This window comes from Vicugna pacos, chromosome 35, assembly GCF_048564905.1.
Source record: "Vicugna pacos chromosome 35, VicPac4, whole genome shotgun sequence".
Taxonomy (NCBI): Eukaryota; Metazoa; Chordata; class Mammalia; order Artiodactyla; family Camelidae; genus Vicugna; species Vicugna pacos.
Window position 1 is genome coordinate 5289751 of NC_133021.1, and position 144179 is coordinate 5433929.

Consider the following 144179-nt stretch of genomic DNA (forward strand, 5'->3'; position numbering starts at 1 on the left):
AAGATATGAAAGTATTTTGTCAAATAGACAGTATCAACAAGAAATAAAACGTAATGTCAAAGAACCAAATGTAAACTCTGAAAATATTGCCAAAGGGTTCAAGAGAAGAAAACAACGAACGTGAGGTACTGGGAATGACAGGAAACAGAGCGAGAAAGGGGCAGTAAAAATGTTCGAAAAGACAGCCGAGAAGTATGAAAACTAATCAGTGAAAACTATGAATCCACACATTCAAGCTCAGTGAAATGTAAGTAGAATGAGCACAGAGCAACCACAGCCAGACCCATGAGAGTGAAAATGTAAAGCTGGTAAAACACAAGGGCAAAGGTAAAATCTTGAGAGCGACAGGAGAAAACCAGCTGAGGTTCTTAAACGGGACCCCAGGAACCTACGTTAGGGACAGAGATTACGGGGCCAGGAGGCAGCAGATGGAACGTTGAAACAATGAAAGAAAAATCTGTCAGCCAAGGAACTGACCGCAGGCAAACTGTCTTTCAAAGCTGACAGTGAGGTTAAAGAGATTCCCAACCAAATAAAAACTCAAACAGTTCATTGCTAACAGCTCCGCTTTTCAAGAAATGCCGAAGGAACTTCTTGCCACTGAAAGTGATCTCACACAGTAAATTGAATTCACAAGAAAGAAATAAAAAAGCAAACACATGGCTTAGAATAACTCCAAAATTACAAAAGACTGTATAAATGCATTATTGTCTCTTTCTTTCTCTCAGTTGATTTAAAGATGATTGTATAACACAAGAGATATAAATGTGTGGTTGGGCCGCTAATGTATGGACATACACTTCACAAGAGCAGCACAAAGAAGATGATTGGTGTGAACAAGGATGAACTAGGTTAGAAAAAGACACCAGATGGTAACTTGAGACCACAGGAACCAACTAAAAGAAGCACAGATTGTAAATAAGAATGCTGGTTTCACAGACACTGTAAAAATACCCTATACTCGCTCTACCTTTCTCAGCTTCTTTAAAAGTTAAGAAGTTTCATAAAGAAATGATTATAGGAACAGTTCTAACACTGTTTTTAATTTTTTAGGTGTAACATAAGTTAGCACAAAAATGGGGATAAGGGAACAAAACTACATGGGAGTCATGTTTCTCCATCTCCCTGGAATTTAATCAGTATAAGTATGAAGTTGATTCTAAAATCGGCTATGATGATTGTTACACAATTCAAGAAGACACATGCACCCCAGTGTTCACAGCAGCCCTATTTACAACAGCCAAGACATGGAAACAACCTAAATGTCCATCGTCAGATGACTGGATAAAGAAGCTGTGAGATAGGTGTGTGTATGTATACATGTATATGTATATATGTATATATGTAATGGAGTACTACTCAGCCATAAGAAAGAATAAAATAATGCCATTTGCAGCGACATGGATAGACCTGGAGATCATCATTACTAAGTGAAGTTAAGTCAGACAGAAAGAAACAATACTATATGATGTCACTCATATGTGGAATCTAAAACTATGACACTAATGAACTTCAGTTAAAAATATAGAATTTTAAAAAATTTTTAAAGCAACATATTGTGAAGGAGACAAACTGTGGCTGTAGTAGACGAGGTCTCTCCTGCGCGCACCGTTCCCGCTCCTGCGCTCACCCAGCCCGCCTGCGAGGGCTGCCCTCAGCGCCTCCCTGCTTATTTGAGAGCCCTCTGCTTCCTCGACTCAGACGAGTCAGTTCCTCTAATTGTGTGTGTTGCAGAAGAGTCGGAGGGCTGAAGCGTGCCTGCTCGTGTCCCCAGTCACGTGTCGCTGTAGCACACGTTACTTTACAAGTGCTGCTAACTGAATTGCTGAGAACCTGTCCTGCCCAGTCCAGCGAGCCTTTGGTTTCAGTCTTTTGCTTAGACTGCAGTGGTGATAGAGTTGTGCTGCCCTGGTAACGCATGCTGGACATGCTGGTGGTCAACCCCTTCTCCTAAACAAGACTTCTGGTCTATAATATTTGGATACAACAGGTTCCAGTTCAAATTACTTGCTGTGCTAGAACCAAATTTGGCCCACAAAACTTAACCCAGTCGGTGACTCGACCCAGAGTCACCAATTCTAATGATTTCTTTTGCAATATGAAATCTTTTACCTACATTCCAATTTCTTTTCCTGACATTGGACCTAGAGAGTAGTGTCTGAATCCAGCAGAAAGGAAGAAGCACGTACAGACTCAAGTGGAAAGGGCTGTGCTGCCACGCGGCTCCTGCAGGTGACCCGCTTCCTCCTCCGCGGGCAGAAGGCCTTCCGCTGAGAGCTCTCGAGAGCGCGCCTGCCTCTGTCCACAGGTTACTTGTTCTTTTCCATCACGGTGCCGACTTGACTTACAATCTTTTTTTTAAAAAAGACATTAAAGTATTCCTGGATATGGCAAGAATCTCTGCCTCACAGCAACATTCTGTGAGTCTGATGCCCATACTTCGTAACTTGACCTGGGAAGAAATGTTATGTCCGCTTCACAGGTATATCCTTACCATAGGAATGTGTTTTTAACGTACACACATGAATGAATCTTAATGTTTATTAAGGTAAACTCTCCTAGGATGACAAATTTGCACAAGACTTTGCATTTTATGAGAGAAGTCCTAGTTAAGGAATTATGAGGCATCAGTTATGGACCAGTGTGTCATTACCTGGATCCGTGGCCTTGGTCACCTCACTACACATCTCTGAGCCTCAATGCAATGAAGTGTGTATGATGGCTTACTGGCTCTTTCTGTTTTAAAGCCTTTTGATTTTGCAGGTCAGACATTACATTAGAACTCTTCTTGTGTAATGAAATAATGCTGATTAAAGAAGCATTGCACACACAGAACCTCACACAACAAGTCAGTATTTACCTTGCAAAGTGTTTTGAAATTGTTTGTTTCTGTAGAGACCGATACAGAGCGCTTCCCAGGTGCTGTCGGAAAAGGTCTACGAAAGGGTGAAGTCAAGACGCAGTCCAAGAGTCATCTTGGTAAGAACAAAGACACTGCAAGTATCTTTCTGGTTTGTTTATCTTCTCTAGAGTTTCTTAAAGTCTGAGTCTTCAGTGGTTACAGCACCTGTGTGGTGGTATTACACGGTACACTGTCGTCCTAAATTCCCTGCTGTGATCAGTGGAGCTCCAGCAGTTACCATCAATGGGAGATTAACTACAGGGCGTACGTTTCAGGACTCCTTCATTTAAAACATGAGCCTCAGACATTCAGTGCCGTGGTGAGGTTGGAATGTGCTTGACGGAAGCATGTCAGATGTGGTTCTAATCACTGTGTTTTCGGGGTAGAGGGATAGCTGCTTTGTATTTGCACAGACAGAAAGGCTAGCTTATGAATGAGACTGAAAGAGGGATTTAGCAGACAGTTCCTTCACTAATTACGAGCTCCCTCTGCACAATTAAAGTATCGGGCACGTTGCCAGTAGCGCAGGGGAAGTAGACGTCCTCAGTCTTGTCATGTGGTTCACACGCTCCCGCCCCTTGTCCGACGTAACAGGCCGACACACTTCGTCTTGATCTTTGGTGTGAAGTGAGAGGAGGCAGAGAGCTTACCAGAAGAACGGGGGAAAGGGACAGTCAGAAGGAAAACAGCTGTCGTCCAGCGCACACGGCGGTGCCCGCAGAGCAGCGCCGCTAGCTTCTCACCGCCCAGAAGGAGACTCAGTGCGGCAGGCCCTGCGGGAGCCTCGTCACCACGTCGCAGTCAGGCAGCAGCCAGCCCCCGAGGGGAGGGCGCCCTGCGTGCTGCTTTCCTGCAGGGCGTCCTCTCAGATGCCCGAATTCACCCCCCAAACAGGAGACAGGCAAAGAAGCAGTGCAGTGCAGACATGTCCTAGGGAGTCCAGGAGAGCAGGCTGGAAAGTAACTTAGGCGGTGGGGGTGGGGTGTCGTGAAGGAGGGTGACTGTGATTCTTTCTAGATTAGCACGTTTCTTTTTTTTTTTCTCGTCCTTAATTCTGTCTGCTGTGAAATGCTCTTCTTCATGCTTCCTTGCTGATAGAAGCATCTTTGCGTGCTTATTGCAAAGAGGCCTTCCATTCTCCCCTGTACCAGGTGGAGGGGAACCAGAGCCTCGGTCATACCGCTGATACCTCTCATTGTGCGTCGCCGTAGCTCATGTCACTCTCACAAAATATTGTGACGCACTTACTGAAACTTGTTCTTTCCAACTGTAAGTTTTGTGGATCGTTTTGGTGACGATACCCAAGCTGATTCCCACCTCTTTTTGAATTTTGACGTGTATTTTGGCTCCAGAGTTCATAGTGTAATCTTTTACACCTAGTCCTGGTCTCAGCCGTTACTGGAAAGTAAGAGCCGCCTAATAGTGCTGGGTTCAGGGTAGGTTTCCAGCCTCTGGTACATGCCCTTCTGTAATCAACATTCTTTACTTATCCCTTTTCAATTTGAATTTTTCTTTAATAACTTTTGTGTATTTTTCCTCTGATTTGACGTAGTTATTTGTTTCTAAATCCATTGAAATGTTCAAATCACATCATAAAAACTCAAACGGAGTGGGATGCAGTCCCAGCGGTGGTGCTACTGCTGATCACATGAACTCCCCAAGACCCTTAACATCGTATGAGAGACAGCATTGTGTATAAGAGCACTGGTTATGGAATTAATGGGGCATCCACTTGTGCTTAGTTTTTAGTTGTCCTGATACACGTTCTCAATCACATCACAGAACACCTGCAGCTTCAGGGTCATGAGGCTGACATGACGGCTAGCAGCCCTTCCGGTGCTAAGGCTTCTGATTCTGCAGTCCAGATATGCATCATTGTAACTCTTCATCTGCAGTAACGAGTACTAATTAAGCCAGCACTACGCACACACACAGACAGACAGACGTGTGCACTGATGTCACCTCAGAGAGTGTTTTAAAACCTGTTTTATGTCCTTAGAGACTTTCATAGAACATGTGACAGATACTGTTGGAAGAGGGGCAATGGTTGATGAAATCAAGACACAATTTAAGAATCACCCTGGTAATAACAGGAATTTTTCAAGTTTAACATTTATGCTCTGTGCTGTCTCTGGGATCTAGTTAACTGTGCATCGTTAGTGACAGCAGTAACTATATGTTAGTGTTAATGATCAGAAATGTTCATGAATTTCCTCTTCTATTTAGTTAAACTCTAGTATTTACTATCAATGGAAATTTAGCTAGATATTACTTAGTTCTTAAACTCATCCATTTGGAAAGTAATCCACCAAATCTAATGCAAAATGACTCTGGAATATTCTTGATTTATATTTCCAGCTGCCATTCTATTCACTGTCTTTGCTGGCTTAGAAAGGAATGTTGCTTTGAATTTGCAAAAGCGAAAAGGCTAGGTGGTGTGCAGTACAAGAGGGCTGCTTCACTGCTTACCAGTTACCTCTGCATAATTAGGTTGGCAGGTAATGGTGTCTGTATTAGAGTGGCGTTTTCTAGCCGAGCTGCACAATTCACAGTTACCGCATTAGTCCTAATAGTAGCAGTGTAGATACATTTCTGTTTGATGCAAGAAGTACTGTAGTTATGAACTTTCTGCAGAATTGATGTTGAAAGCTAGAATTTGAAAGTAACTGAATGTTCAGATACAAACACCCACATGTGTGTTTTCACTGAAATTTAAGATTAAGGCAAGAGTTCTGAAGCTTTGCTTTTGAATGCTTTATTTTATTACATCCTCAGTTTTGTTCCTGAAAAAAGTATTGTTAAAAATGAATCATATAAAAATTATTTACTCCAGCGGCTTTTAATGGGGGAAAAGCTGGTGATGTAAAAATGAAATTGTTTGAACCAAGCAGTTAAATCTGTTTTGTGTTTTACTCTGACAAATTTGATCTGTTACAATAAGCCATTTTTCCATGTCTTTAATTTGTAGAGTATTGTTGTCTAGGTTTTTCCAGTTACTTTTGCTTCATTGTTGCTTATTAATGGGGTCCTTGTCAGTTCTGAGCAACAGCCTTAGTCACGGCGGTAAAGTGCTCCCACTTACAGCCAAACACAATGTCATGCCTTTTAACAACAAAATTAGTTTAATCATTTTATAGTTATTTATTAAGGGTGAGTTTATAATTGAATGCTCTGAATAAAATTTGAGCAATATAAATTACTAAGACAAAAGGAATTGAAAGGAGAGTACAGGTCAAATACAGACATGGATATTCTTGTTTAAGGTGAAATATGGTTGGATTAAAGATCCAAATTAAGTAAGATGCTGAGTCAGACTGCAGAACAAAGAAAACGAAGCAAAAATGAAGGAATTGTTCGTACAAACTGGAGTGATAAAGTGGCCACCCCATCCTCATGTGGGAAGCAGAATTCACAGTCACAGAAATGAAGACTAAATTACAGAGGCTGGGGAGTAGTGTGCACATAGTGACCATGTCTTTGTGGTATTTTTCTTTTTTATTTTAGGTGTGAATTTATTTGAAGACAAAGATACGTCCCCACAGTATCAAGCAGATCTTTTTACTTGGCCCATTGCACCAGCTAAATTTTCAACAAACAAGATCAGTGTTTCACCTGTTGACAGTCAGGGTAAAAGATATGATATAAAATAAATATCTGACTATTGAGAATACTTTTTGTAGTATGCTTTTTAAAGTTTAGTCTTTAGGAAATATTTTAAACACTCAGAAAATACGTAGCACTAACTTAAAAAAGACAACACTCCGATGTTTCTCCGCGCTGTTACCATCGCGTCCCTCCGCTCAGCTTCTGTCATAGGCGGCCACCAGCAGTACATACTGAAGTCCTGTTCAGGGGTATTTTATTTTAAACTGCTTGATTGTGCCTCCTTTATTTTTTATTTGTCTTTATTGTGGAGTTTCCCACCTTGTCTTCTCCCCCACTGCCCACATTACTGCAGGTCAGCCAGGCTTATAAAAAATGTGCGCACATGCACACACCCACTCCTTTCTAGCACAAACTCCCAATTTAAATACTTTTACTTCCTTTTTGGTCGCTAGAGTGTATTTTTATGCCATCTCAGCAATACTTTTTTAAAATGTATTTTTTAATCTGCGTTTTAGTTGTTGGAACTCAAGAGGTCATGTGAGGTATGTGCTACCTCTACTGCCTGCATCCAGAATGGTATTGACATTGGATACTAAAGTTTACCAAAATACCTTCATGCAAACGGTGTAGCCTTGATGCTTTCATGAAAATAAGCTCAAGAACACATGTAAACATGACAGTGAGGACCCATGACCTTAACGCGCCTTAAGGCTTTGATTTTTAGTGATTTAAATACCCTCCCCAGACTTTACTCTTACTCGACAAATATGAATGGCTAGCTTAGAGTCATAGTTTCTAAATAAATTATGTCAGCAATATTTATTTTCTCACGTACAACCTCTTGGCCTGTGGCTTTAGTTTACTCTCTAGCCACTGGTTAAGTACATTAGGAGGTTTACAATCTTTGTTTAAATGGGAGTGTTCTACAACTGCACCTGTTACTTTCACAAGTAAGTAAGGCTTATGAAAAGTAAGTCTAGCGAGCACTGACTGACTGGGGGGAGGGGAGGCCAGCATTGCACACGTGGAGCTCTGATCTCTGAAGTGACTCCTGTACACGCGTCCTTCTAAATGTAGTGCACAGAAGAAAGGAAGAAGTGAATATTCTGCTTCAGAGTATTACAGGGTTGGGAAAAAGGGTCAAAATTAAGGAAGATGCTAAGAATGGAAAGTGTTCATCAGTGTGCCACCCTCCACATCAGGTTAAAAACACACAGTGAGGGCTCTGCTGCTGATCACTCTAATTCACCCCCGAAGTGCCCTTGTACATCTGTGTTTGCAGGTACTAAAAACACCACATCAAAATGCTATAAAAGAACCTTCCTCTACAAGAGAATTTTTCTCAACCAGATGGGGGAAGGCTGTCTAAATGACTGTGAAGAATTGGATATATCAGAGAGATGATACAATATATAGGAAAGTTATTAAGAGAGTAAATTCTGGCAGTAAATCTCCTAACAGGCAAAACATTTTTTCTGTTTTTTTATTGTTTCTTTTTGTTGTGTTTATATGAGACGATGGATGTTACCTCAGTCTATTGTGGTAACCATTGCACAATACATGTAAGCTGAGCCCTCCTGCTGCACACCTTGAACTTACACAGCCATGTATGTCAGTTACTTCTCAGTGAAACTGGGGAGAAATATGCAATAGGCATCCAAGTTGGAAAGGAATTTGATGTGAAATTATCATGTAATTTTTCTTTTTAAATTTTATTTTAGGTATGAATTTACTTGAAAACAAAAACGCATTCTCACATCAAGATCTGTATACCAGGCACAACACAGCAAGTAAATACACAACAAGAGTGATTCACTTAGCGCCCTTCAACAATGAAGGTAAACATTACAGAGAAAGGTGTAAAGTAGTGTGTGATTTCTTAGAATAGTTATTATAGTATAGTTTCTTTTTATGTCTTACTTTTTGTTCAGAAATATCGTAGATAAATCCTTGCAAGCCTGAACATGAAATGGCTTTAATTTACCCTTTTTTCCTGGCAGTATAATAGTAGCCTTTTGATACAGTATTTGGCATCAGTGCCAAAGACCACAGCCTTGTGATCTGTAGTCATTTGAGAGGCAGCTCCTATGATGTGACTTGCCACAAAACACACACACACACACACACACTCTCTCTCTCCCTCCCTCTCTCTCTCTCTCTCTCCACACACTCTCTCCACACAATGGAATACTATTCCGCTAGTCTATCAGCATTGAATTTACTTCTTTATTTAGATTTCTTTTAATTTCCCTCAGCAGCATTTTGTAACTTTTAGTACAAGCCATGCCCCTCTGTTAAGTTTATTACTATTATTTTTGATGCTATTGCAAACAAAATTGTTTCCCTAATTTAGTTTTTGAATTATTCAATGCTCTTATGTAGAAGTAAAATTGAGTTTTATTTTATACATCTAGCAATAGTTTTATGCTTAAAAGGGCTGCTGCATAAGAGAGAAGAAATTACATTGTCATTTACATCTACCTGTATAATGACCTGTAAGGTGCTTTTTTATTTCTTCATGTGGATTTGAGTTACTATCTGGTGTCATTTTGTCTCGGCCTTTTAACACTTGGCTGGTAGTATAAAAACAAAGTCTCTTCTTTTTTAATCTGGAAATGCCTTCGTTTCATCTTTGGTCTTTGAATGATAGGTTTCCTGGGTATAAAATTCTTTTTTGCAAATTTTTACTTTCATCACTTTGAAAACAATCCCACTGCCTTCTGTCCTCTGGTCCTCCTAGTCCCCCAGCCCGAGGCAACCACTACACCAATTTCTGTCTCTATGAAATTTGCCTGCACTGGATATTTCACAGAAATGGGGTCTTATGAAGCCTTCTGTGATTTGCTTTTTCCCTTAGCTCTGATCCCCAAATGGTCCTTCTAAGTCTATATCTTTTTTATTTTACTTATCTCCAAGAATTTTCATTAATTTTCTAAATTTTATTTTTATTGGCCACTAACTTATTGTGTGAGTATTAAAAATAAAACTAGTTATCAATGTGATCCATCTTACAGCTAGCATATTTTCTAAATATTTCTAGAAGAACCTTCCGAGTACTTTTCACCCCCTGTGACTGGACATCCAAAACCACTTCACAGAGCATTGGGGGCTGGACCGAGTGCTTATAAAACCAAGCAGCTTCCTTCACCGGACAAAGGACATTCAGGTATTTCTAATATTCTTAGTGTATGGTATGGTTTTTTAATGACTAAAGATTTAATTATATGAAAATAATCAGATTTTACTAGCTTTAGCCACATAACCAGTTTAGCAAAATATCAGTGAAACTAAACTCTGAATGAAGCTCGTCTGACACACGTGCCTTCTCGGCAAATGAGCAGTGTCTAGCGCAGCTCCCCCTTCCCCACTGCTGAGTCGGAACCAGTTTGTTCTCAACCTTTCTGTCTCCCACGCTGTCACAGGTCCTGCAAATGACTGACACAAACCCATCTTATTCCTCTTCCTTATATTTATGTATCTCTCTTTTGTCCAGTCCCAGGCAAGACCAACAGAAAGACTAAACATGAGGGTAAGTGTGAAGGAAAATAAATATTATGTTCATTTTCTTCCGTTCCTTTCATTACCATCTCCCAACCATCTAATCTACTAACATTTAAGAACTCATTTGCAGACCCCGTTTCTTACCCACTTCTCCAGTGGCGGTGTATAATCATGCCTTATGTCTCTGTGAGCTATATATTGTGAAAACTAAACACATTAATGTAAGTTTTTCTATTAACTTTGAGAAAGTGCCATCTAAATTCTCCACATTCTGCTTTTTATTTTAATGTATTTTTCTCCAAGTGAGCATATTGAACTTGTTGTCATTATTACATAGTTTTGTTTCTGACAGTGCTCAAAATATGTCTCTTTAAAATAGCATTTCTTTAGCATACCCCCCTCTATTCTAGCTCTAGATTTTTTCACTGTAGGAATACAGACTTTTCTTTAAGGTATGCTGTCTCATTTACGGATTAAAAACTTTGAGAATTTATTGATTGGATTGCTTAAGTATTTTTTCTTTTTACTGACCTACTATTTAAAAAGCTCTGTCTCTAACATATTATATAATTTTTGTTATTTCTTTTTCTTCATTTATACTCTTACTTTTTATGTTTATAAATACCAAATACCCAGCAACAGAAAACCAGAGAAAATATCTGGGTTAATAAAACTGCTTTATGTAAATTATTGAAAAATATACAGAAGCTGTACTTTAGAAGTGGATTAATAAGATTTTAAGTTTCTAAAAGTTGAAAGGAGGTCATTTCTAGAATAATTTAATGAAACTAGTCTCCTTTTCTTAGGGCATCAAAAAAAATTGACCTCAGGGGAAAAAAAGGTTGAACTTAAAGATACTCTGCCTGCTATGATCTCTACAGCTGCAAAACCTATCTATAAAGGTAAAGAATCCTTGCCATACAAAGCTGTACGAAATAAAACCTCATACCGTGGTTCCAGCGACCACATTTCCCAGTCGCCTAAAACCTATGGGCCCTCCTCCAGACAGACAACCATGAGCCAGGTAAATTTTTCCAAGCCTTTCTTCTTATCTGTCCATCTGTCTCTTTTTTTCTTATTTATATGTACATGGATCTTCCTTACCTCTGATCCAGGTAAATTGACATAGGTCTTTTATTTCTCACACCTTTAAGTTGCTGCATGATATTCTGTAATATGAATGTGCTGTAACTGATTTAACCGTTTCTCGACTGATAGACATTTCCATTTCTTTTATTGATGTATAGTTGATCTACAATATTCTGTTACTTTCAGATGTACAGTATAGTGATTCATTATTTTTGCAGATTATTTTCCATTATAGTTTATTACAAGATAATTCCCTGTGCTATACAGTATATCCTTGTTGCTTATCTATTTTATACATGGTAGTTTGTATCTGTTAATCCCACAACCCTAATTTGTACCCCCTTCCCTCTCCCCTTTGATAACCACAAGTTTGTTTTCTGTATATGAGCCATTTGTTTCGTATATACGTTTATTTGTATCATTTTTCAGATTCTACATGTGATACCATGTTTTTCCTTGTCTGACTTAGTTCACTAAACGCAGTATTCTCCAAGTGAATCCATGTTGCTGCACGAGACAGTATTCTTTCTTACGGCTGAGTAGTAGCCCATTACACACACACACATGCCACATTTAGCTAACCCAGTCCTCTGTTGGTGGGCATGTGTGTTGCACCCATGTCTTGGCTGTTGTAATTAGTGCTGCTGTGAACCCTGGGGTGCACATGTCTTTTCAAATTAGTGTTTCCGTTTTTCCTGAATGTACACCCGGGAGGCTGCTGGGTCATACGGTAGTTCTATTTTTAGTTTTTAAAGAACCTTCTGTACTGTTTTCCATAGTGGCTGCAGCAACAGACATTCCCACCAGTGGTGTACAGTGGTTTCCTTTTCTCCATGACCTCGCCAACATTTGTTATTTGTAGACTTTGATTAGATAGTCATTCTGATACGTGAGAGTTGATACCTCATTGCTTTTGGTTTGCATTTCTCTAAAAATTAGCAATGTTGAGCATCTTTTGATGGCTTTGTGTAGACATTTTCACAATAGTAATTCTTCTAATTTAAGAATACAAGATATCTTACATTTATTTGTGTCTAATTTCTTTCATTAATGTCTTATAATTTTTAAGATAGTTTTTGCTTAAATTTATTCCTAAGTATTGTGTTTTCATGGTATTGCAAAGTGGATTTTTTTCTCATTTTCTCTCGCAGATGACTCATTGTTAGTGTATAAGAATTCAACTGATTTCTGAATTTTGATTTTGTATCCTGCAACTTTATTGAATTTGTTGGTTCTGACTGTGTGTGTGTGTGTGGAGTCTTTTGGGTTTTCTGTGTAAGATTGTATCACCTGAAAACAGCTACACTTCACTTCTTCTTTTCTGACTTGGGCGCCTTTCCTTGTTCTTCTCTGACTGCTATGACTGGAACTTCCAGTACTGTTCTGAGTAGAAATGGTGAGCATGGACATCTTGTCTTGTTCCTGATCTGAGATGAAAAGTTCTTAACTTTGAACCTAACTGAGTATGTTATATGTGAGCTTGTCACATGTGGCCTTTATTTTTTTTTTTACATTTTTATTGATTCATAATCATTTTACAGTGTTGTGTCAAATTCCAGTGTTCAGTACAATTTTTCAGTCATACATGGACATATACACACTCATTGTCACATTTTTTTCTCTGTGATTTATCATAACATTTTGTGTATATTTCCCTGTGCTATACAGTGTAATCTTGTTTATCTATTGTACAATTTTGAAATCCCAGTCTATCCCTTCCCACCCTCTTCCCCCCCCCCCGTAACCACAAGTCTGTATTCTCTGTCCATGAGTCTATTTCTGTCCTGTATTTATGCTTTGTTTTTGTTTGTTTGTTTGTTTTTGTTTTTTAGATTCCACATATGAGCGATCTCATATGGTATTTTTCTTTCTCTTTCTGGCTTACTTCACTTAGAATGACATTCTCTAGGAGCATCCATGTTGCTGCAAATGGCATTATGTTGTCGGTTTTTATGGCTGAGTAGTATTCCATTGTATAAATATACCACCTCTTCTTTATCCAGTCACCTGTTGATGGACATTTAGGTTGTTTCCATGTTTTGGCTATTGTAAATAGTGCTGCTATGAACATTGGGGTGCAGGTGTCATCCTGAAGTAGATTTCCTTCTGGGTACAAGCCCAGGAGTGGGATTCCTGGGTCATATGGTAAGTCTATTCCTAGTCTTTTGAGGAATCTCCACACTGTTTTCCATAGTGGCTGCACCAAACTGCATTCCCACCAGCAGTGTAGGAGGGTTCCCCTTTCTCCACAGCCTCTCCAGCATTTGTCATTTTTGGATTTTTGAATGATGGCCATTCTGACTGGTGTGAGGTGATACCTCATTGTAGTTTTGATTTGCATTTCTCTGATAATTAGTGATATTGAACATTTTTTCATGTGTTTTTTGATCATTTGTATGTCTTCCTTGGAGAATTGCTTGTTTAGGTCTTCTGCCCATTTTTGGATTGGGTTGTTTATTTTTTTCTTATTGAGTCGTATGAGTTGCTTATATATTTTGGAGATCAAGCCTTTGTCGGTTTCACTTGCAAAAATTTTCTCCCATTCCGTAGGTTTTCTTCTTGTTTTATTTCTGGTTTCCTTTTCTCTGCAGAAGCTTGTAAGTTTCATTAGGTCCCATTTGTTTATTCTTGCTTTTATTTCTTCTAGGAGAAAATTTTTGAAATGTATGTCAGATAATGTTTTGCCTATGTTTTCCTCTAGGAGGTTTATTGTATCTTGTCTTATGTTTAAGTCTTTAATCCATTTTGAGTTGATTTTTGTATATGGTGTAAGGGTGTGTTCTAGCTTCATTGTTTTACATGCTGCTGTCCAGTTTTCCCAACACCATTTGCTGAAGAGACTGTCTTTGTTCCATTGTATATTCTTGCCTCCTTTGTCGAAGATGAGTTGACCAAAAGTTTGTGGGTTCATTTCTGGGCTCTCTATTCTGTTCCATTGGTCCATATGTCTGTTTTGGTACCAATGCCATGCTGTCTTGATGACTGTAGCTCTATAGTATTGTCTGAAGTCTGGGAGAGTTATTCCTCCAGCCTCTTTCTTTCTCTTCAGTAATGCTTTAGCAATTCTCGGTCTTTGATGGCTCCATATAAATTTCATTATGATTTGTTCTAGTATTGTGAAATATGTCCTGGGTAATTGGATAGGGATTGCATTAAATCTGTAGATTGCCTTGGGCAGTGTGACCATTTTAACAATATTGATTCTTCCAATCCAGGAGCATGGAATATCTTTCCATTTTTTAAAGTCTTCTTTAATTTCCTTCATCAATGGTTTATAGTTTTCTGTGTATAATTCTTTCCCCTCCTTGGTTAGATTTATTCCCAGATATTTTATTACTTTGGGTGCTATTTTAAAGGGGATTGTTTCTTTACTTTCTTTTTCTGTTGATTTATCGTTAGTGTAAAGAACGGCAACTGATTTTTGAACATTAATTTTGTAACCTGCTACCTTGCTGAATTCTTCGATCAGCTCTAGTAGCTTTTTTGTGGACCTTTTAGGGTTTTCTATATATAGTAACATGTCGTCAGCATATAATGACACTTTTACCTCTTCTTTTCCAATTTGGATCCCTTTTATTTCTTTCTCTTGCCTGATTGCTGTGGCTAGGACTTCCAGGACTATATTGAATAGGAGTGGTGATAGTGGGCATCCTTGTCTTGTCCCAGATTTTAGTGGGAAGCTTTTGAGTTTTTCACCGTTGAGAACTATGCTGGCTATAGGTTTGTCATATATAGCTTTTATTATGTTGAGATATGTTCCCTCTATACCCACTTTGGCGAGAGTTTTTATCATAAATGGGTGTTGAATTTTATCAAATGCTTTTTCTGCATCGATTGAGATGATCATGTGGTTTTTGTCCTTTCTCTTGTTGGTGTGATGTATTACATTGATTGATTTGCGTATGTTGAACCAGCCTTGTGTCCCTGGGATGAACCCCACTTGGTCATAATGTATAATCTTTTTTATGTGTTGTTGGATTCTATTTGCTAAAATTTTGGTGAGGATTTTGGCGTCTATGTTCTTCAGTGATATTGGCCTATAATTCTCTTTTTTTGTAGTGTCTTTGCCTGGTTTTGGTATCAGGGTGATGATGGCTTCATAGAATGAGTTTGGGAGTATTCCCTCCTTTTCAATCGTCTGGAAGAGTTTGAGAAGGACTGGTATGAGTTCTTCTTTGTATGTTTCGTAGAATTCCACGGTGAAGCCGTCCGGTCCTGGACTTTTATATCTAGGGAGGTTTTTAATTGCTATTTCTACTTCCTTTCTAGTGATCAGATTGTTCAAGTGTTCAGTTTCTTCTTGATTCAGTTTTGGTGGGCAGTATGTTTCCAGAAACTTGTCCATCTCCTCTAGGTTATCCAGTTTGGTTCCATATAGTTTTTCATAATATTCTCGTATGATATTTTGTATTTCTATTTTGTTTGTTGTAATTTCTCCATTTTCCTTTCTTATTTTGCTAATTTGTGCTCTCTCTTTTTTCTTCTTTGTGAGTTTGGCCAGAGGTTTGTCGATTTTATTTCCTTTTTCAAAAAACCAACTTTTGGTTTGGTTGATTTTTTCTATGGTCTTGTTAATCTCTATTGTATTTAATTCCTCTCTGATCTTTATTATTTCCTTCCTTCTGCTGCTTTTTGGGGCTTTTTGTTCTTCTTTTTCTAATTCATTGAGGTGGTGGGTTAACTTGTTTATTTGAGATTGTTCTTCTTTTTTGAGAAAGGCCTGTATCGCTATAAACTTCCCTCTTAGCACTGCCTTTGCTGTGTCCCATAGGTTTTGAGTGGTTGTGCTTTCATTATCATTTGTCTCAAGGTATTTTTTAATTTCCGCTTTGATTTCCTCATTGATCCATTGTTTTTTCAATAACATATTGTTTAATCTCCATGCTTTTCTTTTTTTCTCCTTTGTTTCTCTGTTGTTGATTTCCAGTTTCATGGCATTGTGGTCAGTAAAGATGCTTGAGATAATTTCTATCTTCTTAAATTTGTTGAGGTTTCTTTTGTGTCCAAGTACATGATCGATCCTGGAAAATGTTCCATGTGCACTTGAAAAGAATGTGTATTCTATTTTTGGGGGGTGTAAAGCTCTGAAAATATCCACCAAATCTAGTTTTTCTATTGTAGTATTTAATTTCTCTGTTGCCTTGTTTATTTTCTGTCTGGAAGATCTGTCTAGTGATGTTAATGCAGTGTTAAAATCTCCAACTATGATTGTATTCCCTTTATCTCTGTTAGTAATTCTTGTATGTACTTATGTGCTCCTATATTGGGTGCATATATATTAACGAGTGTAATATCTTCATCTTGTATCACTCCTTTAATCATTATAAAATGTCCTTCTTTATCTTTCTTTATGGCCTTTGTTTTAAAGTCTATTTTGTCTGAAATCAGTACTGCAACACCTGCTTTTTTGGCTTTTCCATTTGCATGGAATATCCTTTTCCATCCTTTCACTCTCAATCTATATGTGTCCTTCTCCCTAAAGTGGGTCTCTTGTATGCAGCATATTGAAGGTTCTTGCTTTATTATCCACTCTGCCACTCTATGTCTTTTGACTGGAGCATTTAGTCCATTAACATTTACAGTATTTAATGATAGATGTGTGTTTATTGCCATTTTGAACTTATCTTTGCAGTTGAATTGGTATATCCTCTTTGTTCCTTTCTTCTTCCTTTTGTGGTTTGGTAATTTTCCTTTGTATTATCATGGATTTTATTTAATTTTTGTGACTCCCTTGTAAATTTTTGACTTGTGGTTACCCTTTTTTATAAATATATTAACCTATACCCGTTTTTAATAAACTGATAATAACATGATCTCAAACCCATCCTACTGTTAAAAAAATTTTAAAAAGAAAGAAAAAAATTCTATATTTCCCTGCCTCCCTCTCCCACTCTCAGTGATTTGTATGTCTTCTTTTATAATTCATGTTTTCTTTATTTGTAATTCATGAGTTATCACCTTTCCAGTTGTACGTTTCTGATTTCTGTAGCATCCTGCTGCTTTTCTATTTAGAATAGCCCTTTCAATATTTCTTTTAGCATGGGTTTAGTGTTGCTAAACTCCTGCAGCTTTTTTTTGTCTGTGAAACTCTTTATTTCTCCTTCTATCCTAAAGGATAGCCTTGCTGGATAAAGTATCCTAGGCTGCATCTTTTTTTCATTCAGGGCTTTGAATATATGTTGCCACTCCCTTCTGGCCTGTAGTGTTTGTGTAGAGAAATCAGCTGAGAGCCTTATGGGGGTTCCCTTGTAGTTCACTCTTTGCTTTTCTCTTGCTGCCTTTAGAATCATTTCTTTATCCTCGACTCTGGCCATCTTGATTATGATATGTCTTGGTGTGGGTCTATTTGGGTTCTTCCTGTTTGGGACCCTCTGAGCTTCCTGTACTTGTATATCTGATTCCTTCTTTAAGTTTGGGAAGTTTTCAGTCATGATTTCTTCAAAAACGTTTTCAATTCCCTTTGATCCTTCTTCCCCTTCTGGGACCCCTATTATGCGAAGATTGGGACGCTTTATATTATCCCATAGGTCCCTTATGCTATTATCATTATTTTTTATTTTCTTATCTTGTAGTTCTTCTGAATGGGTGCTTTCTGTTGCCCTGTCTTCTAGATCACTAATTCGTTCCTCTGCATTAACTAGTCGGTTTTGCACAGCTGTTAGATCATTCCTCATCTCTGTCATTGAGTTTTCCCATTTTGCTTGGCTCTTCTTTATAGCTTCAATTTCATTTTTGACATATTTTATTTCTCTAAGCATTATCTCTTTTAATTCCTTCAGCAATTTGATCACTCCTTTTTTGAAATCTTGATCTAGTAGGCTATCGATGTCTATTTCATTGAGCTTTCTTTCAGGGGATTCCTCTTGCTCCTTTAATTGGGAAAGGTTTCTCTGCTTCTTCATCTTGCTCATACCTCTCTGGCACTGTGGTTTATGGAGTATCAGTTGTCTATTTTGGATCTTAAGGATTTTATCTATCTAATGCCTATTTAGGAATAGAACTTAGGGGAAAAAAAAGAAAAAAGAAAAAAAGAGAAAAAAAGAGAGAGAGAGAGAGAAAGATTTTTAAAAGAAGGGAGAAAGAGGGTTTGAAAACAATGTATAATGAATAATAGAAGAGCGGGTTGAAGCAGAGTATTAATCGGGTGGCGACGTCCTTTTAAAACCCTTAAAAAAAAGGGGGGGTGGGGTGGGGAGATGAATATATGTGTTTGAAGCCTGTGTCTAATCAATAACAGGACATCAAAACCCAAGAGAAATAGAAATGAATTAAGAAGTAAAAATTAAGAGAGTAATTGAAAATAGAACAGGTAAAAACAGATTAAAAAAAAACAAAAACAAAAACCAAAAAAAAGGGGGTTGTCGGTGTTCTCCTAGAGTCTGTGTGCTTTTAATGTGAAGTCCTTCTGTCTTCGTCCTGTTTTGGAAGCTCAGCTTGTTTTCATAGGCCCTCCGTTGGCGCCCTCTTCTGTGCTGCTCCCAGCACCTGTTGGCAAGCTGATCGCGCCTCCTCCTAACACGGGGTCAGGTGCAGCTGTCCTCTGCTGCGGGCGGGCAGGTCACTGCCCCTCCGGATGCCGCAGTCAGATGTTGCAGACTGGCCAGGCAGGAGGGCGGGTCGTGCCCCCTCCCAGCACCTCGGTCAGGGGTTGTGTTCCTGCCCGACAGGCGGGGGGGGGGGGGGCGCTCTCCCCCCGCCTGCGCTGTCGGTAGCTCCGCTGCTCTGTGCGGCTGCGCGCTCTGCGCCGGCGCTCCGCCCTGGCCGGCGCTCCGCCCTGGTCGCGCTCCTACCTGGTCGGCGCTCCGCCCCGGTCGGCGCTCCGCCCGGGTCGCACTCCGCCCTGGTCGCGCTCCGCGTGTGGGCTCGGGGAAGACCCAGGGGCAGCCTCGTCCCTGCTCCGAGCCAAGACCCCGCTGCTTGTTTGTCTTTGTGGAGCAAGTTCTCTGGGGGACCAGAATGGAAGGGTCCTATCTGCCCAGGGCTGTAGGCCCGTCTCAGTCTGGCCCTTGAGGCTGCTAAGCCCTTCGGTGCGGACGCAGGTTTCGCCTCTGCCCCCGCCTGGGTGCTCAGCGCCGGAGAATATGGCGGCTCTGCCTGGGCCCCGCCCCTCTTCCCCTGAAAAGTTTCCGCGGGTTTTCAGAGATGGGGGTATGCACCCTTCCCCCGAGAGCACATCAACCTTGCTGTTTTATGGAGGGCCCAGGTTGTTCTGTCCTGTACACCCACAGCCCCGGCGCCCAGCGCCTTGCAGTCCCCTGGAGCTGCCTCCGTGCAGCCGCCCCCGTCCTCCGCCCAGCTTGTGCAGCCTGGCCCTGCCCGCCGCTGCCGGCCCGCGTCTCAGGCTGGGTGTCAGGGGGACGCTCTGTGCCCGTTTAACTTAGTTCTGTCAGACAAGGGCTGCTCTGTACAGATCCGAGCCTCGGAGGCTCCCCCTCCGTCCCGCCGGCCTCTCAGTTGGAGAGGGGAGACCCAGCGAGCGAGCGCCAGTCCTCCTTTGCCGCTCCCTCCCCGCGGGACCCGTCCCGTGCTGCTTTGCCTTTTGTTCTTTCTTTTTTCCTTTTCTCCTACCAGATTTTTGGCGTCTTTATCTTTTGAAGAGGGCGATGTTCTGTTGGAGTTCCGCAGGTGCTCTGGTTGGCTGAGTCGGTCTGTAGATGTGGGTCTTGGTGTATTTGTGGGAGAGGGTGACTTACAAGCGTCCTTCTACTCCGCCATCTTGCCCGGAAGTCACATGTGGCCTTTATTAGGTACATTCCTTCTATATGTCGAACTTGAGAGATTTTACCATGAGTGGTGTTGAAATATGTCAGATTTTTTCTTCATCTATTGAGATTTTTATCCTTAATGTTGTCAATGGGGCATATCACATTCATTGATTTCCTTGCATCTCAGGGATAAATTGCATTTGATCATGGTGTATAATCCTTTGGATGTTCTCTTGAATTCTATTTGCTAGTATTTGGTTAAGAATGTCTGTGTTTGTCTGTCAAGGACTGGCCTGTTGTCTTTCTTGTGCTGCTGTTGTCTGGTCTGGCATCTGAGATGTGGGTGTGTGCAGTTCTCCTGCGGAAATGAGGCCTAGGTCAACAGCACGGGCTGTGGGGTGACAGGGTGGTGGTGATGGCTTGGGCCCCACGAGCAGGTGCAGTAGCAGCGTGACCTGGGGATGGTGGGTCAAGGTCACAGCTCTGGCAGTCACAGAGCAGCAGCAGGGCATCTAGGTGATGACCCATTCGAGCCAGAACGTGGAGTGCAGAGCAGCAGGAGCTTGGCCTCGTAATGGCCCTGGGGTGGGTCTCAGAGCAGCGGCAGCCCCTCTGGTTTCACAGGTGGAGAGGCGCTATGTGTTCTCAACCTCAGAGAATGGGACATGCCAGCAGGTGGGTCCTGGGGGCAGGTCTTCAGCACAGGGACAGGGACAGCACCTGCCCTGGGGAGTGATGGGGGAGGGGGATGGTAAGAGGGACTCCAGGCAGCCTGGTCAGCTCAGGACGAGCCTCGGTGCAGCTGTGGGGGTCTCCCATGGCGGTGAGGCTGCTGGGGACCTCTCCTTTCCCCACAGGGGCCACCTTGGGCTGGAGGACGAGCTGACTCAGGGGAAGTGCTTCCTACACTTCCTAGTGCAGCCACCCTTGGATTCTGAGCGCCTCCGAGTCTCTGCTGCTTTTCTTTGAGTGGAGCTCCCTGGGGCTGTTCTCATTGGTTTGTTGTGCCGGTTGCTTCCACGTGGGAGGCGAGCACGGGGCTCCTGGCCCTCCGCCTTTATTGTTGTGTATTCAAAGAAATCATGCATTATTTTTACTCCTTTATTTTTCAAAGCATAATAATAAATCTCGAAAATCTTTCCGGATCAGCACATCCAAAGCAGCCTAATTCCTTTCCAGTCCTTTGTATTTGTGCATTTCAACGTTTGTGTAACTGGGCCTTTGTGTAACTGGCACTTTGCTGGTTTCCAGTTTGCAATCTGGTTACAGTGTCGCAGCAAACGTCCCTGGTGTCGACAGCCATGTGTCGTCCACTCTGGACCCCATGAGCTCACAGAGGAGTCCTCTCCTCAGAAGAGCTGCGCGGATTTCTTTTGATACCTTTCTTTTGCAGCTCAGAAATTGATTTTCATTTAAAACTTTTTTTTTGAAGAACTGTAGATATATTATGCATGTACATTTTATGTATTCTAAAAAACGAAATTCTAGTGAATTTGAACCTTTTAAATTCCTCTGCCAGTGCTTCTCAAGGTGTGGTCTCTGGACTAGCAGCTTGGGCATTAATTGGAAACCTATTAGAAATACACATTTGTGGACCCCATCTCAGATCTACTGAAACAGAAGCTGTATGTTGGTTCAAGCCCACTAACCGGCCTTAACAAGCTCTCCGGGTACTGTGATGTGAACCGTTTCTGTGCAAACAGGGAGTCAGACCTAAGTACTCCTTTTCCATTTCTATTGTTAATACTCATATTTGACAGTGTTTTTCATATAAAGATTGTGTCAACTATAATGAAATTAAACTTTTGTGGCATTTTTTAAATTGCGGTATAGTTGATTTACAACGTGTTAGTTTGAGGTGTACAGCAAAGTAATTCAGTTATACACACTTAAAATAACCTATAATGGAAAAGAACCTTAAACAGAATACATGAATACATGTATGTAGGATATTGAATCTAGTTCCCTGTGCTGTGCAGTAGGTCCTTGCTGTTCATCTATTTTATATACAGTAGTGTGTGTCTGTTAATCCCGAGCTCCTGATTTATACCCATGGCCCCACTTTCCCCTTTGGTCACCATAAGTTTGATAAAACTACTTTTTTTAATCCCACAATAACTTTCCTTTAAAGTGCCACGTACAGCTGCCCAAAAACCTCTACCCCGCCCACACTTCTGAGGATAAATAAACAACGAGCAGATTTGTGGAGACAGTAGTGAAACTGCGGGAGTGGAAGCCTTACGAAAACAACATGGCCTGGAGCCCACGGTGCGTCCTGAACGGCAGCGGGAGGTGCCGCTGCCCATGGAGTGCTCTGATCGGTAGCAGGTGAGTTTGAATGTTTGAACTGCTTTTCCTTTTTTCTAATTTTGAAAGTATCACAGTCGTCTTTTGTTAGGGGAGAGTGTAGGTTTATTGATATTTTTAATTAAGACGCTGAGGATGGAACCCAGGACTGCATGCATGCTAAGCACGTGCTCTACCACTGCGCGCCACTGTACCCTCCTCCCTACAGCTGTTTTCTAAATTTCAAACGATGAAAATACTCCCGATTCAAGATGGTACTGTTCAAACACTGCACGACCAACGTCAAAAAGGAAAGGAAGGAAACATAAATGCCTCGTGACAGGAACCTCACTGACACGTGAGAGCAAGTCTGAAGGGGTGCAAACACAAGTGATGGGAGTGGTAACTGTGAGTCTTGCCTATCAGTGTTAACAGCACAGTTACTAACATCAGTCTTACAATTGTAATAAATATACGTTACATATTTTATTAATATGAAAATCAGCATTATTGGTAATGTTCATAATGATAAAGGTGTTTCTAACCACAGTTGGACTGTGCTCTGGAAAGCGTAAGTAGCATTAGATGGGACTGCCTTAAATCCAGTTTGGGTTATTACTGACACAGGCATTTTAAACTTACATAGAATCCTTTTGTACCTTGAATGTTACGTTGCCGCAGCAGGAATTAGAGCAATGAACAATACTAACCTAAGTATTTCGGAGTTCTGTTGTGTATCAACATTGAATAAGGAAATACTGGATTTCTACAAAGACAATATAATATAAAGTAGAATAAAATGAATGAAATAGTGGTTATCCCCTATAATCTCTCACTATACAGATATTTATACTTTACACAGCAGTAAAAATATGTACAACATACATAAAAAGAAATCATGAATTGAGCATGAAGTATCAGTCAAGAAAATAAACAGTAATCCTTCCCTGATGACATTATTTTCTGAAGCTTCCAAAGATCCCAGAGATTATATAAAAATGAAATGTATTAATAACTTTTGTCAAGGTTTTGGAGAGAACATACGCAGGAAAGAGAATTGTGGCTAAGTTGCCACTACCTGGATTGTGAGCAATGTAAATTTTATGCTTCTTTGTGGAATCACTTTTCCCACATGAGTTTTAGTTCGGCACGGCAGCCCGCCCCCATCAGTGCCGCGTCTGTCTGCTTCTGTGCACTGTCCAGATGACACTGGGTAGAATTTATGTTATGTGATAATCTGATTAAATGAGCTAATGTGTGTGCTACAGCAGTGCTGACTTTCAAGCCTGTCCACAAAGTGAGACCCCCCTGGGGTGCTCTAAAGACCACGCGCTCTCGGCCCCAGTTAAAGCAGACTCTAGAGGTCACTTGGACATGCAGCCCGTGTGGACATCACTATGCTTCTACTTGATGTTTTAAGGGAAGTCAACTAATACCTCAGCCCATATACAAATGGTTGCGGCTGATTTTTTTATTTTTTTAATCTGAATCTTAAAGCCACTGGCAGAGGGGGGCCCAAAAAATAGACAGTCTGTCTTGGCTTCACGTTGATGTTCCTCCCAGACACCTCTTCCCGGGCAACCACAGCCCGCTCCCCAAGACTCCCTTGTGGTAACGGACGTGTTCTGTACCTGGGCCCTCCAGGACGGGTGCTGTGAGCCACCCACAGCTACTGAGCTCTTGAAATGTGGCTGGTAGGGCTGAGAATCTAGAGGTTAAGTTTTTTTATTTAATTTTACTTTGCTGAAATCTAAGTAGCTGGCAGACTTGCGGCTCCTACGATGGAGAGACAGCACACAGCTCGAGGACTGCCAGTGATCTGAGAGCCTGACAGTCAGGGCTGGGGAGGGCAGGGGGCTGTTCAGCAACCTCCCTGCTGATCAGCGCCAGGTGCAGCTGCGTGCAGCTCCCGGAGAGGTAGGAACTGGAGTGGGATTTCAGCGGAGCTGCTGGAGAAGGGGGGGGGGTGCTTTTCTTAGGACGGCAGGGCGGCCCTCAGTAGCGGGCAGGAGACCTCAGCCTCGACCAGGGACTCTGAGCAGCTTGCATTAGTCCAGGATTAATGGGCAAAAGTGAGTAGGATCTTTGGAAGGCATGGCTGCCATCAACGATCAGGCAGGCCAGACAGAGATCACATTGATGCTTCAAGTAAACTGAAAAAGCTCCAGACCGTGTGTATCCCTTTCATCTCTTGAATACCTTTGTGCTCTGGCTGTTCTAAAGGCAGTGAGATGCAGAAGACAGACCTGGACTGCCTCAGCCAGAGGGTTCTGAGAGGCCCACTCTGGTGTGTAAATTAGAGTATCATCTTTATAAACAAGCTCTGTGCAGAAGCTAGAAGAAAAATTTTTTGTTCATAAAAATTACAGGCTCACTGACACTGTCAAGGCCCACTCAGGTGGCAGGAGTGCCTGCAGCACGCCATTTTCTGTCTGTCGCCATCTCTAATCAGCAGCTGATGTCCCGAATACTCAGTTCCAAAGTCTCTCATAGAGCTGGTCCAGGGGAGCTGAGACCCAGCAGGAGCAGAGGGTAATCTAAGTGCAGCCGTTTGACACCTTAGTATTAATGAGAGGAAAACATCTTCCCAGAAGAACAGGAGGCTTGACTTTGGGGAGGGTTAGGGAGCGCACTTCCCCTGCCATGTGTTGGCGGCTACCTTTGTGTGCAGGGCCCTGGTGTCCGGTGCTGAGGGTGAGCGTGTTCTCTGGGAGGTCCGCCAGCACCAGCAGATATCACAGTGAGTCAGGGGGCGGGGGCGACGTGCACTTTCTGATCAGAAAACAGTTCTCAGTATGCTGTGCCCTTCTCTGGGGCGGTGAGCGCTGCACTGGTAAAATCTCTAAATAGTATTTTGAAAAATGCCATGTACTGTGAAATATAGTCTAACGATGAGAAATGCACAAAACTTGAGTTTTAGAAATGCTTATGTGTATATCAGAGGCTGAATTAAGTGAAAAATCCGGTAACTGTTTATTTTCAGAACTCTTCTTTACTGTCTGGAACAAACGAGGAACTCGAAGATCAAAGCCTCTGTGTTGCCAATGGTAAGAAAGGACTCTGTGCTGAAGTCCTCCTGGCTTCTGTTCACTAATGTCCCAGCAGTGCCTCTGCTGTGAAAGCAATTAAACGAAACGTGTGCTCCGCATGTTCTGATACTGTCATGGTTATTTAAGGGTCAGTTATTTGCAGAGCCGTTCTTTATGACACTGTGTAAAGCCGCCTCCATACATTTACACGTCCAGGTAGAGAAACTGAATTCAGAAAAGAACTTGCTTTTGTTTCCTTGTTTAATATTAAAACTGAAATTCACTGAAGAGATCAAAGCCTTTAGTATTTATATAATATTTACTAAACCTAGTGAGACTTACAAATCATACTAGTAACTCTAGCTGAACTATAAGAGATTATTTATAAACTCAAAGAACTTATTCCATGTGAGAGTGTTATTAATACCAAGTTTCACTGATACTGGTGTTAAAGGGACACTGAAAAGAATGGGAGGAAAAAACTTGTAAATACTGGCTGAGTTTTAATAGCCTGGTGTCTTTGTTGTTTTGTTTTATATTTTTGGCCCTGAGATTGGTGAATTTTCATTCCTGTTTTTATCTAATCATGTGCTTCTTTTTATGTGAAGCTTTATTTATTATATTTTTACCAGCTTCTAATATTTCTAAATAGTATTATTAAATATTTTGGTTCCTTATCTGTTTGAAAACCCAAATGAAATAAAACTAAATAATGCTCTTATGTATTTAGATTTTTCCCAGTATCCAGAATTACTGCAGCATTTCAAACCATGCTTATTATCACTATTGCGTTAGTGAAAACAGTGTCAGGAGGTATTTAAAGTTCTACAGTTAAGGATTTAATCTCTTGGCTCAAGAAATGAAAGAGGAATTACAACCAATACCACAGAAATGCAAAAAACCCTAGGAAAATGCCGTGAACTAGAAGCATAAAGCACACCAAAACTGAATCAAGAAGAAATACATAATTTGAACAGACAGATCAGCAGAAGTGAAATAGAATCTGTGATTTAAAAAACTCCCTGCAAACCAAAGTCCAGGACCAGAAGGCTTCCACTGGGGAATTCTAGCAAACATACAAAAGAAGAGCTCAAATCAACCCTTCACAAACTCTTCCAAAAGACTAAAGGGGGGGGGGATACAGCTCAGTGGTAGAGCTCATGCCTCGCATGCACGAGGTCCTGGGTTCAATCTCCAGTACTGCCATTACATAAATAACCTAATTACCTTCCCCCACTAAAAATAAAAGACTGAAGAGGAGGGAACACTCTCAAACTCATTCTGTGAAGCCACCATCACCCTGACACCAAAACCAAACACACTACTAAAAAAAATTACAGGCCAATATCACTGATGAACACAGATGCAAAAGTCCTCAACGAAATATTAGCATACAGTATCCAACAGCACATAAAAAAAGATCATACACCATCATCAAGTCAGATTCACACAAGGATGGTTCAACAGACACAAGTCAATCAACGTGATACCACATCAATGAGGGAATGGACAAAAATCACGATCATCTCAACAGATGCCAAAAAAAAGGCATTTGATAAAATGCAACATCTACTCATGATTAAAAAAAAAAACCAAAAAACTCTTTTACCAAAGGGGTTATAGAGGGAACATAGCTCAACATAATAAAAGCTACTTAGGACAAACCCACAGCCAGCATAGTACTCAACAAAATGGCCATACTGCCCACCCAAGGCAACTACAGATTTCGTGCAGTCCCTATCAACGCACCCAGGACGTTTTTCTCAGCACTAGAACAAATCCTAATATTTATATTATATATATTTTTTCATTGTCCGTTACAGCCAAGGATGTTATTTAATTTCTGAACGCAATCAATGTAAAAATGACTAATGACATAGTTTATATTCCCTTTCTGGTATTGAGCTCCCAAAACCCATCTTGTGCTTCTCACTTACAGCACAGCCTTACTTTCTAAGGGGAATTGTATCCAATATACCTACTCCATATTTAGATTTTTGTAAGATTCACAGCTGTAAAATGCGATTCACATGTCTCAATTGTTCCAAACATACTTAACCATTTTCCACTTAAAGATCCTGTCAGGTGAATAATGAGAAGTTCCATGTTTGGCCTAGTAACAAAGTGGTGATTGTGCCCTTACCAGGTGGAAACCCCCAAACAATGGTGAAGTCCGACGGAAGGGTGGGGAGGTCTGAGGAGGTTGGAGGTGAGATGACAGAGACACACAATCAAATGACCTTTCTCAGTGGTTCACAACTCAGGAGTGGAAGAATGGTGGCTGAGAGCCCCAGGAACATGAGGTGACAGGTTTCTGTGGAGTTTGGAGAGATCTGAAGGTATTTAAATGCTGATGGAAAGATTCAGTAGAAAAGGAGAGGTTGAAAATACCGAGGTTTTGTGTCAGGATCATGAATTTACTAAGAAGGATGAAGGGATGAGGACCAGATCACCACTGGAGGAGAAAGAAAAGAAGTTTGTGTCAATATAATCAGAAGAAATTTGGGAACAATGGAATCTTAGAGATATTTGCAGATCTCGCAACTACTGGGGTAAAATTTCCACCTAGTAGTTAGCAGCTTCTCTGTGAGATACCCGACAAGTTAAGGAACAGGATGTGTGTGTGAAGGAAAAAGGAAATTGGAGAACACCTGAAACAGACTTTGGAAAAAAATAAGAAAGTAAACATGCCAGCACATACAAAGAAAGTTAAACTTCCAGGCATTGTGGATGCTTTCCAGTAGATGCAGATGATTTTGGATTTCCCATGGTGAAGACTTTGCAGAGGAAGTATCGTGACTGGGGAAAACAGTTCCAACCGAAGCCAGGTTTAAACATCTCCATCCCTTTGAGGATGTCCACTTACATATTCAAGAGACCACTTACTAGAATCACATCCCACCCTGGCAATGAGGTCAGATGCTGTCATGAGGAGGAAACACTGGACACCCCCCAGCAGCTGTGCTGGCAGAGGAGACTGCAAGGACTCCAGGCGTGCAGCAGCACAGGAGAACCATTGAGTCCTCTGGATCTTGCCAAAGCCTTGCAAAAACTTGTACCAAGAGGCACTGGTGAATCCCTGCCAGGGGTGCACACAGGCGGTCCCAACCCCAGCCCCACTCCTGCCCAGTGTTCAGATTTGTCAGAGATGACTCCAGGAGCTGGTCTGGGCATCCCGCAGCTCCTCTGCAGACAGTGTCTGGTCACTGAGGAGGAGATCAGTGATCAGGAAAGGAAAGTGAAGACAGCAAGAGAGAGACTGGCAATAGCACTGACTGCAGACAGACTGGCAAGCAAGGCAGAGAGAATGAGGGGCCAAGAAGGACGTCCTGACAAACACCACAACAAGGAGAGATGATGGTGCCAATGAAATTCCGCATGGCGCTTTATTCATGTCTCTTTGCAGCGTTCTTGCTTTGAGTTTGTGAAACTTTAAGATATGCTAATAAAAAAATTTAAACAACAACTATACTTTAAAAGAGAAAAAAAAGGTATACTAATACTTTCCTTTATTGTAAACTCATTTATGTAACATAGAAAACAAAGACAGGGCTTTCTGGGGTAAGAAATTGAGTTTCAGGCGGGGAGAGAAAGATGATCTTACCTCTGTGTTGTTGTTTCATTTCTGTTCAATTAGTATGTTATTTATCTGTGTTTTAAAGTTAACAGTTACCAAAGTCATGGGATTGATCAGGTTGTGGCCCTCACAGTTACAGAGCACCAGCTACCTAGTCAGAATGGGTTATTCGTTTGAGGTGATATTCCGCAATAGATCCCAAAACATTTCAATGGGTTTGAACGGATTTTATATCTGTGTTCTCAAGTAAGATATCTATTTCTATTTTTCTGGGGTTTGTTGCATGTAATGAAAGGCCAGACTTTCCCTTTTTTCGTAGATCTGTATGTGTTTGAAGTTTGATTCATGAAAATCGACATGCCACTGGGGGGACCCATGCTACCGAGAGAGACTATTTGCAGCATCATTAATCTAACAAGAAGCCTGAGCTTGGTTGTATCCATTTGTCTATTTGCCTGGTCACGTGGGTTGTTCTAGTCAGATTCTCTTCATCATTACTTACTTTTGCCTGATGGATTTATCAGTTTCTTGGAGAGATGTGTTAAAAAAAAATAAGACTATATGTATATCTTCTTCCCTAAACCGAGTTATATTAAAATGGAATCTTCTTGGGGAGGGAGGGCATAGCTCAAGTGGTAGAGTGCTTGCTTAGTGTGCATGAAGTCCTGGGTTCAATCCCCAGAACTTCCATTAAAAAACAAACAAACAAACCTAGTGACCTCACCCCCCCAAAATTTTAAAATACATAAAACAATAAAAAATAAAATAAAATTGTATCTTCTCTACCATGTGGTAATCATCCAGAACTTTAGTTAGAATGTCTTTTTACCATTTGCAGCAACACAGATGCTCCTGAAGAATGTCATTCTAAGCGAAGTAAGCCAGAAAGAGAAAGAAAAATACCATATGAAATCGCTCGTATGTGGAATCTAAAAGAAAAAAAAACACAAAGCACAAATACAAAACAGAAATAGACTCATAGACATAGAATACAAACTTGTGGTTGCCAAGGGGGCAGAGGGTGGGAAGGGATAGACTGGGATTTCAAAATTGTAGAATAGATAAACAAGATTATACTGTATAGCACAGGGAAATATATACAAGATCTTATGGTAGCTCCCGGAGGAAAAAAATGTGACAATGAATATATGTTCATGTATAACTGAAAAATTGTGCTCTACACTGGAATTTGATACAACATTGTAAAATGATTATAAATCAATAAAAAATGTTAAAAAAGAATGTATTTTAACGTCTTGTTTTAAAACCAATCATTATTTAGCCACACTGATTTTTTTTCTTTTCCTCATGACTCCTTTTATGTTTTGGGGGCTTCACATCGCTTCCTCATGATGTGCATTCTTTACTGGTTCACTTCACGTGGGCCAGGAGCACAGACAGCCTTTCAGAACTCCCCAGACGTGGAGACTGAAGGAACGTTCACAGGCAGACCAAAACCCCAGGAATGTGGGAGTCTTTATCTTAATTTTTCTTCTTTTTAGGTTTTACTTCCATTTTGTTTTTATTTTTACTTCCAGTTTTATTGAGATATAATTGACAAGCAGCACCATGTAAGTTTAAGGTGTGCAGCACAACGATTTGACTTATGAAGTGATGACCACAGTCAGTTTAGTGAACATCTGTCATCTCACCTAGGTGCAACATTAAACAGGAAAAAAAAAACTGTCCTTGTGTTGAGAACTCGATCTACTCTCTTAACAACTTTCATACCTAACATGCAGTATGTTAATTCTCTTTACCATGTCGCACACCCCTAGTACTTATTTATCTGAGAACCAGAAGTTTGTATCTTTTGACCGCCTTCATCCAATTCCCCTTCCTCCCATTCCTGACTGTAGCAACCACAAATCTGATCTCTTTTTCAATGAGTTTCTGCGTTTGCTTGTTTGTTTCTCAAGTATAATCAACCTGTGAAACTATGTTAGTTCCTGGTACACAACATACTGCTTCAGTATTTCTATGCATTTCAAAATAATTACCATGGTAAGTCTAGCGGTCATCTGTCACCATTCAAAATACAAAGTTACTGACTATATTCACCATACTGTACATTTCATACCAGTGAATCATGTATTTTTTAATCTGAAATTTTAATCTCTCTCACCTATGTCTCTCCTCCCTCCATCCTTTCTCCTCTGGAGAGTTTCTCCTCTGCTATCCATGACTCTGTTTCTGTTTTGTTATGTTTGTTCATTTGCTTTGTTTTTTAGATTCCACACATAAGTGAAATCGTACAGTATTTGCCTTTCTCTGATTTATTTCCTTCATAATAATACCCTCTAGGTCCAAACATGTTTTTGCAAATGACAAGATTTTATCCTTTTTTATGGCTGAGTAGTACTGCATGATATATATATATATAATACATGTATATTATATAGAGTATTCCATATATATTTATATAGCAAATAAAAGCACACATGAAGTCAGGTGCATGCATACAGCTTAACAGCTGTGTGTTACTAAGTTGTTCTTCCAGAAGAACAGCATAAATATCCTTGAGTTGAAAACAGAACTTTTCAAGTGCTACTGAAATTCAGCAGAGAATTAAACTTGAGTGCTCACTTCATCACTTTAGCAATATTCTAACCTGTATTGGCAAAAGATATACTTTTAATTTTTAAAAGAACAATAAAGTCAAGAGAAACTGAGATATAGATACAGATAGAGAGCTCACATCTGCCTTATCCATTCATCTACTGACTGGATTGACTGGCATTTACATTGCTCCTATATCCTGGCTGTCACAAGCAGTGTTGCCATGAATATAGGGGTGCATATATCTTCTCAAAGTAGCTAAATGCTTAGGAGTGTAATTGCTGGCTTGGATGGTAGTTCTATCACTAATTTTTGAGGACTCTCCATAATGTTTTTCATATTGGCTGCACAAATTTACATTGCCACCAACCGAGTATTAAGAGTTCCCATGTCCCCACATCCGTACCAACACTATTTATTTGTTGTCTTTTTGAGGACAGCCATTCTGACAGGTGTGAGGTGATAACTTCACTGTGGTTTTTGACTTGCACTTTCCTGATGATGAGTGATGGTGAGCATCTTCTCACGTTCCTGCAGGCCATCTGTATGTCCTCTTTGGAAAAAATGTAAGGTCCTGCATATTTTTTAATAGGTTTTTTTTTTTTAAGTCAAGCTGCATGAGTTATTTTGGTTTTTTTTTTTTTGCATAAGTTCTTTATATATGTTGGATACTAACCCCTTGTTGGACACACCGTTCGTAAATACATTATCTCATTTAGTAGGTGGCCTTTTCATTTTGTTGATCATTTCTTCCACTGTGCAAACGTTTTTTAGTTTGATATAGTCCCATTTGTTTATTTTTATTCTCATTTCCCTTGCCTGAGGAGGCAGTGCCAAAAAAAGAGAAAATTCCTAAAACCGGTGTCAAAGAGTATACTGCCTATGTCTTCTAGAAACTTTATGGTCTCAGGTCTTACATTAAAGTCTTTATTTAATCCATTTTGAATTTACTTTTGTATATAGTATAAAAGGAGTCCAATTTGATTCTTTTGTGTGTAGCTATCTACTTTTCTCAACACCGTTTATAGAAGAGGCTGTCTTTTAACCATTGTATATTCTTGCCTCCTTTGTTGCAAGATTAACTATCCTTATAAGTTTGGGCTTATTTCAGTGCTGTCTATTCTGTTCCATTGATCTATGTGTCTCTGTTTTTGTGCCAGTACCACACTGTTTTGATTACTATAGCTTTGTAGTAGAATTTGAAATCGGGAAGATTGCTACCTCCTCTTTTTTCTTCTTACTAAGACTGTGTTGGCTGTTTGCAGTCTTTTGTGTTTCCATACACATTTTAGAAGTACTTGTTCTAGGAGGGAGGGTATAGCTCAAGTGGTAGAGGGCATGCTTAGCATGCAGGAGGTCCTGGGTTCAATCCCCAGTACCTCCTCTAAGAATAAATAAATAAACCTAATTACCTCCACCACCAAAAAAATTACTTGTTTTAGTTCTGTGAAAAATGTAATTGGTATCTTGATAGGGACTGCATTGAATCTCTAGATTGTTGTACATGTCCTGATCTTGGAGAACTGGCCTTCTGTCACAAATGCCCAGGGGGCTTTAGCACATGCCCCGCTGAAGCAGAACTACATTCCCTAGGAGTGCCCCTCTGTGGGCTGCATGGGTCCTACTGCTGTGGTGGGGTGACAACTGTAAACATGCTGGTAGGTATGGTTGGCCCCCTGTGTGCATGGTTGAAGTCCCTGCCTTGTGTGAAGGATACTGGTCGTTGGTGGGTGAGGCTGGGTCCTGGCATGCTGGTTGCTTGGCCAGAGGAGGTCTTGGTGCTGGCTCACTGGTGGATGGAGCTTAGTCCCAGCATGGTTGGCTGCAGGCCCAGGGGTCCCAGAACTAGTGTGCTGCTGTTCATGGGCAGGACCATGGCCTGGAGGCCCCAGGGTTGGTGTTGCCCTGCTGGTGGGGATCCCAGTTCCTGACACGGCTGGCTGTGGGGTCTGCTGTGCCCAGGAAGTGGTGATGGTCCACTTGTGCATGGGTCCAGATCCCAGAGCAGCTGGCTGAGGTGCTCAAGGTGTCCCGGAGCTGGTGCTGGCTGATGTAGGATGGAGCTGTTTCCCACCCACTAGTGGGTAATGTCATGCCCTAGGGCTAGTGCCAGCCCACTGATGGGTGGACTGGGTCCTGGGTTCTATGGCTTGGGACCTGAGGATGCTGGTGCTGGTGGGTGGGGCAAGGACCACAGTGGGTGCCAGGGCTGGTGCTCACCTAACTGTTGTGCAGGGCCAGGCAAACCTGAGGAGTTTAGGTGTCTTTTTTCCTAACGTGTAACTTTTTTGAATATTTCATGATTATGGTCCTATAGCTTTCGTTGTGGAAAGTTTTTTATAATTGTAGTTTTTGGTTAGTTGTTTTGGCTCTTTATTGATTTGATTCATCTACTAGACATACGCAATTTCTTATTTTTTGTGTCAGTTTTGGTACAGTGGTTTTTATAACATGGGGAATTTCAACCTCTATTGTCTAATTATTAGTTTCAGGGTGAAGCCCAGTGTCTGCCAAGGGCAGGAGGGAGGAAAGTGCCCTGGAGACCTTAGTGCAACCTTTTCACCCTGGTCTTGCCTCTGAGACCGACCCTCACATGGGCACCTCCTTGCCAGGCATCCAGGCTCTGCTGGCCTCAGGAAAGGCCCCAGAACAAGACCAGGACAGGCCCAGGGCTCTGCATGGTCCTGAGGAGGTGGGGGGGGCACTTCCCACTTCCCAAGGTCCTCTAACCCCTAACCCTAAAACATGTTCACTAACTGTCCTGACATTTTGTGCAGAATTTGGATGAAGGTGTGAGTCTGAAGAGAGCTCTTCACCTGGTGATGGATTATGTGGATAAGAGTGGGGAAAAAGATGGGTTGTGGAGGCCAGTTATTTACATCAATCACCATTTGGGGGAACGATAAATCCTAAGGTTGACGTGACTCTGGGAGACTGGGGTGCTCACTGTGTGTGTGTTGAGGGGAGAAAGTGGGTGATGTCTGAGATCCCAGAATTGGGGTAAATGAGAGAGTGAAGTGTTCATGAATTATGGGATTGAAGTAAGCAATTAGGGAAACTAACAAGTTACTAGAAAGTTTGATGAAAAACAGGATGTTTACATAGCTTCAAAGCAACACCTGCTAAAATACTTACACAAAGAATAAAAGAATAACTTTATGGTGGAGAAGTTTGGCTGGCAAAATCCGAACCAGGTGGTCGAGACGAACACCACGGGAGATGAGGTGAGCAAAACCATGTGCTGCTGGGAGGACACGGCGAGGACCCAGCAGCATTCCCAGGGTATCCTTTCTAAAAATGTACACCCCAAGTTCCAGGGCAACGTCAGACATGGCACTTGGGGGGTGTTCTACAGAGTAACTGGCTTGTAGTCCTCCAGTATCAAGGTCATGGGAGCCCCGGAAAAACCAGGGACTGCTCCAGGCTGAAGGGTACTGAAAGAGATGTCAGGTAAACGTAGCCCATGTTATGAGGCAGAGTTGGATTCTTTCACAATTCAGGGCATTCTTGGGACAACTAACAACTTTCATAGGCGCTGGCAACTAGGAGGGGGCAAAGCATTGAGGTCCTGATTTTGATGAATTCCAGCCTGCGGCTGTGAGGGCAGAGTTCCATACCCGATAAACACGTGCAAGTCCCAAGAATGGTGGGGCACCAGCTAAGTGGCTCATTCTTATATGGTTCAAGGACAGAAATCTCTGTATCCTGTGTTCAACATTTTGTAAGTTTTCGACTGGTTCAAAATAAAAGCATGTTTTAAAATGGAAAGACCTGAGCTGGAGGGAACCTAGCCTGGGAGCAGCTGTCCAAACGGACCGCCCGTCGCTCCTGAGGGAAGTGGGGTGATGGTGAGGTGGGAAGCGCCATAAAAAATACCAGCAGGACCCCCACTGCGTTCTCCAACTCTCTGAGTGCTGCTTGGTCTCTCGCCCGGATCCAGAAGGCTGTCACAACTGAGCTGTAACACCGAGCTGTAACGCATTTTTCTGCAACAACGGGAAGGGTGCAGCCAAGGGCCCTTGGGCGGGAGACTGAGCACAGGCGGTCTCCGCTGAGACACCCCCTCCCTGGGAAGCTCCCGTGTCTTCCAGGCATCCAGGTTTCTCAGAGGCTCCACACCTCACCCCACCCCCCCCCCCGACCACTGCAAGTGCCCCTGGCTCCCCAGCTTCCCTGCCCCGTCCTGTGAGCCCTGAGGGCACAGATGTGGCTTTGCCCCCTGCTGTATCTCATCTGTGGCCCCCAACAAGGGGGAGGCCAGGTCAGGGGCCCCTTCCTGGAGGTGGCTGTCCTGGGCGTCAAAGTCACCAGGCAGAGAGGGTCAGCGGCACCAGGGTCTGTGCGCCTGGCCCCGCTGCTTCCTCCTCCAGGGCGGTTTCTTGTTCCCAGGAGGAACCAGGTAAAGGGCAGCCTGCAGAGATGCCCCCTGGACGCTGCTTGTGAAACAGAGGTGCTGGAAATGATCCGAACGCCCATCCGTCTGGGACCAATGCATTGACTGTGCACTCGTCTGTGAAAGGCCGGCCGGGCATGAGAGGGCCAGACGTCCAGGACACACTTGAGTGAATGAGAATGAGGGAGTTCAGAACATCAAACTTTTAATTGAACAGAACATTGGTGCAGCAAACACAGTGAATCCCAGGCTGAGGGGAAGGGGCCCGTCCCACCCTAGCTGGCTCTCCCCAAGCACTCGAGCCTCTGAGGAAGCCCCGGGCACAGCCATATCCAACGCAGCCCACACTGCACTCACCAAGTCAGGGAGGCCTTGTCACAGGACAGGACAGGCGAGAGGGTGGCCAGCAGTGCCACCTCCCTCTCTGGAGAAGGGCTTCACTGCCCAGCCCTGCCCAGGAGCCTAGCTGCAGCCAGCTGCTGCCTGAGAACAGACCCACCTTGACTTCTGACCTCAGCTGCTGCCTCCAGTATAGGGAGTTGCCAACCAAACTTTTCCAACATGGCAGCGGGCTCAGCTGCCCTCAGTGCTTCTCAGCAGGACCCCAGGGGACTCTGGGGACCTCCCTCCAGTGGGGACAAGGCTCTGAACTTGTGTTGCTGGATGTCCACACATGCTCCCCCTGGGGCACCGGCCGGGCTCCTGAAGGGCAGCTCAGCCCAGGCCGCCCCTTGAATGCTCAAGGGGCATCCTGGCTCCCCAGCAGGCGTCACTGGAGGCCTGGCCATCAGGACACAGCACCTGGAAGGCCAACAAAGCGTCACACATGGAGGGACCCTCTGCCACCTCTGCCATCCCATTGGGCACCCTGGACCCTAGGATCCAGCCTCTCTGGACTCAGTGAGAAACACTGTGTCCAGTCCTCGTTCCACTGAAGTTCAGCCTCAAGACACCACTTTCCCGTGGTCACCTCTGCCCGTTTCATTCACACTAAAGGCACGAGCTGAGGATGCAGGAGGGAGGAGGGAAACCACGGAACCTCATAGGAGGGCTCACCTGGCCAGAGGGCAGGGGCTGGCTCAGCTCCACGACAGGCAAGGGGCCAGGAAAGGCAGGTGGGGCTGGGGCCAGCTCCGGGGTGCTGGAAAAGGGACAGGGTCAGGACAGGCCCTTTTCCAGGCCCTACTGGAGGGTGACACGGTCCACCATGAGCAGTGTGCCCCGAGAGCTCTCTGCCCATCAGGGGCCCTTCCAGGTGCCTCTTCAGGACCAGCCTCTGCCTGCAGGGCTCTCGGGTGGGTGGGATGTGGGAGGGGCCTGTGCAGCACCTGGAGCAGGTGGCTCGGGCCGTCTAAGTACATCCGGAAATGCTCAGAGAAGGGGACAGCCAGCGGGGATGTGAAGGAAGAAAAGGCCACAAAGAAGGGGCAGGCCTGAGGCGGGAAGGAGTCAGGAGGCCCTCAGGGCCAACTCAGGGGAGGTGATAGGTGCGGCCCCGCAGAACAGCGGCCAGGCGGATCCTTTAAAGTCTGACCGCACCTGGTCACCCACTCCTAGGTGTCCTCCCCCAGAAACACAAAGGCAGACGTGCAGGTCGCCAGGCATACGGAAAGGCTCACAGCAGCCCCCAGACCAGGCTCCCAAGCGCCCGCCAATCGGTGATGTTGACCCGGGCCGAGGACAAGACTCACAGTGAGGAGGAGGGGACTGTGGGGACCCAAAGTACCGGGGCGGGTCTCGGAGGAGTCAGGCAGAGTGCTGCACCCTCAAAAAGAGCATGTGCTGTACGATTTCATCTGTACGAAATTCCAGAAAATGCAGCTAAAGAAAGCAGCTCCCCGATGCTGGGGAGGTAGGGGTGGAGGCGAGTGGAAACAGCCTGCAAGGCCGAGACCTGCAGCTCGGTTATGGGCTGTAGCGGACACACGAGTCACACTCAGAAAACTATCATCTGTAACAACTGAACACGTCTGGTCACTTTATGCCAGTTAGACCCCCAACAAAGCTGTTCTTACTGAAAGAGTCAAGGTCACCAGAGCAAGGATGGGCCAGGGCAGCAGGGCCCAAGGGCGAGTCGGCCAGTGGAGAAGCCACAAGGGGACCCCGTGAGGGCCTCTGGTCTGTGCGGCACCCAGTCGTAAATGGAAAAGTGAGTCCGTCAGCACGGGCTGGATTTTCTCACTGTCTGGCTATTTCCCAAGCAGGGCCTGCGACCTGGGGGGGCTCCTCCTCTCTCACACGTCCCTCTGTGACTGTGCCCAGATTAGGGAGCTCTGGCAGCCTGCGGACCCAGTCCGGTGGCCACTACCATAGATTCCCTCTGCTGCAGAGGCCCCCTTGCCTAACAGGCTCCGCTTTGGAGGTCATCTGGATGGCTGTCCCAGCCCCACTGCCACAGTTCGCAGCCCTGGGCTGCTCACTGCCCTCCAGAGCCCTTTTACAACTACAATTTGGAATATAAAGCCAAGATCCTGCTGCTGTTCAGAAACTAAGTCTTTGGGGTAAAGAAACTGCCTGAAGAGGGGAGGGTGTAGCTCAGTGGTAGAGTGCATGCCTAGCATGCACAAGGTCCTGGGTTCAATCCCCAGTACCTCCAGTAAATAAATAAATACATCTGATTACCACCACGCCTTCCTCCCCCACCGCACAAAAAAAAAAGAGAAGTTGCCTGAAAGAGGCAGCCAGGGCCCAGGGAGATCTCTGGGGAAGGGTCGATGCCCGAGCACCGGCCACAGAATGTGTGCCCATAACTCCTCCGGTATTTCCGTGTGTTCTTTACTCTTGGGAAAAGTACAACCTTCATTCGGTCGAGGGCCATCAGGAAAGAGCTGCACACTTGGAGGGCAAATCTCCCCACCAGGACTGGCCTCTTTACGGCCCGTGGCACGTGTGGCCTGAGCTCCAGGGCTCTGAGGCTTACCTCTGGGCAAGGATGAATTTGGGAGCCTGCGCTGGGGGCTGTGTCACCAAGAAGCCACGCGCCAGTCCCTCTGCCCGGCCACCGCTGGTGCCTGGACCTTCCTGCAGGTACGTGCTCTGGGGGTTGACGCTGGGAGGGTCAGCAAATCCTGCACAGGAAGAAATGCCACAACTCAGGGCTGGAAAAGGCAGCAGGGTCCCCATGCAGCACGACAGAGAATCCTGCAGAGAGGCCGTGTCCAACCTGTCCAGCCCCAGGCTCAGCTCCCTCGCTGAGGGGAGGGAAGCCACCACTGGTGAGCTCAGTGGCCTCTTCAGGCTCCCAAAGACCCGAACAAAGTAACAGTTTGCTGACTTCAAATTCTGCTTTGTCATTGCAGACCTCATGTCAGCCCCTAGTGCGGAAGATCCAGAATCCAACAGAACTATGACGCTGTCCACCAGAAGCACACAACAGTGTGAGCTGACTGTACTTCAATGAAAGAAGAAGACTCAGCATCCAGACCTGCCCCATGTCCACTGCGCCGCCTACGGACAGACAGGTGGGCATCCGCTTCCTCCTGCCGCTCGTACTCATTCGCCAGAGGCTGGGCTGTTTCCTTCCCCTTTCACCTTGGGCTTCGCCCCAACGTCACTGAGGTGCGAGGTGTCGCTACCTTACTCTGCACTTTCCCTCTGCTTAAAATGTTTCAGCAAACATCTCAGGGGACCTTGGCCTCTCTAAGGCAAGCCACTGTGGATTTGATCAGTTCTGGTCAACAGATGTTTAGGAGCAAAGTGAGCTAAGAAGGATGGCCCATTTCTGCCCTAAGTCTGTCAGGTGGTAAAGCGACCCTGAGTCCCTGATCTCAGCTCCTCAGCAACAGTTCCTCCTCCTGTCTACCAGCCAGCTGCCCAGATCTCCCCCGCCATCTGGTACACGACTCCTCCCCTGTTTTATGCTGTTTCCTCTTTCCTGCACAACTTTCAAGATACTCTGAGGTCCAGGAAATTCGGTTAAGCACTAATTTGAACATTTCTATTTCCAACGTAATAGGTCAATGAGATATCTTCTTCCTCCAAGAGAAAGAAAAATAAAAAGCCCCAAGCCCAGAACAAAGCAGGGGTCAGGGGACGGGTAACTAGCAGGGGAGAGAGGTCCCTGCTCTGCAAACACAGAGCACAGGTCCATCCCACCCAGGCGGTGGGTGTCTGAGGGGAAGCCAAGGCCGAGGACCCTGAGAAGCTCGCAGCGAGGGAGGCGGAGCAGGGTGGCCTCCTGGTGCTCAGGCGGTCGGTCAGCAGGGAGCTGGACACCTCCCGGAGACCACCACCCCTCACACACACGGGACGCGGCGTGAAGACCAGCTCCCCTCATCCCCGGGTGAGGCTGCCCAAGGCCCTCCCGACTCCAGCCCTGTTAGTAAATACGGGAAGGCAAAGGCGAGCCTCTGAAACGGAAGACCAGTCGGCTCAGACGGAAAAGCTGCCTCGGAGAAACCAGACTCGAGCTCTCCCTCTTTGGGGCCCTGCCTCTTCCTCTACTCAAGGAAGGACCCGAATCCAGGATCCCAACATTCCCCACTTCAGGCAGCAAAGGTACTTCCTGAAACTTCTAATTAGGATACTCAGAGATATAGAAGCTATCGCATCTAGAAAAGTAACAGGATCTCTGAAGAAAGGAAAATCAGTAATGGCACCACAGAGCCTGGAGTTCTCTTATAATGGTCAGAATAAAGTATCAGAAGACCGAATTTAAGGCAAAAGCACACACAATAAAAACATATATTTTTTTTTAAAGATAAGCATTTTGGGAGATTGCTCCAGGATTTCCAACATCCAAATAACATTCGTGCTCTCAAGGGAGAACTGGAGGGAGGAGATTATCAAAGAAACTATCCAAGAGTATCATCCCAAATGCCCAGAATAAGTCAGCTACACTTCAGTCTAATAAAATGCCCAGAGCTTAACAGAGACCTTGTTCACAGACTCTTTAAATTGAAAGGCTTACCGACAAAGTGAATTTAAAAGACTCACACCCAGGACCATCACACCCAGTCTCAGGACCATTCTGAAACTTCAGAACACCAAGACAAAAAGCTCCGAGAGAGGAAAGAGACGTGAACATCAGAATGGCATCCGACTTAAAATGACAACACCGGATTCTCCAAGGATGAGATGCTTTCAGATTTCTAAGGGGAAAGGATTTAAGCTCAGAATTCTGTCCCTGACAAAGTGGTCATCAAATATGGGGGCAGATTAAAGACCATTTCAGAACATGCAAGGACTCGGAAAATGTCCCTTGCAGGCACCCTTCCTCGTAAAGTTCACTGAAGACATTCTCTAACAAAACAAGAGTCAGGAAAGAAAGAATAAGGCCTGCAATTCAATTTGCCGAAGCAGACCCAGGGAGGCAGCCACAGGGGCCCTGCGGGGCAGCTCCCCTCAGGCCGAGAGAGCGAGCACTTGGATGGGAGCAGGAAGCAGGCTCCCGGCAGGCAGCCTTCAGAGCGGACCTTGAAGCACGGGGAGACGTTAACGACGTGGTAAGAGCAGACAATGCAAGAAAAAGGAAAAGCACTGAGAAACTCCAAGAAAACATATGTGTGACCATCGAAGACTAAGAAACTGAGGTCATGGGCCGAGTTCAGTGCCGATATCCTCCTTACCAGCTGGGCTGTTACAAGATGCCGTCATGTTTGGTGGACAAAATATATACCTGAATACATATTCTTGGAAGGTATTTAGAGCTACAATTATAACTCAGAAAGAAACTCCAACCAGAGCAGGGGGCCGCAGGAGTGTGAGCAGCTCAGCCCTCCTGGGCTGTAACAGGTGTTGACAAGTTACAGGGACTGGAGTGGAGACTGCTGGAGTGGCAGCCGTTTCATTTCATTTTTCTCTTTCCTCACTGTCTTGTTTTTTCAGGCAGGTGCACTTTTTTTTTTGAAACAAAAATAAAGGGGACCTATTCGGGCTGTCTGTGAGAAGAGCATGTGTTCCAGCTGCACTGGGTTGGGGTCGATCCAAGTAACACGGGATCTGAGCAGAAAGTCCAAGCACCTCAAAATTCTGCCCCCTCAAATGGGACGCAAGCAGTTACAGCATCTGATGCAGAAACACGGGGTCTGTCTAGAGTGGACTCACCTGTGGGGCTGGGCTCACCGGGGGCAGCGACGGACGCAGCCACAGCAGCATCTGGGGGGTGCATGGCCAAGTCGACCCCAAGACCGCGGACCAGCTGCCCAGTCTGGAGGGGATCTTCCTTGGAGGACGCCAGTGCACGGGACATCAGCCATGACTTGGAGGCAGCCAGAGAGGGGTCCAGCGTGTCGTTGCCAGCAGCCAGAGGGCAGAGGCCCGGGCTAGGGCGGACAGTGGGGAGAGCGGCAGGACCGTGGCCAGGTCCCTGCTGGTACCTCTCACCACCCTGCAGAGACCTGGGGAACACAGCACACATCATCCCTTGGTGGGCAGAGGCTCTCTCAGGACGGGACAGGGGGACCTGGGGGAGACTCCAGCCCAGTTAGCGATTCTGGGCTCCCAACGCCACCTAGCCTCTGACGGCTGTGGGGTCCACCCCATCTCCAGTCACACTGCCTTCACAGTTCTCCCTGGGGCTGCAAGGGTTCCAGAGACACAAAAACTACCACTGCTAGAAACCAAAGCCACATTAGCAGTTTCTTTACAAGGCCCTTCAATAAAGCATTGCTGCACAGTATTGACAGTGGAAAGTGACTAGGAAGCCCCTAAGAGTTGAATAAATACATGAAGGTGGATCATTAAGGAATATTAGGCAGCAGTTAATAATTTAAAGAGTGAATATTCCACAAATGCTAGTAGTATCTCACTCCTGGGCTTTTGTTAACAACTCCCCACCCCTATCACCTGTGGACCAACCCGCATGGCACTGGTGGTCCTATCACTACCTCCATTTCACAGGTGAACAAAAGTGAGACACTGAGGTCACAGGGACTTGCCTGCAGTCACACATCTGGGCAGTGCCGGCCTGGGTGTAAGGTGCCAGCCTGGTGGCGTCATGAGAGACGCTGCCCACACAAGGGTCAGTGGAAGAGGTGGGCACAGCTTGCTGGTTACACAGAGTGGACCTGGCCCCACGCTCAAACTTTGTCCTGCTGCTGACCCACACTTCCCTCAGCCTCACTGCATTCATGCAGCATCCCAGGAGGTGAGGGAAAGAGCTCGAACAGTGCCTGATCCATAGTATGAACGCAAGAACTGTTGCCTGTTACTAACTCAAATAAATACTACCTGGACCAAATGCTAGAGAAACAAACCACGAGAACAGATGGTCTGTCTTGGAGGTAGGTCTGCGTGTGTGTCTTTCCAAGTCTGTGTTCCCCAGTCTCCAAAACTGACGTGAAGCCAGACTATGAGTCAGGTTCTGGGCAGCCAGTGTGGGTCCCCAACGTGGGCTCCTTGCCAGTGGCTCCCCCATCCCTGGGATCACAGCCATCTCTGTTCTCAGCCATCCTCGACCTGGTCCCAGTGTCCAACAGGCTTTCCCATGACCACCTCAGGTCTGGTCTCCCACCGAGGACGGGGGAGCTGAGCAGGAAGACAGTCCCATTGCCTATGAGGAGGGCAGTACCTGGAAGCCAGTGATTGTGGCATAGTCCCACCTCCAGAGAAGTCCGGGGTCGGGGCCAGGGGCTCCCACGGCCCTTGGGTGGCCTCCTGGGTCTGTACAGGCCCACTCTCCTCAGGTCCTGCTGAAAATGCACCGGACACGAGAGGCGGCTGGGGGATGCTCTGAATCCCAGACTCCTTCCCAGCAGGTTAAGAACAACCACACTGGCTGGAAAAGGTTGTTGCCCAGCATTCTTGTTTGTCCCTTGATCTGTCTTTGGCCTGAATGGCAGTTACCAACCCAGGACATCCTAAGTTCTGGCACTTGGCTCCCTTCCCACTGCCTCCTGGCCCTGGCCACACAGTAGCCTCGAAGGCAAAATGCTGCTGCAGCACCACCCAGGCCCATCCTGAGTCCAACCTGACTCAGCTTCAGGGATCTCACTCCCCATGGGGTGAAGTCTTGAACGTGTAGACTGGGGGAGGGTGTCCTGTAACCAGGGACCCTACCTCAGCCTGGCCATAGACATAGGTTTTGTGAGACAGGCCACTCACCTGACCACTGAGGCCTGTCCACACACCCAGAGCCAAGGTGGGGGTGGCCTGCAGGCTGCAGAGGGCGTGGACCTGCCCCCGTCACGCTGGGGTTGTCCACCGCATCTTGGGCTGGCGCTGCATGCTGCACAAGGGCCCTCTGGCGCCGCCGGTAATTGGCAAACCAGTTGGTGACCTGCTCCACGGTCAAGCACGTCTCCGAGGCCAGGTCCTCCTGCCTCGAAACAATGCACCTCTAGGCCAGCCGGCTCCTGAAGCGCCAGGCCGGGACAGTGAGCCAGCCTGGATACCAGGCAGCGGGGGCACCGAGCGGGCTGGGACACGGAGCCGACGGGCACAGTGGCCTCTGGCCTCATTCCTCAGTCACACCGCCGCACCGCCGACAACCACCCAGAGTCCAGAGGCCTAGGGCAGGGCCTGCAGACTGGACCCTCCAGAGGTGACACCAGACCACTGCCCGCCTGCCCGCTCGGAGTGACAGCGCGTCTGCCACGATCGACCCCTGCGATCAGGCACCTGTCCTTCCTCTGGACCCAGCTCCCAACCACCTTCACGGCCCCGGCACCAAGCTCTGGGAGAGAGCCCCGCCCGTCAGACAGAAAGAGAACGTGCGGGGCGGTAACTGCCAGACTCCGGATGATTGGAGACAGAGAGGAGGGGCGGGGCAGTCACTGGGAGAGTCCAGCCGATTGGATGAGGGAAGGAGGTGGGGAGTCATTGGGAGAGTCCAGCTGATTGGACGGGGAGGGAAGGGGCGGGGCGGCCACTGAGCGAGGCCCCCTGATCAGACTCGGAGAGAAGGAAGCAAGCCAGCTTTCCGACTTGTAGGACTCCCACTCGCACCCCCTCAGCCTACTCCCTGAGAGCTCAGCCCCTCCATCCTTCCTGCTGGAGCCCTGGCTGCCGCGAGTGCTCAGTGAGCATCTGTTGAAGCCACACTGGAGGACAGGATATCGAGAGACCCTTGAGGAAACCAGACCCCCTACTTGTGCACGCTGGACCAACGTTCAGGGGCCGCCAGCCAAAGAACGCCGTCCCCAGGGCAGTTCAAAGGAGGCAGAGCCCACCAGCGCCCTGGCAGACAGGCCACTAGGTTGTGGATCAGTCACTAGGGGTGTGATATCACTTCAGGGTGGGGTTCTCCTAAGGATGGGGCTTTCCCTAAAAGTGGGAGTCCCCCAAGGGTGCATGGTCACCTAAGGGTCGGCGGTCAGGCACCTAGTGATGGGTGTCCCTAAGGACAGAGAGGGTCGGGTAAAGGGAGGGGTGTCTGGCCTCGCTCTCACTGCTCTTACCCGCTGGGCCTTGCTGGGGCTGGCGCTCACTCTCGAGGCAAAGTCCTGCAGCTTCTGGCGAACTTCTCTGGGGAAGTTCCGGTTTCTGAGGCCGTCAGGGCAGAGGAAGGGAGGCGGTGGATTCCTGGATGAGGGCAGTGGGAAGGTGGTTACAGATCCCTTCTTCTGGGCCCAGCTGTGTGCTCGCCTAGACCTCCTCTCCTCTCACTGGCTACTCTTCTTGCTGGCTGTGTGCTGCAGCCCCCCAGTCCATCCCCGGAACAAGGGAGGGGTCTGGCACTGCTCCAGCTCCCACTCCACACTCTCACCAGACTTCCAGGACCAGTCACTGACCAATGGTCCATGACTGCTGAAGCTGGATGATGAGGATACTGAAGCTGGATACTCTATTCTCTTGACTGTGTGTATACTGGAATTTTTCCAAAAGAAAAAAGTGACATAAAAACAAACAGCAACCTGTCTCTACACGATCTGCTACCCAAATGTCAACTGAACAAATCCCCATGAAGGACAAAAACGCACCCACACATCCCACCTCCCAGTGAAGCTCCACCCCCCACCCCCAGCCCGTCCTGGGTATCCAGTGAGAGACCACCACGCGCCAGCCAATCGGGCCGAGAGCCCCAGAGCCCAGGTTGTTTCCCTTTACCTTCTCCAGTCCATCCAGCCTGCCAGCAAATCCTCCAAAGCCCATCCTGACACCACCCTTTCTCCAGCCACAGCCACTCCCCGAACTCCAAGAACCTCCCACCTCTGCTCCTGCACTGGCCATCTGCTGTGACTCCCACGTCACCCCTCCTTAGGCCCAGAGAGAGCCGTCCCCATGCTCAGGCCTCTCCCAGGCTCGCCGGGTCCCTGCTGCAGCCCCCACCACAACAAAGGGCCAATGCATCACAGCTCCTACAGAACGTGTCCCATCTAGCAGTTCTTGCTCTGAATTATGGGACCTGCTGTTTCCTGGTCTATGGTCCACCATCCACGCTCCCGGGCAGCTCCAGGAGAGCAGGGCCCCAGCAACCAGGGGCCTCTTCACCAACACCCCATGCTGGTCCCCCAGTCATTTACTCTGCAGAACCACCCTCTGGCAGGCTGTCAGGACCTGTACTGAGGTTCATGACTGTGTCCCCAAAAACTCCAGGACGGATTAACTGCTGGGCTTCAAAGTCATAACTGGCAGGGACCACGAGAAAAACTCGGTCTGACCCAAAAAGCTTCCACCTCTTCTTCCGTCAGTCAGGCCCATGGCTCAGCAACCCCTGCCCCTTGGGCTGTCAGGAGCCCAGAGCGAGTCCTGCAGCCCCTCCTGGCCAGGGGGGAGCACCTAGGAACAAAGGCTCCACAGTTGTGATGTCTAGGCTGGAATCCTGCATCTCTCTAGTGTGGAACCTGGGGCAAACCCTTCTGTGCCTCGGTTTCCTCATCCGTGAATGGTGAGGATGGAAACAGTCAGAACCGGGCGTGACGTTTACTCAGTGCTGACCACGGTCATGGTGGTAATTACCACGAACATCCACTCAGCAGCTGTCGTGTGCCAGACAGTTTCCTAAGCACTACATCGATCATATCGTGCCTACAGCACCCTCGTGTTTTTCTCTCTTTCAAGGGTCCTGCAGCCCTGAGGGGCCATGCTGGGGTCCAGGCCAGGCCACCTGCAGTGTCTGACCACGGGGATTAGCCAACCTGAGGGACATCCATCCCTCAGAAGGAGGGTGGGATCAGAGTGTCCGCCCACTGACTCCCTCCCTCTGGGGTCCTGCCGGATGGACAGTGGCTCCTGCTGCAGCTTGGACTCTTGCCTGGGTCCCAAGAAGGGCTCCCCCTCCTTGCCCTGCAGGCATTGGTCCCCACAGCCAGTGGCGCTGGAGCAGAGTGTGGCTGAGTGTAGGGCACCAGCCGATGTCGCACCTATTACCCTGCCTGTTCCTGCTTCTCCTGGCTTTTCCTGCCCTTATCTCCCTGCCTCTACTGCCCTTCAGCCCACCTGTGGCTTTGGACGGCAGATCCCTTGGGGGCCGCAGGGACTCTGGGCAAATCAAGGTGGGCACCTACCTCTTCCTGCACCTGAACTTCTGCACGGGGGTCAGCAGGGCCACGCCAAGCCTCCTCATGAGCAGACAGTAGTGAATGTCATTCCAGAGCTGCACCAGCTCGGGGCTGCCTCCTGGCACCCGGCATCCCTGTGGAGAAGAGCCTGATGAGACCTGAGCCCTGGCCAGCCCGGGAGCCCTGGGACAAGCTGCTGGCTGGCACCCACTGGCTGGCACCTCATGGCCAGCCGGGCTCCAGTCCCCACCAGGCTGGGTGGGAAGTCCCTGGGGGCTCAGCCTCGCCCACTCACTGAGCACTGCTGCCCTTCCAGAAGGCAAGGCGGGCAAAGCTCTCCATCACTGCCCACTGGTGAGGAGCACCAGCAACAGGAGGACCAGGGACGAGCCTGCGGCCATAACACACAAGGCAGAGCTGCACCGCAAACCACAGGTCACGTTTGAGGGGCCCGAGGCCTGTCCCCCATCTTGAGTGGAAGACCTTTGTCTCCCACCAGCAGGGCGGGCCCCTGGGGCTCAGTGAGCACATTCTGAGCTGGGGGGGATGAAGGGGTCCTGGCCTGTGCCAGTGACAGCTCACCAACCCAGTATGCCTTGGTCCTGGAACCAGGCTTGGGAGCTGGCCAAAGACGCCAAGTTGGGCCTACCCTGGACACAGGCCCTATGGTTAGTGTGTGGTTCCTGCCTTCAACCCCAGTGTTCCTGGGACCATCTTGGTGAGGGAGGTGCTGAGAATCATTTAGCTTCCACTCCACAGCATCAGGAAAAGCCCATTTTGCTGGGCTGAGGCCTGTAGTCTTCTGCAGAATGCAGCAGTTGGCCTTAGGCACAATCATCAGGGAAGCCACAAGGGGCTTCCCTGCCTGCAGGAGTGGCCATTGGCCGTAAATGCCTTTTCTCAATGTGGTGGCCCTGTCCTCTGTCTCGGGTCTCAGAGCACATCACCTCCCGACATTTCTGGACCATCCTGACCGAGCTATAGTCCCTCCCCTGGGAGTTTTTCATCATTGATTGCCTTCACAGCAGCTGTTACAAGCCTGTGTGTTCATCCATTTATTCGGACATATTTGGAAAATGGAGCCCTCTTCTGTTCCAGGTGCTGTGTTGGGATCATTTAATAAGCAGAACTGAGGCGTTCCCGATCCTGGGGCCTGCAGTGCAGGAGCGGAGGCAGACCACACACAGACTGACAGAGAAATAGGTTGCTCATTCTGAACTGAGGAAGGAGCCATGAAGGCACACGAGGGACTCTCCTTGAGAATAAAGAAGCACTAGCTGGACTGGGTGACGCTGAAAGCAGACACCAGAGTGGCAGGAAGGCACAAGCCACACAAAGAGCAGGGCTCCAACCTCTGGCTGAGGGAATGGCTCACACGGGGTCAAAGACAAAGATCTGGGGACTTCGAGGACAGCACGGAAGCCAGTAAGGCCACTGTCGGGACTGGAGAGCAGGCTCTGGGGCCACTGCCTGGGTGCACACCGGGGTACCTACCACCTGCTGTCTTAAACACCCCTCTGGCTGGTGCGTGAAGACTAGATTGAGAGGGCAGGAGAGGACCGGGGGAGGGCAGCCAGGAGGACGCCCCAGGGCTGGGATGGGGGTGGGGAGCGGAAACAGAAGGCACAGGGAAGAACTGGGCAGCCTGAAGGTAAAAGCAGCATGAACCACGCACCAGCTGTAACAGGGAGTGAAAGAGGGAAACACAGCCCCCCACACGTCCTACTGCAATCCTGTGAGCCAGATGGATTTTGGAATTCAGAATTTCTCAGATTTTCGACAGTAATACAGGCAGAAAGTGTGTAATCTGCACCACCCCAGTATAACCTGGGGCAGGCAGCATCCTGCAACCAAACATACCAGTATTTAGGTAGTAAAATGTACCAGTCACATTAAGTGAGTAAATAAAGAGCATAAGTAGCTTCACATGCACGCAGCTCAGGTTTTGGTGCCAAATGAGCTGAGGTTCAAAGTACCACCAGAGGAGTGACCCAGCAACCTGCAGTTTCAGACTTCCCAAATGGAGACCAGGAGCCTAGGGTCTGTTTGACTGTTTGTCTCACTCCCTGGGATGCCGACTGTCCCAGCCAGGACCACCCTTCCAGGACCACCGGGATTTGATAAACGGAGAGTTTTGCCTCAGACTACCCAGTGAGGAATTCTCACTGGCTGAGAGTAAATGGTTCCAACTTGGTGTATAGCATCTCTCCCCAGGCTCTTGCTGACTTCTGGGGATTTCTGTCATGTCTGGGGAGGTGGTGGCTTCCGCACCTCTGTCTGCACCCCCGTGCAGACCAGTCCTACCTCTAGCAAATGGCGGGCGGCCAGGTACTGCTGCTGCTGGGCCAGCACGCGGGCGCACACCAGGGCCACGTCCACGCTGTTCAGGAGGTGCAGGCGGAGCTGGCTGCTCAGCACCGCCGTGACCAAGGGCTGCGCCCGGGCGGGGTCGTCCTGGACCTCCCGGCACATCCTGCCTGTGAAGCTCACCAGCTCCGCCAGGGGCGGACCTGCGTCGCCCCCGCCACACAGCAGCTGCAGGAGGCGCTGCATCCGGAGTCCGCTGGGGCCCCTCTGCGAACAACACAATGGTCATGACAAGGGCCCGCGTTGACCACAGGCTGACCACACAGCAATCCTCAGACCAGCTCTGCGAGGCCCCTCCTGCCGCAGGTGCTTGGAAGGCGGGGGTCAGGAGAGAAGGCGTGGCATCGTTGCCCCCCCGAGTTGCCTCGTAGTCCCCACAACTGTCCAGCCCTTGGTTGTGCACCAGGTCCCAGCCCTGTGCTGACGCTGGGAGTTCGCCTCGCTCCTCTGAACCTTCCCTCTGTTCTGCTGCTGCCCCCTCCCCGTACCTCCTCCTCTCCACTTCCCCCACATCTCACGCACGTGGTCACTACGGTTCCTGTCGCTCCTCCTCTGCGTTCAGTGGGGGCGGGGCCCACCCGGGTCCGGTCATCAGATTTCCCCAGTATCTGCCAGAAGGGTGTCCAGGCCTCTCTAAACGGTGGCCGGGGTTGGGGGGGGTGGGTGGAGGCGGTGCCCTGGGCCGGGGGCAGGGCAGAGGCCCTTCACGCTCCTGCGAAGGGGAGTCCAGGGGCGCAGCCCCGCGGCAGGACCAGCAAAATGTGGTTTTAACTCTTGATTTTGAAAAAAAGTTTATATTTGAAAACCACGAAGATTTACAGGTTGTCCTCATCTGACAAATTAATAAAAGAAAGGAAAGGGGAGGAAAAGGAAGAAGGAAGGAGAGAAAGAGAGAAGGGGGGTGGAGGGGGGTAATCTACACAAAGGAATGAACCCGCGCCAGCCTCCCTGGCCCAGCCCTGCTGGAGTTCCGGCCCCTCGCCCTCACATCGCTGCCGGCACCGAGCTTCCCCTTTGCCGGGTGAGGACGGAGGATGAGAGTGGAGGTACCTTGCCTCTGCCCGGAAGTGGGGCCCCAGGCAGGCTGACTTGTGTGTGCAAGGAGGGAACCCTGACATGTTACACTCAAAACCCCACTCTGCTGCGCCCCCTGCTCTGCCCTCCCACCCTCCACACAAACAGGTGAGCCACGCCGCGCTGGACTGAAGGCGTTTTAACAGCAGAGAGCGCTTGTTTCTGGCAGTACTTAATGTGGCCAGCACCGCAGAGGCAATTCCTGGTCTCCGCCCGGTCCTGCAAAGTACCCCACGACAGGAGGGGCGGCAGCCTGCAGCAACGCCTCCCCAGCCCTGGACGTTCAGACAGTAAGCCAGGGACCGCTTTTTCCAGGATAACTTTCAGACCTGTGTTCACAACTGCCCCTACTTCTATGGAACAGACGCCTGGAAGCGAGGTTAAAGGGTGCGATCTGAGGAGACGCTGCCAAACCGCTCTCCACACAGGCTGTGAGAATCCGCAGAGAACAGCCGGGCTCCTGGCAGAGGGTCTGCGCTGTTTCCAGCCCTCTCCGCCCCACACTGCTTCCAGGGGCGCCCGCCGGGGGTGGGGACTCCCGTCTATGCCACCTTTTCCCAGCCTTAGCGCCCTGTCACCAGCTCCTGATACAGGGCCTCACGTTTCTTCCGGTCATGACTGGCAGGAGGCGAGGGACCGTGGTTTCCTCCCGTGCCAACCCCACCTCCACGCCTGGCTCCGGGAAGGGCAGGAAAGAGGCCAAGGACGGGGCGCATAAGGACGGGACTCTGGAGTTCTGGAAGTAGTGCCGAGGCGCACTGTGAACACGCAGGGGATCCGGCCCAGTGGGGGCGGGGGGCGCGGGGCAGGCGGCTCTGCTGTGCGTCCTGCCTGGTCACCCTCTGCTTGGCCCTGGCTCTGCGCCCCCGGTACTGTGCTCCCCGCGCGGGCTGAGATGCCTGCCCCAGAGGCCCACCCGGGACCCAGACTCAGTCACCCCCACCCAGACGCCTCCCAAATTCACTCACCTTCACCCAGATGCCTCCGGCTCACCCCAGCCCGGAACTGGCTCCCGGCTTCTGCGCTCGGCGCGCACACGTGCTCTGCCCGCACCTGCCCGCACCGCCTTGGAGGCGCCGGAAAAGGAACGGTCGCTACAAAGTGTCGAGGCTTCTCCCAATCCGGGCAAGCGCCCCGCCCAACGACCCGGGCCTGTGCCCTGCGCCCCCGTCCGGGGGCCTGGGGATCCGCCTGGGTTTGGGGTGGGGGTGGGGATTCTGCTCGTTCTCCATGAGCTGCTGGCGTCTCGGGGTCTGAAGGTTCCAGAGTGTGTGGAAGGAGAGGCTCCGGGGTCCTGGAGTCATGGGCTAGGGTGGAGGAGGGGGCGCCACGACCCCCACCCGCTGCAGCAGGAGGAAGCTGTGACCCTGGACTAACCCCATGCCTCCGCCCTGGTGCACTGCAGAGCTAAAGCCCGGCCAGGGTCGAGATCCACACGCCGCAGCCTGTACCCCGCGGGAAGGGGTGCCTTCAAGGAGACCTGGTCGTAGCAAAGGCCACTGAGAATCCTACCCCCTGCAGAATTCTGGGCACATAGCTCCACGCTCTGGGGAGAGGCCTTTGTGATTGTGGGTCTGGGTCCTCGCCAACCCTGGTCAGATACGCAGGGGAAACGACGGACCTGCCGTCGCCCTGGCTCGGACACGGTCTGGCCTCTCCCCTGTGCCGTTGACAGTTTTGTGAGTTGTTGCGCACAGCAAGCTGGAAGGGGCTCTAGACATAAGACAAAGAGGACTTCAAGTTGGTTTTGAAGGGGTGGGCAGGGTCAAAATTCTCTGACGCCAAACGGCAGACTGAGAAACATTTTGGCGTTTGTTCACGTGAAAATCTGGGAAGAATCCAAGCGTCTGGTGGAAGATTTGCTAAATAAATCACACTAAAGAAAGTGGACAGGCTCCTGGAAGGTAATCCGTCATTGTGCCGAGGAAGAATGCTATCAACCCAACTAGTGATCGCGATATTCTGTGCAAGAAAAACTGCGTGTTGCAAACCAGTGTGTGATACGAGCCCATTTGAAAAGTACAGACATAAAATGATACATGCCACATTGTTAAACTGGTTGCCACCGGTTCACAAAATTACTATTTTGTTTTATTATTTTTACTTGGCTTTTTAATTTTCTTCTTTTTGCTTATCCATGTTTTATAACTTTTATAAAATGATCATCTTCTGCTTTTCTCTTTTTAAGCTTCTTTTCAAGAAGTGAAAGAAAAATTAGAGACAAGCGGGTTGGGGGAAGCAATCCCCACCGACCAAGGATACTGACGCAGAAGCAACCCTGACTCGGGCAAACGGGAGATGAGCGGTCGGACGCGGCAACCCCTCCTGTAGTGGGAAGGCAGCCGCAGCCCTCTCTCTAGGACGGGCTAGGTGCTCAGTGACAACACTCCCGATTCCTCTCCACCCAAAAACCACCAATGAGTTTCACCCGTCAGTGGGGCCCAACGTGTCCACGTAGCTACCGTATTAAATTAAATTTAAATGTATTTCAAGAAATTTTATGATTCTAATTTACTGTTATCAGTTACCTTCTTTGGTTACCATTGACTGAACACTCAGTACATCCCAGGTAAGATGTTATGGTTTACACCCGTCTTCTTTGAGGCTCCCAAAGCCCCTCCAAGAGAGAGTTAGGTCCCTTTTTCATGTTACTAATAAGGAAATAGGTCCGGTGAATTTTACAACACTTTCTGGAAGCCCTCCACCAATAAGGGTCCTCCTTTAACTGTCAGGCTCAAAAGCACACATTTTAACTTAAGCACATAACAATTTTAAGTATCCTAAATCAGGGTAAACTCCTCATAAGCTTCACTTTATTAATAGAGGCCTGCTCTTCCAGCAAAAGGTAGGCCAAAATGTGATTCTCCAACATGCACTGGAAACAGAGGTGGCCTCTCTCCTCTTCTCCCGGGCTGTCGAGTCTAAAACGCAGCCCTTACCGCCTAATGCATTCTAGTACATACTTCCTTACTAGCTCCAGATTTTCTGTTCTCTTCTGGACCCAGGCTACCTGAGGTGGATTCCCAGTTCGATTACTTACAGCTGTGTGATTTTGGACAAGTTACTGACCCCCTCTGTACTTTCTCTCCTCCTGGGTAGCTTATTATTTGTAATCATAACAGGACCGCTTTCCTCATTGCATTGAGATAATTAAGTGCATCAATACTCAACATGTGCTACGTCCATCATTTCCTTACCTACGCTGTTTATTTTTAAGACATTCAAAACCTGGCAAGGTAACCCCCCCCCTCAGAAATTTCCTGGTGATTCGTGAACTTTCCCCATAATGATTAACTGAACACATTTTTAACAAAAAATCCCGGATCCACAGGAGGCTGGAAGGCCATTTAGATCAGCCTCCTCAGAACGTCTACCTCACCCTGAACCCCTCTTTGCCCTCCAGGAAGTTGCCTCCTCCCCAGGGGTTCCCCTCAGGGAGTTCCTGCCCAACTCCCACTGCCCCACGAAGCCTTCTCAAAGGCTCCAGGGTTAAGTACCTCTTGGGAGACTCATCAGATCTGCTGAATGTCTGTCTGCGTATTAGGGGCGCTGGTGGCTGTTGGAGACCAGTGCTCTGGCCCTTCTGTTGGGTTCACAGAACTACAGGTAGATAGATGCCTGATGGAAAAAAGAGGCAGAGTATCTGACGTCTGGGGCAGGTTGCTGTGAGGAACAGGAGGAGCAAAAACAGGAGCTTGAGAGAGTGACTCAGCTGTCCTCCCTCCCTCCCTCCCTTGGAAGACAGCAGATGCAGCTGGGGCCGGAAGCAGGAAAACCTCCCCACCCACGTACTGACCCAGAGGCACCAGGAATGCTCCATGTTTTTGCTGTGCCCGAGGCAGCTCAGGCTGACAGCCGCAGAGGAGGGTTGGACCCTGTTCTTTTATAAGCCCAGATGAGTTGTACCTCCAGCTGAAGGTCTTCCAGGGGGCCCAAGCCATGCATTGCCCCCACCCTGGGCCCGGTCCAGGTCCCTGCCCAGGGCGTGCCTCCTTCATCACCCTGGGTTCCAGGTTCACTACTCAGGGCAGCAACCCAGCAGGTGGTGCCCAGCACTCCCTGGAGTCTGTATCAGTAAGGTCCAGGCCAGAGTCCTGCATCTTCCAAATAAGGCTGGGATTAGGGAGAGGCAAATGAGGAATCACAAAACAAACCATCAAGATAAGTCATATTTTAATACAGTATTTTTGAAAAAGATCAATTATTTTTGCCAGAGAATCTATGATGAAGAAAACATTGAAAACATTTTTTGAAGATGAGCATTACTGGTTTTCCCTTTTGCTTCAGGCTCAAAGGTGCCTGGGCCGTGATGCTGTGGCCAAGCAAGGCCCCTTTGCCTGCTACAAACCTTTGCCTCCGCTGGTAGTTCAGGGCGAGGTGGGGTCAGGGGCTCGGAGCCCAGGGCTGTTTACTGAGCACACAAGACTCTCTGAAGTGGGTAATTGGCCATCATTTCCAAATGACAAGATTCTTGAAATATTTGTTACTCATAACACTTTTGCTTACAAGTTTTAGCATTCATTGATAATTCCTGCCTGAAACAGTCCTCACTGTAGTGGCTGCCAAGTAACAATCTTTCCAATTTCATCATTTCTTCTACATTTACCAGCTGGAATTCCACGGTCATAGTTTTTCTCCTGCCTCCTCTATTATTTCAGTGCATCTTACTTCTATTTACCTTTCTGTTCTGTGTGGTTCTTTGTTCTTTCAAATAGCTTACTTCGTAATTTAGGAGGCTTCCTAATTTTGTTCCAGCTGTTACTTTTGTATTGTCCTGAATCCCACATTTCTCCATCTTTTATTATCAGCCAGTCAGTTAAAGGGGTTCCCTTTGGTTTCCTCCTAGTATTAATGACAATCTCTTACTGCTCCCTCTTGCCTGTTCCCATGCTGACTCATAGCTTTACTACTTTACCAGAAATTCTTTATATAGCATTCTTCCCTCCTGGCTCAACCCTCATAGTCTTAGATATGAAATTAAATATATTAAATGCTAACAACGAGCCCTTTAGCTAGGTAAAGCTCAGCCTCTGATATAGTCCTGAGAAAATTAATTTTTGTATGTGGTGAAAGTACAGATCAAGACTTTTAATTTTTCTTGCAGACGTGCAAGTTTAGCACCATTAAAAAAAAAACACTGTCGCCTTTCCAATGAACTATTTTTCTAACTTTGATAGAAACTGACTATAGAGTATTTTTTTTTTCAGGACTCTAATCTGTATGTCCCTCCTTTCACGAAACTAGTGTCATAGCTACTGAAGCTGATGGTTAGGCCTTGAAATAAAATGGTGTGTCTTGCGATTTTGTTTCCCCTGTTCAACACTGTATTTAGTTCTTTCGCTGTTCCACGTAAATCTCAGTATCACACTTGTCAACTTTTACAGCAAATGCTCCTGGGAATTTGATTGGAATGGGATAGAGTCTATAGATCCGCGTGGGGAACACTTGACGCTGTAACAGCACTGAACCTCCCACTCCACCAACGCAGCACGTTCGCCCGTTGTCCTGGCCATCGTCTCCTCTTCTGCATTGTTCTCAGCATATAGTTCACTTGACTTCATTCCATGGGTCTTTGTGGTACTATCATAAATAGTAGTCCATTTTAATCAAATTTCCAGTTGTCTATTGCAAGTAGGTAAAAATACAACTGTTTTTGAATATTGATTTTATATTCTAGATTTCTAAACTGACGTGTATTATGGTGGCTTTTTTTTTTTCTGGTAAAGTTTCTTAAAAGTTTCAGTGAAGGCAATCATGCTGTCTCTGAATAAAGTTGTTCTTGCCTTCCAATCTGTATCTTTTCAACCTCTTTTTCTTGCCTTATGCAGTCAGCTAGACCTTGCACTACAATGTTGAATTGGAGTGGTAACAGGGAGCATCTTTGATTTGTTCTCAATCTTGGGGGAGCTATTCAGCTTTTCTCCATTATGACACTAACTATAGACATTTTCCAGATGTGCTTTATTAGTCTGAGGAAGCTACTTCCTACCCCTGGTTGAATACTGAATCCACCTCAGCTTTGCAGTCCCAAGATAAACTCGTTTGCCTTCATGTATTACGCCTTTTATATACTGGTGAATTAAATTAACTAGCATTTTATTTAGGATTTTTACCTCTATGTTTATGAGGAACATTTGTAAGCTTTTTGATAACATCGGGGTTTTTTAAATTTTATTTTACTGAGTTTAGTCAGTTTACAATGTTGTGTCCGTTTCCAGTGTAGAGCACAATTTTTCAGTCATACACGAACACACATATATTCATTGTCGCATTCTTTTTCACCGTGGGCCACCACAAGATCTTGTATATATTTCCCTGTGCTACACAGTATAATCCTGTTTATCTATTCTATATATGCCTGTCAGTATCACATCTTTTAAAAACAATCAGTGTAACACAGACTTCATAATATGAGTGAAGAAGCACCTGTCACCTATTTTCTGAGTTTGTATAGAACTGGTATTTTCTTTCTTTCTTAAAAGTTCACGGAAATCATCAGTGAGATGATCTGAGCCTGGATTTTTTTCTTGTTGGGAGATTTTTAACTGTGAATTTAATTTCTTTAATAACTGTAGCAACTTTCAGGTTACCTATCTCTTCTTGAGTGAGCTTTGCTAGTTGGTTTCTTTCACGAATTTAGTCCATTTCATCAAAGCTGTCAAATCTGTGCTCTTTATTCCTTTCCACTCTTTGTTCCATTGGTTTCTAGTCTTTTTATTTCACTCCTGTTTACACTGGGCTTATTTTACTCTTTTTCCTAGTTTCTTAAGGTAGGAGTTTAAATTATTGATGTGAGACTTTCATTCTTTTTTAATATAAGCATTTTAGTGCTATGAATTTCCCTTGAAGCACTGATTTTTCTGCATCTCAGAAATTTTGGTCTGTTGTATTTTAATTTGCATGTTTTATAGAATAATACTTTAAGATATTTTCCATATTTCTCTTGAAATTTCTCAGACCCATGAATTATTTGGAATTGGGTTGCTTAATTTCCAAGTGTTTCAAGATTTTCCTGTTCTTTTTACAATTGAGTCTTGTTAAACTGCATTATAGTCTCAACACATTTTGTACAATTTCAATTATTTAAAAATTTTTAAGATTAGTGGGCCAGGACATGAACTATTGGCGAATGCCTCGCATGCAATGGAAAACAATGTTTTCTGCTGTTGTCTGTTCTAGACGTGTCCACCAGGTCTAGTTTGCCGATGATATTATTCAGCCCTTCCATAGCCTTGCGGAGTTTGGTCTCTAAGTCATGTTACCAAGAAATAAACACTGAAGTGTCCACCTAAATTGGTAGAGTGTATTTCTCCTTTCAGCTGTGTCTTTGCATGACCTTGAGGCTTTGCTGTTACGCGCATGCCCACTTAAGGCTGTCTTTGGTGAAACACTGCTTTTATCATTATTCACATTCCTGATCATTTTGGGGTTTTTTTTTGTTTAACTTTTTTATTGAGTTACAGTCATTTTACAATGTTCTGACCATTTTCTTTGCTCTGATTATACATTTACTTCTAGAAAAGGGAACATATGTTCTAATGTCAGCTCTCAGGCTGGGAGACAGGGTGGGGCCGAATCAATCTGATCTGTATTTCAGCTGTCTGAGCTTTGTCGCAACTTCTGATTGATTTAGCACAAAACTGCCTTCAGACGTTTGGAGGGCAGGATGTCTTCCTCAGCACGGCCTGCCTGAGCACGAAGGAACTGTAGGGATGCACTTGTGCTCAAGGCCAAGCCGCAAGCTCTCGGAGCCGTGTGAAACATCTTGCCTTACAGCCTGTAGTTATTTTTTGTTGTTGAGATTTTAAACATTTTTTACTGAGTTATAGTCATTTTACAACGTTGTATCAAACTCCAGTGTAGAGCACAATTTTTCAGTTATACACGAACATACATATATTGTCACATTTTTCTTGCTGTGAGCTACCACAAGATCTTGTATATCTTTCCCTGTGCTGTACAGTATAATCTTGTTTATCTATTCTACATTTTGAAGTCCCAGTCTGTCCCTTCCCACCCCACCCCCCGCCCCCTTGGCAACCACAAGTTTGTGTTCTATGCCTATGAGTTACAGCCTGTAGTTTAAACATCTGCCTGTAGTTTATGTTGGTTTTTCTAAATGAAAATCTTACCTACAAAAAAATAGGACTTTAGTTTCTGTCCCAACCCCCAATTCCTGACAACTTTTTGTTCTCACACATTGGCCAGAACTGCCATTACACTGCTCAATAAAAGTCATGCGCATTCTTTAATTTTCTTAATTTCATGGTATGTATCTGTTTTACCACTAACAAGAAATTTGACCATTTTTTAAACATACCCCCTACAAAGTTAAAGGAGTTACTTTCTATTTCCAACTTAATATTTAAAATCATCCATGGGTATTACAGTCCATCAAATGATTTACCTACACATAGTGAGACACTCATATGGCTTTCTTCTGGTATAGTGGTTAATTTTACATAAAGAATTTCTAATTCAATCTTTCAAACATCCTAATATGTCTCGACTAGGATCAGATTCCGCTTCACACGACAGAACCAAATCTCCTCCCGACCAAAACGAACAATGCCTTGAACAAGATCGCTCATGTCTCTTTTGTGTAAGAAGGTGCCCAGATTTGGTCGTCTGGGGCTGGCTCAGCCACACCATTATCACCAGAGAGCCCAGACATTATTTCTCTACTCAACTCTAGCAGATGGCTTCCATCCTCAAGAATTTTAAGATGGTTTTACAATGGCTACTGAGTCTCCAAACGTCTGGTGTGTTGCACGTTAAAAAGAGGAAAGATGAAAGGACACTGGGCGAGCTCTCCCTAGCTGTATGTTTTCCTTCTGAAGAACATTCCCATTACACCCTCTCAGCAACTTCTATTTCCATTTCATTACTCAGAATTTATAGCATGATCACACTCAACTACAACAAAGATGCAGAAATGCAGCTTTTTAGCTGGGCACACAGACATCATGAAAATTGCAGCGATCCCATTAGTCATGAAGAAACACTGGGTTCACTACTAGTGATCTGCTACACATCATGACTTTAAAAAATAAAAACTCTACATTATTAGATACATTTTTGCAGTAAGTCCATTTAGGATTTTTAAATATATGTTCACAAATGACTTCATCATTTTTTTCCAAAATGTCTTATTTTCTGTGAAATACTGTAAAATGTTAGAATTAGCTTTCCTGAAAATTATCAACTACTACTGAAAATCTCTGGAACCTCTTTCTCTTCTGGGGCTGGGGCAGAGTTGGAGGAACAAGGTAGATTTTCAAGCCAGAGATTGTTTTTAACTTTTCTATTTTGTTTACTTGCTACAGATCTATTCATTTCTGTTAAGTTTCATTTATCTGGTAACTTTTCCATTTCATTTAAGATCAGACCCAATGGGGCATTATCCATTCACACAGTATTTGACTTATACCTTCAACATTATGCTAACATCTCTGGCTTCTAGTGGGCAAGGCTGCAGGTGGGTCTGCATCACGCAATACAGCAAGCTTTAAACTAACTGGCTCTGGGAAGAGGAAACACAGTACGTGTGCATTCTTTCTTTAATATGTGTATGTATCTTCCTTGGGATATCAATACATGGGCAACATACACAATATTTTCCAGGTTTAACTGTACCAAGTATCTGAAACTCTTTGCTTATGCGAGACTCTTCTTCCCTTCTGTGAATCAACATTCTCCACTCCCGGTGTCTTGACTTTGGGTCCTGCATTATGAGCTGAGCACACAAGGATCAGGCATTCAGAAAATCATTAAGTACATCCTTCAAGAAAGAAAGCTGCTATGGGTAAGAGACGGGATTCCCTGCTGAAGTGAAGAGCACAAAGCAGTGGGTGTTTCAGAAATACCTGCAGTTGTGAATCCTCGTATCCCTTCAAGGTCGCCCTAGCCCACTTTCCAGGGTCCCAGCTCTTTCCAGACTACTGCTCATGCACATAAGGTAGCTGGTGGGATTGTGAAAAAACACCGACTCTCTACGTAAGCAATCAGCAGAATGACTTCCCACCACCCTGAGTCTACAGCTACAGGTGCACATCGCAGGAGCACCACTCAATGTACTGAGAGGCCACCAGGTACCTCAAAGTGAAAGAGAGGTGAACCAGGATTAAAAAGTGACGGTAACGGAAGCTACTCTGGGTTATCTACACAGAAGGAATGAATTGAGAACTGCAGCAAGATGCCACCAGAGAACAAAAGCTAAGCTTGCTGTTCTGTATGGAGGCGGTCCATTAAAAACGTAAATCCTGGAGCATCTCGGCCAGCGCTGGGCCACGTGGGTGAGGGTCCCGTCGTGACTGCACGCGCTGCGGACTCTCCTGATGAAAACCACGGTGTTCTCACCAGCGACGACAGAACAGATTCCAGCACACAGCCACATAAAGCAGGCACTACACTGATTATGTAACTGAAGAGGTAGTTGCCAGGCCCACTTACAAAGGGCACAAAGTAACAGGAAAGCCTGCAAGTGTTGAGATGCATTTTTACTGCCATACTGTTATAGTAACAGGCTGTATTTCTTAATAAGAATGCTGCTGTCCAGAGTAGAGATACCTGAGAAGCGGTACTGTTACCTGGCAAATTTCTCTATCAAATGTGGCGTTCACAAGCAACATGCCAAACTACACGAAACATATTCTATAGTACAGAGAGGAACAGAACACCTGAGCATCCCTGTAGGTCTTACAATGCAGTCCTTACTGTTACCCTGATTATTACATTTATTTACACACTTTCAAAAATCTTTATGTTCTGTTATGAACATGCTTATCACTGATACTTGAATATTTTCTCCAATCTTTTCCTAAAAGTTTGGAACATCTGGAACATAGTTTCCCTTACTTGTAAAGGAATGAATCAAAGTAATAGTGATATAACCTTCCTGCTGAGAATCTACCCCACTGGAAACATTCGTGTGTGTGTGTGTGTGTGTGTGTGTGTGTGTGTGTTCTATTCTGCTACAAGTTTATCACTTCTAGATGAAGAATTTCCCTAACTTACAGCATGGTTTCTCCAAAGCATGAGATTCTGATACCTGAAATTCAATGGTTTTATATTTTCTCATTAAAATTCTAGTGGTTAATAGATTATGAATTTCAAAAGATTGTATTCCATATTCATTTCCATTATGGAATTTCCCTTGTAAATGCTAGCATATTAAAAAATTACTGACATTCACTTCATTCGTGTATTTCTTCACCTGCGTAAGATTAAAGGTATGACTTCCTCCTGTTAACTTTCACAGGGCTCACAGATTTCACAGGGTTCCTGTGACATGTACTGGCGTTTTCTGAGTGCAGAAGAAACAGCTTTCTGTGAATGTCCTTCCACGTGCTGTAAACACACGAGGCTTCTCTTCAGGATGGGTTTTCCGGTGTACAGAGATGATTCCATTTACAGTTTCTCTCCTGTATGAATTTTCTGGAATTTCCTGAGAAATGGTTTCTTACACTTAACTCACCAACATATTTGTCATCTGCATGAATTCTCTGATGCATGATGAGCTGTGACTTCCAACAAAAGGCTTTCCCACAGTCACTGCATCCATAGGGTTTCTCCCCTGAATGAGTCCTCTGATGCACAATGGGCTGAGATTTCCTAATGAAGGCTTTTTCACACTCATTGCATTCATAGGGCTTCTCTCTTGTGTGCATCCTCTGATGTACAATGAGCTGGTATTTTCCACTGAAGGATTTCTCACATTGACTGCACTTATGAGGGTCTTCCCCTTCATGCGTTCACTCATGTACAATGAGTAGTGACTTCCAAATGAAGGCTTTCCCACATCTGTGACATTCGCATGGTTTCCCCCCGAGTGAGTTCTCATGTGTATGAGTTGGACTTGCTGCTAAAGGCTTTCCCACATTCGCTGCACCCATAAGGTTCTTCCCCAGCATGAGTTCTCTGATGAGAGATGAGCTGATCTTTTCTTCTAAACGTCTTCCCACATTCACCACATTCATAAGGGTTTTCTCCTGTGTGAATTCTCTGATGCACAATAAGGTGTGAACTGAAACTGAAGGATTTCCCACATTAACTGCATACTAAGGTTTCACTCCCGTGTGACTTCTCTGATGTACAATGAGCTGTGACCTCAAACTGAAGGCTTTTCCACACTGATTACATCCATAGAGTTTTACCCCAGTGTGTGCCCCCTGGTGTACAATGAGCTGTGACTTGAAGGCAAAGGTTTTCCCACACTCACCACAACCATAGGGCTTCTCCCCCGAGTGGGTTCTCTGATGCACCACAAGATTAGACTTTGTATTAAAGGCTTTCTGACATTCACTGCATTCATAGGGTTTCTCTCCTGTATGGGTTCTCTGATGTATCATGAGCTGTGACTTCAAACCAAAAGCCTTCCCACATTCATTACACCCATACGGTTTCTGTCCTGAATGCGTTCTCCAGTGCGAAACGAGCTGGTCTTTCCTACCAAAGACTTTTCCACATTCACAGCATTCACAGAGATTCTCCCTGGTGTGAATTCTCTGATGTATGATGAGTTGTGAACTGAAACGGAAAGTTTTCCCACATTCACTGCACTCATGAAGTGTCGCTCCTGTGTGAGTTCTCTGATGCACAACGAGGCAGGCCTTGCGGCTGAAGTCCTTCCCACCTCCATTACGACATCTGCAGGGGTTTTCTTCTGCAGGAGTTCGCTGACCCACCACGAGGCAAGACTTGCTGCTGAAGGCCTCCCTGCAGGAACTGCATTCAGAGGGCTTTCCTGCCACGTGCATTTGTTGGCATATGAGCTGCGACTCTCTTTTGACATTTTTTCCAGATCCACTATTTTCACAGTATTTTTTTCCAGTAACAGCTTGCTCATGTTTAGAATGGAATAATGATTCCCTAAGATCATGAAACCCACTGGGATATTTTCCAGCATAATTACTACTAGAATCTATATATTTCAAACTCTTTCCATGTGTAACACATTTATGAAATTCTTGTCTTGAAGAAACATAATTTGTACTATGAAGACATAGTCTTCCAAACACAGTACACTGGTAGCTTTCTGCTCTGCTTCCCAGCTTGCCGTGACTTCCCTGATGCCATTCCACACGATCATCAATTTCCTGGACTTCATCTAGAGAGGAAAATACCCATATGTCATAAATAGTAACATGATCCTAGTATGTAGCACAGAGTGACCTTAAAAACGCCATGTCGTGAGGTTTTTCTTTTAGTTTCATGTATCAGTTCTGAATGTAAATAAAATCTAAAGTGTAAGCGTACCCAAACTCTTGTGCTCTGGGTAAAATAAAATGAAACATGAAAATAGGCATGAGGAACTGACAATAAATACAGTCTTCAGACAAAGAAGGAAAGAACATACAATGGAGGAAAGATAGTCTCTTCAGTGACTGGTGATGGGAAAGCTGGGCAGGTGAACATGAATCAGCGAAGCTAGGACGCTCCCTCACACCACACACAAAAATACACTCAAAGTGGCTTAAAGACTGAAACATAAGACAAGACACTGTAAGCCTCCTGAAGAAAACACAGGCAAAAACATTTTCTGACATAAATCTTAACAATGTTCTCCTAGGGTAGTCTACCCAGGCAATAGAAATAAAAGCAAAAATAAACTGGGACCTAATTAAACTTACAAGCTTTTCCACTACAAAGAAAAAAACCATAAACAAAATAAAAAGACAGCCTATGGCAAGGGAGAAAATATTTGCAAATGATGAGACTGACAAGGGCTTCATTTCCACAATACACAAACAGCTTATACAACTTAATAACAAAAAAAAAAAAAAACAACCCAATTCCACAATGGGCAGAAGACCAAAAGAAGCATTTCTCCATGAAGACATACAAATGGCCAAAAGACACATGGAAAAATGTTCAATATTGCTAATTATCAGACAATTGTAAATCAAAACTACAAAGAGGTATCACCTCACGTAGGTCAGAATGGCCATCATTAAAAAGTCCATAAACTATAAATGCTGGAGAGGGTGCGGAGAAAACGGAACCCTCCTACACTGCTGCTGGGAATGCAGTTTGGTGCAGTCACTGTGGAAAACAGTATGGAGACTCCTTAAGAAACTAAAAATAGACTTACCATATGATCCAGCAACCCCACTCCTGAGCATATACCTGGAGGGAACTTTAATTCAAAAAGATACATGCACCCAAATGTTCACAGCAGCACTATTTACCATAGCCAAGATATGAAAACAACTTAAATGTCCATCAACAGACAACTGGATAAAGAAGATATGGTTTATTTATATAATGGAATACTACTCAGCCATAAAAAAGAATAAAATAATGCCAATTGCAACAACATAAATGGACCTGTAGACCATCATTCTAAATGAAGGAAGTCCAAAAGAGAAAGAAAAATAGCATATGATATCACTTATATTTAGAATCTCAAATATGATACAAATGACCTTATTTACAAGACAGAATTAGACTCAAAGACACAGAAAACTTATGGTTACCAGAGGGAAAGGGAGGGTGAAGGGATATAATGGGAGTCTGAGATATACAGGTACTAACTACAGTATATAAAATAGATAAACAACGAGGTCCTGCTGTATATAGCACAGGGAACTGTATTCAGTATCAACTAGTAAACTATAATGAAAAAGAATATGAAAACAAATGTGTATGTATGACTGAAACATTATGCTGTACATGAGAAATTGACACAATACTGTAAACTGACTACACTTCAATTTTAAAAAAGTAAAAAAACAAAAATAAAAAGTAAAATTTTGCATAATGCCTTCCTCAGAAGGCACAAGGAAAAATGAGCAAAATATAAAGAGGTGGCAGGGGATCTCTGCGCATCACTTTCACTGAACAAATAGCGGCTGAATGCCTATTCCGTGCCAAACACTGCTCAGCCCAGGATGAAACAGCAGAAACGCTGCAGACTAGTTACAGGCCTCTTGGGAGCAGTTACACTGACGTCCAAGAAATGGAAAGACTCCTAAGAAGCATCGCTGTGATGATGGTGACTGACAACAAGCAGTGGCTAGTCAAGGGTCCAGGAAAAAAACAAAAAACCTCACAGAATGGATCAAAATTTGGAATGGCATCTGAATTCTCATTAGCATCTCAAGAGGAGAGAAAACAGAGCATTCAGGAGTTAAGTATAAACATTTTCAGAGCACAGGTCTCAAAATTTATATCAAATGCACCCTTTCACAGGCAGCTACTGTGAAAACAAACCAAGAAAAAAGATGACACAATGAAAACAGACAATAAAATCTGAAAGGAGATTCCAGGGTAATAATTGTACAGCCACGCCTTGAGAAAAATTAGGTTTCACTGGAGCAAGTCAAACGACACGGGAGTGTTGTCACCTGGAGGGTGAAATGGACAGAATCACCAACTGAGCTGAATACACCAAAAGAGCATTCAGATATATGAAGAAGAATCTGTTGTTAAATTAATTATAAACACATTAATGAGAACAGAGAAAGGTGGGCAGGCAAATAAAACAACTCAAGGAAAACATGATTTATGAACAAAAACTAACCATCGTGCACTTCCATGATTTACCCATGAACAGAAATTACAGTCGTAAAGACGTAAAAACTGAAGACTGATCTAACCAGAAGTACGAAGCAGCCTGATTAGGACGATGAGGGTCTGGGACCAGGCAGGGTGTGTATTCTGGGGAGTCTGAGGAAGGAGCATGAGGGAGAATTAAATCTCTACCCTTCCTACTGAGTAACTAGAGGAGAGAGTGAAGGTGCAGCAGCCGCAGCAGCAGCTGGTTATTCAGAAAGCATGGAGGTAAATGCCAGAAGAAAGAGCTAAGAGAGATGAAGTGGTTTTTCTCCGGGGGAATGAAAAACAGAGGGGGCAAGGTGGACAGAATGCTGTTTAAACATCGACGCAAAGGTAACAGTGGACAGGGAACCAGACACAGGACTACGTCCTCAGGCACAGTGACAAATACTTGGAGGCTGACTACAGAGAGAATGCGGAGAGTCGGCCCAGATGTCCCAAAGGAACCTGCTGACCAAGGAAAGGACAGAAAAGGGTATTCAGAGAACACAGCAGCAGTCAGGTTTGAAGACAGCACATCACAGGATCTTAATACCTCACTCCAAGTTTCACTACATCCTAAATCTGAATACTCATTCATTTTGTACACAAGCTCCAAACTGTATCTTCCCCAACACTGATTCCCAACTGGGGCAGTACCCGCCTTGGATGCAGTGAGCAATGAACATGAGCCTGTTCGACTATGACAGTGGCTTCGGAGGGAGTATAACTGTCTATCACATGGTCTTGAAGTCAGAACTATTTCCAGAAGAAGAACACAGGCCAGTGAGTAATTATCTGTGCCCTCGAGTCAGACCTGCTCGAATGTCTGCCGGTCAGTGTTGTCCCTGAAGACCTGCAAAGTTCAATAACCGCAGAAAACGAGATCACTGCTGGTATCTCAAGGAGCAGCACAACAAACTAAGAAACAAGGAAGGAACAGCGGAGCCAGAGAGCAGGAGGCAGGAACTCACAAGGTTACAGACGATTCGAACATGATTCAGGCCTGTGTTAAACATTATTACTGGCCATGGCTCATCTTGAGTTTAGCCACAGGAGACAGTGGAAAAGGAAATTAAGCTCAGAGAGCAGGACCAAGGGCTCACTAGGCCACAGTCTGCCCAACCAGGGGTCCCACGCACTGCAAACCAGTGACTTCTCTGTGGTGCCCACTGCTGCTGCTCTCCCAGAACAGGGTACCTGTTGTACCCACCCCACACCTCTCTGTCTGGTTGGTCGTACGTGGATCACTTGCCTTTAGTCAGCGATCCCCAGACCACAGAGAACCACCACCAGGTCTGATTGCCAACAGGGACCCTACACTTGCACTCACACAGGACAAGCATGAGAACAGGGGTGACAGAATGTTTTTGAAGATGGGTGGATGGAAGGAAAGGTGCGACTAGACGCGACGCGGCTAAGGAGGCAGATGGAGGAAGGCAGAGCCGCCTGCCCAGCAGCTCTCCTGCCCCTTCCTGGTCAGCCGAGCCTGGCCTTTGCTTCCCACCACCATCCGCGCACCTCAGGCGGGCACATGGGGACCCGCCTCCACGCTGGCCCCCTCGGAGGTGACACGTGCTTCTCCTGAGCCAGCAGGGGTGCTTCCACTCCCCTCGCCAGCGTCTCCTTCAGACAAGTGTGTGTGATCACAGCGCGGCCTAACGAGCACGGGGAGTCTGCAGGGCCTCCTGGATCACATTTTACTGCCTGGGAAACAGGCTCATGTGGGAAGACACAGTCTTCCTTACTCCACTGGCCACGGGTACAGCTGCGGGTGTCGGCTGGAACTAACAGCCATCTGATGGCCACGAGGGAGGAAATCTGAGGAAAGTACTGACGTACTTAGGTGACAAGGCAGAGAGAGACCTCTGGGGATTTAGTTACCCCTACAGATGCCCCACTTCAGGATGCTCTGCGATGTACGGTAATAAATCACTTTTGCTTAAATAGGCTGACTTAGATTAATTAAAAAAAACTGCACCTGCAACAATCCTAATGATACAAGATTAATTGCTGATTTACTCGCTCATGCGCATGACAGAACGCACAGGTGCTGAGGGAAACATCTGACAGTAACAGCAAAGTGACTAGGAGCGTAAGAGGATAAATCTGGCTCACAAGTAGAACAATCAAGAAGTGAACTAATGCTGACCTCGTCTGGGCTGAGAATGGAGAAGATGGAGGCCTTAAAAGACTTCTTTTTAAAGGACCAAAACAGTACCATATTACGGCAAGACTAGTGAAGAGAAGTGTGTACAAAGGAGAGTTAAGCTGACGCTCCAGCGCCAGGAGAAAAGCCAGGAGCACAGAGGAACTAGCCATCAGAAAGGCGAGAGGACGTCCCTGTATAGTGATGGGGCAGCGGGAGGGACATTCCAATTCCACTTTCTGAAAGTGAGATAAGGGGGTGGCACATGCAGAAAAGATGCCCTGGGCACTGACTGAATCCAGTACCAAAGGGCAGACAAAAGAGGGACAGGGCTGTCGGTCACCGACCGAGAGAAAAAGAGCTTAAATCTTCAGAATGGAAGTCTTTTTGAACTTACAACATACAAGGAAACTGGAGAACATAAGAAAAGACTCCTCTGGACTCAGAGGGGAGAGCAAGAGGGGCCAGTAAACCATGAGGAGGGTGAGCCCTTTGTGATGCAGCGTGAGAGGGGCTCAGTGGGGTGACCTGAGTAACAGGGCGGGGAGCGGCTCAGGCAGGAGAGCACGGTGGCAAGGTGGTCAGCAAGGAGATACGGAAGGGGTGGTATCTCCTAATCAGTAGGTTCCAAGGAGAAGGAAACTGGAACTGTGGTTGTTGAATATAAATGTAAGACATTTTTTAAAAAAAACAGGAATGAGAAGGGGTGTGAGAGTCATACCGAGGGCGGTAAACAGGGAACACTTGCTTCAATGCATAATGAAATGAGTCTATTACCACGAGAACGTAAGACGGAAGCTGAGACGGCCAGAGAGGGGAGTAACGAAGACAGAATAGTTGAAACGAGACAGAGGTACAAACCCGAAGGGAGCGTCACGTCAGAACTCAGCCCAGGTCTGGGCACGGAGGAAAAGCACTCCGTGTCCTGCTCGCTCACCTGCACGGCCCTGACTTGGGATTCGCATCGTCCACAGCTCTTCTTGTTCCAACTGGAAAACGACACTGGGTTTGGTGTGCTGGTGCCCTGTGAGTGGAAAATCACACACAACCTGGCCGAGATTGCCCAGGATCCAGGAATTCTCAGGAACGGGGAGGCTCGGTTCAGAGGTAGCACGGTGAAGCCGCCCTTGGGCACTCTGCACAGGAAACACCATCCAGCCAGCATAATCCGATGCCAAAGGGAGAGTAAGAAAACCCGGTCTCTACATACAAGCACAGAAACACCAAACATTTTGCAGAAGTCCCTTGGCTTTCAGCAACCAAGAAGGGGAGGCGGAGACTCCGTACCCTCCTTCAAGGGAGGCAGTACTTACCCAGGGACGCCAGGTTGTTACAGTTCTCCAACATCACACTCCTGTACAGGTGCTTCTGAGCTGGGTCCAGCAGCCGCCACTCCTCCCAGGTAAAGTCCACAAACACGTCCATGAATGACAGTGGTCCCTGGAACAGCATATTCCCGTCCGATGACAAATTATTTTACTCAGTTCTCATAAACAAAAGGCTGCCAAGGGTGGCCATTCTTTACACGTTGTTTTGTGAGAAAAGCAAAGATTTATTGAAAGCATTCCATCTATATGCATTAAATCAGTTAACCTTTCATTAAACAAATGCAAATACCATGTGCCAGGAATTCAATTAGGTGCAGGTGATATAAAAATGGATGCAAGGCAGTCATGCCTGCAAGAAGTGTTAGCATTGCAGAGGAAGCAAAGTTAAATACATAAAAATGCAACAGGGAGTAAAGAAGCTCAGATAAAAGAACCTGCAGAGAACATGGGCACAACAGAGGAATGGGCAGTGCTGCCGAGAAGTGTCAACTAAGTCGAGAAAGGGGCCGGGAGGAGCTGCCATGGAAGAGAAGACTTGCGAAAATTTGGCGGAATAAAAAAAGGCAATGGCTGTAAGTAGCCGCCACTTTGTGGGGCAAAAGATCTGAATGTGAAGATACACGATGGCAAATAAGCACATGACATGATGCTCAACATATGTCCTCAAGGAGCTGCAAATTAAAACGGCCAGACATCATGCACACCGAGAATGGCTAAAATGTTCAAAAACTGACAACACCAAATTTGAAAATGAAATTTCAAATGTGATGAAAGACATGAATATAAACATCCAAGAAGCTCAGCAGACTCCCAAAACTGAGACGTGATATAATCAAATTTTCTACAGACAAAACCGTAAAAGCATCAGAAGACAAACGACTTGTCACACAAAAGGGCTGCTCAGTAAGAGTATAAGCTGAGTTTCTCATCAGAAGATCAGAGACCAAAAGGCAATGAACCCATACACTCAAAGAGCTAAAACAAAATAACTGTGAGCCAAGACTCCTACACCTGACAAAACTGTCCTTCAAAAGTGAGGTAAAATTAAGACTTCACCAGAGAAACAAAGTAAGTTTGCTACCACTAGACTTGCTCTGCAAGAAATGCTCAAGGGAGTCCTGCAAGTGAAATAAAAGGACACTAGAGGGGGAGTACAGCTCAAGTGGCAGAGTGCACGCTCAGCACTCAAGACGTCCTGGCTTCAATCCCCAGTACCTCCTCCAAACAGAAATAAATGAATAAATCTAATTACCTCCCCCTCATGAAAAACAAAGCAAGCAAAATGTGTGCTTGGATACTGTTCTATAAATGTCTCATCCTTTAAAAAAATAAAAATGAAAAAGGACACTGGAGAATACCTTGAAGCTGCCTAAAGAAACATCTAATAAAGGTAACATCTGGGCAATAATTAATGGTAGTTATTATTTTAACTTTGATTTGTAACTCTACATTTTCTTTTCTACATAATTAGAAAAGACTAATGCTTTTGAAGTAACTATTGGGTTTATGTTTCGGAGCACACAATGTATAAACACATAATTGTGTGACATCAACAACCAAAAGGGGTGGGACAGAGCCCCAAAGGAGCATACTGTCTGCATGTTTTTGGAGTTAAGCTGGTATAAATTCAAGTCAGAATGCTATAACTTTAGAAGTTAAATGTAATCCTATGGCAACCACAAAGAAAATAGTTACAAAACTTATATGAAAGCAAATGAAAAAGGAATTTAGATATTCCACTACAATAATTCAACTAATCACAAAAGACAGTAATGCAGGAATTGAATGACCAAAATGCTATAAGGCATATAAAAAGCAAAGAGCAAACGACAGAAATAAACCTCTCCTTATGAGTAATTACTGTAAGTGTAAATCAGCTAAACTCCCCAGTGAAAGGACGGAGTTTGGAAGAATGGATCAAAAAACATGACCCAATATATGCTGTCTACAGGAAACTCATTTCAGACCCAAAGACACAAACAGACTGGAAATGAAAGGATGAACAGAGACATTCCATGCAAGCAGTAACCAAGAGAGAGCAGGGGTGGTCACACTAACATCAGACAAATCAGAAGAGATTGTAAGAGACAAAGAAGGAAATTACAGGTTATTACATTTTACTACAGCAAGAAGACTGACAATTATAAATAGTTATACCTAATAATAGATCGTAAAAATACATGAAGCAAAATCTGACAGAACTGAAGGAAGAAATAGTTTTATAATAATAACAGGAAACTTCAACATTCCACTCTCAAACATGGATGGAACAATCAGACAGAAAATAAGAAACAGATTTTAAATAAACTCATTAGTTCTAACAGACATATACAGAAAACTCTAACCAACAACATACACATTCTTCTCAAGCACGCATGAGATATTTTCCAGGACGGATTGTAATGTTAGGCCACAAATTAAGTCTCAAGATTTAAAAGATAAATATTATACAAAGTATCTTCCCTGGCCACAAAGGATGAAGTTAAGCATCACTAAAAAAGTGGGGGGAAAGAAAGGAAAATTCACAAACTTTAAAAAAAAATTAAACAACACAGTATTAACCAACAGATCAAAGAAATCAAAATGGAAATTAGTAAACACTTGGACACGAATGAAAACAAAACAGAACAAAACTGATAGGATGCTGCAAAAGCAGTGTTGAGGAGAAAGCTAACAGTTATAAATGATTATATTTAAAACAAGAGACATCTCAAACCAACAATCTAACTCTACAAGTTAAGGAAATGGGAAAAAACCAAACTAAACACAAAAATAGCAACAGAAAGGAAATAATATAGATTAGATACAAATAAACAAAATAGAGACTAGAAAAACAGGAAAAAAAACAATGAAACCAAAGCTTAGTTCTTTAAAGAGACCAACAAAATTGATAAACCTTCAGATAAATGGACTAAGAAAAAAAAAAGAAGATCTGAATTACTAAAATCAGAAACGGCAGTGGGGAAATTAGTAATGATTAGTTCGGACTCAAAAATGATTATTTGAAAGGACTATGACAAACTGTGTGCCAAGAAGCTGGATAACCTAGTTGAAATGGGTAAATTCCATTTCCCTTTCAATCAACATTACATCACAAAGAAATAGAAAATTTGAAAGGAACTATAACTAGGAGATTGAGTCTATAGTAAAAAAATTTCCCAAAAATAAAAAAGCCAAGGTTTCACTGGTGAATTTTATCAAACATTTAAAGAAGTACTAACATTGGTCTTTCTCAAGTTTTTACAAAAAACTAAAGAGGAGGGAACACTTCCTAATTCATTCTGTAAGACCAGGATTACCCTGATACCAAAGCCAGACAAGGATACTACAAGGAAACTACTAAAGACCAATACTCCTTATGAAATAGATGTGAAAATCCTCAATACAACAACAACACATCAAATTCAGCAGCTTATTAAGAAGATTACACACCATGACCAATGGGATTTATTCCTGGAATGCAAGGATGGCTCAACATTTGAAAATCCCTCCGTGTAATACACGACATTAATAGAATGAAGTTAAAAAAATGACTATCTCAATTGATGCAAAAAAAAGCATTTGACAGATTTGAGCAACTTTTCATGATAAAAACACTCAATAAAGTAGGGATAGAAGGAAAGCATGTCAAGATAATAAAAACTCAGTGAATAGCATTCTCAATGGTGAAAGACTGAAAACTTTTCCTCAAAGATCAGGAACAAGGCAAGGATGCCTGCTTTTACCATTTCTATTCAACATGGTGCTGGAAATTCTAGCCAGAGCAATTGGACAAGAAGAAATAAAAGGCATCCAGCTTAGGAAACAGGGAGTAAAATTCTCTCTGTTCATGGACAAAATGATCCTATTGTAGAAAACCTTAAAGATTAAAAAAAAAAAAGCCAGTTACGACAAATGAATTCAGCAAACAGCAGGATTCAGTCAACATACCAAAATCAGTTCCATTTCTATACACTAATAATGATCAATCTGAAAAGCAAATTATGAAAACGATTCCATTTAAAACTGCATCACAAAGGAGTAACTTAACCATGTAGTTAAATGACTTGTAGAATGAAAACTAAAAATAGTACTAAATGAAATTAAAGAGACATAAATAAACATAAATGTTATTTTCCTTAATAACATGTTAATACTACCCAAAATGATCTACAAACTCAATGCAGTCCCTAATAAAATTCCAATGATGTTTTCTGTGATGCATAAAAACTAAAATACATATGAAAGCTCAAGGGACCCTGAACAGCCTAAAGAATCTTGAAAAAGGGATTTCCGGTCAAGATGACGGAGAGGTAGGACCACGAGCTTGCCTCTCCTCACAACTACAACAAAACCACAACTGAATGCTAAACAACCATCGAAAAAAGACTGGAACCTAGCAAAAAAGATCTTTTGCAACTGGAAACATGAAGAGGGAACCACGGCAGGACAGTAGGAGGGGGGTGCTCACAATATAATCGAGCCCCATACCTCTCGGGTGGGCGACCCACAAGCTGAAGATTTGTTAAGTCGCAGAGGCCCTCCCACAGGAGTGAGAGCTCTAAGCCCCACATTAGGCTCCCCAGCTCGGGTTCCAGCATTGGGAAGAGGAGGAGACCCCATGACATCTGGTTTTGAAGGCCAGGGGTATATAGAGAACCAAAACTCAACCAAAAAAGCCAACCTATTCAAAAGTGGCCAGAGGACCGGAATAGACATTTCTCCAAAGAAGATACCCAAGTGGCCAATAAGAACGTGAAGATGCTGAACATCACTAATCATAAGGGAAATGCAAATCAAAACTATAATGAGGTTTCCACCTCACACCAGTTAGGCTGAAAATCACAAGGGTTGGCGAGGATATGGAGTAAGTAGCACACTTGTGCATTGTTGGTGGGGATGTAACATGGTGTAGTTGCTATGGAAAGCAGCATGGTGGCTCCTCAAAAAATAAAAAAATTAGAATTACCATGTGGTCCAGCAATTCCACTTCTGGGTATATCCCCAAAGGAAGTGGGGTCTTAAAGAGCTATCTGTACATCCACATTCACAGAAGCAGCATTATTATTCACAGTAGCTAAAACGCAGAGGCAATCTAAGTGTCCATCGATGGATGAATAGATAAGCAAACGGTGGTAGATACATACAACGAATCAGTGTTCAGCCTTAAAAAGGAAGTCCTGCAATGTGCTATAATATGCATTAACCCTGTGGACATTATGTCAAATAATAAGCCAGTCACAAAAAGACAACTACTGTATGAGTCCACTTACATGAGCTATCTAGAGTAGTCAAAATCCTAGAGACAGAAAGTAGGATGGTGGCTACAGGGGCGGGGAATGGGAAGGTGAAAACTGGGAGTTATTGTTTAATGGGTACAGAGCTACAGTTTTACAAGAGGAGGAGTGCTGTGGAGATGGGTGGTGGTTATGACTGCCAACTTCATGAATGTATTTAAACCCACTGAATTGTTACTTAAAATGGTGCAGGTGAGAAAAGAAAATATAAGTGCAGAACATGAATGCATAAAACTACAAACAGTGGTTTTAAAAAATAAAAGATCTAAAAAAGTGGAAAGGTACAGGGTGTCTGTGGACTGGAAAACTCAATATTGCTAAGATGTAAATTCTCCCTAATTCGCTTCATAGATTTGATGAAATTCCAATCAAAGTCCTTACAAGCTTTTTTTTTTTGTAGCTATCCACAAGCTCTTCTATAATTAATATAGAAAAGCAAAAAACTGGAGTAGCCAAAACAATTCTGAAGAAGAACAAAGGTACCACACCCCCACTAGTGCACTCTAAGACTTCCTACACAATCCAGGTGGGGGTGCTGGTGAAAGATTAGACACAATGATCAAAGGAACACAAGAGAGAGCCTAGAAATAGACCCACATAAACACTGTCTCTTGAATCTCTTTTTTTTTTCCCCTACAAAGACACCAGCAATTCAATGGAGAAAGGATAAACCTTTTCAACAAGTGGTGCTGGCACACCACAGACTTGCACATCCATAGGCAAGAAAGTGAACCTCAACACATACCCCACACCTGATACAAAAATTAACTAAGAATGGGTCACAGACTTAAATGCAAAGCTAAAACTATAGAAGTTCCAGAGGAAAGTTTTTTTTTTTTTTTTAATTTGAGCACTTTGGTTTGGGCAATGAGATTTAAGATACGAAACCAAAAGCAAAACCCATTTTAGAAAATTCGAATCTTGGTAAGCCACAAAGTTGTTGAATAAAAGCAGATTATTATAAGACTTTTAAAAAAAATTTAAGAAAATAAACATTTTCAAAGGTAAAATATTTTGCCCTGTGGAAGTTGGTATTATGGAAATGAAAAAACAAACCAGAGACGGAGAGAAAATATTGGCAAATCACATTTTTTATGAGGGACTGAAATCGAGGATAACAAAGAACTCTTAATCAGTAACAAGAAAACCACCCAACTGAAAAATGGGGGAAAGCTCTGGGCAGATACTTCATCAAAGATCCACAGAGAATAAAACATGTGAAAAAATTATCAGTAACACTAGCTGTCCATTAGGGAAAAGCAACTGAAAACCACAATGAAACAGCACCTCACGCCTAATAGATTAGGCAAAATTTTTAACAACCTGAAGCTCCCAAGCACTGGTCAGGGTGAGGAACAACAGGGGTTCTTACTCTCTGCTGGCAGGAATGCACAACTGCACAGCCACGTCGGAGGATGGTTTTTCACAAACCTAACCATAGTATCGCCATGTAACCCTGCAATCCTGCTCCTGGGTACTTACCCAACTGCTCTGAGAACACATGTCTACGCAAGGACCCACATGTGACTGCTGACAGCTTTCAAAATCACCCAGAACTAGAAGTATGTGGATAGCAAGACTCATTACCAAATAAGAACAGTGTGACGTTGGCCTAAGGACAGAAAAGGAGGAAATGGAACAGAATAAAGAGTTCTGAAACCAAACCATAAATATGGTTTATGGACACCTGACATATGACACGGTGGCACTGCAGAGTCACAGGCAGAGGTCAATCACTTCAGTGAGACTGGGGCAATTAGACAACTTTATGAAAAAAGTAAATCTTGATGCTTAAATCACCAAAAAAAAAAATTAATTCTAGATGTCTGTGAACCTAAATATGAATGGTAAATGTGAACAAAGAAAAATTTCTTCATAAGCACTGGGTAAGAAAAGAGTTCTTAGAAAAAGCACTAATAATAAAAGCAAAAAAATGTGTAAACCGAATTAAGTTAAAATGAGAAATACCTGTTCATCAAAAGACAGCACTGGAAGGGAGGGTAGAGCGTGTGCTTAGCATGCATGAGGTCCTGCGTTCAATCTCCAGTCCATCCATTAAAAATAAAATAAATAAATATAAATAAGTAAGCCTAATTACCACCCCCCAAAAAAGATGAAAAAAAAAAAACAGCATTAATAGAATGAAAAGGCAAGACAGGAAAAAAAAAAACCCAACTTGTAAGGAAATACCGAACAAGAGTTAGTGCTATGCATTGTGAAGTATTTAGAGGGAGGCATGCTGATGTCTGAAATATACTAAGAAATGCACCAAAAATCAGGTGGGTTAATAGATGCATAGATGGACGGAAAGATGGAACATGCGATAAAGTAAGTATATAGTAAGACGTTAAAGGTGATGAGTATATAGATGGTCACTGTAAAATCCTTCAACTGTGGCATGTTTGAAAACTGTCCTAACAAAATACTGGATGTAAGGGAAGCACCTCACATAAAATTTGAATATGGATCTGATACCGAGCTTGCTTTAAACATCAATGTGCATGAATCACTGAATCCTGCTGAAATGTGGAGTCTGATATGACAGGACTGAGGTGGGGCCTGAAATTCAGCATTACTAATAAGCTTCCAGAATATGAAGACCTCCTTTAAATCAGTAAGACAGAAAACATCCACAAAAGGTAACAAAATGTCCAAAACCCACAAGAAAAGAGAGTCCACCTCTTTAGCCAGCAGGAAATGCAACGCAAAGCCATATGGGATCCCACCACACCAGGATGGCTCAAATGAAAAAGAACAACAATTAAGAGTCATAGGAGTCTGGGGAGGGTGTGACTCAGCAGTAGAGCACATGCCTAGCATGCATGAGGTCCTGGGTTCCATCCTCAGTACCTCCACTAAAAAAATAAAACGAGTAAATAAATAAACAGAATTACCCCCTCCCCCCCCAAAAAAATGCAGAAGAAAAAAAGCAGAAATTAAAAAAAAAGTCGGCGCAGACTGTGAGGCAAGTGCAGGATAAGCTGGGGAGTCTACGAGGATGAGAAATAAAAGCAGTACAGCAGGACTCACACGTGCATGCCATCCACATACACAGAAATGCATGCACAGCAAAAACAGTACACATTTTGTAAACAAAACAACATCCATTAAAAGAGTAATTCTGGGGAGTGGAGAAGCAGCTGAAAACTGAGTCTGGGGACACCAGGAAACAGATCTCACACGATCTTCAGTTAATTTAACTCTCCCTCCTAAGAATCCCCAGCCCCCTCCCCACCAAAAACAGGCACAGACAAGATGTGGAAAGAAAAAAGCAGCTCACCCAAGAATCGCTGTTTTTCGGCTGGTCTCGAGAAACACACAGCCACTTGAGGGGCTGCTCTGTCCTGGGGCTCTGGTGCCTCTGCCGGGCTCCTCTAGGGACGGGCCTCTGGTCAGGGGTCCCAGGACCCAGGATGGATTCCTTGCCTTGGAGCTTTCTAATCCCACCGCACGGACTGTCTCGTTCCTGGAGAGGTGGGACCTGTGGACCCAAGAGCAAGCTCACTTTAGCAAACACATTTCGTCTGGGCCCCAGCCTTGGTCCCCTTTGTGGGTGAACATACTCGCACGAAGCTGGGCTGCGGGTTCCGCAGACTGTGGTCAGTGCTGCTGAGGGGCAGAAGTGAGGGTGAAGGGAAACGGGGGACCCATCGCACAGACAAACCTCCCCCAGACTCTGCACAGGCCCCCAGAAGCCCCGAAAGTGCAGCAGCCCCCGAGCTTTCAGGAAGCAAACAGCCCTACTGTCGGCAGGAGTCCGCAAGGAACAGCTTTTGAATGAGACAGTCAATCTGCGTTGCAGCAGGTTGCTTCTCTCGATAGCTGACGTCCAAGAACAATTCACTTCACCTCTCTGAGTCTTTTCATGGCTAACACGATGAGAGCCGGAGGAGAGCAGGGCAGCTGGGTCGTTTTTGAATCTCCCAATAAAAACAGAAGAGGTCTCCAAGAAGAGGAAAAGAAAAAGCCCAGAGACGGCCACAGACAGACAAACGGACCCAGGTGGCAGATCTCCAGCACGCTGCAGGTCCCCCAAGTCACCACTAAGTAGGCCCCCCCGACAGGAGGGCGCCTCCTGAGGGGAACCTGAGCCCGTCAGCCCAGAGCTGCAAGTGACTAAGAAAAGTGTTCCCAAGGGTGCTAAGGGCACTAAGGGTGCTGGGTCCCCAAGGAACACGAAGGTCGGAGGAACGATGGGTCTTCACTATGAGGGAGAGCCTCCAGGAGGGGAGGGAAACTGCTCAGCACAGGAGCAAGAAAGGAGATCTGGGCAGAGAAAGAGACGAGAGAATGGCGATTCAGAGAACGTGGGAAAGGAGAGAAAGGGAGGAGACAGAAGTACGAGTTGGTCAGAGGGAAGGCTCCAGAGGAAGCTCGTTCCAGAAACCATCTTAACAACAAAATACACAAAGTAAAAACGGGAGAGACACAAGGAAGACGAGGCACACTGGACTCTAAGGGACATGGGGTCAGAGGCAGAAAAAGGCTTCCTGATGAGGCTTAGCGTAGAGTCAGGTCGGGGGCGTGTGTACATGTACGTCTGCTTCTATTTACAGAAGAATCCCTGAGATGAACCAGGAACTGAAAAACAGTCACCTCCGGGGGAGGGAAGAACAGAGCAGGAGGGACAGAGGCTTGTCTGAAGGCACCGTTTACATTTTCTACTTTTAAATCACCTAAATATTTCACATGACCCAAAAGGAGGCGGGCAATCCCTGAAGTTGAAAATAAATGTCAACAGATACATTTGTTTTTACGACTGGAAACAAAACTACAAGAGACAATACTTTTTTTAACTGACCTTAATGTGTGGTATTTAACTGTATTCTTCCGATAAAATGAGCTACAAAGACATACTGAACTTTACTTAGTCTCTCTGTTAGCAGTTAAAAAAACAAAACTGTTACTTTAAAACCATTGCATGTATGCTATAGGACATGACAGTTACATTACCGTTACTAAGGACCAAGATATCTAGCACGTGACGGAGAGATGCAAGGGGAAGCCTCGTGCATGGCTGGTGAGAATGTAAACTGGCGCCACCACTTCGGACCCAGCTTGGCAGCTCCTCAAATTCTTAAACCCAGAATTACTGAATTATCCAGCAATCCCACTCCTAGGTATCCGCTCAGGAGAATTAAAAACCTACATCCATAGAAACATTTACACAGAAATGTTTGTAACAGCATTATTCATCATAGCCAAAAACTGGAAACAGCCCAAACATCTCGGAATGGTGGAATGGGTAAACAAAACGTGGTCTCTACCGACGAAGGTATCCTATGTAGCCATAAAAAGGAATGAGGTACCGAAAAATGCTACTAGGTGATGAACGTTTGTAGTATAGCTGCCTCACAATGAGCTGTTTTTGACTGTAATGCAAGTGCCTGACTGTACAGAAAGCCTCTGACGTCAAGGACATCTGTCCTGGATGCACACAGCTGCTACACAACTCGAGGAAGAGCCCAGCCACCCCACCCTGAGGATCCATCGCAGACAGTCTGGGGGCCGAAAATCGCTTGCTTGAGTGACCCCACTCTCCCCTTCCTATGTCTTAATTCTCACCTTATATTTTAAATTCACCGATAAACAATGAACCTGCAACCCCCTAATCTGACCCCAATAAAGCAGAACCCCAGATCCCCTTCTCATTCATCCTCTCTCTCCTCCCCTTTCTCTCTCAAACCTATCAGTCATCACATTAATCATAATAAAATGCTCCAGTTATGAAACCGACAAAGGCTTGATCTCCAGAATATGTAAGCAGCTCATAAGACTTAATAAGAAAAAAAAAAAAAAACCCAATCCAAAAATGGGCAAAAGACCTAAACAAGCAATTCTCCAAGGAAGAAATACAAATGATTAATAGGCACATGAAAAAATGCTCAATATCACTAATTATCAGAGAAATGCAAATCAAAACTACAATGAGCTATCATCTCACATCAGCCAGAATGGCTATCATTTAAAAGTCCACAAATGACAAATGCTGGAAAGGCTGTGGAGAAAAGGGAACCCTCCTACACTGCTGCTGGGAATGCAGTTTGGTGCAGCTGCTGTGGAAAACAGTATGGAGATTCCTCAAAAGACTAGGAATAGACTTACCATATGACCCAGGAATCCCACTCCTGGGCTTATATCCAGAAAGAAATCTACTTCAGGATGACACCTGCACCCCAGTGTTCATAGCAGCCCTATTTACAATAGCCAAGACATAGAAACAGCCTAAATGTCCATCAACGGATGACTGGATAAAGAAGTGGTATATTTATACAATGGAATACTACTCAGCCATAAAAGCCGACAACATAATGCCATTTGCAGCAACGTGGATGTTCCTGGAGAATGTCATTCTAAATGAAGTAAGCCAGAAAGAGAAAGAAAAATACCATATGAGATCGCTCATATGTGGACTCTAAAAAAAAACCCAAAACATAAATACAAAACAGAAACAGACTCAAAGAGATAGAATACAAACTTGTGGTTGCCAAAGGGGCGGGGGTGGGAAGGGACAGACTGGGATTTCAAAATGTAGAATACATAAACAAGATCATACTGTATAGCACAGGGAAATATATACAAGATCTTGTGGTAGCTCACAGGGAAAAAATGTGACAATGAATATATGTATGTTCACGTATAACAGAAAAATTGTGCTCTACACTGGAAATTGACACAACATTGTAAAATAACTATAACTCGATAAAAAAATGTTTAAAAAATGCTCCAGTTAGACACAAAGACTGACAGACTGATTTTTTTAAAAAAAGCAATGATGTGATTTTTCAAAAACACGTCTAAAATACTAAGATCCAAAAAGGTCAAAAGCTAAAGAAAAAGACATAACCAGCAATTACTCAGAGGGAGGCTCCTACAGTTGTACGAAGATAAAACAGACTCTAAGGCAAAAAAGAATCCCTGGGAGGCCGGGGAGGAGGGTGGATATAGCCCACTGGTAGAGCGAATGCTTAGCATGCATGAGGTCCTGGACCCCAGGACCTCTGTTAAATAAATAAATGAACCTAATTACCTCCCCTCTCCCCTCCAAAAATCCTGGGAAACATGTCAATAAGTCTTTCTACTCAAGAGAGTAAGATCTAAGTTTTTAACATGATCCTCAAAGCCCTTTATGATCTGGCTTCTGCCGGCAGCTCTGGCCTCATTTCTTAATACACATTCCACCACCCTCATCACCTACAAACCTCCATTCTTCTACTTCTCGGCAACCGTAGAGCGTTCAAACGTTCACCAACATACTAGATCGCTTTGCTTCAAGCCTTGCAAATCTGCACGCTGCTTCCTTTTCCTAGGCTGACCTCTGGTCCCTTGTTCACCTCACTCACCTTTCAAATCTCAGCTTAAGACTCTCCCGTTAATCTCTGAAGCATTTCCTGGGGGTGTCCTACCTTCCAAAACCGACCCTGTGCTGTGTGTCCCCGCCCACGTCCACAGCCTGCTCACAGAGGGACCCCTAAAGTGTCACTGTGCCACCAGACCACTGCTCTCCGAAGGCAACAACTACTCATCTTTGTACCCTCAGCACCTGCCCAGGATCCAGCCAACAAAAGACAATTAACAAAATTGCTAATTAAGCAAATAAACAACTGCACAACTCCCCAAACGAGGCGCCCAAATCTGAGACACAGAAAGAAAAAATTAAGAAAATACGTGTGGAAGAAACTGGAAGATGATTACCCCTTCTTTAACTCAAGGTTCAAGGTACACACTTGGCAGAAACGAGACTGAAGGAAGGAGTAAATTAACAGGTGGGTGACAAGAAGCATATCCGGACGGCCTAATGTCATCTAAAGGTGGCCCAGCGGCTTGGAAGCGGGGTGAGGAGAGGAAACTCCAGGCAAGCTCCGACCCTAGGAGAGACGCAGTGAGCACATATCGGCGTTGAGGGAGTTTTTCAGACACGAGAGGAAAACCTTAAAGCCCCTACTCACCCAGACGGCTGCGGTCCGGACTCGGGTGGCCATCCCCACGGCCAGCTGGGCGCGCCCTGCGCGGGGTGGCGGGACCACACGGCTGCGGGAGGAGAAAGAACGTGAGGGCACAGGTCTCCCCGCGCCCCCGCAGGAGGGGCCCGGCACCCGCCCGCCCCACGCCTGAGCCTCCTTCCCTCAAGCAGCCGCGGGGTTCCCGCCTCCGCCCCCCAACACACACGCGATCGGGTCAGGGCGGAAGAGGGGGCCCAGACTAGTCGGCAGCGTCCCGCCGCCTGGAAACTGGAGGGTCTCCCGCGAGCGGCTCCTCCAGTCCCTCGTGCGCAGCGCCGGGAATCGCAACCAGACCCGCTCGGTCCTCGCTCCTGACATGGCGGCGCCCGCTCCGGGTGCTTCGGGGATGGCCCGCGGGGCTACGAAGCCAGCCCACTCCAGCTCAGCTCACCGCGACGGGAAGAGGACGCCGTCCGCCGGACGAGACTCTCCCCGCCAGTGCCCGGCTGATGGCGCCCGCTAGCGACGCGCAGGAAATGCGTCAGTGTGACGCGAGGGCGGGGCGAACTACCACTCCCAGAAGCCTCTGCGGGCGCTCCCCCCGGCGCCGGGCGGCTCCAGCCGAGCGCTGCCGGAAGGGGGCGCTGCGGCGCGAAGCGCAGGCTCCCGGGCCCCATCCTGCGCGCGGGCACTAAACCAATCCCGAGAATCAGAAAACCGACCGAGGGAGCGCATCTCGGGAGGGGAATGAATTGAGGTAGAAGTGTGCTGAGGTCCCTGCTTTCCGAATGGTAGAAGCTCGAAATTACAATTTAATGACGCAAAGATTCATTGCGTTATGTAAATGACATTTTTACGAAAGTTAAATTTATTTTCCGGAAGAACAGGAGTGGCGTTCTTTTCCTACTTTGCGGGGGAGGGTCGGGGAGGAGGGCCTGTGGAGGACTCTTGCAAGCGCCGGGCTTAATGCAAAACAGCTAGATTCTCATATGTGCGTCTGCATTCAATATATTGCATCTTTGCTTCTGTGGAAGTACATTTTTTAAAAATCTGGCCTTACATAGGTATGTAGATGGAACAGGACAGGGTATTTTAATAGACTCAGATAATTGTGCATCTTCTTCCTAGTGAAAGCTGAACAAGGGATAGGTCAGTTGCAGTGTACGATCTGAAACCACACGGGCGAACTTCTATTATATTAAAATCCATTGGTCTACCTTGTACTTTGAATGGACAGTTTTATCATGGATGATTTTGTAACGTCATGCATTGGTCATTATCAAAATGCTGGTTCACTGACTAATGCAGATCCTCCAAATGTTGATACCTTTCATAATACAGTATGAAAACTCGTATTCATTATTATCATGGATCTTAAGTTTTGGGAATCTATGTTCTCAGTGGCAGATACAAGATTTCCAAAATTCTGTTTTCACTTACATTGGCAAAAAATGTTGTCTTTTGTTTTCCTTGAAGTGACAGCTCACTTGGTTGATTTTTGAGAAAAAGTCCTTTCATGCAAACCTCAACTCCCAACTTAGATCATCACACAAGTACTTTTTCTGGAGACAGCTAAGGAATTTCACTGCAGCACATAATGTATGTTGCACAGATATTAAAAACACATGGCTCAAGAGATGAGATGCAATAAAATTATTTTTCACTGTTCCATCGAGGACAACCAGAAGTGAAATTGGTCCTTCCCTTTTTTTTTTTTAACTGTGAATGTGACAATGAAGAACACAATGCCTACTAACAAGTACACTTTGGTGCTACCACCCTGATGCATCTGAGTGCCCACAGATGCACCCCTATTGCTTTTGCACCATCAGTGCAAATTCATCACAATGAGTGACGTCTGAAGTTTGGGAACACCAGTACTTATTGTAAAATTCTTTCAAATTTTCCATATCTTTCAAATTTTTCATAATAAAATATTGGAGGAAAATATTGTAGAAAAGGCAAACTTTTCAACGATTTGTGTAGGAAAATGAGATAGCTATACAATAACAGAAAAAAGATTGCTGTCTCAGAATGCATTTAAAATAAATCCTAAATAGATTAAATATTAAATGTGGAAAGGAAGGCTCTAGAAGTTTTAGGTTGAAAGGTAGAATTAGCATCCTTTGCACACTGATTTGTCAACCAATCTCTGTTATGTACTAAGGTCTCATGCTGTGTTAGTTTCCTCACTGCTACAACAAACTTGGTAGCTTAAAACAACACAAATGTATCATCTTACAGTTCTGAAGGTCAAGGTGCGACTCAGGTCTTTCTGGGCTAAATCAAGGTGTTGGCAGGGCTGCGTTTCCCCTCTGGGGGCTCTTGGGGGAAGTTGTTTCCTCACCTTTTCCAAATTTTAGAGGCCACATTCATTTCCTGGCTCCCAGCCCCGGTCTTCCAGCTTCAAAACCAGCAAGAGAGGATTGAGTCTCCTCACACCGCATCACTCTGGCCTCCTTTTCTGCCTCCCTTGTCCACTTTGAAGGGCTCATTAGGCACACCTGGACCATCTGAGCTACTCTTTCTATTTTCAGGTCTGCTGCTTAGCCAACTTAGTTCCCCTTTGCCAAGTAAGGTAATGTATTAATAGGTACCAGGATTAGGATGTGGACATCTTTCCAGAGCCATTATCTGCCTGCCATGTGTCTGTGAGTCTGTTTCCTGCCTCTTCGTTTTGTCCCACTGATATATGCCCATAATGGGCATCTGCAGATCTTTTCTGTAAAAGGCCAGTGTATTAGTTTTCTAGGAGGGCCATGATAAAGTGCCAGAGGGCAGCTTAAACCACAGAACTGGATGTTTCCACAGTTCTGGAGGCTGAAAGTCAGAGATAAAGGTGGCAACAGAGTTGGTTTCTTCTCAGGCCTCCCTCTTTGGCTGGCAGGTGGCCATCTTCTCCCTGTGTCCTCACTTGGGCATCCCGGTGTGCAGGTCAGTGTCCTAGTCTCCTCTTCTTACAAGGACACCAGTCGGATTGGATTAGGGCCCAACCTAATATCCTCATTTGTTATTTATTATTTTACTGACGTGTGGGTAATTTACAATGTCGTATTCATTTCAGGTGTTCAGCAAAGTGATTCAGTTACACATACACTATATATATATTCTTTTTCAGATTCTTTTCCATGATACATCTAATATCCTCATTTTACCTTAAAATGTTTAAACTTCAAAGACCCTAAACAGTGACACTCTGAGTTATTGGGGATTAGGACTTCAACACAGGAATTTTAGGGGAAACAAGTCAGCCCCTAACAATCACCAGTAAACGTGTTAGGTTTTGTGATGTCTACAGCCAGGAGGAAGTAAAAACAGCAGCTGGCCGAAAAAAAAAAAGGTCTGTCATAACTACTGAGCTCTGCCACTGTATCACAAAGGCAGGAATAGATAAAACTACATAAAATGAGCATGAATGTTCTAGTAAAACTTTAATCACAAAAGCAGACAGCTGGCCAGATTTGGCCTGTTGTCCATTGTTTGCCAACTCCTGGTCCACACGGTGCTAATACAGCTTCTCTTGTTATTGTATCATTACAGCAAGCCTTGTAAGTAGTAGATCAAAACCCTTTTCCATTGTGGTCCTTCACAAAGGCCTCGGTTATTTTTAATCCTTTGGTCTTGCATGCACATTTGGGGCTCTGACTGCCAAGGTCCATGTAAAAGCCTTTGCCACCGAGGGTAGTATCACTAAGATGTATTTCCACGGGACCCTGATTCAGTATGGCCTCATCTCCAGATCCATAACTAATTACATCTGCAAAGACCCTATTTCCAAATAAGGTCCCTTTCCTAGGTTCTGGGGGTCAGGACGTGGATAGAACTTTGGGGCAGACCCCCATTCAACCCAGTACAGCAGCCCAGTTCCCAGACACCGGTCGAGGGCATATTTGCTGGCTGGCAGTGTTCCGTTTTCTGTGCAGAGGTGTCTTTGATTTCTTGCTGCAACTCAGTGGGCAGAGGGGACACTACTGGCTGACCTTTTGGTCTTTCCAGGGACCTTGTCAAGGCATCCTCCCCGGGAGTGTGGAAGCACGGCCAGGGCTCCCTGTACATACTCTATGCCTACCCCACAGTAGTCAGACACCTGCTCAGGCTGGGCATCCCCAACAGGCTGGAGGGGTCCCTGGACCACTGCACCTTCCACCGCATTGACAGCCTGCCACGCTGTGTGCAGGCCTATGACCGTGGTGTGGACATGGACCTTACAGTCCTGCCGTGGACATCCCCACCCCACTAGCCCCCAAGAGGTCTGCTGGGAGGGGTGAGAAGCTGGCCATGAAGAAGACAGAGCTGGACCTAACCTCAGCAGATGTAGGCAAGTATGGGGCTGCCCAGGCTGTGGGTGTCTGGGCTGTGAGGGTTCCAGCTTGAGGTGGCCACCCCTGCATGCAGCAGGGCTCACCCGGGGGGTCACCGCAGGGAGAACAGGCCTTTGGGTGATTTTCCAACTCTCCCCACTCCCAGACCCAGACCCACCCCCTGCCCCATTAACAGCCTTTAGATGGTGTTTCTCACCCAAACGCCTGCCCTGGGAGAGGGCTTTAACATTGCGTCGGGGTTGTTGACTGAAATAAATGCACAGAGGGCACCACCACTGTAAGTGCCTGCAGAGGCTGGGCTGCAGGCTTGTCTTCATTGGGGGGGGTGGCAGCAGTAGCTGATGACTTGATGGTTTCAGCATTCTATTGTTTACTGATATGGTCTGCAGTATTTTTCTGTGCACACAGCATTTATCACAATAGCAAAAGGTGGAAGCAACCTAAATTTCCATCAATGGATGAATAAACTAAATGTGATGTTCACACAATGGGACACTACATAGCCTTAACAACTAAGGAATTATGACACATGCTGTAATGTGGATGAACCTTGAAGTCACTATGATACATGAAATAAGCCAGACACAGAAGGAAAAATGTTACATGATTCCTCTTATACAAGGTATCTAGAGAAGCCAAATTCAGGGACAGAAAGAATGTCATTGCCAGGGGCTGAGGGGAGTTAGTGTTTAATAGATACAGAATTTCACTTGGGGAAAATGTGTACATTCTGGAGACAGATGGTGAGATGCATGTGAGATTCCACGTACACCTCTCAAGCGAATAGTCTCCCTTTCCCCCAGCCCCATGAGGCTCCCGGAGCCAAGCATCCCCGGCCTTCAAAACCAGGTGTCCTGGGGTCTCCTTCTCCCGATGCCAGAACCCGAGCTGGGGAGCCTGACGTGGGGCCCAGAGCTCTCACTCCTGTGGAGGGCCCCTGTGACACAACAAACCTTCAGCCTGTATGTCACCCACTCTAGGGGCACAGGGCCCAACTGTATCACGAGAATACTCCTCCTACCATCCTCTACGGTTCCCTCTTCACGTTTCCAGTTGCAGAAGATCTTTTTTGCTAGGTTCCAGGCCTTTTTTGATGGTTGTTTAGCCTTCAGTTGAGGTTTCGTTATAGTCACGAGGAGAGGCAAGATCATGGTCTTACCACTCCGGCATCTTCAGGAATCGATTGGGTACAGAGTTTTACTTGGGGAAAATGAATAACTTCTGGAGATGGATATTGAGGGCATTTTCACAGCAATGGAAATGTAGTTAATGCCACAAAACTGTATATTTTAAATGGTTTAAATGGTAAATGTCATTTTATGCATTTTTAATCACAATGAAAAGTGTAAATGAAGCACTAATAAAACATGTTACTATTTGGATGAACATTGAAAACATTGTACATGAAAGAAGCCATACAGAAGAGGCCATTGAGCTGCTGCTCATCTTGTGCGCTTCAAGTCCCTCAAGGTTTTGAAAACAAGGGAAAGTCTCAGCAAAGGTATCAGAAGAAGAAAACTGGATCAGAATGGGAAAAGATATTTTCATAAGTTGGGGCAATAGGGAAGGTTGAAATGGGCCTGAGAGTGCAATTACAAGGTGGAACCAGTAAACCTCCTTATTTGGGGCTTTGTGCTGGATCCCGAGGAGATTATTCCAGTCTGGGGTAAAATATACTAGAGAACTTTGTGTCAAATGTGAGTACTCTGTACTGCTATTTAAAGTGTCAACAAAAATAATCAATAAACAATCAATAGTAAGAATAATAAAGGTTTATATTTGAGCCAAACTGAACACTAGCCTGCAGCCCGCCTCCCAGATGACTCTGAGGTGCTGCTCCAGAGAAGCAGGGTTTCCAACACAGTTTCGTATCTTGTCAGAACAAAGAACATTAACAAGTCTGGGATCCATTTCTTCAAGGTTTCAAAGAAAAGCAGGTCAGCACATTCACGGCGAGTCAGCGTGGCCTCGGCACGTGGGAGGGGTCTCAGCGCCAGCTGAGTGCTAGCGTGGGTGTCCAAGGAATGGAGGCGTTTAATCTTTATTTTAAACATGGACATTCTTTACTTCTGGTCAACGTGCTCTTTTCTTTAATAATTAAAGAAGATATACAGTGCGTGTTTGATGGGCCGCAGACAGGCTGTTTTAGTTAGCATGAAATTCAAGGTCACTCATGGGTAAGCCAGAATGACTTCTCTTTATCTCAGTGTTAGCACTGCGACCTGGTAAAAAGGTCATTTCCACGGGCGTAAGTGTCCTCCTCAGTCTTAAACGCCCTATTTGTTTACAAAAAATTTGAAATAAAATAATGACCTTTGAGGTAAAAGAACACAGTGTATTTATTTTTACAGTGAATTGAGTGCCCGGTAGCCGTCAGCGTCCAGGGCAGAAAATGAAGTCCATTCCCTACACGGAGGTTTGCACCGTGGAAGCAGCGAGTCTCACCGGTGCCCTGATTCCAGCACACTCGGTCGCGGGTAGTGGAACTTGGGCGCTCATTCTGTTCCTCCTCAACAAATGCCACATTTTACTACTTGGCTTCCACAAATAGAAACTCATTTTCAGTGTTAATTTTTTTAAAAAAATATATTGTTAGTATTTTGTTCCTCTATTTCAGAGAAGTGAAAAATGACCACTGGCTCAGGAAGTATCCGAGGATTTACTGTGTGCCTCCAGCCCTCTCAGGCAGGGGAGTGAGATTAGGATGGCTGGAGCTTAGGAGGGTGGAGTGGAAACCATCAAATTTTCCTAGTGCTGTTTCAAGTTTATTTGCCAAAAGCTCAGAGGAAAAAAGCCTCTCTTCTATGTCCTTTTGTAAATATGCTTAGTCTTCCTTTGCTTTATTAATGTCCTGGCTGAGCTAAAATAGCGCAATAAACAAGGAACACGTGTGAGGACTCCACGTACTCCAGACAGTGACGACCCCCGTGGCAGAGGTCGAGGAGTGTGCACCGCAGAGCAGGTCCCAGTGTGAGGCGTGTGCTTTGCGGCCTGGTTGTGTCCCTAATGTGCTGCTGAATGTCCAGGTGGCTGTGGTCCTTTGTTTTCTTTAGGGAACAGCACCTAACCTGCAACATTGCTGTGCCATATTTTTGAAAGAATTTGAAGATACAACCGGGAGAGTGACTAAAATGACTTAGCACAGAATCTAACAATACGAGAAGTGACCAGGAAGGGAGCTGATATATGGGGAGAAGGCGTAAAGGCCCAGAAGAAAGGCCAAGAATGCCGGTGAGCAAGGGTCATGTCAAGATGAGAGCCCAAAGGATTTAGGTTATGTCAGGAAATGGGGCGTTCACTTCTCTTATTTGCAAAGCAGATTTCCTCCAGTGTAGACTGTGTCAAGCGTGTGGCAAGATAACAGATGAGCAGTGGGACATGGAGGAGAAGGTCTTTGGTGACCAAGAGCTTAACACCCTAGGAAGGAGAATGCTGCGTGGAGACCCTGAAGTCAGTCAGAGGGTGGATGGTCATAGGGAAGGGACATGGACCATGACTCAAAGGAACAGTCTTCAGTGACTGAGGAGAAGGAATCGAAGATGAGGTGAGAGATGCAGATGAGACCACCAGGCTGTGCCCCTCCCTGCGTCCAAGCCAGCGGTGTCCCTACATCCACACCAGCAGTGATGGTAAACCTCCCCACCTCCCCGTCCAGAAGAGAAATCTCTTCCCTCCCCCTGGAATCTATGTTGGTCCTGCTGCTGTGTCAGTGGGTGTGCGGAGTGTGGGGAGACGTGTGTGGAGCGTGGGCAAATGATACTTTGGAGCCTCAGCCTCGATAGTCTTGGCTGCCTCCAAAATTGTTCCCTCGTGGTTCTTCCCAGCACCTCTGAGCCAGCCCAGGCTGCTCTACCACACAGAGATGGAGACCACACAGAGCAGAAATATGCTGTCTCATCTGAGGGCAGCCTGGTCTAGCCAGCCCTCAGGCAACCTGGAGGCAGGAATAGTCCAGCTGAGACCAGAAATAAAACCCAGTGGAGCACAATCCAAATTGCCGCCCTGCAGAATTATGAGTTGTGTACATAGGGGTTGTTTTAGGCCATTAAGGTTTAGGTCAGTTTGTTAATCAGCAAAAGCTAACATGCGAGGAAATGACTGTGACAAGGAAGAACAGAAAACAGCATAGCTGAATGGCATGAGCCTCAAAGAGGTCTTTTCATTGAAGGTACAGTTTACCACAGTTGGTCTAACAGGTTGTGAGAGGCACCTCGGTATTTGACGGCATTCCCCCCCTCTTATGCTGGACGCTAGGGGGCGTGTAATGAAAATAAAAACTAATACGGGATGTAGATTTTGGGGAACTCCAAATGCATGTTCAGTTACACAATCACTCATTAAAATTTAAAACCAGTTCTTATATGTTCTATATAGTTAGAATGATATTTATGAGAAAGAAAGTAATGTCTGTTTAGCAATTATCTGCACTGGCCTCTGGGTACAGATTTCCAAATTGGCCCTGTTCCCTCCAAGTGATTATTCCTCTGAGCTGGCCGCTCATAGCGTGCCCTCGCTCCTGCCAGTGCTGACTCTGCCTGATACTGGAAATATGTCTCACCTTCACCTCCTCCGCCTGGTGCCTGGCTCAGTGCTGCACATATACAAGCATATTCAGCAAGACATTTATGATTTACCTTTAAAATAAGCATGTGAGAAGTATTCACTTTAAAAGTAAGTTGAAAATTTATAAAGTAGTGAACATACTTGAAACAAACAAGGCAATTTCAATCCAAATCTTAAAACAAACATCCTGTCTTGTTTGGTAGAACTACTTTAGCATTGATGATGAAAGACAGGACATCGATGACCGAGAAGTTATTTCTACTTGATATATTTCATTCTCTAGAGTCTGTCATTCCCTGTACAAAGTACCTCATCACGCCACTAAATATATGGTACCTGAACTTTTCTCAGACTATCTGATTATTAGTGCAATGAAGTAAAATTAGCCACAACCCATCTTTCCTTTCTATGCCCCCTGCTCCCTGCACTTCTGAAGCCAATTGAAGCCAATCCCTGGCAGATTAGGACTCATGAATGCCATGTATAACGTCACCTGCAAACTCAGGACACCCAGAACAATACCCAATCCTGGAAGAACAGGAAGGCCCTGCCTCTAGACTGGATGCGCCACACGAGCACACTGAGGCAGCAGCCTTCTCCGAGATGTGCTTTCTCACACAGCACTGTCGCAAGCTGGTCCACTTCCGTGCACACGGCTTCTTCTACCAGGGCAAGAAGCTGATTAATATCCTTCCACAGGCAGTAATCCATAGCTCCTTTTTATTTGATCTCATTAAGGAATTTCAGGTAATGTATAGTTAGCCTCCCTCATCAGACCATCCACACAAAAAAAGAGAGAATATAGTCACACTGTCTCCTGTAGTCTGCTTGTCGCTTCTCTACTTGGAATGTGTCATCTGCTTCTTCCTTTACTCTTTAAGTCCTGGTTGACAAATGTCACAAGCTCTGCCTCATGTGAATTTATCTCCACCCCCAACCCCCCACCCCACCTGCCTAATCCGCAGGCCTGATAGCTCATCACACAATTATCCACCCCAAAGAGGCTGTGCTGTCTGTGATTCTCAAGGGAAGTCAGCAGCCTGGAACACAACAATCTCCAAGTATGCGGATACATTATTTAAGATTGTAAAATATTAATCAAGTAAGAAAACACAGCAAGTCTCACTAATGCCGATGCTGTGGGCAAGATGGTTCTGGGACAGGACCAGACGTGCAGCAGTCTAGAAGCAGGCAGCAGAAGAGAAAGGAGAGGAAGAGGTAACAACGTCTGACAGCTTTGCTTTGTGCCAGACTCCGTCCGTGCAAAAACCAACCTTTCCTACATTTGGGAATGAAGCCTCAGAAAGATTAAATATGTGCTTGCCCAGCAAGGCTCCAAACATTGCTCCGTCTAACCCTCATCCACACACCATTGTCTTTCCCTTTATCGCCTGTTAGTACACTGAAGCACACATTTGTGTACTTTTGGAAAATGTGTTCAGAATCACTTTAGGGATAAATAAAAAAGCTTTGATAAAGAAAGTACCTAGGCCTCCCCTTGGACTTTGTCTCCTCAGGCACTGAGCCAAGCTCAGGAGGTGATTTTCCTTATTTCATGATAACCTTGGGAGTGCAGGCTGATGACATCATGGGCGTCTTCCATCCTTGTGCTCTGGCTTGAATTTGCTTCCATCTGAGGCCACTAGTAGGTCAAGTTTCCAATCTTCAGACTTCCCATTTTTAGCAATAAAGACCAAGTTTTACAATGTCTATTTTGTTCAAGTTCTTCCCTGAGATAATCCAACACCTAGGATGTCTGAATGACTAGAATTGCTTAATCCCGCAGATCAAATAAAACAAAAAAGTTTCTCATATTTTTAGGCACAACCTATTAATTTGTTGGTTTGGGCTCCTTGGAGTTGTTCAAATAAACTATTTATTTGGCCTTAAGTTGGAATACAAGTAAAATCATCTCCAGGATAAAGTTCTTAAGAAATTAAAAAAAAAAGTAAATTTATGACATGATCAAGTACATAAAGTAGAAGTTTAGAATAACATTGACTATATATATGTATATATTTAAAATCAGAGACGTTGTGAAAATGTTCAGGTAAGATGCTAACCTGCTTGGTTACTGTTATCATTATGGACCTTGTTCATTTTTCTTGATGTAGTTTAAAGCTTGAACAAATTATTTTTCCATTAGAATTGAACATTAAAATTATTACACATTGGAAAATAAGCATAATACTGATGTGCAGCTAGTTCATTTTTTACTCACATAAAAAATCTATTTTTTTTTGCCTTCTTTTCTTACTCTTTTTTTTTTTTGTATTTTTTGGTGCCAGTTAGTATTTCTAGTTTATGATGTGAACAAAAAAATAAGATTTAAATTTACAATGTCTTCTGCCTTGTTAACAGCTTTTGTGAGGTATTTGAACATTTATACAAAAATGAGATTTGGGATATTTAGTGAAAGTAATTAATTCATGTAGTCTTTGCCTCCAGGTCATTGGATTTGTACAAAGCTGGTTATAAATGTAGAATATTTGCTTGCTATTCTCAAAGGAGTATGGCCCTAATTAACCAAAACATAGTGTTATTATACTTTTTGGACACATTTTCCCTATGTATTGAGTTTTTCTTTAGCAATTTTGCAATACTTAATGTTGCAAATCAAGATAAAAGAAGAGAAATATAGTCTTCTTTTTCTCCAGTGCACTTCACCTGACAAAGCAGAAATCAGAGCCCCCCAAACAGAAAGGTGGCCACATGCTGGAAAGAAACGTGAGAAACTGAACTGTCAAATCCTCTATTTCAAGTGTTCTTCAGCAAACATTGGTCATCAATCATGTTCTAAAACAGAATGAGGGCACAAGAAACATTCAGGGAAAACAGCATTTTTCCACATTAATGTTTTCCGTTTTATTTGTGGCACAGTGCCTTATATAGATTGTTGGTGTTCATTTTAACCACAAAATTCACCATTCTAAATGCAGACTACTCTACTTAAAGTGATCATGTATTGAATATCAGATAGCAAATTGCCCAGGACTATGTTCAGTATCTGAAGAGATGAAGAGGGTAATGTTGCCTTTATGAAAATTGAATTCTATTTACTAGTTCATTCACTTATTCATTTACTTACTCAGTCCTGAATACAAGAAATATTTTAATCTTTTACTCTGTGCTAGGCTTTTTATTAGGTATTGAGCATTAGAAAATGAATTAAAATACTATATTTCCTCAAAAAGATCAAATATTCCATTCGCAGTCACTCTCCATCCGAAGGGCTGTGCTGAATGTCAAGTGAAAAAGTTACCAGAGTTCCAATTATCCATAAAGAACAACTCATTGTTATTCCCACAACATGTCTAGCTTAATCAGCACTCAAGTCTTAAAGCTGTCAGGCAATATTAATTTCAGTGAGATCTAGAAAGGAGCTCAGACCTAAAAATCCTGCTTGAATATAAAGAACCTCTCTGTCTCCCTACTTCACTATTGGAAATGCTTTGTTATTGTTGGAAAATGACTTAACCTCATAGAAAACAAATGTCTATTGCCATCATGGAGCCCAGCTAAACTTTCCATTAATTCCCTACTTCGGGCCATTAGTAAAATTAAGAGAAAAAGGATAAAGGTGAGTTGAAGAGAGCTGGGTTTTCATTTTCTGGTCACTAAAAAAAAAACAAAACAAAACAAAAAACAACCTTGTGTTTTTATAAGAGACTATTTATAACTTATATGGCTATTTTGAAGGTAGGATTTAACTTGCAACCATGACAGCCAACATCAAGTTTTCATGTTGGGCGTGTAAAGGAAATGGCTTTTGTAGTGCTGTAGATTTTTATTTTCAGGCTATAATGTATAATTTTTTGATATTTAACTGTTATTTTAAACACGTTTAGGTTTCCAGAAGAAATGCCTTATCACTACAAAGGGTAATTTACCTCCATTTTTTCCTTTTGTTATTTTTCTTGAAATGGTTTTTGATGGATGAAAATGATTAAATAGCCTATTTAGTTGTAGTTGCACTACTAAATTGTATGAAGCATTCTTTTTAAAAAGTTCTGTCCTCACCTGGGGGAATGATGTCAATTTCTAATTATTGCCTAAAAAGGAAAGAGTAATGATACTTGAAAACTTCTGTTCCTAGACTGGTAAACAGCTTTACCAGGTGTCTAAATCTAACTCTGAAACGAAATCAAATGAATAAAAACAGTTTTATTGAAGGATTATGGGAAGATGACAAACAGTAACAGGGTAAGAGTGAGGACAGAAGCAAGCACCTATAAGCAACACCTACAGAAAACCTAGGTGACGAGAGTTTCTCCTGAGCCTAAGAACACAAACGGCCCACAGCTGCACCGCCTTTCAGTGGCATCGTCTACATGGGTAAAGGCAGAAAAAGGAATCTGTGCTTCTAATGGCCTTGAGAACAGCAGAATGATAAAATTGCCAGGAGGCACAACAAATCAATCTGAAAACACAGACAACTGTGGAAGGGGCTTCAATAGTATGCAAATTCCAAGTTTGTGCACAGGGACAATAAAGGATATCTGATGTTGCTGGAGCACGTGGACTTTAGAAACTATCAAATGTAATCTCTTTTCCAAGAGAACAGAAACTGCTGGGGTTGAACGCAGATTGATCAGGGTAGGGATAATGGTCAAAGGAGAGAAGTTTCAGATAAAAGTGTTGCAGTGGGAATCAAATTTCACAAAAGCATTGTGTCGTGTTTTAGCACTTCCTCAAGTAAAACTTAAGACAGGGAGCTCTTGAAACATAAAGGTAGAAATGATGTCTGGGTCCATTCGTCCCTTCTGAAAGTAGAGGAAAACTCATTTCATTGAAACAATGGTCCACAGAAATGGATTTCAGTTAAGTCCCATATAAATTTATTATATAAGGAAAAGAGAATGAGTAGAATAATTTTTTTTTGGCAGACAAAGCAGAAAAGCATATTTTTTTAAATAGTGAAAACTGTAACCTAGTATTTTTAAGTGATCCCAAAGAACTCAAGAAAATATTAAAAGTTACTTAAAAACATGAAAAATAATTAGAAAAACTCATAATAATCTGCTTGAAGAAAAAGGAGACTTGAAAAAAGTGGTAAAAAATTAGAAAAGTACCTAGAAAGAAATAAAAATAAATTTCAGAAGTGAAAATGGAACTACAAGTCACTTGAAATGAAATACAGCAGATAATGCCTAAAGAGACATATGAAGAGAAGGAAAGTTTTTAAAACTGAAAATAAAGAGTTTGATAAAAGTGCTAAAAATAAAAGATAGACAAACAAGGTCTAGCATGTGTCCAATACAAGACTCCGGAGAAGAAAAATAAAACAGTTATTAAGGATAAATGCTAAAAATTGTAATTCAAGAAAACTTACCAAAAATAAAAGAGAATTTGAAAACTCACATTGAAAGGACACCCTGTATTCCTGGGATATTTGTCTATTAGTGCCAACACTGAGAAATGCTATGGTAAAATAATTAAACTTCAAAGAGAAACCAAACAGAATCCTTTGGTATTGTAGGTAAAAAAGACCAAACTAGTCAAATATGAAAGAAAATCATATTGTTACCATTCTTTTTAACATCAAATCCAGAATTCAATGGTGCAGCATATTTAAGATACTCATAGAAAGAAATTGTGTGCTTTGGTTTTATATTTAGACCAACTGTTAGGAAAGAAGTGTTATGAAATTGCAAATATCATTACATAAGTAACCAAGATGCTGTGCTGCTGGCATAAACACAGATACATTAAACAATGGGACAGAATAGAATGCCCCCAAATTACCCTTTGTACATATTCAGAATGTATAGACAGGATGCTAAGACTACAAAAGGGGAAAGGACAGTTTCAGTAACAGATGGTGCTGGGAAACTGGACACCTACCAGCAAAAGAATGAAGCTGGAATCTTACCTGCATCTGATGCGGAAATGTGGTGGTCAAAGGAGGTGATGACAGAGCAAAAAGGTAACTTTAGTGGAATGGAGGTGGTGAAGGTGATTTAAAAAACCTCTAAGAGTCAAAGATTTAGACTGATTTCAGACTTTGCAATTGACGATGGAATAAAACACCCTGGATCACTGAAAAAGCATTGGAGATACCAGAATATTTTTCTCCTGGGTCCTTCCTCAGGAATCTACAAGTGGTCAAGTTTCAGACAAATGACATGACTTGAGAGACTACAATATAAAATCTGTTAGATTTTGTATAAAATACTTGATATGCCAAAGACGACTTCTTCATGTTAAGCAAGCAAGGCTTCAAAGGTGAGATGTGATTGTACAACATGCATAAAGTATCAAAGTAACACCTTTTACTTGGTCAGTGAGAATGTGACAGCAGGAAACAGCTGAGGTGTTTGGTGCTGCAACATCTGAGGCAAGCAGGCATGTATGGAGCTTAATAAGACACCAACGAAAATGCTTCAGACCGTTTCAGAGCAGGTCTGCTAAATCCATGGTCATTTATTCAGGATGATATTGGCAATAGCATTAGTATTTATTTCCACTAATGCTTATGATGTCCAAACCTGTGATTCCAGGTTAAACCTCTCTCCTAACCTCTAGATGCACATACTCCAAGTCTCTATAACATTTCCACTGAATATCCTACAGTTGTCTCAACCACAGCATATTCAAATTTATTTTCACGTCTTGTCCAATGTTCATTTTCTCCCAAAATCTGCTGCCTTCCTATTTTTTTCTAGTCTGGTCAATTACCACCTAAGCTTCCATATTTTTAAAGACAAATGCATGTTAACAGAGTTTCAAGAGCACTTCCTTAGCATCTGTAAGATCTAGTTCTTCCTCTATGCATTATTTTCTGCGTTACAACAAAATATCTCTTCCTAGTCTCATCATTGTCAACAAACCACTAGAATGATCCTTCTAAAACCAAAGATGATCACATACTCTTCTGCTTAAGAGTATTTAAGAGCTCCTTATTATGAGATAAACTCCAAGTCCTATTTAGTAATTATAATCATGTAAGAGAAAATAGCCCTTTCCTATGTGTTAATTTCATGTCAACACAGCACCTCAGCTGCTTGATGGTTCAATCATTTTGACCTATATACTGTTCTGTTTAGTTTATGCAGGCTGCTGCACAAATCATTCTTACGATGTTACTGCCTCTGAAATACACAAAAGATTTCTCCTCTTTATTCCATCAAGTGACCTTGGCTCAGTCATTTACTCTTCACTGTTGACAGAGGAGAACAGACTGCACCCCGCTTCCTCTGGATTCATCTCTACACTGAGCACACACTTCCAATGTTACACTGTATCCCTATCATACTGAATGACATACCCTTCTCTTTTTTGCACAATTCTCTTAAACTAAAGCAGTAAGAACCTCAGGACAGGGTCTTATTTTATGTTACTTCCAGTATAATACTGCAATAAAAAAGAACAAATCCAACTCCATATTAGCTCTGTTCCTTTGGCTCTAACACTGTGCTCTGTTTCGTGGGATCAGTCATGCTGGTTCTGCACCTTTTGTAAAAGAATATTGCCTAAAGCCTGAAATATACAGGAAAGCCCGTCCTCCAGGCTCTGACCTTTAAGGGGATAACACTTTTCCGTACATATAAAGATAAAAATTTGCTGAATAGAAAATAACATTTGTTTTGTTGGAGGTTTACAGGGACATCATGAACTGCCACATATGGACAGCTGCAAGAACAAAGAATTCTGGCACCAAGAAGTTTGCAGAAACCAACCACACCCCCTCTCACTTTCAGTGTAAAAGGAGCCTGAATTCTGACTTGTGGAAGATGGTTCTCCAGGACATAAGTCCCCCATCTTCCCAGTCTGCTGGCTTTCTGAATAAAGTCATTATACCTTGCTCCAACACCTCATATCCTGATTTATTGGCCTGTAATTGCTTCAAGCAGAATGAGTTTGGACTCAGTAACAATACCTATATATATTCCACTATATGTAAAGTTTGAAACCACAAAAAATAACATTGAAATTGGATAATTCTGAATAATTTTTACGTTGGGGTGCCTACTTATATTTTTGAGCCTGCTTGAAATATTTTTCAATATATTGTAAAATATATTGAATATATCAATATATTGTAAAAGAATGGTGAATAAAACTATATTCAAGTGCTAATGTAACACAGATGTCATTGGTTAGCATTATAACTTCATGGATCTTCTCCCTGCGATACATGCCTAACCATGTGAAATGCCATAACTGAACCGTTGCAGTCTGTACATCACTATGGTGAATAAGATCCTTGACTTAAAAAAAATACAAAATTACAGCATCTTTTTGGATAGTCTTTAAAGAAGAGGCATTTCTAGTAACATAATAATAATAGCAACTACTACTTCCACTTTTATACTTACCTCATACCTATGAGTGTTTGATCAGTATTTTATAGGAGACTGAACATATTGAGGGCTGTAAGAAAGAGTTGATTACTATAAGAAGTGCGTGTATCTGTGTGAGTTTGTGTGGCCATAATACTGACTTCTGAACATATGCTAAGCACACACAGACACCATCATCTCTGATAATAAACTCTTGCATTCAATGTGTGTAAAGTTAAAAATGACAAAGTTATTTTAAACCTGTCCTCCTGTAAAACCCCTACATTATTTGCTCTTTTGAATTTAGGCAGCAAAGTCCTGTATAAATGTAAGTATTATTTGAACACCATGAAACATTAAGTCCTTGTTGGCCATTATCATTTTAACTTAAATTTCACTATCTAATTGGTGTAGTAGGGGCAAAGTGTGATGTATATTGCTAGGCCCATGAGTTTTTTTGAGCAACTTAAGCCACAGGCTCTTGTTCATGGATTTTGTTAGGTGTTCATTCTAAGAGCTGGGTGGTAAGGCTTTTCTGTCCAATACATCTGCATAGGCTGGCCCCTTTTGGCCCCAGGAGCCAACTCAACACAGCAGATTGCTGTTTGGAACACCTGGAGACCTTTGTGAGAAAACACCAGTGTTGGGTTGCTCTGGGATTTACTTTTCCCCCATCTAACTCCAGAAGACGAGTGATTCTACAGCCAGGAGAAATGAGAAGACTTTCATGGGAAAGACAAGAACCGCATCTTTACTATCTCATTGTATCCACATCACGTGGGGCGCGACACCCCACAGTTGTTTGGTGACTGTGCTGATGGATGCCACCACCTACCTTCAGACATTGCTCTGCAGCTTCAACTTCAATAAGTAATTTCCAATAATTTGCTTCAAATTCATCTGGTATAATTAGGAGGAATTGTCTTATCTCGGGTGTCTCTTTTTCCCCACAAATGAAGAAGACACTTAATAAACTCACTATACAAAGATGAGAAATAAAAGATAAGAAAACAGACTTTGAGTAGTAATATACTAAGTAACCTCAAATATTTACATGCTAGAGGCTAAAAAGCATTGCCAGTTATCTAATACATATGCTTTTATTCCATAAAAGGAATAAATCTAAACTGGAGGAATATGCAGTTTTCCTATTAAACATGGTAGAATGTTTCTCATTTTTAATAGGAGAAATAACTGTGGCCTGTAACAAATGGGCTTTGGGATTCGTTTGGCCTAAATTCCACTTTGGCTCTGCCACCAGTGTCCTGCATGAGTTAAAGAAGCGCCCAGTGTTTGGACTTCTCAGAGTGTGTGAAGTTGCTTAGCACGTGGCAAGTTTCAAGATTTTTGTCTTTCTTTTTCTCGGCAAGTAGCAGGACATTGGATATTGGACCACAGAAGAGGAAAGACTCTAGATGACACCATGAGAACAGGCACTGCTTAGGGAGAAAAATACAAACAGAAAAGTGCTCTGGGCAGTTGTTCATGCTTCACTGGCCTACGAAGAGGGCTAGAGACAGGAAAGGAGATGCCTTAATAACACATACAAAATAAGTTTCTTTCTGTCTCTCAAGTGGCGTGGGAGTAGATGGCAGATTGTCATCAATTTTGCAGGGCACCTGAGATGATCTGACTACAAATATAGATTGTGTGGAATGAAAAATATCCCCTTTGTGGATGTACTAACTGTGTTTAGAAGCTGGCACATTAGGGTGCCGTCTCCTTAGAGGCTCCAAGACTGGGTGTGAGGTAGGGCTGCCTTCTCTCTGCTGTCTGCAGATATGGGCTATCTGCTCCAAGGTGGGTCCCAGCAGGGTTCATTTGTTTAAGGACAGTGATATTTTCCACTGCCCATTTGTTAGGATATAGGAGGTGTGAAGGTAGTGATCATGATGTGTCTGTACCCACTGCATCCACTGGCCCACACATCATGGAAACTTGAAGAGGTGGTCGGAAGCTGTTGTGATCGTGGTGAGGACTCGCTCTAGAGGTCATTTGGGGTGACCCCGATGCTGACTGTCACCAGCTTGGCCATGTTATTTAGTTTTTCTGGGCTTTAGTTTCCCCTTTTTTAAACTTGAGAATAAAAGCAACCCCCATCTCATGGGGACATTTGGAGGGTTCAGTGTGACGTTAGCATACAAGTCATTTAAAGTTGTTCACCTTTCTGCCATATGCAACCTGAGTCCTGTAGCAAGTAACACAGCAGGACTGCATTTCCATAAGTAACCTTATCTTCTCTGCTGTTATGCTGAGAAGAACTGGTTCATTTCACACATAATCTGCAACTTGTGGTTGAGCTTCAATACTAACACCCACACATACCGGACAAAGGAAACAGGATAGACACTTTTGTCTGTTTATTTCCACTGATTTTATAGAGTTGTATTTTGAACTTCTTAGTGACATTGTTATAGGTCTGTGCCACATACCCTGTGGTGAATGAGAAACCATTTTTATAGTTGTCATTACAATGAAACTCCTATTTGCAGTAAGAGTAATTTTATTGTTCTTTCCATGTAAAATTGGATAGATCATTGTAAAATAACACATTTTTTTCTTAGAGATGAGATAGAAAAATAAAATGGTAATAATGTGTTTAATTTGTAAGTAAAACCTACGTATACAACTTACTTCATTTTGTTCCTATCACAGACAATAAAAATTTATCACGTTTTTACAGATTATTAACAAATCCCAGTTATTTCCTGTTTATTCATTTGTCCTGTACATGAAATTCCTTTTCTTTCCCATGTTGGAGACTAAATTGTGATGACCAAATAGAAAAATATAAAAATCCACTAGAAGATTAATTTGCTACAAGTCTCCTGAGACATCAGTCATGGATTCCTGGTCATGTAGATGACCAGGTTGTCAATAGGCAGAAGTTATGAAGAATGATGACAATAACATAAGCTATTTTCCTGTGTAAATTCTCAGTCCAGCTTTTTCTTCTTGTTTTCTCACATCATTCAACTCACTAGAGATTTATTACTTGTTATATGAGAAGAAATAGAATATTTTAGCTATAAAATGAATAAGCCAAATTTTTTACCCTCAAGATATTTGCAACAGAATGAGAAAGGTTGATAGAACACTGCAGTGTGGTGCAGTTTGATGAATACTGCATAACACAACGACAGAGACCTGACAACATAGTGCTACGGGGAACAGGGGAGAACTCATGACCGCTGAGCTTGGCTGCTGGAGACAAACAGAAAATGTCCAGAGAGAAGGTAACACCGCTGCCGACCTCGGGGATTAAGCAGGAGGCATCCAGTGGAAAAGAGGTGGGTGGTTCCACGAGACCATGTGCAAAGGCAAAGGGGTAGAAAAGTTTTGGGAGATAAAAAGGATTTGGGTTGAAAGGAATACAGAATGTGTGACAAGGATTACTGAGAGAACATTTTAGAGTAAAAAATTGCGGCCATATAGTTAGAATCTTTACATTTAATATAAGAAACTTGGACACGCTCATGGAAGCATTAGGGAGCCATTGGAAAATGTAAAAGGGAGTGTGGTGCTCAGAATTCTATTTGAAAAACAAAATCAAAGCAAATAATAAAACTGAGGGCATTAGGACATAGGAGAATGTAGACACAAATGGATCGAGCATAAAGGTTGGAAACACATCTGACCAAATTGCTGAGTTGAGGCATGCTCAGCAGAGTCCCTAAGTCCGCATGTTTTACAGAGAGCCTAACGCTCCTGAGTTGCTGTTATTCACCTGAGCTAGACTCGCTGCTGTTTTACGCACACAAGCACAGGCAGACAAAACAGACCCACCGCAAGTTTCAGTTTTGTGCAAGTAGTTTTCCAGTCTTCAGTCTTTTTAAGATGGCAAGAGCACTGTCAGTACATGATACATAATATAATGTAATATAACAATGATTGTTAAATCCATGTAGAGTATAAGGAAAATTATATATATATTCTTTATTTACAACTAACTCACAAACTGGTTTTATAAGTGGTAATTAATGTTCAGAAATATTTCTCAAATTTTTATAGTTATTTTTAAAATTAAATGTACCTTAATACACCTACCTGCAGAAAATTATTTAAAAATATAAAGCAATTTTTGAAACAACAAGAAAAACATGCATATTTCACTATGGGAAGATTTTAATTTAATTCAAGATCTTAAATCCATGACATTTAAGTGACATCAAACTTAGCCTTATGTGTGTGTGAACACTTACTCATTGCAATCCAGAAAGTTGCTTTAGAATTAGACTAAAAGTAAAATTGTTTGGGATAGATTATTCTTTCTTTTATGTAGTAAAATCATAATGTCTAGAATACTATGTGCGTCCAATGTTCAAATCATGTTTCTGAAATCTACCATTAAAAGTTATTAAAAAGTGAAGGTTAAGGTAATGGTTTTGAAAGGTAGAATATAGATAAAATGGAAATATAAGATTTTTTAGGGAGAAACAAAATAAGGCACATCTTGTATTTAGAAAGCAAAAGGTAGAAAACATTTTGCATAAAACAGATTATAACATCATATAAGCAAGTATTTTGTACATTTATAAGATTTTCCATTGAGTTATTTAGCAAATCAGTTTGATTTTTCAAAAGAAACATGACTTTTAAATTTTAGGTATTGATGTAGCAAGACATACAAACTATTTTGAGGCAAATCGGTTTCATTCAAACAAAACAGACTTTCAAATCACCAGCTATTTAATTGTGCTGTCAAGCGAATAGTTTTGACTCCCTTGAAACGTTTCCATTTCTAACAGCGTTTTATGCATATGCTCATTCATTTGCACACTCATTTCAAAGCTGCGTGTAGAGCATTTGTTATCTGCCAGGGACTGCAGGGCTCATCGGATGCGTCACTGAGCAGGACCAGCTCGGACTCTCCCCACAGATGTGTGAGGGAGCCTGGCATTACCATGAGGGAAACAGCATGGATGAGAACATTGTGACACATGTATTATAGAATGGGAAGAAGGTGGTGTAATTAAGCACAGTTTGTGGAGACCCGCAGAATAGGAAACTAGAAGCTAAAGTTAGAGTCATTCGCTTGTATTAATTGGATGGACTTAATGTCCCAGTCACTGTGCTGAAATCACAGTATGGCTCCATGAGGTTATTTTATTGGCCCTGAGAGACCTGTGGGCAGCTTGGACTGGAACGGTGGTGGTGGACAGAGATGTGGGAAACAGAGGGGGAAACCAAATTGTGACTGTGGTCTAGAATAAGAAATGGTTTTACATTTCAACCGAATGTGTGCATCCAGATGTAAATCTATAATCAAAGTATATGTTTGTGACTTAAATTTGACTCTGATCTCTTTCAGCTTTAGTATATTACTTTTCATTATAGGAAAAAAATGACCCATTTGATTTATATCAGACTTGAGACCTGCAGTGTGGAAATACTGGATAGATTATTATGAACGATAATAAAATCTTTTTTTAATCTTTTAAAATATTTATTTATTTATTTTACAATATCATATTTTTAGAATTGAAGTATAGTTGATGTACAATATTGTATGTTATGGATTTACAGTATAATGCTTCCCAGACTTTTAATTTACTGGTTAAGGAAGTAGGGGTGATGAGAGAACTGTATCAAGCCTGGCGCTAAAGAATTTTACAAGATAGCAAGTAGTAATGTACACTAAGTAGTACGTACACTAAGTAGGGGATGAACTGATGATCTGGGTTGTGGAGAAGTTGCGTTTAAGGATCTTTTGCAACATTTAAGGAAATGTGTCGAGTGGGCAGTTGATTCATAGGGCCGAGGGCCCAGTGCAGTGAGCTACTGTGTAGATGCTGCTTTATTATTTAAAAAATTTTTTCTTTTTTAAAAGCCATTCATTTGGGGGAGTGGGGGATAATTAGGTTTACGTATTTATTTATTCTTAGAGGAGGAACTGGGGATTGAACGCAGGATCTCATCCATGCTAAGCACGTGCTCTACCACTAAGCTATACCCTCCCCCACGCTGATTTCTGAGTCACCTGCATATACATGGCCATCGTTCTTAGATGTGGGTACAGTCCCCCAGGAAAAGACCAGAGACCAGAGGGGAGGATGAGTAGGCTGAGCCCGAAGTTTTGAGGAGCTGCTGACCTTGAAACGGCTGCTTGCAACTGAGTAAACGCAAAGGAGGCAGGGTCAGGGGAAATCCAGCTGAAGTCACCAAAGTCAGCAGCAGAAGAAAGTGCTTTAGGAAGGAAAAGTGTCCTTGGTGACATTTGGGTACAATAGTGAAAGTGGAAGTCAGACTATGGGTGCTGAGTGGTGAGTGTGTGGTGTGGAGGAGGAGAAAGCACAGGCAAGTCTTCTGAGAATCTGGCGTGAGTGGAAGGGCCCCTGTGAGGTCACAGGCAGTTGCAAACACACCCTGCGGGCCTCGTTCACTGTCCTGGAGGAATTGGGGTTTGTGTCATCATCACTGGGAATGAACGCGTTTTTACAAAAGAGTATGATAGAACGTTTCCTGATGTAGACAATTAACTCTGGTAGCAGTGTGAGGTGGACGGGCCATGTCTGGGAGGACACTGGCAGTGGGAAGCTGCTTGCAAGTCCATTCCAGCTCAAAGAGGGCAGGACTTGGTACTGTGTAAACAAGATATGTCATAATAATGTAAGCTGAAGTCTGCTTTCTCATAGTTGGACCTCACATCCTTGTATCAAATCAGTGTCTTCATCTCCATTTATGTAAGGTGCTAAATTTAAGATAATCCCTGTGGAGGAGACTTTTCTCCCCTGAGGGCTTTTAAAATGAAGTGTGGTGTTCTCTGTAAAAAAGTTGTGGAAGGAAGCAGAGCAGTTTTAAAAAGCACTAGTGGGAAATAAAAATAATTAACTTTCAAAATTTGAGACAGGAAAACAATTGACAGATTTTCAATCTACTCAGGATTTAGGTTCACTTCCCATTAATGAAGTCGTTTACCAAAGGAACAAAATTATGATATTCACATTTCAGTACATTAAAAAAATTAATCTTACCCACTCTAAGTGAGGACAGTAAAATGCTCTCTTTTAATTGGCACAGAAAACAAGTTGCTCTTACAACACTCTATGCATTTCTCATTTTAAAAAAATACTAGAGCAACTAAAAATCATAGTCTGGATAAAATCATTCTTTCCTGTTCAATGAAAGGTTAAAACTGTGAAATGGCTAACCATAATAAGTAATTTAAAAATCCACTCTAAGTATGTGTTTTCTGTTTTTTTTTTTTCCCTTTGGCTTTCCCCTAGACAATGTCCCATAACATGAGGGCCTGTCAAAAACACTTTTGAAAACTGACAGCATTGTAGAATTAATGAACTACATTCCAGAAATATAAATTTGACTTAGCTAAAGGGCATAAAAATAAAAATTTCAAGACAAACCCAAATGATCTAGAATGCAGTTAAAGCAAATAAAGCAGATAGAGAATAAATGCACAAGTCATGATTCAAAATATGAAGGTTATTATATATTGAATAGTTTTACCTTCTTAATATAAATGTATTTTGCCAGCCCCTGTCAGCAAGGCATTTGAGTTCCATTGCGGTGGTGAACTTGGATTTTTACTGACACTCCTCAGAAAGATAGAAGGAAAGGCGAATTGTATTACATGATTTAAGAAACGAAAACAGTTTAAGAATAGGGAAGGCGTGATGGGAAAAGAATAGGGTTTTTTCTTGGGGGGGGTGCTTAATAAGATGGCCAAAATATTGAAATGAATTTTGATTAAAAATCTACTGCCTACGTTGGGAATTATTTAAAATGAAAGAATAAATCATATGGAAGTAGATGTTGGAATATTTAGAAGGTTTCTGCTGCTGATTGACAGCTGTGAAGTTGACAAGAGAAAAAAAAATTATGTGACTGAACAAATTTGTATTGTTAATTTGGTTAAAATGTTCAATTTTACATCTTTGTTTGTTTGAATACTCTATACTCTTTTGATGGTTGTTTTGGGAGTATGGAATATGAAGAATAAAACCAGTGGACTTGTTCACGTTGAAATTGAACATTTTAATCAGATTCATAAACATTTCTGCTCTATTTATGTTTTATTACATTACAAAAATTCATGCCATGTAGTATAAAAATGGAACAGCACAAAAGGGGTGATAAAAAGGCAAGCACCCATCCTTGTCCCTTAATTGCAGAGCAGATTCTTACAGGCACTGCCGCTACTTTTATGTATTTCTGTTATCAGCACTTTATGAGTATCATCAAATTACAAAAATAGGGCTATTTATTGATGTCCGTATGTTCATGTTCCAATAGATAAGAACTCTGTTTACTGAAAAACCTCGATTACTCCTCCCTCCTATTCTGTATTTTGATTGTTATATCACTGATTTTAGTTCTTTTTATGGACATCTTTGTAACCACATGGTTAACCATGGATAACTGTGTACATTTAAAGTTCAATTCACCACCATGCCGTGGTGTCTTTTGATTTGCTGCTTTTTAAGATGAGAATGTTAACTTTCTGAGTGTAACCTCTCCTCTACTCAAGTTCTACTTCCAAATTCTGTCACATCCTATTTCTGTTCTGTAACTAAAATAAAGGTCTTCACTTTGATTCTAAAAGTCAGCAGCCAATAAGCAGTGTTTACATAATGGTGACCAGGTGAGCGTTTTTCACGCAGGAGGAAGCAGTGTGCTATTGTCCCCTTTCCTTTCCTTCAGTAATGCTGTTATGGCCCTTATGCCACACACAAAACTGGGATTCCAAACATCGAAGAAAATTATTTCCCTTTCATTCTTGTCTATCAGTTGTTTATAATAAGTCACATTCTATTTTGCTTCATACTTAGATCATATTTTTCTTGGATATGTTTTTGTTTTTCCTGGAATTTGAAATTGCTTTCCACTTTTCTTATTGAGATATAAAATCAATACCACATTTATTTCTAACATCTTCCAAGTTCTTACAAATTCGAATCTTCCTTTGTACTACACTCTTCTCTTACACTTAAAACATTCATTCCTCTTAGAAGCAACTGGCTTCCAGATCAAATTTGGAAAGATTAATTGTAGGCCTTCCGCATGGCTAAGAATTTTTTTTTAAATTGAACTCTTAAGCATGTCCAGCATTTCTTGTATGCAACATTTTTTTTCTTTCTCCTTTCCCAGCCTTGCTTTCCTGGTGTATGGTTTCAAAACCTTCCTCATGGAGGGTTCTTGTAAGATAAAGTCTTTTTAAAAAACTTTATTCATACTCATGCTTCATTCATGATTTGGCTAAAGATATAATTTTAATTTCTTAAAAATATCCCTCCCTCCATCCTTTAAAAATTTCTGTCTCTTGTCTTCTAGGATATATTGTTTTTGTAAAAAAATTAGATGCAAGACTGATTCTTATTTCTTTACAGAAAATGTTTTGATTTGTTTTTCTCTGTGAAACTTTTTAGAATCTTATTTCAATATTCAGTATTTTAATAATTGATAATATTTCTATGTGTACGTCTTTCACAGATTCTTGCTAAATGACTTAAAGGAAATCATTTAAAGAAATCTGTCCTATTTCAGATTTGGGGACATTTCTTCCATTATTTCTTTTATAATTTTTTATCGTTTATTTCCCTACTTTTTTCTCTTGAAAACGAGCTACTCAGACATTGAATTTTCTGGAGTAACACTTTGTGTCCTACAGCTTAAGCTCTTGGACAAGTCTTCATTTTATTTTCTCAGTGTTATATTGATTTTTAAATTTAATCAGTCATACTTAAAAATACTCTGCCTCCTTTTTATTATGTAGTTTATTGGGTTGTTTCTTACTGTTGATTTTTCTTCCTTCACATACGACTTACTGAAATTTTCTAAGTAGAGGTGGATTTTACCGATTTTTTCCCAAATATCCTTTCCATTTCCATAATCACCTGCTGCTTTGAGGTCACCTTCATCTAGGGCTTCATCTGTCATTGCTGGAGGGTTTCTTCAAATATCCAGTTGTCTTTATTTGTTCATATTTTATATGGAGAGATTCAGATGACAGACAAGGAGCTTGAAGACGGTCAAAAAGCATTTTAGCATGAGCGGTCAAGCAGCTGGCCTCGCCCCTGGGGTTCTCCAGGACGCCGGAATTATTAGTGATTTATCCCAGAGTGACAGTATCCACCTTAGGTGTCTAGTTCCTCAAAGTGTTTGAAGTTTTTATAGAGAAAATGCTCCGGCGTGCTGCATGGGAATAAACTCCTGGTCTGCACAAGTCAGGACGAGGCAGGATCTGACGGGGGTCTACGATTTCCTCCATGTGTCAAAGGAATGAATTTATCCTTTAACTTTGCGTCGTCATTCTGCTGATCTCCGCGAGTCTCACCGGCAGCCTATGTTGTCCTCACCTCCTGTGTTGGCATGTTGTTTGGTTTAATCGTTTCCATCCCTTCGTCTACTTGCCATCTTCACCATGAATCCTTTCTTTCTTCTCCTTTTTGCTATTATGAATTTATAACTTTCAATTCATTTACTGTGTCACTTGAACAGAGTCTCAGAAGAGGTAAGAAAGATATATGTGCCAAGTCAGGGACCTTGAGCCAGAAGACCTCAGCGCTGTAGTTACTTGGGACAAAGGTTACATGCTTTTTTAAAACATGCTTTGAGCTTGCTATGTCTTTGCACTTGTGCTTATACCCAGAGCTCAGATTCACCTGAGGGCACAAATGCAGCGGGTCCTCTACGGCCTCCAGTCACTCGGCACTTTATTCTGCCTGCTTCACCCTTAGCTTTGCTGCGGGACTCTGGGGGAGACCACCTCACTCCACGCCGGGAGAAGCTGGGGAAGGGGGTGTTCTCAGTTAATTCCTAGGGGTGGAGTCTAGTCCCCCTGGGGCCTTGGAGGTTGGGCTTTTCCCAGCTGTAGAGCCCTCTGGAGCTCCCAAGTGAAGAATATTCCAGAAGCACTGTGTCTCCAGGCCACAGCAGTTGCACACAGAGGTGATGACCTGGAATGGGAATTCCCATTGCTTGTGGCAGCAGGGCTGATGGTGCAGGAAGCGTCACAGGGGTGTTTCTGCCGCGTGTACCTGCACCTGCCTCTGTGGCTGGAAGACGTCATCCCCAGACTGGCCCTTGTCTGGCCCTAATTGCCCCCCCCAGGAGGGGGCGAGACAGTCTGGTGGCCTTTCTCCCCTGGCTGCTTCTTAAAGTTACATACACTAAGCACATTTTGTTAAAGTTGTAAATAAGCCAGCAAGCGCGCGCACAGGCCTTCGCCCCCATCCATCCTCCACCCCGTTCTCCTGGAGGGAGAGTTGCAAGACAGACGTGTGTAGCTGGACGCAGGCCCAGAAATCTGGAAAGTGTATTATATGGGACCCTGTGGAGAAGCTCTTGGCCGCCAGCAGCTCTGGCCCTGGTTTCCACACACCATCAATCTGGGGCCTGGCGGTCACTGCCCGCCCTCCCCACCTCATGCAGAGAGCAGACACTCAGCCAGATCACTGAGGGAGGGAAGACGAGGGAAAGGAAGGACCAGGGATAGGGGAAAATGACAACCTTCCAACAGGCCATGACTGCTTTTTACTGTCAGGTTGTTCCGGATGTCACTGGGGGGGAGGAAGAAACCACAGGGGACTCAGTGGAAAGGCCAGTATCTCGACCAGCCTTCGGAATCAGCTCCCAGTGGACAGAAGTGAAACTTCAGGTGTTCTCAGAAAGGAGGCTGGATTTGGGAAATAGTGCCTGAGGCTGATTTGTAAGAATAGGGCAACAGAAACGAAGTCTTTTGCTAAACCCCTTGGGGTCTGATTTACACCCTTTGTACAGAACAGGAAACTGAGGCATGCCAAAAGGTCAATTCAGCCATGAAAATCCCACACATATGACCAGAACCAGTAAAAGATGTGTGAGGCTTCCTCGTATTCGAATAAAATGTATGTGTTTCCTTAGACTTCTGAAGCTGGCTTAACATCCTCAAAACAGAAATAAGGAAAATAGTACTTCTGCAGAGAGAATTTTCTCAGGCCTTGTGATGTCTGTTATTTGAAATGGTCTTACTCCTGGTTTTTGCAGAAGAGGCCTCTGCATTCTTGTGCCATTTGGCTACTGCCTCAGCAGTGGCAGGCAGAAAGCCAGATGGTGATTCAGGGTCTCGAGGACACCTAAACTCTCGCTCCTGCTGGCTTCAACTTTGAATTTAACCTCAACCCTAATATTTTCCTTCAATAGGAAGGGACCCAGGCTTGCTTGATCAGGTTTTCCATGTCTGGTCTAAGGTCTGAGACCTGGATCATACTTGACTAGTGAGTGGAATTATTTGTGAGCCATAATGAGTACAAATTATGATAGTCAGAAAATTTGTAATAGGTACCAGACACCTCTAACTACAAAGGAGAAACATTTCTATATGCTTCAATTTCCTTTGCTCAAACTGGAAGTTTGCATCAGAAAATCAAACATTTTTCAGTGACTACAAAAAACCCCCACAAAAGTATAGATTTATCCCTGAAAAAAATTATCATCTCAAGTAAATGTATGCTTTATTATTATTATTATTATTATTATTATTATTATTATTATTATTATTTTGTTTTTTTTTTTTTACTAAAACTCTTGAGTCTGTGCTTTCTGGCCACAGCCTATGAGCATTTGTTCTCAAATACTCATACCACCACTCATGGTGTCTCACTCATCTGTGAACGCAAACCCTGCCTTCTGCTTCGCAGCCTCGCATTTTATATTGCTGGACTTGGGTGAAACTTCATTGCCAGCAGAGAGCAGTTTTTATTCATCCCACGGTCATTTAGAATCTCATGAGATTAGGAGAATTGCAATACCTGACTTAAACGTATAAATGCTTCAGTCCCTGAGCTCAGTGCCTTTGGTTTCCAAGAACATTACAGAAGGTTTATTATACTTCCAGGCTTGGCAGTGCTTTATGCATAGGAGCTTTCAAACTGGCAGTGGATCTGGAGCTAATGAAACTGTAAGAATAACACATAGCAGGAAATGGTTCACTGGTTTTGAGGCTTCGCTGACTCCAAAGAAAAGAACAGTGTTACTGTAACAAAGGTTAGCAGTATTTGTGTTACAGCAATTGCAAAAATCTTATCTCCCACATGAGAATAAAATGAGAATAAAAATTAGTTTAACTTCTAAAGGGAAAAAGTCATTTAGCCAGTAAACTTGTTGTACTTCTTTGATAAAAATACCTTAATTCAAAATTTTTAGTGCTTTATACAGAAGCACATGTCTAAATGCTCTGCCTTACTCAGCTAAAGACAGTAAAACATTATTTCATTATTATCAAAGGATTGAGGAGATTAGCATTTGATGCTAATCATTGATGAAGATATTTATTTATTCCCATTAAAATTGTTTTGGCTGTTCCCTAAACCCTAGCTTGCCATCTTCTTTCCACTAACTTTTCAAAATCTGAATCTGTGTTAATATTTCGTCCCATCACATTTATTTTCTCAATTCTTTCCTAGTTCAAGGACAAGAATTTTGGAAGCCTAATTCAAAAAATTGCACCACTCACTCTATCATATCTGTTGGACTTTATACAAATCAATCTCAGAGTATGAGTAGAAATAATTTCCTTTTTTTGTTTTTAGGTGTGGGAGGGTAGGGGATGCAAATTGAAATAAAAGTATCAATAACTCCTAGCTCTGAAAAGTCTGCTCTTGGGAATATGTAATTATTATAAAGGTCCATGCCAGAACATTTCATTGCAGATAATTCCGAATGTGCTAATTACAATCAATGGAATCGTTCAGGCCGAAGATCATATTCCCTCCAGACTGTCTCGGCAAGCGGCCCTTTGCGGCTTTCTTGTTCACCCATTTCTGTTCCCTCTAACCTTGAAAACACCTAATTACAGGAATGCGATCACTAGGCATTTTAGCCAAACTCCTGACTCATGCGCTCTTAAAGGCACACCATGCCTTGCCTCCCTGTTGATTCTTTTCTGAGATAAAAAGACGTAAGAATGAAGATCGAGGTAGTTAAAGAATGACTAGCTGTCTGGCCCAACAGCCCCCTTAGCAGTCCTGCAGGTAGATCACAAGGAAACATCCGAAGAGGGAGTCAGCCAGTCTGCACGCAGAGGAGAAGGATGCAGGCCCAGCGTCCTGCCTCAGTGATTCACTCAGATTCTCCCAGCTTTTGCTTCCCTTCTGTCATGGCTGAGCAGAACCTTCAGGGCTGGTCTCAGAACACAAGTCCACCTTCTCTCCAGACTGCCAGCTTTTTTGATTAAAGCCTCATTTCTTTCTACTGACCCTCGCCTCTCAATTCCTGGCTTTTGAACAGTGAGCAGTGAGTGAGTTCTCTTCTGTTTCTAAGTGACTAACACGCAGGCCGGAGGCTGTGGAGTTTCCACACCTCAGGGACTGCCACCTGGTGTTTTCCGACTGAGAACGTGTGTGAGTGTCTTACTTACACCTGTTGTCCAGAACAAGAGTAGTCGGCCAATAAATACTGATTTTTCTTTATATATCGATGCTTTCGCAGATTACTGTTAAATTAGCAATACTAGAATTAACTTCAAAGAGTACATTCTGGGTTTGGTTCAGACAAACATGGAAATGCTCAGTTCTTGATGTGAAACCTGCTGATTTGGTGAAGTGAGTGTGGCCATCCTAAGAGAACACTTGAAAAGCTTTCCTCACAGACCACTTTTTCATCATTATTTTTGAAGTATTCAGCTGTTGCACATGAGCTGCACACGGAGTGTTCAGGGTGGTGGTTCTAAGTGGCATAGTGAGGGTCTTGTGAGGCACTGCTAGGGTCTCATTGCTTTGACTGATTTGCATTAAGGCCTGTGGAATATGGAATTTCAGTGGTGAAATTTGCACTGAATATGGTGATATTTTTACCTAATATGTTGACATTTGTGCCCAATTTGTATTGAGAGTGTGGAAGTAAGAACAAAATGATTCCCATGGCGAGGGTTGTAGTAGTGCAGCCTCACTGCCCACATTCACCATTTGGCCGAGAACCGTTCTTGGAGCTGTGTGTGCACACGTATACTCATAAAAGTCAAGGGAGGCAGTCAGTCATATGGGGATATGTAGCACCTTTTTAAACTTAATAAGTGGACGCAATAAGGAAGCTGTGCAGCAGCTCTAAAGGGATACAGTTTATATCAAGTTTGCATCGCAAGCCTTCCATAACTAGCCCTGGCGAACCTCAGCTGATCAGGCTCCAGGTCCCGTTGAACTCCCCTTATCAGATGAGATTTAACATTTTAGCCTTAGATCAACCTCAGCTCCCAAAAAGCTCAACTTCTGGAAGTTAGAATCAGAAATAAATGTGTATGGTTGGCTCACTCATTCTCCACTCACTTATTCACTTACTAATTGTCTTTTCTGTTCAACTTGTATGTATTGGATATGCGAATAATAAACGACAGACACTAGGATAGGCGTGTAGAGATGATTAACACTATTTTTCTTCATGGTGATTAAGTTCTAGTGAGGGGGCAAAATAATAGAAATATAACAGTATAAAAGGATAATACAATGAAATAAAATGAAACATGTAAGATGTTTTACATAATTTATTTTATGTGATCAAGCAGGTTTTTTTTTTTTTCTGATGGTGGTAACATTCAAGATCATTTCTGAAGAGTGTGTGGAAATTTTCCAGGCTTACCTTCCACAAGAACATTTTTGACAGGGAGAAGTATTTAGTGTAAATTAATTAGCAAGATGATATAGTCTAAGAAATACAGTTTGATTTGATTTGCATGGGATGTACAATGTTTGGTTGACTTTGAATATGACTCTAAAGATATGTCTAGAAAGGAAAATGTAAGTCAGATGATGAAGGCCATATAGTTGTATATGCCAAAATAAAGGGTAATATTTTGTCCTCTCTTTTGAGAAAGAGATTTAATTAAAAAGGGTGTTGAATAGGTGAAGTACATGGAGTTTTAGAGGGTAAAACTATTCTGCTTGCTACTATAATCGTGGGTATGTGATATTATGCATTTGTCAAAACCTGTGTACAAAGATAATGAACCTTAATATATGCAAATTTAAAAATTATTTAGGAGGTCAATGGATCTTAGGAGGGAATGGAAAATGTAACAAAACAACCTAACAAAATAATCTAACTGTACTACAGATATATGAAACAACCTCCCTGAAGAGAGCGGGGAAAAGTTAGTGACAAATAACTTTAGAAATAAGTGAGTCTCAAAAATCAAGGTAGAAAGAGCTGTAAATAAAGACTGTACTATAGTTGATGAAGTTGATAAAGTGAATGGGAAATTACAGCTACACAAAGGGAGAAGGCTGGAATGACTGATGGAGAATAGATTAGAGCTGGAGATATCAGAATGAACTCATGTTTAGTCTAATTAGGATGCAGATGGTTACATAGAGAAATATATGTATTTATGCATATATACATGACTTGGAATATACACATTTTTTTTCTTTTCTCTCGCAGCTGGGAAGGTTATGACATGCCAGTAGGAATGAACATAACTGGATCCCAGATCTTGGCTTCTAATACCATTCTCCAAAGGTACCCAGATTCCTTAGAGAAATGACTGATTCTAGGAGTGAAGCAAAAAATATACAAGGTGAGCCTGGAGCTTACTGTAGTGACAGAAAAGTAAGGCATGTTAAAAAATATAAACAAAAACCACTAATGAGCATATGACAAAAGGACATAGGAGACAAATGAAAGAGTTTCTATTAGGCAAAATACCTTAGAATTGAAAATCAAGTATCAAAGTAAGTGAATAAATAATTGAAAATGATAATAGTATATTTTGTGTGTTTTTATTTTTTGCAGTTACTCTACATATCAATTAGGAGACACACACCATTTGAGGTATGAATTACCATATTTGGTCTAAGTACTCTCCAACGTGAGTATCCTAGTTGGGATAAAAAAAATCTAGAGGAAGACAGGAGAGATAGGAAATGGTGAACTTCGGGCCAATCAAATGATACAGTGTAGAAAGAAGCACATATTTTCCACTAAGAGATTACTATTGTATCCTGAATTAATCAAACATGTACTACATAATGAGAAAGGTGTTACTTCTTAAATAAACCAATTTTGGTGGAGAAATCATAACTTGGAGAATGCATCTTGCTGAGCCTCTATAGATTATTGACATTATATTCTTTCTATTTTAAAATGTTCACACACAAAAAATAGTAAGATGGTAAGTCAACTCATCGACATATTGAGTCTTTGGCCAGGAAATTCATGCAAGAATAGAGAATTTAATGAGTGAGGCAGAATGATACCTCATACCAGAAAATTAAACTTTTCTTAACTTCCCACTTATTTCTAAATTCCTGCTTACTGCTTTTTGACTCCTTAGGCCATCATCTCACTGCATATGTTTCAGATTTTCCTGAAACATCACCTGAGGGACATTGTGTCCTGACACCCCCTGGCAATATCATCTCAGGCAAAGAAATGACTGTTATGACTTCTTGCCAATAAACTTGAAAAATAAACTAAAAATGACGACTTGGTCTTGGGTTTTAAGGTTTTGGTGCCAAGTTTCAGCACCAAAGCCAATTTTGCAGCCAATTTCTAAGCCCTGAAAATTGGGGTCAATGGAAGGGCAAGAAACCAAAATGCTAGCTCTGGGTCAAAGCTACACAGAAAGACTGAATGTAAAAACACTCATCTGTATATTATCTTCCTATAGAAAAAACCTTGGTTAATTAGTCATACAAAATATGTTTCCCTAGCAATTTGATCTACTTAACAATGCAAGTTGTTTAAATTGTCTAAATAATTTGATTTATTTAACTACATACACTTTAAATCTTGAAAAATAATTAAGAATAAAGCAGACTTTTTTAGGAAGATGTAAACATACAATTTTTCTTTTAGTTATAATTTAAAAATTAAGTGTTATTTTAAGTAATTTTAAACATAGAGAGAAAGTTAAATAATTTTACAATGAATAATCATATCTATCTACTCAGATTATACTAACAACATTAAAATATATTTGCTTTATCATGACATTTTATATCCATCAATCAACCCATCTTTTTAACGCATTTTTGATACAAATAAGTTACACACATCATTTCCCTAAATACTTTAACATACATATCATCAAGAATTCTATGCCTTTCTCATTTGTAAAATTTATTTTTTCTTGTACTTTGTTAAAAGTTGTCCCCACATAAGTACGACCTACTTATCACGGAATAAACCCAACCCCCTTTCTTTATTAAAGGTCTGAAAACCTTCTGAAAAATCAAACATACCTAATAAATGTCTGCATTGTTCTAAATCAAACATCTCTGTTCCTTTAATGACTCCCACTAGAAAAAAAAAATATGACTGTGCAAGCTCTATTTGGTGTAGACGGGTTATATATAGATTAGCTTTGCTATTTGGTCCAGCAATTTAATATGGTGTTCAGAGACCCACTTCCAAATACTTTTTTTTGTTGTTGAGGAGGAGAGGTAATAAGGCTTATTTATTTATTTAATTATTATTTTTTAATGGAGATACTGAGGATTGAACCCAGGACCTCGTGCACATTAGGCACACGCTCTAACACTGAGCTATACTCTCCCTCAAATACTCCTTTTAAGAATTGAGTCAATACAAAGACATTCTATTTAGCAATAAGTCATCATTTTGCCTTAAGCGCTAAGCATGAAAATCGTCATGTTTCTGTAAGGAAGAACAAAAGGAAAAAAGGAAGAAAATAAGGGAAGAAAGAAAGAGAAGAAGGAAGGAAGGAGAGAGGAAGGAAGGGAGGAAGGAAGAAAAGGAGAGAAAGAAAGAAAGAAAGAAAGGGAAAGAAAGAAAGAAAGAGAAAGAAAGAAAGAAAAAGAAAGGAAGAAAGGAAGGGAAGGAAGGAAAGGAAGGAAAGAAAAGGAGGAAAGAAAAGGAGGAAGGAGAGAGAGAGAGAAGGAGGGAGGGAGAAAATAACAGAATAAAAAATGTCTCAAAATCTCTTCTTTGGGAGAGATTGTGTGTAATGAATAAGTAAATAAACAAATATGAATCAAAACATTATTCAATTTTTTAGTACTTGCTGAACACTGTTGAGTGGACAACCTTCATTTCAAATGTGAGTTGTATATCTCACACAAAAAAGCTCTCACTGGGCGCTTTCATTCTTGTTGTGGGGGCCAACACAAGACATAAACACAGATAAATAAGAATACAGCAGCGACAATAATTGTCCAGGAGAGACTCATGATGGAGTGAAGTGATGCAGAGTTCTGGGGAAACACTTGGCTAGAGAGTGACAGTGTTCTTTGTGAGGATATGGAGTCAGCAGTCACGACCAGCTTTGAGCTACAGGAGCCAGAAGTGCAGCAACGAGGGAGGAACATTTTAGGCGGGGCTGAGCTGCTGCAGAGGCATGTGGCGGGTGGACACGGGCTCATGCTAGGAGTGTCGAACTGGGGACAACGCAGAAGACCCAGTAAGAATTCCAACCTATATAACTGTGATGGGAACATCTTTAACCCCTAATTTATTCCTCCCCTGCCCTTTCCCCTTTGGTAACCATAGTTTGTTTTCTATGTCTGTGAGTCTGTTTCTGGTTTGTAAATAGAATTTCCTTTTTTTTTTTTTTTAGATTCCATATATAAGTGATATCATAAATTAGGATTGAGGATTAACAGACATATTACTATAAATAAAATAGATAAACAACAAGGTCCTACAACATAGCACAAGGAACTATATTCAATTTCTTGTAATGACATATAATGAAAAGAATCTGAAAAGAAAAAATACATATGTATGCATATGTATAACTGAATTGTTTTGCTGTACACCTGAAACCAAAACTGTAAATCATCTAAACTTCAATAAAAAGTAAAATAAAATAAATAGATGTGAAGAGAACATCTTAAGCAGATGGGAGGTGTAATATGACTTGGGTTTTAAGCAGCTCTTTCCAGATCTTTCATGGCAAAGTTTACAAATGAGAAAGACATTTAACAAAGAAAAGAGGTTGGGTATATTTATTTATTTTTTCAAGTATGATTGATTAAATTTAAGAATCAATATAACACTAAGAAAATAAAATGAAGACTTGTCCAAAAGCTTAAGCTGTAGGACATAAAGTGTTACTCCAGAAAATTCAATGTCTGAGTAACTAGTTTTCAAGAGAAAAAAGTAGGGAAATAAACAATAAAAAATTATAAAAGAAATAATGGGAGAAATGTTCCCAAATCTGAAATAGGACAGAATCTTGGAATAAGATACATTGTTGTCAGTTTTTTAAGAAGAGTATTTAATTGAGAAAAAAGTTCATCCAGTAATTATTTAAGCTGCGAGTTTTATTCTAAATGCTCTGAGATCACTGAAGTTTCTAGATACAAGTATGAATAAACTTTGGTGTGTGTGGGGCCAGTTGCAGGTGAGGGCAGGAAATGGGAAAGTATTTAATGTGTTTTCTCAGATGTATATGCATCATAATGCCTTTCTGTTTTTCCTTGTTTTTAATTGAAGTACAATCAGTCGCTATGTGTCAGTTTCTGGTGTATAGCACAATGTCCCTGTCATGCATATATTCGTTTTCATAGTCTTGAATCATAATGTCTTATCATTGGTTTTATTCTCTTTTTAGAGTCTAAAATATTTCTTATACAATGTTACAATTCCAGTTTAACTGCATGCACTCTCTTTCCTTGAACATATTCACACTCTTCATGAAGAATTCTAAGGTGAATTTAGAGACTTCAGGTTGCTGAACTTGAAAAATCAGTCATTAGTTTCCTATTTCAGGCTGTGCTCTTCTGGGGAGAGCAGGACGGCCTTGCAGGGTAGCTCTGTTCTCTTTTATTCCACACGATGTCACTGTGTCCCTGTCAAAGACAAAATTATCTCAAGTTTCTAAACTTCCACTGGATTTTAGGGAAGTGAAGCATTATGTTCATTTTGAATCACAATAATGGGGAAAAAATATAATTTTCACTGTTAAATATTATGGTAAAATTTCCTGATTGCCTCTCATTTCTTTCAAATTTCAAAACAGATAGCTCTGTAGCATAAGGGGGAAGTCATTATTTATCTTCTCCAGGCTGCTTCACCAAGTAAATAGACTCAGGAAGCAATTTGCAAAAGCTTCATTAAGACCATTCAGACATTTCATCTTAACCTTCTCTTAATGTATTTATTTAAATATGGCTTTATATTTAAATAGAGATTTTTACAATGTAACACAGTTATATTTTGAAGTATGTATATGTATTTTTATATTTAAATATAAAATATATACTGAGAGATTTAGTGATGTATTGGAAAATGCAAAAATAATTGCATGACATAGTCTAATTGAATTAGAGTTTTAAAAATAAGCAGGCTTGGTGACAGTATCATGTATAGTGGAGCTTGCTGGAAGAAGCTTACGGTAATATTCGCCCTGGTTTTTGAGCCATGGAGGCACAGATCCCCTGGTAAATGTTGACCATCACGGAGGGAAAATAACAAGCTATGCGCTTGTCACAGTGCTTGTACTTTCAGAGTACAACTGTGCACAGCATCAGATAGCAGAGTGGCACTATGTCATCTGCAGGAACTCTGGAGTCAAATGTTCTGGTCCCAAACTTCAATTCCATCATTGCACACTTGTCATCTTGAGACAGGAAGGGGGCAGGGCACAGCCATTCAAGGAATGCTACAGCAATTAACTTCAAAATGGTGAAAGATTTCAATCCCCTGTAGGCCTTGAGGCTCAAGATGATGGGAGACTTAACTTCTAGTAGACCTTGAGCTTCATTATATGCTTATTGTAATATATTAACATGGTGAATAACATGCCCACAGGCGCCATGACAGTCCCAAGGCTAGCCACAAAAGGTCAAAGAATGGGAAATGGCCAACTTCCTGGGAATCCCAGCCCCTTCCCCAGGCTGGTTAGACTGGTCCTTCCACTTATTAGCATATGAAGCCACTGAGCCCATTGAAAACTGAAAACACAGTGCCTCACGGGCTGCCCGTCTCTCTCTCTCCTGTTCGGAGACAGCCCACACTCTGTCTATGGAGTGTGTACCTGCTTTTAATGAGCACCCAACCCCCACACCTCGTGGCCTTTCTCTTGCCTTTCAATGTATCTCTCTGAATAAATCTACCTTTACTTAACTGTGGCTTGCTCTTGAATTCTTTCCTGTATGAAGCCAAGGACCCACACTTGGCAGGGCATGTCCCAGGTGCTCAACTGAAGTCTGAGACACAGTCTTCCTCACACCCCATGTCCGTTTTTTCCCACATCAATCTCACCCCTTGGTTCCTCAGTTTCTTCATCTGTACTTCGGGAATAATAACAGTACCTATTTTTAAGTCTTTGCTAGTGTTGGGGGAATATATTAAATATATATATATATATATATATATAATATTTTGATGAATAAACAGACAGTCCAGAATCTAAGAAAAACATTTTATTGTGGAGATATATATGTACTTGTACATGGTTTCAAAAAGCCAACCACACAAGTTAGCTAATTCTTGTCTAGATTTGCTTAGGGATTTTAAAATAACAATAAAAAGAGAAGGTTCAGAAGCAAGAAAATATTTACCTTCAGATATTGTCCAGTCAACAGGGGAAGAGGTATGGGACTTGGTCTTGACATTGCGATTGGAAACCACAGAAGAGGGGACAAAGCAGTAAAATCCTGAGGGACACTGAGCTACAGTTACTGGAGGTGGTTAGTTCTGAAAAACGGAACCACTTGGCAATAATGCTGTAGGAGACATTCGGACAAACACCAGTTTGCCTCTTGATTTCAAAATTTTTAGGTGTAGGATTCTATGCCTCAGAAATAAATATAGTGGGGCAGAAGAGACTGGTTCAGAGAGAGGAGTAGAATGGACAGGCATTATAATATATAATGTCCAACCTCTTATTATTTTATGAACAAGTATATCCATCTCCTGATTATCTGGTAGAAAAACTCTAAGTTTTATCTATATATTAATATTTCTTTCTCTCCAATTTTTGTAAGCCACTCAAAAACAGTTGCAAAATCATTCCTTTCTACCATGGCACCAAATCAAGTGATAACAATGTGATACAAAGTTAATATGTAATTATTGAGTATAATTTATGAAATCAAATCGGGGTTCAAATCCCAGCAGCACAATGCCACTTCAGAAGATGGTATGAAAAAGCACTGGAAATTCCAGGTGCAGTAAAGTCCTATGCAGATGTGGTAAAACTGGGAGTCACACTTATAATCTCTTTTATGTAGCTGTTTGAATTATACAAGTGATCTTTGAACACATGTTTAATATAGCTATTATAAATACTGCACTGGGTCATCTTCTGATTATTTTACTAGTATGCATGTTTATTTGTGCAAATATGTTTAAGAGTTTTTCTTCCATATGAATTAGGTCACACTATGGGTAATTTGTCATGCCTTTATTTTCTTATCACTTACTTATTCAGTCATTTATTAGACCAACATTTAACCAGGGTCCTTTCCACATCATGCTGATGGTGACAAGGGCACAAATGAGGAAGCAAGGGACTAAGGCCACATGACCAGTGAGCTGGTAACATAGACCGTGCAGAGACCGCAGCAGCGCATGGAAATCTTGCCTTCTGTGATAAGGAAAATCCTGGAGGAGGTCGTCACTAAGTTGATTATAAAACCGGAGGAGTTACCCAAGATAAAACAGGGAAGGGTAAAGACATTCCAATTCCAAAGAGAGACAATCATATGTGGAAAAAAAAATGCATTAAGTAAAAAAAAAGAGAACATGGCATGTGAAGGAGCTGTGGAGAACAGGCAGAGCCCTGACAAGTGATGGAGGGGCAGACCATGAAATGCTTCCCATCCTCTCCTGAGGCTGCTCAGAGGGGCTTATAATGTCCCTGAAGGCTTTTGGCGGGTATGTGACATCATGAAAACTTTTGCATTTTAGCAATATTGAGCATTTTTTTTCGTGTGCCTATTGGCCATTTTATGTCTTCATTGGAGAATTGCTTTTTTAGGTCCTCTGCACATTTTTGGACTGGCGTTGTTTGTTTTTTTGTTATTAAGTTGAATGAGCTGTTTGCATATTCTGGAAATTAAGCCTTTATCAATCACATCATTTGCCAATAGTTTCTCCCATTCCATAGGTTGTTTTTTTGTTTTGCTTATGGTTTCCTTTGCTGTGCAAAAGCTTATAAGTTTAATTAAGTCCCACTTATTTATTTTTGCTTTTGTTTCTATTGCCTGCGTAGACTTCCCTAGGAGAACATTGCTAAGATTTATGTCAGAGAATGTTTTGCCTATGTTTTCTTCTAGGAAGTTTAGAGTGTCTTATCTTGTATTTAAATCTTTAAGCCATTTTGAGTTTATTTTTGTGTGTGGTGTGAAGGAGTAGTCTAACTTCATTGATTTACTTGCGGCTCTCCAGTTTTCCCAACACCGCTTGCTGAAGAGACTAAAAGTTGTACAATTTAGAGAGAGCAGTTTGGTTGTCATTTGGAGAATGGATTGGGGCCTGGTAAAACTGAAATTATGGATACATTTAGGAAGTAGAGGCAGTTCTCAATCAAAGATAAAGGTACATGAACTATTGTCTGAGAAGAGAGGATGCTGAGAAGTGGAGAGGTTTATGGCCAGTTGGGAGTCCAGGAGAGCAGGGAGGAGGATGGACGGTGCCTCTCAGCCGAGATGGTGCAGCTGCTCCTCCGAGTGAGCAGATGCAGCCTCCCCACCGAAGTCACCAGCTAGCCAGCGTCATCATAACGTCCACCCTCACCTATGCTGGCACTTGGGCTGGGCAAAATACAGGCTGAGAATGTCTTTGGATCACATTTTCCCCTTCGATTTTATAAAGAAAGAAGACAAGGGAAAGGGAGAGGAAGGGGGGAAGAGACTGAGCAGGAGACAGGGGAAGAAGTGAAAAAAACAAAAAGATAAAGAATAGAGAGTAATAATATAAAGAAGACAATGCAATAATAATGCTTTCTTTCACACATTTCTGGTTTTTAATCTTGGCCCTATCATTTGAAGATACACCAATTTGACGAGTAGCTTAATGTCTCCAAACTCAGTTTTCTCATTTGTAAATGTGACTTCCTAGGGATTTTAGTAATCAGTGTAATCATACATGTAAGGTACTTAAAAGAGTTCCTGAAACATGGGTAAGTTCTTTAGAAATATATTTGTCTTCCCAGTGACTGTCTATTGTCTGGACACAGCCAGGCATTACATTATGTATAGCAGTTAAGAACGCAGGCCAAGATGCATAAGAGTGCGTGTGTGTCTGAAAGAACTAGAGGGCCAGCAAGTTAGAGAACACTGGCGACTGTGGGGGCGAGAGTCTGGAGTTCAGCTCAGATGTGAGCCTTGCACTCCGTGTTGCTTTTCTCCTTTTGAGATATTTTTGACTTTTGAGGAGGCTGCTGGAAGACTGGGAGGCTCTTTATCAGCCTTCATTAACCTTAAATGGATCTCCCCAACCCTAATTGCTCACCAGAAGTAACAGTGAGTCCTCTATGGAAGAAAATATCATTATTCAGTCTGCATACTATCATTTTTCCGAAGACAATATCTGGAGTTCAATACAATTTCCAATCATATCAGGACACAACTTCACCCAACTTAAAACCAAGAGAAGAAATAGATGCTACAGACAAACCTAAAACAGACCCACGGGAAATTCAGATGTGAAAATGCGTTGCATTTGGACTTTAAAACAACTATGATTGATATGTTTAAGAAACTAGATGTCAAGGCAGGAGATACAGAAAGCTAGAAAAGACAAAAAAGAATCTCATGGACATTCTGGAGCTTTCAAATACAGTAATTAAAAACCCAGCATACGTATTTCATAGGAGATTTTACACAGCTGACGAGATTGGTAAACTCAAAGATAGATCAGAATAAACATGCAGACTGAGATTCAGAAAGACTGAAAGACAGAAAAATGTGAAAGATTAATGTGATACAGTGAAAAGATTTAGCATGTGAGTTCATGGAACTAAATAAAGAAAATGGGGCAGAAAATATATCTGAAAGGTAACAGAAGAAAATTTTGAAAAATAAATTAAAAGTAAGAACACATAAGTTCAAGACTGTACAACCAAAACAGAATAAATGCAAAGAAAATTATACCTATAGACACATCACAGCAATGGTTAGATTAATTAATTGCTGAACAGGCCTTAGAAGAGTGCCTGCAGAAAGGACCACCCAATTATTACAGTTATTATTATCATTATTTATTTATTAGCATTGTTACTTCTAATCAAGTTTCTCTTAGGTAAGTTAACTGGATTATCTGGTGAGCTAATTTAGGAAAAGTATTTTTCTAAGATATTGACATTGAATAATAGCCTCTTACAGTTATATATTATTATGTGTTGCTCAAAGCTTTTCATGTGTATTAATGTATAGTATATCTTTTTAAAGTTCTTTAAAGCAAATCAATCAAATACTTCTCAATGACAACAATAAAAATAAGAAGGCAATGGAATGATAAATCTGAGAATATTTACCACCAACAGAACAGTACAAAACTTCTGAGTAATAAATTTCAGGAAGAAAGGAAATGAAAGAGAGAAAGAAAGAGAGGAAGGAAGGAAGAAATGAAGGAAGGAAGGAAGAAAAAAGAAAGAACGAAAGAAAGAGAGAAAAAAAAGAAAAGAAGAAAGAAAAAACTTAGATGTCAGGAGGAACAGAAAACAAATGGTAATAATAAGTAAATCTAAGTAAACATCATTCATATAAAATAATTAAAAACCACTATATATATTTTTATATTTTTTAAGAGGGTAAAATATAAAGACATAAAGAGTAAATGAGAGGCAACAGTTGGTTTCAATGCTCAGAACTTTTGAGATACACTGCCTGATTTCAAATCCTGCAGTAGCATTCATGAGCTTTGTGACCTTAAATAAGTGAAACTTTGTTAATCCTTTTTTACTCATCTTAGAACATGAGTAGTTATTGCATCCATCTCAAGGGGTTATGTGAAGACAAACTGAGTTCATGTATGCAAAACACTTAGACCCTTGCCTAGGGAAGGCAAACCCATCATGTGCTCCTTGAAAGGAACAAGACTATTGATAAAGTGAATTGATCATGTAAAATTTTCACTTTAGACTGCTTTTCAAATATACTCTGTATCAATAAGTAGAGCAATATAGAAACTCCGACAGATTTTTGTTTCATTCTGTTTTATTTATCCTCTAAAAATGGCAGAATGGCTGAATAGCTGAGAAGAACCACAAATTCCACAGAAAATAGAAACGTAAATAACTAAGAGTTGACCAGTAGAATATTGGTAAATGAGAAAAAATATTCACAATTAAGACTGGACCAGTCACTTTGAAGACTTTATTCTGTATAGAGGTACTCAAAACCATTCACCACCAAGAGGGCAGGCTTGGACTTGTGGTTCTTTGTCCTGTGTCTTTGTTGGAAGTATCACTGGAATAACTGGATGTCCAGGTAAGAGAAAACCGCCAACAGTCTTTGCTATCCTACTTGTTTTAGAACAGACGCATGGCTACCAAGACCAGTGGTCATTGACACTGACAACTTCCTCCAAAACAAAGTAAGAATATCGGCAGTCTGTTGGTAGAAAGAATTTGAGTAACATTGACCTTCTCTCCTAAGAGAACCATTTGTTGCCTGAATGAAGGGAAATAATTAAATACTGCCTTTTAAGATGACAAGTTAAATTCACAGACATCTGCTGTTTGGTCAGAGTTTGCTGGAGCTTTTGAGATGGTCCATGGGACCTGCATTTCCCTGTAATAGGGAGTTAATATGCCCATAATGACAACGCTGTGTGATTCATTTCTGTCTTTTCTCCATCTCTTCTAAAGATGAAGATTTTCAGCTGTTCTTTATTAGTCTCAAAATAAGGTTTAAATAGGCCAGAAGCCCCCTTTCTGAGAATAGTGACATTGTAAAGTTAAAGACACATATCTGTGTCCCAAAGTAAAACAAGACACTATGTCTTCATTCTCAGTGTCACTCTTGTGTGGCTCAGTAGGGTTAATAAACACGTTGGAATCACTTGGGAATTAGCAGCACTTGTGGAAACTTCTGAGTTTAGTGCCTGTTCTATTTGGACCAAGTGTGAGAAAGAGATCGTGGATATCCGCCCCTGAAGAGGCCACAGACACCCGTTCTAAACAAATGCACGATGAACTCCATGTGTTTTCGTTTTTAAGGAGCTTGCTGCACTGAGTGGAAGTTTGTCCATTTTTTTATAGTGAGAGCGTTTCCAGGCCCTCTGGGAAATGAAGCTAAGGGAATCTCCTGTACCAGTGGTTTTAGCGCCAACACTGTTAGTGCCCTGCAAGCCAGGGATGTCCCCACTTTCGGGTAATGCCATCTTTTGAGATTTAGGTGAAGTGGTGACCGCTTCCTCAGATGACATGTGCTTAGATAGACATTCACTCAGTGTGGTCCACCAGCCACGGGTTTCCTTGGTCTCTCTGTCCGTTGGGTCTCTAGGAATCCTCTGACACCAACGTCCTCTCTAGAAGAACTTGACAACTTGTTCAGCTGGGATAAAATGTTCATTTCCTATTGTTCTCTTCCTCTCTTTGTGCGATATGGTGTCATTACTTTTTTTTATTGGGAACCCAGTGCAGGAGGTTTTCCTTTCCCAAGGAGAAAGGGCCCTGGGAGATGCTGCTCAGGTGTATAGACAGTGCAGGGTGTAGCTACATCAGCTCCGCCGTCCAGTCACTAGCCTGTCTTCTCCCACTCACTGCTCACAGGGAGCGTGCTTCAGGCATCGTAACGCTTTCCTTGCAGTAACTGTCTCTTACCTGGATTTCCACTTCTGTAGACTACTTCTAAGTGCTTAACATAGGTTTTTTTTTTTTCTATTTAGAATATTACAAAAGAGTAGGATTGCTTGCAATTCATGTCCCCTAAGCTGTACAATAACACACAGGGGTGGGCCGGGCAGTGATCAAACCAGGTTTTTCCCACTTCTCTCAGCAGTTGAAACTCCCAAGGTATGTTTCAGTTCCATAGGAATGCAGCCTCGAAAACCAGTAAGCAAAGCTGAGGCCGTGACGCGAGTGTGGGTGGAGGCTGGTCTGTGTCCGACACCCCAGCAGTGGGCACCCTTTGCCTCTGCCCAGTGCTGGGAGTTTTGAGTCCAGCCGTGAAATGATAGCATCAGGTTCCTTAGACACGAAAAGTCACTACTTACTAAAAATATCTATTTCTACCCATCTTTACAAGGAAACCATCAAGATTCCATTGAGCAGATTAAAACTTTCAGAAATAATAGGAGTACTGGCTCCTCAGTTGAATCTCTGCATCCAACACAACTTTTTCACCAGGTAACATCTGACACCAGCTCCTCGACGTGAGGAAAACGACCTTTTGTCCTGTGCATTTCAACATCCCATAGGCTGTCCACCCTAAGGGTCCTGACCATTAGAGAAAAAATGTAGAAGAAATGAGTAAAGAAGGAAGAATTTTAAGACTTTTGTCAAACAGCTGAAATATTGTGATCCTGGTATCATTTAAATTTCTGAAAAGATTTAGGGCAATTCATATTTAAGCCCTATGACTAATCCACTCAGAAACCAAAGTCATTACAAGTCTCACTTCTTTATAGATCATCTGATAGCAGACAAATCAGAACTGAACAAAAGTGTATTCTTCTGAAACTACTATAGAGTCAAAGAATCAGAAGCTCTCTGAAGACCTATGTGATACCTCTCAAATAACTCACTTGGATTAGAAGAGTATTATGTAACCATGACAGTGGTGAAGATAAGTTTACAGACGTGCTCGTATTTCAAGCAGAACTATGTTGTAATGGAAACAAAGAATTATTAGCAAGTTTATTCAGATTCTTTTTCCTGGGTCGGTAAACATAAATAAGAATAGTCTCTTGGAAAGTTAAATGTCAACAAAGAAAATGCAAGTGTGCTTAGAGGCGAAATTGTCATACTGAATACGGAGGTTTGAGTTTGCTGTCTGACGAGTGTACCTCTAACTAAATTGTTCATGATACTGTAATGCATAAAGCACATCAATGGAATAAAAAATACTACCTTAATTTTTTTTAATTAGAAATATTGACATGTATATGCTGTCTCCTGAGTTTTCCGAGGCATTTATCTGAGAAAGTATATGAACACAGGAGATGATCCTTTGACGATGCTTTCATTTAAACAGCATGAAATAGTTTGCAGGGACACCATTTTACCTTTTCTTGGTCTGTTTTATTTTTTAAGTGACTGTGGCCTACTTTACTGATATTTAAACACAAACTCTAGACTGCAAGTCTAGATTAGAATGCAACTCAGTCTAGAATGCAACTCTAGACTGAATAAAGATAATTCCTTGGAGAAAAAGAGAGAATTCCTGTATTTCATTACAAGAACTTTAGAATTCACTGCTTTTCCTCTCATGAAACTTAAAAGATGTTAAAAATACAGGAAAATATAACCTTACAAAATCTGGTAGCTCCTAAATGTCAGTGAAAAATCTAATGTGATGTTTTATTTCATAGTAAATGAAATTACTTCGTAATGTATCAAGTGTGTTTCCAAATGGAAAGCCAAAGCCTGCACCAACTCTGCACTGCCAAGAAACGTTCTGCCGTGGTTCTCATTGTTGACACAGCGTCTAAACGAAGGCCTCAGATGAAGGGGGAAAGCACATCTTTACACCCGGGCTTCTTGGCAACAGAAGAAAGTGCTGTACTGTTCTCCTCGCAAACCGTCCCCATTAGAGCTCAAGATGTTCTTTTCCTTCTAATCCTCATTTGTCCCCTTAGCCATTTGTTTAGAATTAAATTAACTGCAATTTGGAAAATGTGGATGAAAGGTAGTGCATTGAGTAGATATCACATGTTTCCTGAATGGTGCCTGTTCGGCCTCTTTCACGGCCATTCATTGTGCTTGAAAGGGTGTAGTGTGTGAATTGTTGGACTGTCACTCTGCAGAGAAGTCTGGCAGCCAGTATTACCATGGAAACAGCAGGAAAAAGACAATTAACAAAATGGCTCTGATTTTTTTTTCCTATTTCTTTTTCTACTCTTTAGATTTAGAGGATATTCGCCCTTTAAAACACACACACTCAGATGTACACACATACCCTCATGCACACGCACCAAAAAAAAATTTGAAAATCTACTTATACTTGGATTCCTCCACTGATAGTATCTGTGAAAATTGTTTTAAAAATCACATTTCTAATATAAAATATTTATAGATGATTCTCTCAACGTCTTCCTCCCCCCCTTTCTGTTTTTGTTCTTTTCAGACATGGAAAGAGTTCTTTGGAAATATCCTTAGGTAAACGACTGTTAATGAGCAGAGTCTGTGATTTTAACCCTGGCACATTCATTGGACTTTTAATTAGTCCCTCTTACCATCACTCCCATGACAGAAGCACAATGTAGGCCCAAGAGCTTAAACCAAAAGGAGGCTCTCTTTGGATTTGTGAACCTTAGTTTAGGTTAGCACATGAGGGAAAGAGGGCTATATGTGGCCGTTCTGGCTAGAATTTGTGACTGAAGGGTTAACAAAGCATAGAGAGTAAACGTTTGATGTCACCATTCATGCTAAAAACGCATTGCAATCTAAACTTTGTCAGACTTTGATTTTCTTTAAAAAGCTATTTATAAATAAAGGGAATGATTGTACATTGTCAGCATCATAATCAAAGTAAAATATGAGTGGGAGACCTATTGAGCCCGTGTGTCAAATATTCCATTGAAATGAAACATGGTGCTTTGCAGATAAGCACTCTAAGTGCAAAGAGATACTTGGGAATGTAAGAATGCAGGTTTCCTTTGCACACTGTATTTAAAATCGGTTCTCTTTCCTAAGCCTTATAGAAAAAAAATAATTCTGTATGAGGCCGAAGCCCAACAGTGACCTTGAGCTTGTTCTGACTTTAGTACAATGAAAAAAAGTTTTCTACCAGAATGGAATGGAAGTATCTACTGTTTTACAGAACATTTATTGGCGTCCCTAAAATTTGAGGCAAGTCTCCAAAAACCATTCTCAAAATTTCCCAAACCAAGGAAAGCTTAACCACTGTTGAATTATGTGTTTTTTTTGTAAATTTTCTCCAATGTTTCATGCTTCCTCTAATCGACAATATTCACTTCTGATTGTAGAAAGGCTCATTTAAACACAAAATTCCAGGAAAGATTTTTCAGGCAAGGATGTAATCTGTTTTTACCACATTTTAGAATCTGGGTGAATTTTTAAAAAGCCTTTTAATTTCTGATAAAACCCATAGGTTATACCTTAATGGGGCTGAACAAAAAATTGTCTTTATTAAGTAATTCTGAACCAGATCCTGAGGAAAAGAGACAGTGTTCTAGATTTGGACAGTCCCATATTTTTTGAGGCTAGTCGTTTATACTATGCAAAAAAAAAAAAAATTAAAACATATTAGCATATTTGGAAGGAAGTATTTGAGAAAAAGTCATGTGAAAGTTTGAAAAATGTGTATGGTTTTGAATTGAAGTCAAGCAAAACTTGACATTTTTAGTAAGAGGAAACCACAAAGTAGTGATTTTCAGATTCTATAATCCTGGGCAGCTCTGCTTTTAGCCATATTTAACTTCTTGTCAACTGTATCATTGGGATGAACACAAATCCCTTTGGAAGTGACTATGAGGTATATCAGAAGATAATTATTTTTAATTTATAGTGTAGGATTTTAGAGTAAAGAAGTTGAAAACCCAATGTTCTAAAATGAAAAAAATGAAATGGGTCACTGAGCCATTGTTAAGATACATATTTCATGAACAAAAATTCACATAGCATCAATCGTGTGCCAGGTACCATGGGATGACAAATTTGGGTAAAGGTCAATAAATAAGTCTGGGATTCATGACATTTAATGAGATATCAGCTTCATAAACACATTTATAACAGACCCAAATAGTGTGCCATTAATGAGAACAGGGACTTAGTTCTGCTCACTGCTCTACCCCCAACACCTAGACCAGTGCCTTGACACGGACTATATTAGTTCAAGACATGTTTGTAAAGTTAATTAATCTCCTTTGTCACTATGGCAAACCTAGGAGTCCTGACTCATTCATCTGTCCAAGCATCCTTTAGTATGCATTATTTCTTATTTTAGATTTTCTCCTTCAATAAATTTCATATAAGGCTTGTAGTGGATTTAGACATCTGTAGAGCTACTCTAGCACACATTTCAAATTTAAGCCCATTTCTTTACGTTTTCTGTAATTTTTACATTATCTGTAGCCAATATGATATAACAGTAAGTTATAACTGGTATAATTACTTATGTGCAGAAAATATAACTGAAATTAAATGTTACTATCATTTCCTCTTGTAGTTCCCTTTCTTAAAAAGATTTAAAAAGTAATCTTACATTTTCAGCATATCATGCTATATGTCGTCAAACAAAGAGGAAAAAGAGATGAGAAGGAAGTAGAGGAACAGGAGAAAAGTGAAGGAGAGAAAGTAAATTAAGAGCAAGAAAGAATAATGAAACATGTCATTCTATACTCTGTACTATAACTGAGCAATGCTTTTCCTGATTTTTATGAGAATCTTGTAAATCAGTCTCTGAGTGCACATCTAGGTGATTTTACCTGTTTCCCTGAAATGACAGGTTGCTAAGCAGTGAGCTATGTCTAATTCTGTACAAGCAATGACATGGTTACAAAAAGAGAGAGAGAGGAATTTGCAAATACTGAGATATCACAGAAATAAAAAGACTCAGTGAATTTTTAGTCTTCCAAAAATGAGTGTAAAGGACTTCAAGAACTTGTATATCAAAGGGGCCAAAAAGGCCGGTGAGCCACAGGTACTCTGGCCTGACTCTGCAGACAGGTGTGTGCCCCAGCACACGCCCTGAGGACGCTGCCGCCTGTGGGCTCTTGAATGTGATCAGCAGAGTTTTCTGTTGCCGCACTAGAGCTTAATACTGGGTTCTTACAGTATCAATTTACAGTTTCTCCTCAAATATACTGTTTCTTCCACTATGTGTGTGTGTGTGTGTATATATACATATATATATATGTATATATACACACACACACATGTACATACACACATCTGCTTGTATATATAAAATAGATGTTTATTTTGACTATTTGGAAAAATGCTGAGAAGACTGAAAAATAAAGTCACTCATAAGATCATCATTCACAGAAAATCATGTCAACGATGTACTGTTTATCTTTTCATTAATTTTCTGAGATTACTTATCTAAAGTTTAGATAATTACAGAAAAGAAAATCTGACCTACGTTCTAGACCCCATATAGCTAGACCATATACTAGCTATACAGGGCTCTTTAAATATACATTAAAATTAATTAAATGAAATTTGAAATCAGTTCCTCAGTCACAGCAGCTACACTGTCAAGTGCTCAGTTGCCACGTGTGGCTGGTGACCACCAAGTTGGGCAGTGCAGATTACAGAGCTTCTCCACGACCAGGGAGGGTTCTGAGCATCATTGTTGCAGGCCTACTGTACGTCTACTGCACATACTCCTTAGTTACTAACTGTTTGCACTTAAAAGTGTACTGAAAGCCTTTCCTTATGATGCTAAATAAACATACTATTATATAAAATGGTTTACCTTAATTATCTTGATAAGCATATATTGTCACACATTGCCCTATTGATTTTTTGTTATTAGCAATAATACTTACCATAAATATATTTTAGAAATATTCCTGCACACAGGACTTTAATGTGAGTCTTAAAACGCCAAGACAGACATAGATACTGTCATGTGAGCAGCCGCAGTCATTCACACCACACTCTCTATGGACCCTCTTCAATCTCAAGTTGCATTTTAGATTTACATGGTAGTTTACAGGAGTTTATAGTGAAACAGTATCTATTTTTTGCACACATGATTAAAAATAAATATTTTCTTTTTTTGCTAAAAATCCAGAGAATTGCAGAGTTGTCTAAGTTTCTGAAAAGGTACATCGGCGATCCGACACTTGCCCAGCGCTGCTTCCTTCTGTATGTTAGCGCACTGTATTTTATTCAGATTCTTTAGACAAAAGTGGAGTCACCATTAGAAGTCTATCTGATCTGCAGGAAATGCCTGCTACTTTAGAGGTGAACTAGTCAAGATTCCCCTTCCATTTTTTTCTATTGAAGTATAGTCAGTTATAATGTATCAATTTCTGGTGCAAAGCATCATGTCTCAGCCACCCATATACACACAGATATTTGTTTTCATAGTCTTTTTCATTATAGCTTATTACAAGATATGGAATATACTTTCTTGTGCTATACAGAAGAACCTAGTTTTTTTAATCTATTTTAAACACAGTAGTTAGTATCTGCATATCTCGAACTCTCAATTTATCCCTTCCCACTCCCTTTCTCCCCAGTAACCATAAGTTCGCTTACTATGTCTATGAGTCTGTTTCTGTTTTGTAGATGAGTTCATTAGTGTCTTCTTTTTCTTCTTCTTTCTTAGATTCCACATACGAGTGATAGCATATGGTATTTTTTTTTCTCTTTCTGACTTACTTCACTTAGAATGACAATCCTCTGGTCGTTCCATGTTGCTGCAAATGGCATTATTTTATTCTTTTTTATGGCTGAGTAATATTTCTTTGTATAAGTATACCACAGCTTCTTTATCCAGTAAAGGATATCTGTTGACATTTAGGTTGTTTCCATGTCTTGGCTATTGTAAATAGTGCTGCTGTGAACGTTGGGTGCATGTATCTTTTCCAATTATCCTGGATCATATGGTAAGTCTATTTCCTTTGAATTTGTCACAGTTTAAACTACGCCTGCATTCATTCCTTTGAACTGTCTGCTTTGCATTATTGATTAAGGAACTGCAGTTTTTACCAAACACACTTATTTTTTTCCTTAGGCTGTGCCCTTGGCCCTGATATCCTTGTGTGTCCAACTCCTTGCTTCTTGTTTATCTTAACATTTCAGTGTTTAATTTCATTGAGTTTAGAGAAGTTCTTGTTGTTTCATTACAGATCACTCTGTCAGTAAGCTGTGTAATTCACAATGTAAATCTTTAAATTTTAAAGAAAAAGAAAAGAAAAATGTTTAAACATTTCAGCATCTAGATAAAATAAATTCGATTTTTTTCTATTAGTAACAATACCCCAAGATGGTGAAGAAAGTCAGAGCATGTAACAAATGTTGACATGGGCAGAAATTACTCCTTTAAAACAGTGTCTCAGAATTTAAACTTCCTAATCGTTTCGTGTATTTTTAGCACAAGAAGTCCTGCAGACGCCCTCCCACAGGTTACAGATTTCACTGGGCGCAGCTTGTGTGTTTTGTTTGCAAAACATACAAAGCCTACATGTCAGCATGGTGTTATATGCATATTTGTTAAGATAATCCTCACTTCGCTTTTTGACAATAACAGTTTTGTGTCCATGCATCTTGGCACAGAACAGGGTACAATCTTACACTCTCTTCACATGTAAGGCATATAACTTGGACGAGCATTTTGTGTGGTGGTGTTTGCCTTTAGACTGTGTTTGCCAACTTCACAGGGAGTGACAATGAGTCTTCTATCCATGAAATCTGGGGTGCTGAGTCTCTCACTCACCCCTATGCCCTTAGCACCCACTGTCACCCTGCCCTGTTGCCAGTACAGCAAACAGCTGACTCTCCACGCCCACGACTTTTTTGTAGTCAGAGCTTTCTGTTGTTTGCCGCAACTGGTTGCACCCCTGCTTTCTAGCCTTTCTTATCTTCCTGGACTCCAGTCTCCTTTTCTGGTCTCAGCTCTGTTGGAAGGCTCCGCTGGCCCAGCCCCTGCTTAGGTCAGAGGGGGACCTATCCTCACGAGGACTTCTCCAGGGTTTGGAAGAGCTTCCTGACTCAGCCAAGGATAGTCCCTGATTCTGTGACTGATGTGTCTCTGGTCCCCCCACCCACTGTCTCTCTAGGACAATTGCATTTCAAAACTTTATTTTTCCCTAACAGAGTACCATGGCTAAGTTTATCTGGGGCTATCCCTACAAGCTTGAATTTTAGGAGGCTGGTATTGGAATTTTATTCCTTCCCATCAAAAAAAAAAGTGTCCTATTATGATTTGGAGGAGTCATGAATAAAATCTTTTGTGATTCCACTGAAGCTACTGCTTCCAGAAACCTTTGGAATGCAGAAATAGATTCAGGCTGAGAGAGGAGTAGTTGTATCATGTTATTTTAGGAGATTTTCCAATCTGTCTGATCATCAGAGTGATTTTCTTAAAAAATCAAAGCTTTTAATGTCAGTCCTCTATTGAAACCTAACAGTGGTTTCCTAAGGCCAATAGGTTAAAATCCAAACGCCTTCTCATGTACACAAGACCAAACATGCTTTAACTCCTAATTCTCTATATGTCGATTTAGTGCATGAGAAATTTTAAAAAGAGAAAACCACAAGGAATACATCATTTCGTTTCATATAATTAAACTGACAATTTTTTTTTCCACAAGCATGTCTTTTATCTGTTGGCTGAGAAGCATCCTCTTCCCTAGGGTTCGCGCTGTTGCTTATACTCTTGTGATGAAGGAAAATGGAAGAGTACAGTGAAATGGGAAGACGGGGCAATGGAAAGGAGCAGCGGGTGTGGCATCTGAATATTTTCTCAGTTCCAACTCTCAAGTAAAATTGGTGTGTGGTGAAACAGAAGTGCAAAAGCACATCGCAGCGCGAAGACCTGCAGAAGTGCCTCTCCTCCGGCAGCCTCGCACTCGGGGAGGCGGCGGCGCTCTTGCCCCCACCCCGAGGCGGCCCTCCGGCTCAGGCACCGCCGCGCCCCCCGCGCGCCCTGTGGACTGGCGCGGCGCGTCCTCCCACGGTTTCTCCCAAGGGCTCGATTCTCCCTCTTCAAACATCTTCAAGGGTAAGACGTGAGCTCTTCATAACGGATGTACGCACACGGTGCTTGCCTGAAATCCCACACAAGCCTTCCCCTGGCTGGAGAGGAAGCTGCTCGAAGCTAAGGTCAGTCTGAGAGAACAGACCAAGCGCCCTCCGTGCCCGCAGCACCTGGCTCTGGGCCACTTCAGCTGAGGCCACACAGCCGTGAACCCTCAAGTTACAGCTTCTTATCTCTCCTGACCTCTAAACTCTTTGGACCGTTTAAACAAAGCCATATAGATTATAGGAAGATTATTAAAGAAAGTGAACAATAAGAACATTTTAAAAATGAATTATCTTTTGTAAGGCAGTGTGGTGTGACAGGAAAAAAGCAAGCTTTGCAATCAGACAGATGTGCGTCCTAGAGCTGTGAAGAATGGCTGTGCAACTTGGGGCAGGTTACTTTATTTTTCCAGGATGTTGGTTTCTCACGTGCAGTTCTGAAGAGGGTTAGTTATCTAAGATTGCTGTGAAGTAGAAAGCATGAACAGAGCTGCACATGGGCCATAAATGCCCTTAATAAGTTGAAACTGTGATAATTATTATAAATTAAGTGCTTTACATTTAATTTTCTTCTCATCTTTGTCAAGAATTCGGTAGAGTGAGGCATTCTTTGCACAGCCTGTGTGAGGCCACCAAAGTTTCCTGTTTCCTCTAGATTTCGTCTGAGGAAGTTGTCATCTCTTATGTCAATATTCTAAGAAGGCTGCTGGGTAAGTTGTGTTTTAATAATTCTTTCAATAACAGAAGAAACAATGTTTGATAAAATCATAGGATTTCTCTTTGATCCTAGACTTTCCACCTCTCTGCTTACATTATCCATCTGCTCTTGCACCTTGTTTTCTGTAATGGCTACCAGCACAGTAAATGTAGTTTTAAGTTGCTGCTCTAATAATTCCAACTCTTCTCCACATCTGAGTTCAAGTCTGATGACTGCTCTAGTCTCTTCAAACTCTGATTTTTACCTTTGAAAATGCCTTCTAATTTCCTATTGAAGGGCAGAAAAATTACAAGGCATACTACAAGGTACTGTAAGCAGAGATACGGAAATCTTAAGACAAAAACAATACTATAAAATAAAAACTGTTCTGAGTGAAAAGAAGTGACGTTAGCTCCACCAATGGTTTCTGGCATTTCTGTTCCGAGTAAACCGTTCCTCTTTGTGTCTGTCTGTCTCCAGTTTTCAGTGTGGTGGTCTGTCCTGTGACTTCAGTTCTTTGATGGATTTGAAAAAGGTGTTGGTTTTCAGTTTTCAGCTTCCTCCTTGCTGCGGTGACCTCTAAGCCTCTCGGGCGTGGAACTGGAAACACGTGGCAAACGGCACTAGTGCTTCTGACCCGCAGCGCTTTTAGGGATTCTCTCCTGACGTCCCAGTCTTCCTGTGTACGTTGTCCATAGGCTCTCGCATGCTGTCTGCTTTTCCCGTGAAAGTCCGCAACACGTCAATCACAGCTGTTTTAGATTCTCTGCCCGATAATTCCAAAATCCGCGCCATGTCTGAGTATGCTTTTGATGATGGCTTCATCTCTTCAGACTGTGGTTTTCTTTGCCTTTTAGCAAGATTTGTACTTTTTGGTTGAAATCCAGACATGATTTATTGGGTTGTAGGAACCTAGATAAGTATGTATTTAGTGTGAATTTTATGTTGATCTAGCTAGGAGCTGGGTGCCAGTTTTTACTGTTTGCTATAGCTTTAGGTGCCAGAAATTTTAAATTCCTCTAATGCCCTTGGTTTTTTTTTTTTTTTTCCCTCCCCTGTTGTCTTTGAGTTTCCGTAAGAACTCATCCTGAGATAGAGCGTGAATTATGCAGCTCTCGGCTGCAATCCCTTGTTCTTACGCTGCAGCCCTATTGGTATGGTGGTAAAAACTGTAACCTTATATTTACAACTCGGTCTATTAGTGGGTGTATGTCTCAAGGCTACGGTCTTCAAAAGTGTTTTTTAACTTACCTTCCAGGTCCCTAAGAAAGATCGGAAGCCCAAAGGGGGCTAAAGTCAGGAATATGCCCTTCTCCCAAGTGTGGTGGGGCTGTGAAGAGTCTTCCCCTAGAGAATGTTCTGGGAAACTTCCAGAATGCTTGCTTTTCCCCTTTCACTGTCAGAGCTCTCAGGGTATTTTACTTGGCTCTTGCCGGTAAGAATCTGGTGATGTTTCTGGAGACAAAACCTGTGGGGGCTGGAGAACCCCACACACCACACCCCCAAGACTCTCTTCTGCAGGTGTCCTCTCAACTTCCAACAATTTGCCAAAGTTACTACTTTTTGGTTCTAGTGAGCTCTTCTTCAGGTGAGCCTGTCTTGGTTGTGACTCCTTGAATTCATCTGTCTCTCCAGATCTGGGGGTGGCGGTTTTCACTGCGACCTCGCTTCTCCGACCAACACTAGAAAAGGCGCTTTGACTGTTGTTTGTTCTTCCTGAGACTTAGACACTGAACTGTCCCTTGAGTTCTGTGACGCCGCACAGACTTTTTTTAACACACCCCCTTTTGGATGATCAGTCATAATAGCGCTTTCCATCTGCCAGGCACTCACTTTTTGATCCCTTTTAATATATCAGTGCATTTGACTCACCTCACCACCTTAAAAGCTAGTTACTATCACGTCTCCATTTTATGGATGAGGAAATTACAGCAGGGTGATGTCAAGTAACTCTCCCAAGTTCTCGTGGAGGCGGCTGGCGTTCTCTGGAGTCATACAACCCCCACCCCGGGCCCTCTGTGTGCCTGGAGCCTACTGACACCTTAACCCTCACTCCCCACTGCGGGGCCCTCTGCACACCTGCATTTCTGCTGGACGTAAAGCACCTTCTCTTAATGTGTGTTTGCCCTAACAAAACTCATCGCCCAGGAGGACAGCCCTCACATCCTGCCCTCATCGAAGTCGGAAAACCTACTGTTCAGAGAAGTCCTGAGAGATCTTACAACCAGCCAGGTACCTGTGCATGAACTGATCACGCAGCCCCCTCCTCCTTGTGTGCACAGCCCCCTCCCCCAATAACGGACCTTCTCTGCCCATCCCTGGCACTCACGCAGGCACCTCTCACCTGTGTGGCCCGCTGGTGCCTATAACAGTGTCCCTATAAAACTTTCCTAAACTCTTTTCGGTCTTTGGTAATTCTTTACCAGCTCACGTCACCCGCCCTCTGCATTGCGTCCCACAACAGTTCTCACAGCCAGTAAGTTGTGAAGACGTCAAATGAGAGTCATCTGAAGATCTTGCAGGATATGGGATAGATCAGTGTCCAGTGGAGAACATCTGGAGACAGTTGATGTCCAGGTGGGAAAAGATGAAGGCTTCAGTTCAATTCATAAAATCAATGGTGGTGGAAGGAATAGACCAGCTTGAAAGACATATTTTAAATGAAACTGAAAAGACTCAGTAACTAGTTGAGTGACTTTCCTGGGCATTGATGAGGCTAGAACTTGATGATAACTCAGACTTTGTATTCTGGGAACCTGAGTGGATGGTGACATTTTTAACTGATCTCAGAACAATTTTAAATGGAGAGAGAGATAGAAAGATGTGAATGAGTTCAGCTCGAGGCCTGATGTCTTTGAGATCCATTTAAATACCCATAGAGATGTCTACAACCTAGAAGTTTATATTCGTTTCGTAAGATAATTTAAATCTGAAGATGCAGGCTTAAGAGTCACTACTTAAACTAACTAAATTAGGTTCTTGTTAAACCAAATAAGAGGATGTAATTTTCTAGACAATAAATATATTTAAAAGAGGCGGGGCGCTTTAAGATAGAAGTTGTATTAACTTCTATTTGCTTAGAAAGATGCACTGATGAAGCCCTCAGAACTGCACTATCTGGGCATAGTGACAACACACACACAACACGCTCTTCCCGTGTAAAAGGCCTTGTTCTAAGCACTTCACAGGTATTAACAAATTAAATTTTCACAACAACCCAAGAGGGTGTTATTAATTTTTGTTTTTCTTTTTAAGAACCCTCATATGTCAAAATATTTTTAAATGCATTCTTCCAAGTATCTGCTAAAAATGGATCATAGTTGGCTTCTGGGCTTAAAACTCTTAGTCAGTCCAGGTCAGGGGGTTATTAATGGTGGTAGGCCAATCTTGACCTGTTATTGTTTTCTTAAACTTTTAAGATGGAAATCATTGAAGGTATTTATTACTATCCAAATTAAACAAGTTACTACTACTTTCAGAAGTAAGATCCTAGGAAAAAAATGAACTTAAATTTTAAAGAGTCTGGAAGTGCATTTCTCACTTTGTTATATTGAGGAAAGAAATGTTTTATTTTCCAGTCACAGTTTTCCTGTTCTCTCTACTCAGTCCCCAAGAATTTTATCCAGCATGTCAGCCATGTCCATAATAAAGTCTCCTTGGATATTGTGGGCCCAGGATTGGGGGCTCTGTTATTTATCATGGAAACTGAATTGCAGGGAGGAAAGAATGTTCACACCTCTGTACTTCAGGATAAAATCAGGATTAGACCAACTTCTACCTGGGTTTGGGGAGTTTTGTAGAAGAGAGATACGGGGAAGAATTAGATTAAGGTAGATTTTGGGTTTTGTTAGAGCTGTCTTAAAAACAGATACTTTTTTGGCCACAAAATGTTGTGAGATTCAATTAAGTTCAGTAGCCCAGATCTGTATAACCCCAACATCCACGTTCATTCACTACATCCCTGAGTCAAAAAATACTTCTCATAAATTGGGTTTTGTTGGGGGAGAGGTCTCCAGAGTGAAAGGGAGTTAACAGTTGATAAGAATAAAGAAAGTGGGATTTACTTTTGGCGGCTTCTTTACAAAAACTAAGGAAAATGCAAAATACAATATTGAGTCAAAGAAGTGACCCAGAGCAGGGGGAGGCCATGTGTGGAATCTCCCTTCGTATATTTTGATTCACTCTTTCTGTATACACAAGTCGTCTCCTCGAGGCATCTGAGTATTGTAATGTTGAATTGTATTATTTCCCCATCATCAAATACAGGCCCACAATATTTTCCAGGTGAGATTCAAAAATTTAGATTTTTTAGACAGATACTGCTGTGCCCATGTTCTCAGTGTAGTGGATGGAGCATCTTGCAATCAGTATATTTCTATGTCTGCACCAAGTCACATGAAGCCACTTTAGGTAGAGGTCAGGTCAGGATTCTACCAAAGGAGTTCAAGGCAGGACGGTTTCAGACTTGGACTCTGAAACTGATACAGGAAAAAGAACATGGGGCGTGAGGATGGCCATGTCCCAGGTCTTGGATGAGTCCCTGGGTGTGCCCTGCCAAGTATGGGTCCTTGGTTTCACTCAGGAAAGAATTCAAGAGTGAGCCACAATTGAGTAAAAGTAGATTTATTCAGAGAGATGTATACTCCATAGACAGAATGCAGGCAGTGTCAAAAGGCAAGAGAAAGGCCACAGGTGTGGGAGTTGGGTATTCAGTTTAAAGTAAAAGTAGATACACACATGCAGTCTGTCTCACAGAAGGGAGAGTGGCCGTGAGGTATGGGGGTTGCTAGTTTTCATGGGTTTGGTAACTTTATATGCTAATAAGTGGGAGGGTTAGTTTAACTGCTTTGGGGAAATGGCTGAGATTCCTAGGAACTGGGCCACCGCCCAGTGTTTGACCTTGATGGTCAGCCTTGAAACTGCCTTCATTCCTGTGGGTGTGACATTTACCATGTTAATATTACAATGAGCATCCTAAGCACAGCAATAAGACAAGAAAATGAAATAAAAAGGATCCAAATTGGAAAAGAAGAGGTAAAATTGTCACTATATGCAGATGACATGATACTATATATAGAAAACCCTAAAAGCTCCACATAAAAACTATTATAACTAATAAAAGAATTCATTCAACAAAAAAATGTGACAATGAGTGTGTATATGTCCATGAATGACTGAAAAATTGTGCTGAACACTGGAATTTGACACATTGTAAAATGATTATAAATCAATAAAAAATGTTAAAAAAAAAAAACTGACTAGAGACAGCAGACTCTAGAGATGAGAACCACCACCAGGACCTCTGGACTGTGCTCTTTAATATATGTCACTGTAAGTTTCTGTAAAAAAAAAAAAAAGAATTCAGCAAGGTAGCAGGATACAAGATTAATGTGCAAAAACCAATTGCATTTCTTTACACTAACGATGAATCAACAGGAAAAAAGAGTAAAAAAACAATCCCTTTTAAAACAGCACCCAAAGTAATCAAATACCTAGGAATAAATCTAACCAAGGAGTTGAAAGACTTATACATGGAGAATAATAAAACATTGATGAAGGAAATTAAAGAAGACTTTAAAAAATGGAAAGATATCCCATGCTTCTGGATTGGAAGAATCAATAGTGTAAAAATGGTCACACTGCCCAAGGCGATCTACAGATTTAATGCAATCCCTATCAAATTACCCAGGACATATTTCACAGAACTAGAGCAAATCATGTTAAAATTTATATGGACACACTAAAGACCCAGAGTTGCCAAAGCACTGCTGAAGAAAAAGAATGAGGCTGGAGGAATAACCTTCCTAGACTTCAGACAATACTGCAGAGCTACAGTAATCAAAACAACATGGCATTGGTACAAAAATAGACATATGGATCAATGGGA

At 42.7% G+C, this 144179-nt stretch overlaps 3 protein-coding genes and 1 non-coding gene across 13 annotated transcripts; 1 reads left to right on the forward strand and 3 right to left on the reverse strand.

The window, feature by feature from the left end:
- The first annotated feature begins 2887 nt into the window (after nt 1-2887).
- Nucleotides 2888-30019, forward strand: LOC116277076 (methyl-CpG-binding domain protein 3-like 1). 4 transcript variants are annotated; one of them, XM_072955097.1, is made up of 10 exons: nt 2888-2979; nt 6407-6529; nt 8230-8346; nt 9549-9674; nt 10002-10037; nt 10816-10911; nt 21935-22131; nt 24761-24829; nt 25073-25136; nt 29534-30019. In XM_072955097.1, exons 7-10 carry the CDS (start codon nt 22055-22057, stop codon nt 29549-29551), a joined length of 228 nt encoding a protein of 75 aa, XP_072811198.1. In that variant the 5' UTR covers nt 2888-2979; nt 6407-6529; nt 8230-8346; nt 9549-9674; nt 10002-10037; nt 10816-10911; nt 21935-22054; the 3' UTR covers nt 29552-30019. The 4 variants fall into 4 exon arrangements, with proteins under 4 accessions (XP_072811198.1, XP_072811197.1, XP_072811196.1 ...); XM_072955096.1 differs by lacking the exon at nt 29534-30019 and adding an exon at nt 29015-29305; XM_072955095.1 differs by lacking the exon at nt 29534-30019 and adding an exon at nt 27265-29006.
- A 5816-nt stretch (nt 30020-35835) lies between these two features.
- Nucleotides 35836-51511, reverse strand: LOC102540863 (anomalous homeobox protein-like). Of its 4 annotated transcripts, XM_072955070.1 has the most exons (10): nt 51438-51511; nt 49333-49602; nt 47035-47162; nt 44986-45109; nt 43691-43904; nt 43158-43278; nt 41693-41985; nt 38568-38715; nt 36704-36788; nt 36269-36448 (listed from the first exon to the last, which is right to left on the reverse strand). In XM_072955070.1, exons 2-10 carry the CDS (start codon nt 49579-49581, stop codon nt 36362-36364), a joined length of 1449 nt encoding a protein of 482 aa, XP_072811171.1. In that variant the 5' UTR covers nt 49582-49602; nt 51438-51511; the 3' UTR covers nt 36269-36361. The 4 variants fall into 4 exon arrangements, with proteins under 4 accessions (XP_072811170.1, XP_031526831.1, XP_072811172.1 ...); XM_072955069.1 differs by lacking the exon at nt 36704-36788 and having other exon boundaries at nt 35836-36448; nt 43158-43275; XM_031670971.2 differs by lacking the exon at nt 36704-36788 and having other exon boundaries at nt 35836-36448.
- A 3114-nt stretch (nt 51512-54625) lies between these two features.
- Nucleotides 54626-83218, reverse strand: LOC102541104 (zinc finger protein 268-like). Of its 4 annotated transcripts, none has more exons than XM_072954927.1 (6): nt 82929-83218; nt 82709-82790; nt 78040-78240; nt 69469-69595; nt 69093-69179; nt 54626-63577 (listed from the first exon to the last, which is right to left on the reverse strand). In XM_072954927.1, the coding sequence occupies exons 1-6, from the start codon at nt 83078-83080 to the stop codon at nt 62529-62531; spliced, it is 1698 nt and encodes a 565-aa protein (XP_072811028.1). In that variant the 5' UTR covers nt 83081-83218; the 3' UTR covers nt 54626-62528. The 4 variants fall into 4 exon arrangements, 2 of the variants coding, with proteins under 2 accessions (XP_072811028.1, XP_072811029.1); XR_012067012.1 differs by having other exon boundaries at nt 63534-63577; nt 69093-69357; XM_072954928.1 differs by lacking the exon at nt 54626-63577 and adding an exon at nt 65222-65816.
- A 35062-nt stretch (nt 83219-118280) lies between these two features.
- On the reverse strand, nt 118281-118353 carry TRNAI-AAU (transfer RNA isoleucine (anticodon AAU)). Its single transcript has one exon. It is a non-coding gene; the product is annotated as a tRNA-Ile (tRNA).
- Between the last annotated feature and the right edge of the window lie 25826 nt (nt 118354-144179).

What these genes read in the sequence shown, in the direction of transcription:
- LOC102540863 (XM_031670971.2), bottom strand. Translation starts at nt 49,581, where the DNA reads ATGCAGCGCCTCCTGCAGCTGCTGTGTGGCGGGGGCGACGCAGGTCCG. An exon ending in GGACAGGCCTCAGTGGTCAG is followed by an intron (nt 43,279 to 43,690) that starts GTGAGTGGCCTG and finishes GTGCATTTTCAG; the next exon opens with CAGGACCTGAGGAGAGTGGG. An exon ending in CCACAATCACTGGCTTCCAG is followed by an intron (nt 41,986 to 43,157) that starts GTACTGCCCTCC and finishes TGTGTTCCCCAG; the next exon opens with GTCTCTGCAGGGTGGTGAGA.
- LOC116277076 (XM_072955095.1), top strand. Translation starts at nt 27,886, where the DNA reads ATGGTGAAGACTTTGCAGAGGAAGTATCGTGACTGGGGAAAACAGTTC.
- LOC102541104 (XM_072954927.1), bottom strand. Translation starts at nt 83,080, where the DNA reads ATGTCAGGAGCGAGGACCGAGCGGGTCTGGTTGCGATTCCCGGCGCTG. An exon ending in TCCGGACCGCAGCCGTCTGG is followed by an intron (nt 78,241 to 82,708) that starts GTGAGTAGGGGC and finishes TTGGGTCCACAG; the next exon opens with GTCCCACCTCTCCAGGAACG. An exon ending in TAACAACCTGGCGTCCCTGG is followed by an intron (nt 69,180 to 69,468) that starts GTAAGTACTGCC and finishes TTCCACTCACAG; the next exon opens with GGCACCAGCACACCAAACCC.